Below are 144,179 nucleotides of genomic sequence, written 5' to 3'. Positions count from 1 at the left end.
TTTTATTTTTTTATTTTTTATTTTTTATTATAATGGGGATTGAACCCAGGGACACTTACCACTGAGTCACCCTCCCCCAGTCCTCTTTATATTTTTTTTAGAGATAGGGTCTCGCTGAGTCACTTAGAGACTCACTAGGATGCTAAAGCTGGCTCTGAATTTGCAATCCTCCTGCCTCAGCCTCCTGAACTGCTGAGATCTCAGGTGAGCACCACAGAGCCTGGCACCTTTTTCCATTTTATTATTGTTATGGTTTGGATGTGAGATGTCCTCTGAGAGCTCACATGGCAAAGCAGGAATGTTCAGAGATGAAGTGATATTATTATGAGAGCTGCAACTTTATCAGTGAATTAGTCCACTTAATGAATTAATAATTTGAATGAATTCCTGGGTGGTAACCGTAGGCAGGTGGGGCATGGCTAAAAGAAGTGGGTCACTGGAGGCATGCCCTTGGGGATTATATTTTATCTCTGACTCTTCACTTCCTGTTTCCTGGATGCCATGAGCTCAGCAATTCCTCCACCATGCCCTTCTGCCGTGATGTTCTGTCTCAGTCAGGCTGAGAAAAATGGAGCTGGCTGACTAAGGACTAAACTGTAAGCCCAGAATAAATTTTTTTCTATTTTAAATTATTCTCTTGTGTATTTTGGTCACAGCATTGGAGAACTAACACAGAGATATTTATTTATTTATTTATCAATCAAATATGTACTGTGCCAATACCAGCATGGAGGTGGTTTCCATTTGTATGTCCTGACTCAGTCTCCACCTTCTGCGTCTGCTCTGTGTCCAGAGGCTGACCTGAAGAATTGACTTTCAGCTGGGTTTGTCTAGTTGGTGGTGCCAGCAGGAAACTCAAGGATGGTAAACAAGAGTGGCTATATATTTATTACCTGAATTTCTCTCAGTTTGGGATTGCTGAGGGTTGTTGCCCCTGTAAAGGCAACCCTTTCTGCACCTCATTTGCAGCTAATGACGTAGAAAATGCTTTTACTACCCCTCTTCTCTATCATGAAGAATAACTAAAGGAAGTTTTGCCTTCATGGTCAAGGACAATATGTCTTAACCCATCATGCCTTGTGGCTAAATCAACTCCCCTGTCATAATACAATTTGTTTATCTGATAGTTTATGATCACACTCATCCATGATGCTGATGGCATTATGGTGATTGGATCTAGTGAGCAGAAAGGAGCGGGTACTTTAGGTCCATTGGTAAAGCACACACATGCCCAAAAGGTGGGCAGTCACCCCCTCAGAAGTCCTACCTTGAGGAAATTCCTTGAGACCCATGGTCTGTGGGTATCTCTCTAAAAGCGGAGCACCTTACCCCACCTATCCTGTAGGAGGCACAACATTGAGTAGGTTTCTTTGGATTTTAGAGGCAACTTAAACCATATTTTGGTTACTGCTCTAAACTTAATTCTGGAGTAATTTACAGGAGCATTTTTGAGTGACATAGAGTACAAAAAGGCACTGAAACAAGTCCGGGCTGCATTACATGCAAGTTGACCAAAAGAGCCTATAGAATAGAAGAGTCTGGGAAACAGAGGTGCTTTATAGGAACCCTGGCAAGACCCAATGTGATCAAGCAAAGGTATGAATCCCTTCTCTAGTCAACTGTTGTCTACTTGGAAAGCAGCTCCGGGTTGTAGAGGGCCTTGACAGAGTCTGAATATCTGACCCTCGGCCACAAATGACTGCGTGATACAAACTACCCATCACGACCTGGACATGCTTGGCATCATTCATGTGAATGATATTATAGGGAGAAAAAGGAGTATCTCTCCCTTACCCATCACAAGATTCATAGCTGAGGCCCTTAAAATGAAAGACAGATTAACAACAGAAAGATATACAGATTTATTTAATATAATTTTTATTTGTCCTAATTAGTTATACATGATAGTAGAATGCATTTTGACACATCATACATAAATGCAGTATAACTTCTCATTCTTCTCCTTGTACATGATGTAGGATGTACGATCACACCAATCCTGTAATCATGTATGTACATAGGGTAATAATGGTTGATTCATTCTCTTATCCTTCCTACCCATACCCCTCCCCTTCCTTCACTCCCCTCTGCCTAATCCAAAGTACCGCTGAGTAATATTCCATTGTGTATATATATCACATTTTCTTTATCCATTCATCTGTTGAAGGCCATCTAGGTTGGTTCCATAGTTTAACTATTGTGAATTGAGCTGCTAAAAACATTGATGTGACTGTGTCACTGTAGTATGCTGATTTTAAATCCTTTGGGTATAAACCTAGGATCGAAGTGCCACACAGGCACACAACTCTGACTACCCAGTGCTTCTGACTTTAATCATGCATACACATCTTCTGGGGACTTTGCTAACTACAGGTTCTGATTCAGTAGGTCCAGGTGGTGGCAAGATTCTGAATTCTAACAACCTCCAGGTAATGCTCTCCTCTAGTCCCTCTTTGAGTATATAGAACTTTATACTATATACAAACTTCTTATACTTTAGAATCTATTATCTGAGGGCTTAAAAAAATTCTAATGGCTAAGCCCCTCTTTCAGAGATTCTGAATTCAGTTTAATTGGGGCTTAGGTATCATTTTTCATAAATCTTCCAAATAGTGCTAATGATTCCTTGGAGGAATATTTTTAGGACCAAGTGATATAGTCAATTACTTCCAATTCATTAATGTTGCATTGAATCATTCATTCAATCATTCATTCATTTGTTCAATTTTTAACCCTAACGATTGAATGTTCTATTTTAGAGCAGCCATGTCTATGAATTCTCCATTTTTCAAAGTGTTTAGCGTCTTCTAGAAATTTCTACTTTCTTTCTGCTGGATTTTCACTGGGATACTATACAATAAAATGGAAACTCTGAATAGCATCTTTTCCACAAGATTCACATTATGTTACTCCTTTTAGAACTAGACAATAGCAAAGGAGAACAAAATTAAATAGTCTAGACAAGGAAGAAAAAAAATCTATTTTCAGTTTATATTTTATTAGAGGTGACTTGCCCAGTCAGATGAATATGTTAAAATTATCCAGAATAAAAAAGAATGAGTAGCTTTATAAAACTCTATTCTTTCTCAAGTACTTCACAAGGGAATTGTGCATGTAACTAAACTTCTAGGTGACTTCAGCAAAGGGCCAGAGATGCGGACCTTTGTATCTAATACTCTTAGAAAAGGTAGAAGAAACCAAAATTTCACTCTTGTTATGAATGTCCTCATGGCTGTCTCCTTACCCATATATGCAAAAGTTGTAGGGTACATGCTAGTGGACTTGTTGGGCTATCAGCTATAAGAGTGCTCTACTACACAAGACTCCCCATCAAATCTGATGGGATCATACCAGATGCTGTTGTCCCTTTAGTGGGTGATATTACAACTATTCTACTCTCTCCTTTATATAGATGTCTGCAAAAACAGCAGAATACAGACATCCAAAACCTTATGTCTCCACAAAAGCAATGAATAAGCCTGTAAAAATGGTCACAATGAACTTTTTCAGAACTCTAGAATCGAGTCAAAACTTACAACCAAAGAAAAGCTTAATGAAGAGAAAAGGCTAAATTTCTATGAGAGCTGTATGGCATTTTAATTTACCTACTTACAATTCTCAGTTGACCAACTCAGCTGCAGACTTTGAAGACAGAAGCCCACTTTTCTGGTTCAGGGACCAACACAGATCTTATTCTCAAGGTATTATGGTTCTGTGTTTTGAACTGGACAACTCCCTGAAGGATGTGCTCAAGGGCTTTCATTTTTCTTGGTTCTTTTCCCAGGGTTGAGGTCACTTCCAGGGTGACATTTGTCAAAAACATTTAAAGGCAAATATATTAGCTACTGCTTCCTGTGGCAAAGAAAAACAGTTGGACAAGGAATAAACACACTAAAAGTCCACAGAAGAAAAAGTCTGGAGAAGAAACATACTTCAGGGAAGAAGTGTTTTGAAAAGCTCCCTTGTATTCCAGGGAATCTAGAAGCCACGTGCATGTCTTGAGCTGGACACATGCTCAGGAAAGACCCAAGAAGACCCTGAGCTGCCCACCGCTGGCTGACCTTCAGGCCCTACTAGCAGCAAGCAGATGACCTGGCTACGTACTGGTGTGCCCCAACACAGGACCAGTTTTGAAAAGAGGATGCAATTTGTCTTTTGGACTTTTTGTTTTGTTCCGCTCCAAATGTTTAAGGAAATCCTTACCAAATCACCAGCTGATCTCTAAGCTAATGGAATAGAGACTTCAGTGGCCACATGTAGCAAAGAATATACTTTAAAAATTAGTTTACTGCTGGGTATCATGGCATGTGTCTGTAATCTCAAACACTCAGGAGGCTAAGTAGGAGGATCTCTTGAACCCAGGAGTTTGAGGCCAGCTGGGCAACAAGCAAGGCCCATATCAGATTTAAAAAAAAAAAAAAAAAAAAAAAAAAAAAGTTCAGAAAAAGAAAAGTCACTTAAAAACAATAATATTCAATGTTGTCAGTTCTTGCTTTCTATATAGATTACTTTTTGTTCCTGTGTGTGTGTGTGTGTGTTGAGGTGCTGGGGACTGAACTCAAGGCTTCATACATGCTAGGCAAGCATTCAACTACTAAGCTACATCCCCAACCCTTTTTATTTTTGAGACAGTCTCACTGAGTTGCCCAGCCTGTCCTTGAACTTGCAGACCTCCTGTCTCAGCCTCCTAAGTAGCTGGGTTTACAGGCATGTGGCACCATACCTGTCTGTAGTTTTACTTTCTTGTCATGTCTTTAATTAATGTTGATCACTATATGCTTTGTTTGTTGTTGCTTTTTCTTTTATATTTTTAGTTGTAGATGGACACAATATCTTTATTTATTTATTTTTATGTGGTGCTGAGGATCAAGCCCAGGGCCTCACACGAGCCAGGCCAGTGCTCTGCCACAGAGCCACAACCCCAGCCCTCAGTCGTTGTTTTTGTTCCTCTATTCCTTCTTTTTGCATTAAGTGAATATTTTCTGGTATAATATTTTAAAGTTCTCTAATCACTTTTTCACTATATATTTTGAGGTTTGTTTTTAGTAGTTGCTTTTTATCATAGAGACTTTAAAAAAAAGTTGTGGAGATGTAACGTTTTCCATTTGAGACATTGTAAGTGTACAACTAAGTGGCATTATTATGTTCACAATGCTGTGCGACCATCATGCTGCTTTTCTTTTTCATCACTAAAAATAGAAACTTTGCATCCATTAAGCAATAACTCCCCCTTCTTTCCCTCCCCGACTACCTGGTAACCTCCAAACTACTTTTTATCTCTATGAATTTGCCTGGTCTAGATATTTCATATGGGTAGACTCATATAATGTTCATCCCTGTGGCTTATTTCATTCTCTTAGCATAATATTTTCAAGGTTCACTTGTGTTGCAGTGTGTATAAGAATTCTATTTCCCAGGGTTGGGGATATGGTTTGGTGGTAGAGTGCTTGCCTGGCATGTGTGAGGCCTTGGTTTAAATTCCTAGCCAAAAAAAAAAAAAAGGGCTAGAGTTGTGGCTCAGTGGTAGAGCATTTCCTAACACATGTCAGGCACTGGGTTTGATCCTCAGCACCACATAATAAATAAATAAATAAATAAATAAATAAAACAAAAATAAATAATAAATAAAATAAATAAAACAAACAAACAAAAAATATATATATAAACAATTCCATTCCCTGTTATGGTTGGATGATGATGACAATCCAATGAATGTATACTACCATATGTATCTTAATTAATCAATTCTCCTTGCAATTTTGTGATGGCATTGTTTCACGTATTATACTTACGTATGTTACAAATCCAGTAATACATCATTGTAATTATTACTTTATATAACATTATCTTTTAAAAAGGCTTAGAGAGGAAAAGAGATACAAATACACATCATATATTTTACAGTATTTGTTATAGTCACCCTCTTTTTTTTACCACTTCCAGTTTTCCTCATTTGTTCACATGGACTTCAGTTTCCATCTGATGTCATTTCTTTAGTCCAATACATCTTTGCCCCTGCATATCTTCTTTATGCTGTTATTAACCAATATGCATTTCTGTATGTAGCCCTTTCAATACAATTGTATAATATTCTTTTAAATTAATCAAGGAGAAGAAATATGCATTTGCACTGTTTTATAATTACATAGTTACATTTATGTATGTGTGTATGAATTTTAATTAGGTTAGGGTCACTTGCTTTCAGTCTAAAGAACTTTCTTCAGTATTCTTATAAGGTGGATCTGCTGACAACAGATTCTCTCAGTTTTTGTTTACCTTGGTAATGTCTTTATTTGGCCTTCCTTTTTGAAAGGTAGTTTTGCTGGACATAAGACTCTTGATGGGCAGTATTTTCTTTTGTGAACACCTTGAATGTGCTATCTCACTGTTTTCTTGCCACCATTATTTTTGAATAATGAATGAAAAAAGTAAGCTTCAGTAATAGTTGGAGATTTCAATACACCACTCTCAATAACATAATGACTAGAGCTGAAGAAATAGCTTGTTTTGGAGAGCGCTCGCACCTCAGATGAAGAGAAAAAAACAAAAACAAAAACTCCTCTTTTGAACTGAAGAAATAACAAAATGATTATACCAAAGATCTCCCAGTAAACAGAAAACTTAAACACCACACTATTGGAACTAGACCTCCCTGACATCTATAGAATACTCCATCCCAAACAGAAAATACATGGGTCTCAAGTGTATATGAAACATTCTTCAAGACCATAGGTTAGGCCACAAAACAATTGCAAAATAGAAAAATTTTGAAATCAAACAAGTAACTTCACTGACTACAATGGACTAAAACTAGAAATCAATGACAGAATAAAGTCTAGAAGTCAACATGAAAAAATTAGACAATATACTCTTAAGCAATGAATGGGTCAATGAAAAAAATCACAAGGGAAATTAGAAAATACTTTGAAGTGAATGGAAAGAAAAACACAATAACCTAAATTTATGGGATGCAGCTAAATAATCCTCAGAGGAAAATTTATAGCTGCAAATGCCTATATTAAAAAAGAAGATCTCAATAATTATAATTTAAAAAAATCTAAAAAAAAGGAAAGATCTCAAATCAATAACCTAACTGTAAACCTTAAGAAACTAGGTAAATGAAAGCAAACTAAACATAAGCAGAAGGACAGAAGAGTAAAGATTAGAGATAAACAAAATGGAAAATAGAAAAACAAGAGAGAATCAAGGAAACTAAGTGGTTCTTGGAAAAGATTTTTTTTTAAATGAATAAACTTGTAGCTCAGTGGCTGAGTACTGCCTAGCATGAGTGAAGGCACTGGGTTTGATCCTCAGCACCACATAAAAAGTAACTAAATAAAACAGAGGTATTGTGTCCATCTACAACAAAGAAAAATACTTTAAAAATGAATGAATTTGAACTGGGAGCATCGTAAAGGAGGCCGCTCGGCAGAGCGCTGGAACTCGGAGCAACCACTGGGGCTCCGGCGGCTGCCCAGGGGAAGAGTGGCGAGGAGAGCTGTGTGGACTCAGGACACCGGGGCCTGCCCTGAGGAGGAGGAGGAGGTGCGTGGCCACTTGGATTTGGAGTGACTGCACCAGAGCTACAGGCGGTTGCAGGAGAAGAAGCCGCGTGGCGAGCTGTTTGGACTCAGAACGATGCTTCTGAACACCGGGGCCTGCCCTGAGGACGAGGAGGAGGAAGAGGAGCGCGGCCGCTTGGATTCGGGGTGACTACACCAGAGCTACAGGCGGTTGCCAGAGAAGGGGCTGCGTGGCAAGCTGTTTGGACTCAGATCCCTTCTGAACCCCGGGGCCTGCCCGGAGGACTAGGAGGAGGAGGAGGAGCGCGGCGGGTCATGTGGACTCGCAGTGACTGCATTAGCGCTCCAGGTGGCTGCTCAGAGGAGAAGGCAAGTGGTGAGTTGTTTGGACTTAAAGTGACAGCTCCTGAACACAGGGGGCTGCCTGGAGGAGAAGCTGGTGGGACGCTTGGTCTTGAGTGGCCGCACCAGAGCTCCGGGCGGTTGCCCAGAGGACCAGTGCTGCGGGTCACGTGGACTCAGAGCCACTCAGAGTGACCGCTGCTGAACACCCGGGGGGTTATCTGGAGAAGGAGGAGGAACGGGGAGGGTCACTTCGACTCAGAGTGATTGATTGCCCAGGGCTACGGGTGGTTGGTGGGAGGTGGAGGCATGCAGTGAGTTTCTTGGACTCCTAGTGACCCCACCGGAATACTGGGCGGCTGTCTAGAGGAAGAGGCGTGTGGCGGGTCTCAGGGATTCAGAGCGATTGTACAGGGCCCCAGGTGGCTGCTCAGAGGAGGGGCCGCATAGCCAGGCGATTAGGTGCAGAGCAGGGTCCCAGGATCTAGGAGGCTTCTTGGTGGAAGAGCCGCACAGAGACAGGCTTAGGGCGGAGCGAAGGTTCCAGGCCTGCGGGCAGATTCTCTGAGGAAGGGCAGCCTAAGGAGAGTCATCTGCAAAGGGTGAGGCTCCCAGGCCCAGGAGGTAGGGCCGGGCCCCTGGGAACTTTGCAGAGGAAGGCAGCCCAGCCCAGGCGGTAGCTGTAAATTGAGGGGAACCTCTAGGAGGGAACTGACCAGCGAGACCTCCCCACCGGGTGAGTCTTTCCTGCTGGGTGAGGTTTCCCCACAAGGACGGTAAAACCAGAGACTCAGGCCCAAACAGGCCTTGCCTCAGCCCGCAGCCTAGGTCCCCTTTGGATGACCATTGGTCAACAAGTGGAGGCACCTCTGCCCACTAGCAGGGATTATACCCCACCTGAAGGCCACCACTCCTAGAGAGGCAGCTTCCTTGTGGAGCACCGCATTATCAACTTCCTCCAAGACTTCAGCCTACTGAAGGCTAAGGGGGGATATATATAGAAATCCTCAGGGACATTGTAAGTCAATAGAGGAAATCTGCAATATCTCAGCGGTCCTCTGATACCTGAACAATATGAGAAAACAAGGAAAGAAAATGCTGCAAACAAATCTAGATGTTACATCAATAAAACCCAATGACAGCATGGCAGAAGAAATGACAGGAAAAGGAGTTCAGAATGTACATAATTAAAATGATCAGAGAAGCAAACGATGAGATGAAAGAGCAAATGCACGCACTGAATGATGAGATGAAAGAGCAAATGCAAGCATTGATTGATCGCACCAATCGACAGTTAAAAGAGCAAATACAGGAAGCAAAAGATCATTTCAATAAAGAGTTAGAGATATTGAAAAAAAACCAAACAGAAATCCTTGACATGAAGGAAACAATAAACCAAATTAAGAACTCCACAGAAAGCATATCCAATAGGATAGAACAATTGGAAGACAGAACCTCAGACATTGAAGACAGAATATTTAACCTTGAAAACAAAGTTGAACAAACAGAGAAGATGGTAAGAAATCATGAATAGAATCTACAAGAACTATGGGATATCATGAAAAGGCCAAATTTAAGAATTATTGGGATTGAGGAAGGCCTAGAGAAACAAGCCAAAGGAATGAACAATATATTCAATGAAATACTATCAGAAAATTTCCCAAATCTGAAGAATGAAATGGAAAATCAAGTTCAAGAGGCTTATAGGACTCCAAATACACAAAATTACAACAGACCCACACCAAGGCACATTATAATGAAAATACCTAACATACAAAATAAAGACAGAATTTTAAAGGCTGTGAGAGAAAAGAACCAAATTACATTCAGGGGGAAACCAATACGGATATCAGCAGATTTTTCAATCCAGACCCTAAAAGCTAGAAGGGCCTGGAACAACATTTTTCAAGCCCTGAAAGAAAATGGATGCCAACCAAGAATCTTATATCCAGCAAAACTTACCTTCAAATTTGACGATGAAATAAAATCCTTCCATGATAAACAAAAGCTAAAAGAATTTACAAAAAGAAAGCCAGCATTACAGAACATTCTCAGCAAAATATTCCATGAGGAAGAGATGAAAAACAAAGCAGCAAATCAGCAAAGGGAGGAATTATCCTAAAGGAATTGTCAAATAAGGAGGAGGAAACAGTTGTGTCAAAAAATAAATAAATAAAATTTAAAAAATGAACCAAATGACCGGGAAACCAAATCATATCTCTATAATAACCCTGAATGTTAATGGCCTGAATTCATCAATCAAAAGACATAGACTGGCAGACTGGATTAAAAAGAAAGATCCAACAATATGTTGCCTGCAAGAGACTCACCTCATAGAAAAAGATACCCATAAACTAAAGGTGAAAGGATGGGGAAAAACATACCATGCACATAGACTCAGCAAAAAAGCTGGAGTATCCATCCTCATTTCAGATAATGTGGACTTCAAGCCAAAGTTAGTCAGAAGGGATAAAGAAGGTCATTTCATACTGCTTAAGGGAAGCATAAATCAGCAAGATACAACAATCATAAACATCTATGCCCCAAACAGTGGCTCATCCATGTATGTCAAACAAATCCTTCTCAATTTCAGAAACCAAATAGACCATAACACAATAATACTAGGTGATTTTAACACGCCTCTCTCACCACTGGACAGATCTTCCAGACAAAAATTGAACAAAGAAATCATAGATCTCAATAACACAATCAATAATTTAGACTTAACTGACATTTATAGAATATACCATCCAACCAAGAGCGAATACACTTTCTTCTCAGCAGCACATGGATCCTTCTCTAAAATAGACCATATATTATGCCACAAAGCTAATGTTAGCAAATACAAGAAGATAGAGACACTAGCATGTATTCTATCAGATCATAATGGATTGAAGTTAGAAATAAATGAAAGAGTAAAACACAGAAACTATTCCAACATCTGGAGATTAAACAATATGCTATTATATGATGAATGGATAACAGAAGATATTAGGAAGGAAATTAAAAAATTCTTAGAGGTAAATGAGAACAAAGAAACATCATATCAAAATCTCTGGGACACTATGAAAGCAGTACTTAGAGGGAAATTTATTTCATGGAGCGCATTTAATAAAGAAGTAAACTCAACAAATAAACGACCTAACACTACAGCTCAAAGCCCTAGAAAAAGAAGAACAGAACAGCACCAAAAGTAGTAGAAGACAGGAAATAGTTAAACTCAGAGCTGAAATCAATGAAATTGAAACAAAAGAAACAATACAAAAAATTGACAAAATAAATAGTTGGTTCTTCGAAAAAATAAACAAAATTGATAAACCTTTAGCCACACTAACAAAGAGAAGACGAGAGAAAACCCAAATCACTAAAATTCGGAATGAACAAGGAAATATCACAACAGACAGGATGGAAATACAAAACATAATTAGAAGCTATTTTGAAAATCTATACTCCAACAAAATAGAAAATTTCGAAGACATCAACAGGTTTCTAGAGACATATGAATTGCCTAAACTGAACGAGGAGGACATAAACAATTTAAATAGACCAATTTCAAGTACTGAAATAGAAGAAGTCATCAAAAACCTACCAACAAAGAAAAGTCCGGGACCAGATGGGTTCTCAGCCGAGTTCTACAAAACCTTTAAGAAGAGCTCATTCCAATACTTCTCAAAGTATTCCATAAAATAGAAGAGGAGGGAACCCTCCCAAACTCATTCTATGAAGCCAATATCACCCTGATACCTAAACCAGACAGAGACTCATCAAGGAAAGAAAATTTCAGACCAATATCCTTAATGAACATCGACGCAAAAATTCTCAACAAAATTTAGCAAATCGCATACAAAAACATATTAAAAAGATAGTGCACCATGATCAAGTTGGTTTCATCCCAGGGATGCAAGGTTGGTTCAACATCAGGAAATCAATAAACGTAATTCACCACATTAATAGACTTAAAGTCAAGAATCACATGATTATTTCAATAGATGCAGAAAAAGCATTTGATAAAATACAGCACCCCTTCATGCTCAAAACACTAGAAAAAATAGGGATAGTGGGAACATTCCTTAACATTGTAAAGGCCATTTATGCTAAGCCCATGGCTAATATCATTCTAAATGGTGAAAAACTGAAAGCATTCCCCCTAAAAACTGGAACAAGGCAGGGATGCCCTCTTTCACCACTTCTATTCAACATCGTTCTTGAGACTCTGGCCAGAGCAATTAGACAAACCAAAGAAATTAAAGGGATACGAATTGGGAAAGAAGAACTCAAACTATCCCTGTTCGCTGATGACATGATTATATATTTAGAGGAACCTGGAAATTCCACCAGAAAACTCTCAGAACTCATAAGTGAATTCAGTAAAGTAGCAGGTTACAAGATCAATGCCCATAAATCCAACGCATTTTTATACATAAGTGATGAATCTTCAGAAAAAGAAATTAGGAAAACTACCCCATTCACAATAGCCTCAAAAAAAATAAAATACTTGGGAATCAATCTCATAAAAGAGGTGAAAGACCTCTACAATGAGAACTATACAACACTAAAGAAAGAAATTAAAGAACACCTTAGAAGATGGAAAGATCTTCCATGCTCTTGGATAGGAAGAACTAATATTGTCAAAATGGCCATACTACCTAAAGTGCTATACAAATTCAATGCAATTCCAATTAAAATCCCAATGACGTACCTTACAGAAATAGAGCAAGCAATCATGAAATTCATCTGGAAGAATAAGAAACCCAGAATAGCTAAAGCAATCCTTAGCAGGAAGAGTGAAACAGGGGGTATTGCAATACCAGATCTTCAACTCTACTACAAGCAATAGTAACAAAAACGGCATGGTATTGGTACCAAAATAGAAAGGTAGATCAATGGTACAGAATAGAGGACACGGACACAAACCCAAATAAATACAATTTTCTCATACTAGACAAAGGTGCCAAAAGTATGTAATGGAGAAAAGATAGCCTCTTCAACAAATGGTGCTGGGAGAATTGGAAATCCATATGCAACAGAATGAAACTAAACCCATATCTCTCACCATGCACGAAAGTAAACTCAAAATGGATTAAGGACCTCGGAATCAGACCAGAGACCCTGCAGATTATAGAAGAAAAAGTAGGTCCAAATCTTCACCTTGTTGGTCTAGGATCAGACTTCCTTAACAGGACTCCCATAGCACAAGAAATAAAAGCTAGAATCAACCACTGGGATAGATTCAAACTAAAAAGCTTTCTCTCCGCAAAGGAAACTATCAGCAATGCGAAGAAAGAGCCTACAGAATGGGAGAATATCTTTGCCAATCATACTTCAGATAGAGCACTAATCTCCAGAATCTATAAAGAACTCAAAAAACTTTACTCCAAGAATTCAAATAATCCAGTCGACAAATGGGCTAAGGAAATGAATAGACACTTCACAGAAGAAGATCTACAAGCAATCAACAAATATATGGAAAAATGTTCAACATCTCTAGTAATAAGAGAAATGCAAATCAAAACCACCCTAAGATTCCATCTCACCCCAATTAGAATGGCGATTATCAAGAATACGAGCAACAACAGGTGTTGACGAGGATGTGGGGAGAAAGGTACACTCATACATTGCTGGTGGGGCTGCAAATTAGTGCAGCCACTCTGGAAAGCAGTGTGGAGATTCCTTAGAAAACTTGGAATGGACCCGCCATTTGACCCAGCTATCCCACTCCTTGGCCTATACCCAAAGGACTTAAAATCTGCATACTACAGAGATACAGCCACATCAATGTTCATAGCTGCTCAATTCACAATAGCCAGACTGTGGAACCAACCTAGATGCCCTTCAATTGATGAGTGGATAAAGAAACTGTGGTATGTATATACAATGGAATATTACTCAGCCATAAAGAATGATAAAATTATGGCATTTGCAGGCAAATGGATGAAATTGGAGAATATCATGCTAAGTGAGATAAGCCAATCTCAAAAAGCCAAAGGACGAATGATATCGCTAATAAGTGGAGGATGACACATAATGGGGGGGAGGGAAGGGTTAGTGTTAGGGTTAGAGTTAGGGTTAGGGAGGGGGGCAAGTATGGAGGAAGGAAGTACTGTATAGAGGGTAAAGAGGGGTGGGAGGGGTGGGGGGAAGGGAAAAAATAACAGAATGAATCAAACAACATTACTCTATGTAAATTTATGATTACACAAATGGTATGCCTTTACGCCATGTACAAACAGAGAAACAACATGTATCCCATTTGTTTACAATAAAAAAAAATAGAGAAACAAAAAAAAATTAAAAATAAAAAAAATTAAAAAAAGAAAAAAAAAAGAATGAATTTTTTCAGGTAAATAATCAAGGTAGAAAGAAAGAAGGCTCAAATGAATAAAATCAGACATTAAAGTGGGGACATTACTACACTATAGAAATAAAGAAGATGATAAGAGAACCTAGACAAAACATGCAAATTCTTTGAAATATGCAAAGCACCAAAACTGGTTCAAGAAGAAATAGAAAATTTTAATAAATCTAACAATAAATTCAATTACTGTTTGAAGCTCCCCAAAAAGATGAGGAACAGATAGGTGCACTGGTGAATTATATCAAAAGTTTAAAAAAGAATTAACACCAATCATTTTCAAACACTTCCAAAAAATAGAACAGAATGGAACACATGCTAATTTATCATATAAGGCCAATATTACCCTAATACCAAAGCGAGAGAAGATACCATTAAAAAAAAAACTGCAGACTAATACTTCCTATTAATATAGATAAGAAAACAAACTGAATTACTTGCAAACAGAATCCGAATTTCATCCAAAGATTGCAAGTGATGCAGCAACAATCAAAATAAATCCATTTGATACAGCACATTAATAGCACAAAGGGGGAAAATGATCATCTCAAGTGATGAAGAATAAATATTTGAAAAAATGAAAAACTTCAACACTCTTTCATGACAAAAGCACTTAACAAACTAGAAATAGATATCATACTCAATATGACAAAGGGCATTTTGAAAAACTCACAGCCAATATCATACTCAATGGTGTATGTCTGAAAATGTCCCTTGTATGATTCAGGACAAGACAAGGATGCCCACTCTTGCTATTTCTGCTCAACATTGTACTGGAGGTCTTAGTCAGTGCAAGAGGTATGAAAAGCAAACAAAAGGTATCCTTTCCTCTTGACAAAACTTTAGCTTGACAACCAAGAAAGAAAAAGGTTCAAATTAGTAAAGTAAGGAAAACTGAAGTAAAGCCACTCGTAGATGGCATGATTTATACATTGAATCTCTGAAAGAATCTACACACAATGTTTAGGGGTAATAAACAACTTCATTAAAATTGCAGGATATAATATCAATGACAAAAATGAGTTGTATTTTTATATACTTCTATACACCAGCCAAAAATGTAAGAACTGTATACTACAAAATCAGAAAACATTGTTAAAGGAAATCAAAGAAGTCCTAAATAAGTGTAAAGATATCTCATGTTCATGGATTAGAAGACTTAACAAGAATTGGAACCTAATTAGAATAAGTTAACCTCTATGTATATATAATATGTCAAAATACACTCTACTGTCATGTATATCTAAAAAGAATAAAAAATACACAGCAATAATTCCCAAAGTGACCTGCAGATTTAGTGCAATCCCTATCACAATTCCAACTGCATTTTTTTTTGCAGAAATGGATAAGCCAAAATTCATAAAGAATTTCAGTAGACACTGAATAGTCAAAAAAAATCTTGAAAAAGAACAAAGTTGGAAGACTCACATTTCCCTATTTCAAAACTTACTACAAAACTACACTAATCAGAACAGCATGGTATTAGTATAGGATAAACACATAGATCAACGGGATATAATTGAGTGTCAAAAAAAAAAAAAAAAAACCAAAAAGCCCATGCATCAATATCATATAAAGAAGGGCCTTTTCAACAGATGATGCTGGGAGACTGGATATCATCATGCAAAAGAATGAAATGGGACGCTTTCCTCATGCTATATACACAAATTAACCCAAATGCATCAAAATTCTAAGTGTAAGAGCTAAAACTATATAACTCTTAGAAGAAAACAGATAAATTATCTTGACTCTGACCTTGGATTTAGAAATGGCTTCTTAGATATGACAAAAAGCACAAGCAAAAACGCCACATCATATACGACCACCAGAATTGAAACCTAATTAGGATAAGTTATCCTCTATGTATGTATAATGTCAAAATACACTCTACTGTCCTGCATATCTAAAAAGAATTAAAAAGTATAAACAACAAAAGAAAAAAGTAGATGAACTGAACTTCATCAAAATTAAAGTTTTGTGCATCCAAGTACACTTTCAAGAAAGTGAAAAGACACCTCATGGAATGGGAGAAAATATTTGCAGACCATATAGAAGAATTTAGTATCTAAGCCTGGCACTGTGGGGCATGCCCATAATCCCAGCAACTCTGGAGGCTGAAGCGGGAGAATTACAAGTTCAAAGTCAATCTCAGCAACTTAGTGAGATTCTGTCTCAAAATAAAATAATAAAAAGGGTTGGGAATGCCACCCCCCCAGTTCAATTCCTGTAATCCACCCCACCCCCCAAAGTAAAGAATACATTCCTTGTAGTTCTAGAGATTGGGAAATCCAAGGTCAAGGATTCTCACCTGATGAGGACCTTCTTGCTGGTTGGAACTCTGCAGAGTCCAGAACAGATTATGCAGGGCATCACATGGTGAGAGAGAGCAAGCTTGCCAAGAGAACATGCTTTTATAACAAAGCCACTCCTTGATGATCCATTAATCCATTAGCCCCTGAGTGGATTAATTCATTCATGAGGACAGAGCCCTCCCTCCCAACCCCACTTTCAAACACCATTAACATATGGCTTTGGGGATTAAGTTTCCAACTCAGGAATCCTGTGTTGGAAATATTCAAACCACAGCAGTGCTTTTGTAGGCTACACATTTATCCAACCAATAAACAAAACTCTAGTTTGTACTATTCTGAATGATGTATTTATCATCATCATCATCATTTTGTGGTTCTGGGCCTCAAACCCAGGGCCTCAAACATGCTAGACAAGTGTGCTATCACTGAGCTACCCCAGTCCAACTTAGTACTTACTTCCTGTTAAAAGTGTGTAAAGACGTATAGTGTGCTTCATGTTGAACAGGAAGATGTATTTTCCTTAATCTGTCGCTCTATATTTTAGTCTAAACATTGTCAAGTACATGAACATACACACAGAATAGGATATGTATACATTAAAAATGTGTTATACCTACAAGCAAGAACAAAAGATAATTGACCACACCAGAAAAATCACAGGATCCCAGTGTGGCAAGGTCCCAGTTGTGGTTTTAGTCTTTTCTGGCATCATTTTGGGACCACACCCCCATGGAGGGGACCACTAGTTTGGCTTGTGGTCTTTGGTGATGCCTACCCTTCTTTCTTCAGCACTGTCCCTAACTTCTAAGCGCACTTGGGGACAGTGAACCACAGATACGATAGCAATTCACCCTTTATCTTCAGCTGAGTACAATGATTCTGCATTCAGAGAGTAAGTACACAGCTTTTGCTTGATACCTGATTTTCGTTTCTGATAGCTAGAATTTTGCATTTAAGAGGTTCCATTTTGTCAGCTTATGAACAGGCCACTTTCTTCCTTACCTGAATTTCCCCACCACTGGTCTCAGGAGAGCCTCTTGGTCCATCTGGTAGCTGCTTGCTTTATAAATATTTAGGTTCCAGGTTTTGAGACAATTGCTGTGTAAAATAGGAAGAAACAATCCTGATGGGTGTTATTTGTGAAAAGAACTTGCCAAATGCCTTCACCAGAAGCTGCGGAATCTGCAGTTGAATTGGTCTCACTAGTGAATAACAAGCAATTTGGCACTGCAAAGACATTATGGTAGTTATCTACAATTATAGTTAAGTGAGTCCTTGAATATATCACTGAACTCCAAGATGAACTGTGTCTCTATTGGGTTAATGAAATTTCTGATGTTGCTGAAAAAAAAAAAAAAAAAAAGAAAATTGACAAACTAGAAATTTATTACTACTAAAACTTTTATTATTTATATAAAAAATTCTTTTTAAGTATCTGCCTATGTAGAAATTTGTCTTTTTCCTAGACCACAGATCATTGATCAATAAGAATAACTTGACAATTTTGTATCCTCTGATAAATGAATACTGCTCATGGGTATGGATGTAGTCATTTATAGGTAACAATTCAAAATGCGTTGGCTCCATGTGCGCTCAGCTCTTTGCTTTCTCTCCTTTAGTTTGATGCTTCCTACTCTGGGAAGTCTTTCCTGACCTCCTTAATTAAAGATCATGTTGCTGATGTTCTCAGAGCCACATCTGGACCTTCATGGCACACATGAAGAGTATTGTTAAATAATCTTCTAATTACTAGGTTAGGATCAGTCTCCCTGGAGATGATGTTATTTCCTTACAGGTGTGGACTTTGTTCCCATCTCAGGAATGGATCCTGGTATCAAGGAGACAGGCAATGAATTGCTTAATAAGAGGTTAATGAATAAATGTTACACCTAGAGCTTTTTGTGAAGAAAAAATCTTGTGAGGTTTTTTTGTTTGTTTTTTAATGGTCATGTTTCTGGTTCCTGGGGAGAATGGGGTCAATCCTTATTTCTGTCTCACCCTAGCTTTAGACAACTACTAATCTACTTTCTTGTCTGTAGGTTTATCTATTCCACTTTTTCATAGAAAAATGATACAGTATGGTTTTATGTCTAGCTTCTTTCACTGGGCATGTTTCTGAGGTTCATTCATGTTATAGTTCACCTCAGCCCTTCATTCATTTGCCTTTCAAATAATATTCCACCATATGGATATACTACATTTTGTTTGTTCATTCACCAATTGATTGACGTTTAAGTAGCTTCCAGTTTGGGTTTTTGTGAATGTTCTGTTCTGCACGTTCACATAAAAATCTTGTGTAAACTGGGTGCAGTGGCACATGCCTGTAATCCTAGTGACTGTGGAGACTTAGGCATGAGGGTTTCAAGTTCGAGGCCAGCCTCAGCAACTGAGACCCTGTCAAAAAATAAAAAGGCATTGGGATGTAGTTCAGAGACAGAGTGACTTGGGTTCAATCCCTAGTCAAAAAACAAAAAACCTTACCTAGGAGTGAGATTGCTATGTTACATATTAGCTAATTTAACCTTTTCACAAATTGCCAAAGCATTTTCTGAAGTGGCTGTACCATTTTAAATTCTCACCAGCAGCATATGAGGGCTCCATTTTCTCTACACCCTTGTCAACATTTATTGTTGTTTTTTTGACATAATGTCACTGTTGCAAGTGGAAAGTGGTATCTTATTGTGATTTTGACTGGTTTCCTTAGTTATTCATAAAGTTAGGTATTTTTTCATGTATTCACTGGCCATTTGTATATCTTTTTATACATATCAATTTAAGTCTTTTGCCCATTTAATTTTTTTGATGTGGTACCAGGGATTGAATACAGGGGCACTCTACCACTGAGTTACAGCCCCAGGCCTTTTTTATTTTTTATTTTGAGACAGGGTTTCATCAAGTTGCCAAGACTGGCCTTGAACTTGCAATCCTCTTGTCTCAGTCACCACACCTGGCATATTACTGTATTTATTTTCTGTCTTTCCTCACTAGAATGTAAACTTCAAGAATACAGTGATTTTTCCCCCCATGTATCTCCAGCACTAGATCACTGACTGCATATACTAGATCATCAATAAGTGCTAAGCCTATGACAGAATTCCTTCCCTTATGAAACTTGCTATATAATTTTTTGAAATTCACTCTGCCAAAGTAATCTGACAACAGCCCCAGAAGTTCCCCATCATTTCCTTCCCAGTTACAAGCATCTTCAAGATCAACTAACATAAAATTCTAGCAATTTTAATTGAACCATGACAATCTCATGCACATTATTCAGTTTCAGATAGTAAAGAAACCAAATTTGAAGCATCAAAAATATTTTAAAACTAGTTTGAATAGTTGGCAGTAGAGTTGCATCTGTAGAATTTGGAAGCATAGTACAGATTAGCAGCATTAATGTCTGACACATATTCTTCACATTACATTTAAGTGTCAGCTACAAACCCCAGTGCTAAAACTTTTAAAAGCACTTCATATCAAATATTTTGCAGAAATATTTTGATGTCATTGTGGTTCATTGTAATGGTTAAAGATATTGTCAGTTTACCCAAAAAAGTCTATTTAAAAAAAATTCTGGCTATATGAAACTTCTGTCAGAGTAATTTTCCTAATGGCTAAAAAGATTTTAGTCTTTTGTCAGCAAGTATTAGTCAAAATATTTCAACTGCAGATTCTTCTTATTCTATTAATGTATAGCCAAATACTTACATGGTAGTTTAGAGGTAGAGACAAGATACAGGACTAGTGAGGAGAAGTTTTGTAATTTACTCAGAAGCCTGATTGCTCACCTATTTCATTTGACTATTGTGAGGAAACTTTTTGTGGATCTTTATTAAAAAAATATGTTCCTGAGATAAATTTTAACAAGCTTAGATAAATGTTAGTTCCTTATCTGATTCCCCATAAAATTTGAACTGGTTTATAAGCAGTTTTACTAGAAATCTCAAAACATGACAAAATAACAGTGAAGGAAAGTCAGCAATAACAACAGGACAAATCAAAGTAGAAAATTCAAAACCTTCAACTTGAGGTAATCCAGCAAAGTTACAGTGTGACTTATCCAGAATTCACAAAGGAAAATGGAAATAATCCTGAGTTCATGTTCATAGAAAAAGTTGCAGAAACCAAGATCACTATGAGAACATGCATATTTTGGTCAGAGACTCATCCAAATAGTAAATTAGTCAAAGTTTCCTAAAAAAAAAAAAAAAAAAAAAAAAAAAAAAAAAAGATTACTTCAGGAAAAACTAATGGCATCCCTGGCTTTGCTGTAGGAGAATCAAGTAAAATACTAGTGGTACAAAGTGTGGACAGTGCAATGGTTTTCAGCTTTTTAGTCTTGGGATGCTTAAAAATTATTGATCTTAAAAATTATTGATAATCAGTAAGAACTTTTGTTTATGTGGGTCTATCTATTAGTATTTATTGTATTTGAAATTAAAGTGAAGGGCTCATGTGCCGGCACGGTGGCACACTCCTGTAATCCCAGAAGTTTGGGAAGCTGAGGCAGGAGGATCCAAGTTCAAAGCCAGCCTCAGCAACTTAGTGAGGCACTTAGCAACTCAGCAAGACCCTGTCTGTACATAAAATATAAAAAAGGGCTGGGGATGTGGCTCAGTGGTTAAGCAACCCTGGGTTCAATCCCTGGTGCCAAAAAAGAAATACTCATGCATTTTTATAAAATTAATAAAGTCCTCACATTAACATATTTTATGACAAGTGACTTATCTTCCAAAAAATTGTAGGAAGTGTGATATTGTTCTTCATTTTCACGAAGTCCTTTATGTCTAGCTCACTAAAGACAGGTGGATACTCATGTCTGCTTCTCTACCAGATCTACTGCTATATGCTGTTGGGTTGAAGGAGATCTATGAAGAAAATTCAACCTCACAGACATGCTATAAAAGGGAGACATACTTTAAAACATTTTCAGATAATGTGGTTATTTAACACCGCCCCAAGACTCCAGTGACAGATTTTTAAAAGGTGAGTTGCAATGGGAAATCTGAAGTCTAGCAATGAAGTTTTCACACTCTGTAATATTAAACTCTACTGATCTTACACTTCAAATGAGTGTTTTCCCATTATTTTATAATATTATATGTTGGTCACTTGGAAAATGTGGTTTAGTTATATAAATCTTCCAAATGCTGACACATTTCATTATTCAATGTAAGGATCTAGTCTCTAGATCTTCATTTGTTATGAAGAATCTCCCTGCATACCAACCTGTCAATGCTGGCCTGAGGAAAGCCTGTGTGGGCTACTTCTACCTCCCGGTCTTATTTTTTTCATTGTTCAGTCCTGAAATTCCATAAGCCCCCTAGACTGACATTTCTCAGCAGAGGAACTAAGATGACCAAAATGTATGTAAAAGAGAAGCTTAACTCCAGAGATAGGAAAATAAAGCCACGATGAGATGTCACTAAACTCTTAAAATAAATAAATAAATAAATAAATAAATAATAAATAAATCAATAAATAAAATAAACCACATTTGTTAATATCATCACTGATCTCATTAGAAGTTTTGGGGAGCTATCAAGTGATGAATACAAGTTTTCCAAAATTTTAATTTTCAAATAAAAGCTCCAATTTTCATTGGCAGAAAACACTATAAGTTGTTTTCATGGAAAGAGCAGTCTGGTTAGGGCTTTTTTTTTTTTTTTTTTCCTATTCAGAAATACCTGCTGAATCCTGTACCGAAGTCTGAATAACCAAAAGTTTGCTCTTTCAAAGGAAAAAATGTTCAGAATAATGCGGGGATTAGTTAAGCTTTTAACTCAAAAGTAAAGTACACTTGCCAGGAATTGTCATTCTGGTTAGGTAACACTAATGTTTTATGTGTATTTCCCATTTTGTCACACACTACACAAAAGCAATATGTACTCAAGGATGAAGATTAAAGGCAAATGAGGGCCAGGCGCCATGGTGCTATGCCTATAATCCCAGGGGTTTGGGAGGTTGAGACAGGAAGATTGAAAGTTCAAAGCCAGCCTCAGAAACTTGATGAGGCCCTAAGCAACTCAGTGAGTGTCTCTAAATAAAATATTAAAAAGGCTAGGGATGTGGCTTAGTGTTTAAGCACCACTGGGTTCAATCCCTGGTAACAAAAATAAAGGCAAATGAGGTTTTAACATTATGAAAATTGTGTCAAGTGGTGCTGGGGACAGAACTGGGGCTTCCTACATGGTAAGCATTTGCTCTATCACTGACTTGCACCCCTGGTCCCATGAAAAAGATTTGGAATTCAAAGATCCCTTACAAGGGTCTTAAAGACATCCAGGGTTCTACAGCTGGCCTAGGAAAAGAAAAGCTGTAAAGGAGAGCAAGGAACATTTTCCTGATATGCTTTGTGCCTACCAGGTTCCAGATACTGTACAAAATGGAAGATGTCTTACATTCATTATTTCACATGGTGTTATAAACACAAGATCTTCTTAAATATGTGTGAGTGCCTTTGTTTTAAAAAACTAAGGAACATAAGCTTATAGGAAGTGATAGAAGAGATTTGGGACCTTCTCTGACTCCAAAACTCACTACTTTTTATTTCCCACAGTGGAAGTTACTGTCTCTCTTACTAGTTTGGATAGAGAAACCCCTCTCTTCTGTAGTACCCCATAAATGTTTTTCTGCTATCTCCTATCTTGTTTTAATTTCTGTGCAGGCTCTGAACTCTTTGAATAAAATTATTTCTACTACCAATTGTTTAAGTCAGAGGCGCCTGGGAAGGTGCTTTTCTTGCTGTCAGCTCACATCAGGTATTTAGTCTTTAATTATTTAAGCCTGTAATTAGCCTCAGAAACTTCTCAAGTTAGGTTCAGGTAGTCATAATCAATCCATCGATCAGGGATAACAGAAGTGAAATTTGTCAGTCCTCATTTCAGTTATCATGAAGTAAATGTGCGTGGAATCAGAGGGTAAGCCTCTTCCTTCCTTCCCCCAAAATACAAAAAGTACCTTTTCCAGGAAGATGGGTACATAGCTCCAGGAGCTGGTATAACCTAGGAAACCCAACACCATCATGAGAAGTGAGCCTTGGCGGCCGCTACTGATCAGCTAGTCTTGAAGTTATTACAAGTCTACTAAGTGCTTCCCTCCAGGACAAATCTCTAACATATTCTTCTCCACATTTCAAAATAGTGTTTTACTACCTAAGCAGAACCAGGAACTGTAAACCAACGCAAATTTGCTTCCCCAATTCTTCGTATCACTTCTATGCATTTCCTATCTTAACATGTTTGATAATTTTTGCTTAGGTACTACCTCATTTAGTCCCTGCTTTACAGTTTATGGCAGCTGAGATGTTTTAGAAATTGCATCAAAAAGGTAGGATTCAGGAAAAGAAAAATCCAGATGCAGATAATGAGGTACTGGGTTAGGAGATTGAGCTTCAGCTCGAATACCCAATTATAAGCTACAGGCCTGGTTGTGCCTACGTGTTTTTATAGACAATTAGATTTTAGAAGAGTACAGTCTTTGCCAAACTACATCTCACCTGGTTCATTTTGCTGCTTCTTGGGATCGCAAATGAAAAGTTGGGGGGAAAAAGATTAATTATTTTATGTAATTATTCTTTGTGATATGTTTTTCAATTATTCATAGTATTTCTGCCCCTCATTACTTTAGCTGTCATTACAGTGACATTTTTCTGGGGACAAGAATTCTCATTATATGCTTTCTTTACTAGAAACTCCTCATTAGTTCCTGTTTGAAACTGTTCTTCTGCCAATCTACCAGACAAGAGGTAAACTACATATGAGAGGTGAGATGCTTAAACAGGCACCTAACTAGAGCCTCACAGAGGACAGAAACATGTTTCCTTCCAGCTTGGAAATTTGTCCTCTTGAAGTTAAACTGCCAAAGTGTTCTGAAAACCAGAAAGAGACAACATATGTACTTTGTTAAAACTCTTTCACAGGAGAAAAACACAACAAAAATACTGTAACAGAGATGTGAATTTAGACTCAAGATCAAAAGTTGTTTTATTTAGTATTTTATTCAAGTCTAATGCAAAATGATAAATTTCCTCCATTTTAATAGGTCACATTCTTATTTGTTGACCGTATTTTCTAAAAATTATTGGAGGACTTAAATTTCTCTGAGTTCTTTGTTATCCATCTCTCTGTCTTTATGTAAACTGTTCCCTCTGCCTAAAATACCCTCCCAATTCCTTTTTCTGGTCACAGTGCTGCTCTTTCAAAAGTTCAGTCTCTTCTCTGATGCTTCCTCTTTTGTCCAGGCTTGTCCTTTCTTCTCACAGTTCCAGAGGCAAGGGTTTCCACCACAGAATCCCACACCATTCATACTTGAGCATCTTCTATTATGCCATTTAGGGTACGGTAATGGACACTCCTTTCTCCCTCACCTGATTCCCTGTGGCTTCCTTGAGGGCAAGGAGTATGTTTTATTCATGTTTATCATCTCATCATTTAGTACAGTACCTGATTTAATCTAGATGCTCATAAATAGTGAATGAATTTTGAGTTCTACTACTTTCTACATTTAATTTATTTCACATTTCTTTTAAAGTTTCAGTATTTTCTCATTCTCTGTACATCAACGAGCTCAAACTAGAGACAAATTGACCATTAGAAATGCAGGAAACCACTTTGGTTTTAAAATGTGTATAATGGAGCTAGTGACACAGCCATTCTAAAAGACTGTACAGCACGAAGATGTATTTCAGTGATAGAGCACTTGCATGCATGAGGTCCTGGGTTTGATTGTCAGCACTGTGAATAAAAGAAAAGAAAAATAAAAGCAGGTGGTAAAAATAAATACCTATCTGGACACAGTGGTGTGTGCTACAGTCCCAGCGACTGGGGAGACTGAGCCAGGATGATCACTTGAGTCCAGGAGTTCAAGGTCAACCTGAGCAAAACAGAGACCTTGTCTCAATACACAAAAATAAATAAATAAATTCCTTACCTCCCTCAGAGAAAAATGCTAAACAAAACGGGAGCTGGATGCAATACCATACACCTGTAATTTCAGTAACTCAGGAGGCTGAGGTCAGAGGATCACAAGGTCAGTATGGTTAACTCAGTGATTCTGTCTCAAAATAAAATAACAATAATAAAACAAAGGGCTGGGGCTGGAAATGGTGGTATGCACCCATAATCTCATTGACTCAGGAGGCTGTGGCAGAAGAATTCCAAGTTTGAGGCCAGTTTTGGCAACTTAGCAAGACCATCTCAAAAATTTTTAAAGAATGTTTTTAAATGTCTGGACATGTAGAGTGCCCCTGGGTTCAATTCCCAGTAACACATACATACACACACAAAGAAAGAAAAAAAAGAAAGAAAATTGGGGATGTAGCTTAGCATAGTATGTGTGGTGCCCTGGGTTCAAGTCCCTGTACTATAAATAAATAAAAATAAAATAAAAATTTAAAAACCATTAAGTTAAACAAAAACAGTCAGAGAAAAGAGAGCATATTATATGTTACCATTTACATGAAATTCAAGAATAGATAAAACTAACTTATGGCTATAGAAATCAAAATACTAGGGGCTGGTATAATTCAGGGACAGAGCACTTGCCTAACACACGCAAGGTCCTGGGTTAGATCCCCAGCACCAGAAAAAATAAAATAAATAAATAGAAAAGAAACTAGAATATTCTATGTTTCTGGTGGGAGAAGAGATTGACTGGAAAGGAATACCAATGAACTTTCCAGGGAGATGATAACATACCTTGACTAGGGGTACTGGTTACAAGGCTACATACATCAGTCAAAAATCATCCAATCGTACACTTAAGGATATGTGCATTTTATTTCAAAACTTTTTCTCTCTACATACATATGTATACACACATATGAATATACATATGCATATGTACACACAGATGCACATGTATATACACACAATTATTTACACTAAGACTATAAGAGCAATGTGCAAAGTCTAAAACAGTGGACCTCTGCAAGAACACATTTAATTTTGTAATTCATTTCGGTATACTATCATGTACCAGGGAATGAACCAGGAGTGCTTTACCACTGAGCCACACCCCCAGCCATTTTTTTAATATTTTATTTATAGATAGGATATCACTGAGTTGCTTGCTAAGTTGCTGAGGCTGGCTTTGAACTCGCGATCCTCCTCAGCCTTCTGAGCCACTAGGATTACAGGCATGCACCACCACGCCCAGTCCTTAATTGTACTTTTCTTAGGATAATAGTAATGTCATTTTGGTCACACATAGCTCGCATCAACAGTGAGATAAATGGTAAAATGAAAAAAACAAAGCCTGGGAATGAAAATTTTGCTATTGACAAAGACAAAAAAAGTGTTAATTAAGCATCACTTCTTTTAGGAAGCAAGACAATGAAATATATCTCTTTGAAGGGCAAAGGGAAGAGCATGCATAAAGATCCCAAGGCTAGAAAGAACTTGAAATGTTTATAGAACTGAAGAAGACAGCAGTATTTCAATGACATGAGGGAGAAAAAGTGGGAGACACCATATGAACCTGAAGAGAGGCAAGAATCAATTTATGTAGGATTGTGTAAACCTAGGAAAGGAGTTTATATTTCATCGTGAGGGTAACAGAAAAGTCTTTGGAGGGTTTTAAACAAAGGCTTGACATAATCGGATTTACATTTTTAAAATATGATCATGGCTACTATATAGAAAATGGCTAAAACTAAGACAAGAGAGAAAAGCGTGACCATGAAGGCATGAAAGAGAGTGAGATACCAGCGGTGGTAGGGACAGAAACGCAAAGGGGTAGGCCAACTGCAGGTATTTTACATGTGGGACTGGAACAAAATTTGCTCATAGATTTGATTTGGAGGTGATAAGGGATAACTTAAAGATGAAAACAAGGTTTCTGGTTTATACCACTTACTGACATGGGAAATACTGGAGCAAAAACAGGCCCGAGGGTCGGAATGGGAAGTTTTATTTTGGATATGTTAACTTTTAGATGACAAGAAGTATTTAAGAATAGATGTTACAGAACTTATGTGTTGAGGCGATGCCCAGATTGAAGAAATAAATCTGGCAGTAAGCAGCACAGAGAAGAAATTTAAAATTATGGGAGAAAACTGAATTATCTAGGAAGATCATGGAGAAAGAGAAGAGCAGGGGATTTAGTTCCAACACAGAAAGAACCCAACTTTTCAGAAGAAAGAGAGAAGGAGAAACAACAAAATAGACAAGAGAGGCCAGAAAGAGTAAAGTTTCAAGAAGCAAGAAGTGCTCAGTAGAGTCCAATACTTCTGAGTAATCAAGATAAACAAGAACAGGAATGTCTTTTGGTCTTGGCAATATGGAAGCAGTTGTTGCTTTGATAAGAGTGGTTTTTGGCAGTGACTGGGGAAAAAGTCAAATTAAACAGAAAACAGAATAGGAGATGAGGAAGAGATGATAATGTTCATTTTTAGGCTTAGTCATGACACTGTTGAAATTAGCCTTTTTTTTTTTTTTTCCTTTTGGCAGTACTAGGGATTGGACCCAGGGCCTCACATGAGCTCTATCACTGAGCTACATCCCCAATCCCTGGACAGTTTTTGGTGTACGAAACCAATATCTCATGATTCCTTTTCTCAAAAAAAAAAAAAAAAAAGTTTGATGGAAAAAAGTTTGGAGCTGATGCAGAATTCTTTAGAAAAAACTAATTCAGAAGCATCAGGAGAATAAGTCAAAGAAATGCAAATTTCAAGACCAGTGGGATGTTATTTATATTCAGATAACGTTTTTATGTTACTTGGCCCATTTTTTAACAAATGCATCCTAAATGTCATGCATAAAATCATAGGAAAAACAGCAGACAAATTCCAATATTGGGCATTCCATAAAAATATTAGACCAGTTCTCAAAACGGACAGTCATTAAAAATAAGGGAAGTCTGAGAAACTTCCACAGTCAAAGGTGCATAAGGAGACACAACTATACAGAAACAGAAAAAGAATATTAGGTAAAAACCTAAGAAAATGTAAACTTTGAACTTTAGTTAATAACAGTCTTCAGTACTGATTTATTAATTGCAACAAATGTACTATAATAATGCAAGATGTTACTAATAGGGGAAAACTGATACTGGGCACATGGGAATTCTCTGGATTATATTTTCAATTTTTTGTTACATATCTAAAATAACCATATGAATATAGTAATACATATTGTAATGAAGTTTAATTAAGAAAACAGTAAAGACCCATTTACTCAAAACCCAGCTTAATGATCAAAACTATTAAAGCTTCCCTTTGTAGTTTCCTCATTATAGACATAACTGCTTTTCTTAACTTGATTTTCACTTACTTGTATTTTTTATTATCTTCATTAAATACGCATATAACCCTAAGCAATATACAGTACTGTTCTACGTATTTTTAAAACTAAGTTGTCATACTACTTATTTCTACAGCTTCCTCCTTTGCCTCATCACGTTTCAGAGTGCAATCTTGTTTTACCAGCATATAATATTCCATCTTGTTAGAAATCCACAGTGTATTTATTTTTAAAGATGTTCCTCATTTCTTGCTTCTACCCACACTAGTGAGTATGCTTTTGTCCACAAATCAAAACTTCTATAAGACATACACGTAGGAATAAAATGCTAGGGTTTAGCATTTTAAAATCTTCAGTTTTATCAAATTTTGCCTAATTGCTTTCAAAATGGTTTTAACCTACCAGCAGGTGGGTTCAGACCTACCATAGAAAGGGATAACAACTTCAGAAGCACAAACCATTTTTTTTTTTTTTTTAGGATTGAATCCAGAACCGCTTTACCACTAAGTCACGTCCCCAGTCCTTCTTATTTTATTTTGATAAAGGGTCTCGCTAAGCTGCTGAGGTTGGCCTCGAACTCGAAATCCTCCTGCCTCCCCAGACGCTGGGGTTTTAGCCGCGCGCCGGCGCATCCAGCCAGGTAATATTTTTGATTCATTATAATTTGAGTTTTGTGCCCACGTAATCATTTCGGCAACAAACCAACATCAGCTACTAACACTTTAAAAGGTTCTGACGCCGTTAATGCGGGCAGAGGCTACCCCTGGGAGATACTAACACGCCTCGCTTCCGACGTGAGCGTGACGCGACGACGGACGTCGGCACGCTTGGGACGTCGCGACTTGTTTGACGCCTTCGAAGGCCCCTTTACGGGCTGTCTAGCGCGATACAAATGTCAGCTTGTTAGCTGAATGCTTCTTGTTTGCGTGAGAAGAAAATATCCCCACACAGTCTTCTTGCTCTCAGGGCCAATCCGCTTCTCTAGAAGAGCCTCTTTCGGTTGGCTCCTTTTTCAGGCAGCATCGCGGGCAGCCCGTAGGGCCCTTGTGTTGCGCGCGCAACAACCCCGCCTCCTTCCTTTCGGCCGGAACCGCCATCTTCCAGGTAGGGACTACGCGTGGCTCCCGGGACCTTGCGTTCGTTCGGCTCGATTTGCGACCCTGCGGCTTCAGTTGCCGTGCATTGTGATACTAGGGAGGCTGTTTACTCAGTCTGAGGTCCACTGTTCTGGACGGTTGGGTCCATGTCTTGCCAGACCGGGAGCAGCGTGCGCTGTGTGGGGCCTGGGCGGTGGGCTGAGGACCTGACTGCGGTGCCGTGGCCCTGCCCTGGTGTGGTTAGGAAGATGGAGCCTACTTACTGGGGACGAAGCGATTGGGGTTAGTCTGGCAAGGGTTCAGTCTCGATATTTCTGTGGCTTTAGTTACCGCATCCTGGGCCCTCTCTTAGGCTGTATGGGGCCGCGTGGTTTGATGCTTTTCGAACTCCTTTCCATCTAACTGTCGGGTAGGCACTTCCGGGTCTTAAAGACGGGTTTAAAACAAATCTTGACTTTGATCTCCTGTGAGCCCAGATGTGTGAACTTCTGGCTTCGTGGGTGCCTGCAGAGTCAATCAGGTTAACGAATCCCAGAACCCAGACCCCTCTTGCATAGCGTCTGAATTGGTTTCCTCTTGTTTTTAGCTTTGTCTCGGGATGGCTAGTGGATGAAGGGAAAACATTCTAAGACTGCCACACCAATATTTATATTAAGAGGGGAAGATAGCATGTGTTGAGGGAAGGGACTCCAGAACAGCAATATGTCCGATTTAGAAGTTTAGTGGGGGGGAAGTTATTTAATCTCAGTAGCTTCTCATCTTTTTGTCTAGTTTGTGGATATTAACATCGAAGTGTCAGTGTGGAGCAAACTGCTGGTTTCCCCCCACAAAGTGATCTTATTTGGCAAATTTTGATAATGTTGCATCATTGGTTTGCATGGTTAGGTATCATTTTGGAAAACTGGTTCAGTTTTGTGTGTTAGGTCTAGACATAAAAATAGAGGACAGGAAAATGAGTTTAGAGGAGCAAAAATGACTTCCTGATTCTGACTCTGGTGGCTCTAAAGTCACTTGTATCTGGAGAGGTCTTTCCTAGTTTATGAACCTAACAAGTTTATGAGATTGCAGGTGTAGAGATTTTTGAGGACTATAACAATTGCGTAGTTGCTTTTTTCTGAAAATTGAAGGATGCATCCATTGAATAGTACTTTGGTGAGTTAGTTGAGACATTTTTGTGTCTATGCAACAATTTTTATGAAAAAGGTGCTTTTTCAGAGTTATTGTTGAGGATTAAGGAGTATTTGTATATTGAGAGACTGATACATTGTTAGACTGCTGTCAGCAAGTTAAACTTTACTTTATAATTTGCCTTGTGATAGGGTTAATTGCCCTTGGATGGCCCAGTGATCAAAACTATTGTTTTGACCTTTGGGGAAACCAAGGAAGGGTTTAAATCTAAATAGTAGGTGATTTTTTAGATAATGATAAATTAGCTGTTAGCTGTCAGTTCTTTTATACTGTAGTTGTGCTAAGGATTGCTGAGTCCTCTGTAGATGTTATAAAAGTGAGTTTTAGTGAGTTATAAAAGTGTTTTTAAAAAGGGGAAAAAAAAGGATTTTTTCTACTGTATAAAAAGGCAAGGTTGAGTTGTAGGGGATTCTCCAACAGTAGATGATCCTTTAGGTTCTAATTTCTAGTTCCCTTGGCATTCTAGCATGGGTTGTACAGATACAGTGAAGTACAAGTCCTGTTGATGTTTTTCTGTTCTCATAAGGAAATACTGGTTTGGGGTCTGATATCTAGTTCTGCTGCTTAGGAGTTTACTTGGTAATTTTTTTAAAAAAATTCTTTGAGAGAAGTAATGATTATCTGATTTTTTAAAAGACTGTTCCTAATTTGAAATTGCATACATGTGAAATTACAGGATTTTTGTTGTTGGTAAAGGGGAAATGCCAATTTTTCGGTTTTATCTGACTGATTTTGTACTTTCTGGTTTTAGTAATTTGCCAAAATGACGAACACAAAGGGAAAGAGGAGAGGAACCCGATATATGTTCTCTAGGCCTTTTAGAAAACATGGTAAGTAATTTACTTGAAGCTAAGCATAGCACACATTTGGATTTTTACTAGTATGTGTTGTGGTTCATAAATAACATTTAAATAACTTGACATTTTCTAATAGATAAGTAAGTATGAATTTTATGTAGTTTCATAACTATATATATGCAGGATTAAAACTTTGAAGAGGTGTGTAGAAGACAGATTTTACTGTCAGGAGAAATTTTCAAAAATAGTATGCTATTTTTATTGTAGACTTGTCTTGTGTCTGACAATTAAAACTTCTTTTGGCAGGAGTTGTTCCTTTGGCCACATATATGCGAATTTATAAGAAAGGTGATATTGTAGACATTAAGGTAAGTTATAAAATTGAAGAATAACACTGGATGTTAGAAAAGTTGGAATTAATATAATGTTGGGTTCTGAATTTTATGGGAGATACCTATTTTAGTAAGAGTTCATAAGAGTAAAGAATGGGTGTTTTTAAGTACTATTCTTATTGAGCCTAAGTTTTATTGATTACTTTTTTTTTAATTATTATTTTCTATTATGAAACAGGGTCTCACTAAGTTGTTTAGGGCCTGGCTAAGTTGTTGAATCTGACTTTGAACTTAGAATCCTATTGACTCAGCCTCCCATGTTGCCTGGGATTACAGGTGTGTACCACCACACCTGACTCATTACTTTCTTGAAGTTAATAGCCAATAGAAAATTGGCAGGGTGGATGATGAGAGTTGAAGTGAAAAGGAGTACCTTAGTGTAAAATTTATTAAGATGGAGATTACTGTTTTTATGAAACTCCAGTGAGAACTGTGTTCTTTTGTGTTCAGTATTTAAATATGTCCTGGCTCTGGAGCTTAATGATGATTACCTCTTTTGATTGCTTGAAGCAATGTGAAAAACACATTTCACCGGCTCTGAAAGCTCGAGTTGCCGTTTAAAGGAAATTTTATGACATCTTAGTTACTTCAATAAAAATGAGGGTTTAAGAGGAAGGAGGAATTGACTGGAATAAAACTTTTGTCTCCTTTCTTATCCAGGGAATGGGTACTGTTCAAAAAGGAATGCCTCATAAATGTTATCATGGCAAAACTGGGAGAGTCTACAATGTTACCCAGCATGCTGTTGGCATTGTTGTGAATAAGCAAGTTAAGTAAGTGATGATACAGTTTTTCATGACTAGTATTTTTCTTATACCCCCCTTTCACTTTGCCAATTGGACTTATGTCTTCATTGGTCATTCAAGTGGGGCAAAGGAAATATCCTCTTAAAACTCAGGCAAATTGAGTGTTTGTCATGTCACCTGTCAGAGGAAACAAATTAAAATAGATTTACTGGAAGGTCTTACACAATTTGTAAAGTTTTAAATTATACTAGTGATTTGATTTTGGTTCAACTACTAGTGTTTCAGAGGCTGTCACTTCATCGGAAGAATAGCAAGTAGGGATGTTTAGAGTGAAAAGACAACCAGTAGAGAAAGGAGAATAAGGTGAGGGAGGTGGGGTGGAAAACGGGCAGGGCACTCGGGACTGACTGGAGTAAATCAAATTCTGTATATATGCACTAAAAATAGAAAATAACAACAGAAGATGTTTACTTCAAGGCCTTTTCCAATTAGATTAATCTTGCAAAACTGATCAAGCCTTATTTATTCTGAGTAAAATATTAATAATTTTCCTAATAAATGGAACTGTCAAAACCATTTTCTACATCGCTGTTGTGTTTTTGATCAAATGCTTATGAGAATTTCTGTTCTCAACAGGGGCAAGATTCTTGCCAAGAGGATTAATGTGCGTATTGAGCATATTAAGCACTCTAAGAGCCGAGACAGCTTCCTGAAACGTGTGAAGGAAAATGATCAGAAAAAGAAGGAAGCCAAAGAGAAGGGTACCTGGGTTCAGCTGAAACGCCAGGTGAGAGCTTGACTTGGCAGGATGTATTGATGTTAATCTTGGGAAACTGTTAAAACTGTTGCTTAGATATTTTTTATAGAAGTTTAAGAATTGAGTGTATATTATTTTTAAAGTTCATTTCCTTTTTTCCCCTTCAATAGCCTGCTCCACCCAGAGAAGCACATTTTGTGAGAACAAATGGAAAGGAGCCTGAGCTGCTGGAACCTATTCCCTATGAATTCATGGCATAATAAATGTAAAGAAATAAAAGCCTGTGAACTTTAAAAGTGGTTTCCTTAATTGAGCCGAAGTGTGTATTTAATTGTGTCCCAGTTGGTTTGTGTTGTTTCTTCACTGTTCAAATTTAGTATTTTTATTGCAGAATGATGTGAAGTGACTTAATGTGCCTCAGATACACTCAGTTGGTTAAGAAATGGCCAGATATTTTTTATGAAATACAGTTGTTTGAAGGTGGTCTTTAAATCACCTTGGGAAAATACATACAAAAATAAGTGAAAGGAAATGTATTGAATTACAGCTCAGGAAAAGTTGATTGCTCATAATTATGAATCTCTTGATTTTAAGGATTATGAATTTACCTTTGAAGCCTACTTTAAAAAACAGTACCCTTTTGGGAGTTACTAGTTCAGAATTGCTTCGGTCATTCATGGAATAGTGCTCAGAAAACAATAGTGCACAAAGCATTTGTCTTTGGCCTATATTTAAAAAATACAACAGACAACAAATTTTGTAAACAATAGAATTTTTTTTCACTGTTTTGTCCAGTGTTGGTATCTGAGGACATGGTCTGCGCTTGTTTTTTTATTTTTTTCTGATCAATACTTTGAAGATGGTTTCTTATTGATATTCTTCAGAGGGGACAAGACTTTTTTAATTGTTTCTTTTCTGAATATCCTTCATATCTATTCCTGTCCCTGTTCCTCGGGTCATTCTTAAAGCAACTTTCAGGTTCAGTAGTTAACTTTACTGCAAATTACTTAACCTGTGTGACTTCGGTTTTCTTTTTTGAAAAGGGAATAATAAAAATATTAGATGGGAATAATTTTATAATGCACTTAACATGCTGTCACATTCAGTAACTGCCAGCTTTTGTCTGCTAATTGAGAACTCCATATTTTTTTCTACAACTTTGTGGAGAAATATTTGGGAAATCTAACATGACTTCACTAATGTATAACTTCTAATTTAGTTTTTAAGGATGTACATGATCATATATGTGTGTGTATATACACACACCAAAGGACAGCAATTTTACTAAAATTTTTTGTGATCCTGAGAATCAAACCCAGTGTCTCATTTGTGCTAGGCAAGTGCCCTTAACACACAGTCACAATCCCAGCCCATGGTATATTATTCACTAGCTATAGGATTAAATACTATATAAAGTTGGAATCTTCCCACCCCCCTTTTTTTTTTTTTTTGCTGTTTTTGTTTTTTTAGCAATACTGGGGTGCTCTACAACTCAACCACATCCCCAGCCCTTCCTAGTTTTTATTTATATGCACTGGGACACCTAAAAGGCTCATGACAGCTTTGAGAGGGGACTACCATGTTTAATGTGTAAGAAAAATGACTCAGGAGGATATAACTTAGCAATAGTTACTCTGCCAGAAACGACTTTAACTAGTGATCCCAACACTGTCCCTAACTACCAAGAATTTTAAAATTCTAAATATTTTAATGGACATATTCAACAAGTTCAGACTTGAAGAAGTCCTGACACTACCTGCCATACACCTGACCCTTTGTAATCTGGTTCCTACCTAAATTTTCTCTTTTTCCTGTTCGTTTTCTCACTTTATGCCTTAGCTCTTCAGGAAACTTCAAGTTCCTGTGCTGGTCTTTTCCTTGCTTCAGTTGATGAATTCCTGCTGTTCAACACAGCTTGTGTTACAGGAGTTACCTTCCCTGACAAAAGAGGGGTGAAAAAAGTACTTTGGGTTCAGAGAAGAAAGACTAGCTCTTAAAATTTCCCACAGTATTATTCCCATGATGAGGTGTTTTCTTCGCAGTGTTATTTTTTTAAACTATCTTCCCTTCATCTGTGGTTAGATACTGTGTCTTATTCACCTTTCATTCTTGGTTCCTGGCGCATTGTGTATTCGGTAAAAACTGAATGAATAGATAATTTGCATTCTAATTTCTGTATGATAAGGACTTTAAAAAATTAGTGTTTTCCTGGATTTTGAGGTTCAGGTCAATATACTGCTCATGGGTAATCGAGATTGTTAAGTCACCTGTGTGATCTGGAAAGATCAGGAGACATTCCTTTGTTCAGTGCCTAGTAAGTCCTATTACTCACCTAGGCGTTTTTTGTGCATTTAAGGTTTATGGTTCTTTTTACCACAACCTTGTGAAAAGAAGTGTAATTGTGACTTGTCAGGAAGGAAATGGCTGGGGATGCAGCTCTGTGACAGTGCCTGGACCTTGGGTTTAATCCCTAGTACTACTACCACAGCAACAAAAAGGAAATGGTATGTGATACCTCAGTTCAAGAGGGCTGGTGAAGTTGGAAATGGAGGAAAAGAAGGGTGACTTGGCTTTTGGAGCTATTATCCTTTGGGCCCATGTTCAGAAAATGAGAACTCTGCTTTTATGTATAGCACAGCGATTTTCTGAAGCCTCAGTGGAAATACTATGAATTTGTTAATTTTTGGTATTTTGAATTAATCTTAAAAGGTTTCTTACACAATACAAGGTTAAAGAATGTGTGCCTTCTAGATTCTTGATTCATTTTGTTAAATTGATTTCATAGAGTTGCACAGTTTGTGTTCAGTCTTTAATGCATGAAAATGCTTGCCTCAAGCACTCTCACCAGCATTGATTATTACAAACTGCTAATTTGATAGGAGAAAATGTGACATTTCTTTATTACTGAGTTTGGCTTCAGTTGTTTTTTTCAACACTTTCCTGGTTTCATTTTATCTCCTCTTTGCCAGCTTTGTTAGATCTCACTATCTTTCTGACCTCTCAATATTGAATGCCTTTATATTCCAGGTTATATTCAGCCTCATGGCTTGAATATAATATTTTGATAATGACCCTGTCCTACAAAACCCTCCACTATCTGGCTATGGCAACCTCTTTTGATTTGTACAGCATCCTGCCCCAAAGGTGGATTCAATCATACTTAGCTTGCTTGCTGTGCCTTTGCTATGCCAAGCACATTCTTCAGAGGTTTTGTACTTGGATGTTTCCTCTGTAGGGAATATTTCTCCTTTAGTCTTGGCTCAGATTTTTTCAAGCTGCCCCTTCATGTCCTATATATTAAAAAAAAAAAAAAAAAATAGCAAACTTGTTCATCATTTTCTATCCCTTTGTTATCCTTATCATACTTACCATGACCTAATCTGTTTTGTTGGGAAGGGATCTTGAGTGTTTATTATTATTATTTTTTTTTTTAGTACAATAGGGAATATTGACTGGTACCTACTCTACTGGGGAAGCAGGGCAAAAGAGGCGACATAAAGCATAAAACACTATTCTTGAGGTGACAACAGGAGCAGAAAGACCTGAATACCTACATAAAACAAGGCAGAAAACATTGGGGGGAGTGTGAAAGGGGAATGGAGCCAGGGAGTCAGTGACCACAGTGCTCTTGTTTCTGCCCTCTTCATAACTCATTCATAGTCTTGACTTTAGCCAACAGGTGGAAAACTAGCAAATTTACGAGCCAAGCAGTCTCCTATGCTTTCCTGGTCGCTTTCCTAGCTAAATTTCCTGGTCACCTACGGCAAATCTGTTTTCCATCTCCACCACTCTGATACAACTGTATTCTCAAAACTTGATAGTTAAAAACTTAGAGACCTATTTCCAGTTTAATCTTCATGTCCCTAATATTAAGACCAAACAATTTTCCTTTTCTATCAGAGGATTCTATCTTTATTCAGGTTCTTCCACCCATCTTGGCACACCCTTGGTGTTCCACATTTGCTGCTGTCTTTCTTCTCTTTAATTTCTGGGTGACCTACCAGTGGTTCTCTAGCTAGCTACACTAGAGTTGTCAGAGTACTTGTTAAAAATTACAGATGTAGGGCTGGCAAAGTTACTTAGTGACACAGTGTTTGCCTGTGTGCTAGAAGCCCTGGATTTAGTCCTCAGCACAAAAGTGGGGGTGAGGAAAGGCAGACCTACTCCTACTGAATTTGAAATTCTGGGGGATATCACATCAACATAACAAGCACTGTGGCTAATTAAGTAGCATGCTTAAGTTTGAGAACCACCTATCTTCATCTTTAACCTTTTCTGATACACTTGAGACTTGAATTACAGAGCTCACATTTGCTGAAGCTCCCACTTCCCTCTTGACTAACCCCCGTGGATGTCCTACAAATATATAATTAATTTAGAAGGTTGTGTAAGTGGAGATGAATTAAATAGAAATCTGAGATTTGAGTAACATGTGTTAATGTGTGCTGATAAAATTGTGTCTGCCTTGAAATGCACATTTTAAAATTTTGAGCAGCCACCACAAATTGCGGATTTATAAATTCACCCCTTACCAGACAATTCCCTTTTGTTAAGAGTAATATTCTAACTATAAAACTTCTCACTTATTTTTAAGCTAGTTAGAGCCCTGACTGCAAATGAGATTGCATGGCCCTTGAATATTGAATTCTCCATCTGACCAGGTATCTTCTGAGGCCACCTATTTTTGTTCAGTTGAACCCAACCCCAATCTTATACTCGGAAGTTTTCCTCTATTGTGACAAAAACAGACAGGTCATATCTCTTTCATATTCCCACTAGTATAGCATTAACAATTTCTCTGTATTGGGATGGAAAAATGCTAAAATATAAAACAATTCCTAAAATTTAGTGATAGAATTGCTAAAATACAAACAAGGAGATGTATTTTCTGAGCACAAGAGAAATCATTTGAAACTGGATTTACTTGGAATGAGTGTGTATGCCATCCTCAGCCCCCTTAAAGGGAGAAAATGTTATGCATGCAAAAAACTTTCTGCACAAAATCTGTTAGGTTGCTAGTTATTCACAATGACAGGCAGCATCTGCAGTTGTTATGCTGAAGTGAAAAATGTGTACAGAGAAATGAATAAGCAACAGAGGTTCTGTATTGTGTTTCTTTTCAAATAGTCAAAAATGTGTGGTGAGGTTGCACCTGACAGTCCATCTCACAAGCCACTAATGGAAAAGGTGCAGAGAAATTGCTCTCATACATACTTTTCTAGCAAGATTGGAGCTTTATGGAAATTATTTGGCATGGAAAAGAAATCCAGTGGGGTACTCTTTAGTGTCTCTGGAAAATGAGGTGATAGCTCAATTGAAGATGCAATTGGATTTTGTTTTTGCTCCACCTAAGCAGGAAAATAAAATTAATTGCTCATGGAAGATGAGTAAATTGTTTTAAAATCCTCGAGAAGAGAAACCATATTCTGCTCTTTGTAGCTCCTAGCACTAAGTATTGCCTATGTAGAAGTTGCCCTTTGCAAGAACAATTCAATGCCTTTCCAGAGCCTCCTGGTAAATTTTTTAGCATGGTGCATGTTGTAGTTCACAGGCTGGTTCCCAATCTTGTGGGTCCCCATCTCTCTCCCCTACAAGACTACTCATATTTCCCCAAACTTGCCATTTGCCTCCTATCTTCAACTTTCATGATTTTGCACATAGCGTTCACTCAACTTCATATGCCTTTTCTTTCTCTCTGAGACTCCACGTATCAGATACTACTCAGGCTTGAAGATCAGTTCACCTTTCCCTTTAACTCCCTAATATCTCCCTCATCTCAGATTTAATCTCCCTGTAGTAGTCCCATTGGAGCTTACACCTGATTTGCTTTGTCCTTCTATTCACCTGGCCAGAATGTTCTTCATCACACTCTCCACACCAGTGGAATGGGTCAGATTTATAGTCAGGGCTTAGGGTCTCGCTACTAAATGGAGCTTCTCTGAACCCCAATTAGAAGACTTTTTTTTTTTTTTAAACCTGTTTGCACAGGATTGACACAGACTTAAACATTAAGAATTGAGATAATATTTGAGAATATTTTTGATAAATTCAAGAGTAACAGATGATAATATTCTACTACAGGGATGTCTGTGAAGGCAGGCAGGAGTGTCTGGTACTTCGTATGTTTGATAATAGAAATTTAGCTGTTCCGTGTGTTCAATACCAGCACTTATCACAGAGCCTTACAGAGAGTAGATTTACAACAATTTGGACTACTGTTAAAATAACGTAGGGAGTTGGTAGAGGGCAGAAGCAGCATTCCTGTTCTGGGGAGAGATCCTCAAAGGCAGAGTCTGAGGCACCGTAACCTGTCTCAAAGGACTTAGGATACACAGTAAAGGTAGTTGACATAGGGTTATGGATGGTGGGGTGGGTGGATGATCGTGAATTAGAGGAGGACCCTTTTGCCCAAGGGCTAGAATTCAAGCTCTTATTTGACTGGTTAAGAGTTAATTCCCCAAGTCTGATATTTGGGTATTACCAAATTCTGATCTTCAAACTCATTCTAAACACCCACAGATTTGTGTATTTGAATCTATGCCTACGCATTTCTATTATCTTTTTAAAACTACTTCAGCATGCCTGTATTATATTGGTTGCACCACAATTTTACATAACTCTGGACACAAAGAAACCTAAAATGAAATAGCAGAACACAAGCAGCAACACTTGAGGAAAGGCTATTTATAATTCTCCATTTCGGTGGCTTATTGTATCCTCTAAAAGGTCACAGATTATATTGTGTATTTGTAAATGAAAGGAAGATGGAATAACATTTTGAGTTCTAAGAAAAGGTGCAGGGTAAGTGCAAAATGGAACATAATTACCACTGAGCAAAGGACAGTCTTAGGAATCTTCACTATTGGGTGATCTTAAACTAAAATAATCTTATTTCAGACAGGGAATGTAAAGCAGGGAGTGAGGTGAAGAGATATGCTCAAGATTTAATCAAGAAAGTACTCCTGGCTGGGGATACAGCTCAGCTGGTAGAGTGCTTGCTTGCTTGCAAGCACAAAGCCCTGGGTTCTAATCCCCAGCACCACTTTGGAAAAAAAAAAAAAAAAGAAAGTAATCCTTTTTTTTTTCCCTTGTAAGTTCTACGTTTTACCCCAGGAAAGTGAAGTGGGTTTGTGGCATATCCACATTGGCCGTTCTTTCTTCTGTTTCTTGATTTTGAATGGGAGCAGGGAGATAATATTCTAACTATAAAACTTCTCACTTATTTTTAAGCTAGTTAGAGCCCTGACTGCAAATGAGATTGCATGGCCCTTGAATATTGAATTCTCTATCTGACCAGGTATCTTCTGAGGCCGGCAGGCTCTATCCCCCAGGGAGGAGCCATGATCCCCTAAGCTGGTCATGGCAATCCCAACCTTCTTTGTTAGGTTCTTGGATCATCTCTCTTTTTCTTAGCTTCTTTGCTCTGGCCCGTGAAATGTAAGGGAAAAATCTATCGAGTTCTTATGAGAATTGTTTTATTTCACAATAAAAAGACAAAGCAAAAATAACCCTTCCCCTTCTGTTTGGGTGAAAACTCAATGCTACAGAGTCATCTTGTATCCAACAAGGGCCTAGAATCTGAGAAAAAACAGTGCCAGACCCTAACACAGAATTACCCAGTAACTCCTAACAGCTTCCTAAACAGTTCTTTCATTTTTAGTGCCTCTTCCTCTGTCAAGAGGAAGGTGCCCTGTTTGAGGTCTTTCCTATTAAATTGAAGTATAATGGAAGAAGATTGCCTTGTGAATAGCCAAAAGTCAGTACAACTTAAATAGGGCAGCTTATCTCAGATGTTTCTTGGGACACTTCCTCCTGAGAGCAGATAGCTCAAAAATGGAAGGGATAATGGTCATAAGTATGACCTCTGTCTTTTCTAGATCATACAGTGAAGCCACCATTCATCCATTTATTTATTCAGAAAGTCAGCCAGTGAACAAGCATTTATTGAGATCCTTGCAAGTCCCAGGTACCACTACATGCTGGGTACTAGAGATAGAAGTAAGCTCAGGTTCTTGCCCTCAAGAGACAGACACGAAACAAACATTCCACCAGAAAGTAATGACAGTTGTGATCAGTGCTGCCAAGGGTGCTTTGAGAGTGAGTAACTAATTGCAAGATAGGGATGAGGATGGTGGCAGTGATCAGAGAAAGCCTCTCCTTAAGTAAACTGAGTTGCCATTTATTCTTGTCTACTTCATGATTACTCAGGATTCTTCAGCTGAGCAATAAGAAGAGCAATAAAGATGGAAAAGAGATAGCAAGAAACATAGGCAGTAGAAATGATGGAACATAGTGATTAACCAATGATATGGGGGTTGGGGTCAAGGACAGCTCATAGGTCCTGCTTGGGCTGCTGGGTGCATGAAGGCACATTCATCAACATGTTTAGTGCCAAAAATGGACTCCGTTCTCTATTGCTTTCTGCCCTAGCTATTTCAAATGCAACTTTGCTGCTCCTTCCATAAAGGTGTGGGGTATATTCCCTCACTCCTTGAATTTGTACTGACCTCATGACTTATTTTGGCCAGCAGAAGGTAACAGAAGTAATTCCTTCTGTCTTGGAGCCTAGTCTTCAAGAGGTCTTGTCTGCTTCGACTCGCTCTGTTGGGACTCTGCTCAGCCATCATGAGAATAAAACCGCCAAACTGCTGGATGATGATGATTTTGTCATTGCCCCTCCCAGATTAGAGCCTATAGCCAACTGCCAGACCTGAGTGACATCAGAGCACAGCGGTCAGCTCTCTCCCTCTCCCAAGATCAGGAACCCTGCCAGTGCAGCCAAAATCCGAGCCTGGCTTAAATTAAATGACCTACCCAAGGACCTATAACCTTGTGAGTAATTAGCAGTGATCGTTGTCCTATGCTATTCAATTTTGTGTGGTTTGTCACACAGCAAAAACTAACTGATAAAGCCAGGCTAAAGCAAGGGAATGAATAGGGTGGGGCTAATAGGCAGTTGGACAGATGAGTTTGGAGCAGGAGACCAAAGCATGAGGTCTTTGTTAGGCTTTTGCCTTGCTATGGTGGGCTCCTGAATTCCAAGAAACAGGGCATTTTTTTTTCTCCTGTGACCTCTTCCTCCCTTTCTCCCACCCCCTCTCTAAACTCCACCATGTACCTAGAAGTAAATGCTTGAACAATGAAGTAAATGCATGACTCAAGAGCATAAACAGAATTAATGATGGAGAATTAGTCCAGAACTGGAGCTCTCAGCAGGTGGAATGCTCATTGTTTACCAATGAGTCAATTCACCTTGTGCCAGCAGGGAAGGGGCTGCCAAGGTTTGGATGCTGAGCTGCAAACGACTGCCCCCAAGGGGACTGAACATGTAAGTGACTGCCATTATCTTCATGGATACTTATTTAGGGCTTTGCCTCCTCCCTCCCTTTTTCCAGATTTATGTCATCCCTCAGCACCTTTTGAAAATAAAAAGAGCAACATTCCACAGGAGTCTATCCCTTCCATTGTTGCAGAAACATCCGACCGATTTGCACTTTTCCCTTTTTCTTTCCTCCATCAGTTCTAATCTCAGATTCACCTACAGAACTAGTGACCCAAACTGGCCACCGTGGGCCAGAGGGAGCCAGCGGGGTTGCATAGGCACAGCCTGAACCCAGGATGGTGGAGCTCTATGGATGGCTGGCCGTATTTCCAGGGTTAGTGAGCCTGAAGCCGCGCAGCGCCCCTGGCACAACGCGTCAAACAGCGAAATGGTGCGCACGCCCGCGGTGACGGTCCCCTCGGATCCCCCTGCTCCCGCCCCTGCTCGCTACGGGAAAGGGCGGGGAATAGGAGGAGCTGGAGGCGGCCACCGAGCTCCCCCGCAAGCCAAGCGCTTTTAAAGCTGCGGAACTTGACAGCTCGGCTGGCATCGGCCACAGCACTGGCGCCCGCTGTTCCCGCGCTCTCGGCTTGCGAGCGGGTTCCAGGTGCGGTCGAGGCCGGTCCGCTCGGCTTGCGCGCTCCACGGCGGGACGCGCTCTATGCGATCGCTCAGCATGTCGGGGCACTTTCTGCTCGCGCCCATTCCGGAGTCGTCCTCCGACTACCTCCTACCCAAAGACATCAAGCTAGCGGTGTTGGGAGCCGGGCGTGTAGGCAAGAGCGGTGAGTGTGGCGGAGACCCGTGCAGTGACAACTGGAGGCCCTGCGGATAGAGGGAGCTTTGGTGGAGGCAGGAGGGCAGGGGACCGGATGAATCTGGCCGTTTAGGTGCTGGGGGTGTCTCCCTCCAGCCCGGCCCCTTCACGCCCGCCTACTTCTTCCGGGCGCATACTCCTAGACTTTCGCTAGGGTGGGCGCCTGTTCGAAAATGGGGTTGCCGAGGAAGTGTCCCTCCAGTATATCCCTTTATAAAAGCTGAGGGAGGCCAACCCATGGCACCTTCGGTTTTGCAGAACCTTGGGATGTAGGGAGTGCATGTGGCTCAGAGGCCCATCGCTTCCTCCAGTTCCCGGGAGTGCCCAGATTTGACCATCTTATCCTACTCTTTGAACTGATTTGTCCATTTCCTTTTCAGCAATGATTGTACGTTTCCTGACCAAGAGATTCATTGGCGACTATGAGCCGAATACAGGTTAGAGTAATTTCATAATCAATATTTTTGTGCCCTCCTGTTTCTTTTTCCTGATCCTTGTGTGGGAATTTAAAAGCAAATTCTCCCTCCTTCTCCAGGCAAGTTGTATTCACGACTCGTCTATGTGGAGGGAGACCAGCTATCCCTGCAGATCCAGGACACTCCTGGGGGCATCCAGGTAAAGACAGCCAGGAGCAAAAAGCGCCCCTCCTAGAACATTCTGGGGTGGGGGCTGGGAAAAGGGCTCGGGCGGGAAGACCGGCCTGTAGGCCAGACACTGGGCTCTGGGTCCTGAGTGATATGTCTAAAGGTATACATTTAAACTTAGGAGTCAGCAGTCTACAGGTGGGACTGGGAATTGTGGTGTTAGAAGCCCTACAAGGTGAGGTTGGTTAAAAGCAGCTTTCTCTTAGCTACCTGACACTTCTCTTTGCTGCCCTGGCAGACCATCACTAGTTAGGTGGGTCTACCTGTGTCAGAGTTCAACCATGAAACAATTAAAAAAAGTAAACCCAGTCTCAGGCGGTAGCTCAGTGGTAAAGCATGTGCTTAGCATGTGCCAGGTCCTGCATTCAATCCCTAGCACCACATAAAACAAAATAAAACAAAAAATGGTGGGATTCTGGTGGGAAAGGATCTTCTCCCCTAGCAAGTTTTTCTGGAGTGCTTCTGTTACTGGCTGTTCTCCCAAGTCAGTAATTGCAATCAGATAACCCCTTGGCCAGTTCTGGAATGTAACTTAACTAACAAGTTACTAATTGCTAATCCCTTCTAGGGAGGAGAGGTCTTGTGGAAGAACCCAAAGAGGATTTGTTTCTGTAACATTCTCAAGAAGTTGCTTGCTAAAAATATTTTTAAAGGTTTAGGACTAGATATTTATCTTGGCTTGTTTTCAAAGTTTTGTTTATTATGAATTAGTTCTCTAAAAATTGAGCCATTCTGGTTTGAAGTAATTCTTCAGTCAGCCAGGGTTCACCAGAGCCTGCCTGTCAAGCAGAGGGTTTAAAAATATCTCATGGATATCAGCAAATAAAATAATCCAGGCAGGGAGTTTAAGAATTTGCACTCTCCCTGTCAAAAGTCTCCTTCAGCAGAAGCTGGGTAGAACCTGAAAACTATATTTAGTGTTTTTCTTTTCCCAGTGTTTCTTTAAGGGTTACTTTGATGTTATGTTTGAGCTTGCCTCTCGTCGAGGGCTTCCTTGACTGATCTCATTTTGATCTTTTTCAGGCCCAAGACAACCTCAGCCAGGCCATGGATTCTCTATCCAAGTGCATGCAGTGGGCCGAGGGCTTTCTGCTTGTCTACTCCATCACAGACTATGACAGCTACCAGTCCATCCGGCCCCTTTATCAGCACATCCGGAAGGTCCATCCTGACTCTAAAGCCCCTGTCATCATTGTGGGCAATAAGGGGGACCTTCTGCATGCCCGGCAGGTACAAACGCATGATGGTATTCAGCTAGCCAACGAGCTGGGCAGCCTATTCCTTGAAATTTCCACTAGTGAAAACTATGAAGACGTCTGTGATGTGTTTCAGCATCTTTGCAAAGAAGTGAGCAAGCTGCACAGCCTCAGTGGGGAGCGGAGAAGGGCCTCCATCATCCCCCGGCCACGTTCTCCCAACATGCAGGACCTGAAGAGACGCTTCAAGCAGGCTCTGTCTTCCAAAGTAAAAGCCCCCTCCACCTTGGGGTGAACCATCTCAGACAGACTGATGTCCTTTTTATGCTGCATTCATGCAGCTGCAAAGACTGGGCCTCTCCCTTTTTAATCACACTTTCAGAGTTTATTTTTATAAAAACTTTATTGGTTTCCAAGTGTATGTGTGTTACTAAAAATTCAAACTGAATGCCTAGAATTTGGGTAGATTTTTTTTTAATAAAAGATTTTTTTATTGTAACTACAGCCACTTTTCCATTAAAGGCAAAATGGCAACATTGCTCCTTGTTTTCAAAATGTCTTTTTATAGAAACCATACTTGCACCAGAGCCCAGAACTGCTCAGTGCTTGCCTTGAGTTTGAACTCTGATTGGTGTCTTTCAGTAGGGAGTGGGTTACGTAGAGGGAGTCTGCTGTGGGAGAAAGAAAGTATGTGGAGGAGGAAAGGGATTTGAATATCTGCAGGATATCTTTAATTAAGGCACTTTCCCACAGTCATGAAATTGACACTGTGACTTTCACAGGAAGGGGTACATTGTGAACTGATGCTAAAAAGTTACAAATCATGAATATTATTATTTATCGGTGCAAAGACAAGTACAGTCTTTCTACCCATATTTTAAAAAGGAAAAACAACCATAAAAAACCCTTTTCCAGAATTCCTTATGTCAGTAAGTGGGCCTTACCACCCAGGAGTTGACTTGAAATTTTCCTTCCCTTCCTGTCTCCTTGACCCTCTGTTGAATATGATGGGAATGATCAAAGGATGATTTCATGAATTACAGTTTATTCCATCCAAAGAAAATTCTTCTTAGGTTCATAGTGCTTAAGAGAATAATGTGAACTAACCTCCCAAGGAACACACTCCATAGATGAGGTATATTAATTCACAGTGAGTGAGTGACAAAATTGTTGAAGTCCCACTGCTTGATTAGAATGGAAACAGGCCTGTATGGAAAGGAAAGTCTAATTAAAGTTTGAGGAGTACCTTTTTTCAGAGGAGGGTAATGGGATTGAATCCAGGGCCTTGCATTCTACCACTGAACTACACCCCAGAGTGTGTCTATATTCAATTTTTCCAGAAGAACTAGTTTGACCCCTGGAGTGGAGACATGTGAGGTCCCTCGATGCCAGAGGGAGGAGCAGGTATTTGTGAGTGTGTTAGGTTTTCCTCACTGTGACCAAAATACTGCACAAGAACAACGTAGAGGAGGCGAAGTTTATTTGGTTCATGGTTTCAAGGGTTTAGTCCCTGGTGGGCTGACTCCATTTCTCTGGGCCCTAGGCGAGCAGAATGTCATGGCAGCAGAGTGTGGTGGAGGAGCTCATCTCCGTTTATGCAGGGTCAGGAAGCAGAGCCGGTAAGGGGAAGGGGCCAGGAGAAAATGCACCCTTTCAGGACATGTCCTCAGTGACCCACCTCCTCCAGCCACACCTCGCCTGCCTGCAGTTAGCTGCTAGTCCATTAGAACTCAGGCTGATCAGGTTACCGGTGTCAAACTCTAACCTTTTCTCCTCTGAATATTTCTGAATTGATACAGGAGCTTCCAATGGGACCCTCATATCCAAACCACAGCAGTGGGCAAAGCTTTGGGGATTCGCTCCAAGGTTAAAGCGTGTTGCCCTATTACAGCCTGAGCCCTAGGTTTTCAGAGAAGCGGCCTGCAGACTGTAGCCTTGCCACTGAGAGTCAAACTCTCGAGTATGTGTATTTTGAAGTCCAGTAATTGAGGTCAGTAACTAGGACAGTAACTGACAAGGTGGAATGTAACATTCCCCAGGAAAGAGGGAGTTCCCTCCAAGTTCTCCCATATGGGTTCTGGTAGGATGATGCACTAAGACAAGGGACTATACTCCAAAATGGAGACATTGCACAGCAAGCTGTGTATGTTTGGAATCATTCCAAAGCTATATATCACCCTCACATCCTATAGGGCTCCAGTTCCATCAGTTCTCTCTCCTGTTTTCCTCCAAGGACTGCTCTGCCTTAATACAGGTCTTTACAGCTCTTGCCTAGACTGGGAGGCAAGTGGCTAAGCAAGGCTCTGTTGTCTTGGCCTCCCGCATGACATTCCTCCATTCTTGAATCCAGGGTCACTTAATCACCAAGTCACATCCCCAGCCCTTTTTTTGTATTTTATTTAGAGACAGGATCTCACTGAGTTACTTAGGGTCTCTTTAAGTTGCTGAGGCTGACTTTGAACTTGGAATCCTCCTGCCTCAGCCTCCTGAGCCACTAAGATTACAGGCCCTCCAATTCTTTCTTCACACCAGAACAACCTTACTTACACCAACCCTAATCATTTTATTTCCATGATTGAAAAAAACTCAGCTGGCTTCCCTTCTTTACTAGATAAAATACAAATGAGACATGGCGCCAGAACTGTCATCACCTCCAGCACATCATCTCCTCTCTAAAGCACACACACCCAACTGACCCTCCTTCCCAACAGAACTGCCTTCCTTTCTCAGTATATACCAATCTCTTTTACATCTCCTGCCTTGGCATAAACTATCCCTCTGCCACACACAAACACATTTTTTCCCCCTGTTCTACACCTTAGGTCTGGCTACCGCATCTTCCAAGACTCAAGTCACATGCTAGATTCAGCTCTAGCATGCCTTCTCTGAGTGTCCCTCTGTTCCTGCATTTGCCTTATAACCTGATATGTCACATACTTATTTGTTACCCCACATAGGGAGCACCCCTAGAGAGCAGTAACTTCATTTTATGACTTTGTATTCCCAATTTCTAGTCCAGGTCTTATGAACAGAGTGGTCATTTTTCAATAAACACAATTAATAAATAAATGAACTATTTCTTGGTGCTAAAGGACATAGGAGATTACAGTGAAATAAATTATTACTTTGCAGGATAAAGACACTAGGGTTTTTGAGTAAAAACTCTTCCCTAGCAGTAACAGAAAGGATGTCTTTCCCATCCAATGACACCTCTGTCCATATCTATGATATTGAGGGGCATTCACCTATACAAAATGGCACAAAAAGAATTTTTAAAAAATTAAATAATATGTTTAAAAGAGTGTCAAAGTACTTAAAAAGTATTTTTTGGGGGGATTCTATCATCTTTTATTTATTTTTTAGTTCATTTTTATTGTAAACAAACGGGATACATCTTGCTTCTCTGTTTGTACATGAAGTAGAGGCATACCATTTGTGTAATCATACATTTACCTAGGGTAATAGTTTTTGATTCATTCTGTTATTTTTTTCTCCCCCGCCACCCCTCCCACCCCTCTTTTCCTTCTATACAGTCCCTCCTTCCTCCATTCTTGCCCCTTTCCCACCCCCTATAAGTGTCATCATCCACTTATCAGTGAGATCATTCGTCCTTTGGTTTTTTTGAGATTGGCTTAACTCACTTAGCATGATATTCTCCAACTGCATCCATTTGCCTGCAAATGCCATAATTTTATTATTCTTTATGGCTGAGTAATATTCCATGGTTTGCGTGTGTGTGTGTGTGTGTGTGTGTGTGTGTGTGTGTGTGTGTGTGTGTATATATATATATATCACAGTTTCTTTATCCATTCATCAATTGAGGGCCATCTAGGTTGGTTCCACAATCTGGCTGTTGTGAATTGAGCAGCTATGAACATTGTTGTGGCTGTATCTCTGTAGTATGCTGATTTTAAGTCCTTTGGGTATAGGCCGAGGAGTGGGATAGCTGGGTCAAATGGTGGTTCTATTCCAAGTTTTCTAAGGAATCTCCACACTGCTTTCCAGAGTGGCTGCACTAATTTGCAGCCCCACCAGCAATGGATGAATGTACCTTTTCCCCACATCTTCTCCAACACCTATTGTTGCTTGTGTTCTTGATAATCGCATTTCTAATTGGGGTGAGATGGAATCTTAGGGTAGTTTTGATTTGCATTTCTCTTATTACTAAAGATGTTGAACATTTTTTCATATGTCTGTTGATTGCTTGTAGATCTTCTTCTGTGAAGTGTCTGTTAATATCCTTAGCCCATTTGTTGATTAGGTTATTTGTATTCTTGGTGTAGAGTTTTTTGAGTTCTTTATATATTCTGGAAATTAGTGCTCTATCTGAAGTATGAGTGGCAAAGATTTTCTCCCACTCCGTAGGCTCTTTCTTCGCATTGCTGATAGTTTCCTTTGCTGAGAGAAAGCTATTTCTATCATCTTTTAAATAGTGCCTTAATTCTCCTTGTTGGTTTGCAGGCTTTCAGAACAAAAGGAGTTCTATCAATATCCGTTCCAGCTTTCTACCACGCATTCTAACACTTTTATCATAACAAAAGAACACCTGATTCCCCCAATCATGGCTGCAGTCTAAAGATGTCCAGATTACTAGCTGGTGCCAGAGGCTCCTCTGCTCTCAAGGATCTGATATCAAATATCCCAGGGGGGAAATTTAAATAATAACATAAAAGCTAAACAATGCACAAGGTGTCTCAGGCAGCCTCTGATCGAGCATCGAGGAGTGAATGGTACGAATAGACCCTTTGGTTCTTTAAGGGAGAACAGAATGTGGACCCAAGCAATCTGAGGCAGCCTCTAAGGGCTCAGATAGGCAGATAAGCAGTACTAGTAGAAAGTACTGTCCTCAGGCCAGAATCCACCCAGCACAGAATTTGGCTCTCTGGTGCTGGTCCCAGAGGAAGCTTGCTGCCTGCTGTCTCTTTTTTCTCAGCCTCCTGCTGATTGGCAGTGGAGTCTCTTGGGGCTTATAGTACTTAGGGAACATCTGGAAGCTCTTGGGATGGTAGCTTGGAAGTGGAAGATGTAAACATGCAGTTATCTGGAAACAGGACAGGAAGTGGATAGATTTGTGTGTAAAGAAGAGGATCCTTTGAGGGGAAGCTGAGCTCTAGGCCAACCATCCTTCTCTTCCCATGGGCAGAGAAGCACACGTGTGTAATCCCAGACACCTAGGAGGCTGAGGCAGGAGGATTGCAAATTTGAGGCCGGCCTGGGCAACTTAATGAGACCCTATTTCAAAATAAAACAAAAAGGGCTGGGGATATAGCTCAGTGGTAGAGTGCTTGCCTAGCATGTGTGAGGCCCTGGGTTCAACTCCAGTAACACCAATACTGCCCCCTAAAATGGGAGGGAAGAACCATTAAAGATTTGGGTGCCATTATTTTCCTTTGAAACACTGGGAAGAACAGTGATGACTGAGGTGAGGATGTGAAGGTCAGTGCCATACATTTTCACCCACAGAGTTGCCTGGCCTGTGAGGCGTTACATCGGGGGTAAGGATTACCTCCTTCTTCATGAGGGAGGTGAAACCACAGCTTCCCTTGGTTTCTGTTATAATTTGGATCTGGAATGTTCACCAAAAGCCAAAAGGTGTTAAAGGCTGCTTTGTCCTCAGCTTGGCACAACTGGGAGGTGGTGGAACATTTAAGAGGTAAAAAAAAGTCTTCAGGTCATTGGGTGTATTCCCTCAAAGGGTGTTGTGGGACCCTAATTTCTTTACATTCCTTTTTTGGGTCCCTGCCAAGAGGGGAGCAGTTTTGCTCTGCCACATGCTTCTTTTGTGATGAGCTGCTTCACAGCCAAAAAATAATGGGTCCAACTGATCATAGACTGAAACCTCTGTGAGTCAAAATAAACCTTTTCTCTTTATAAATTGATTATAGTAACAGAAAAAACTGACTGGCATAGAACTTCTTTATTACCCACTTTCTTTACTACCCACCATCTCTGCCTCGGTAATAAGAATTGTGTGTGTGTGTGTGTGTGTGTGTGTGTGTGTGTTGCTGGGAACAGAATCCAGGGCTTCTCACATGCTGGGCAAGTGCTCCTGAGTTACATTCCCAGCCCCCTCCATCACTGATAGACCCATTTACCACTCATCTTTCTCTGGTCAAGGCTCAGTTACTAATTCTGCTCTAAACCCCTTTACCATGATTTAATTAATGTACCAATCAGTGCAGTCCCAGAGAAATGGACGAAATCCAAATGGCTGGATTGTACATCCTGCAAACATTCTGTACTTCACATGCAACTCATGAAAAGCAAACTGGAATAACAGAAAAATAAATCAATTATAACAGAAGAAAACAAATTTGTTTTGCTTCTGCGAAGGTGAAAGGCACAACGGAAGTTCCAAAGTTTATTAATATCTGTTTAGAGAAAGGAATTAAATAAACATCTGTGGAAGGCGGAGGGAAACAATAGAGCCAGTAGGAAAGACAGGATGACTGTTTTGTCATTAATTTGGGGCTCAAATGGCTTTTTTGCTCCTTGAATATGTTTCAATTTGAACATCTCATTGTGCAAAGTTACTAATTCAAATTTACAATGCAAAGATATTTTGTGCAATGAATAAGTATTCTTACATTTGATCTCTCTCTAAAAGGTGGGATGTTTTTGAAAGGCTTCGTTAAAATTAGTCTCAAGCTGCTTTGAAAGATGTGATAATGGAAAAAAAAAGAGATTATTTTCTAAACACTGTGAAGTTAGCAAAGGGCTCTAGGAAAAATTAATCTATGTAAGTGATGACTTGTTTGCAATAGCAGGATAGTTTTCAGCCTAAGAGTAGAACTTTGCCTATCCTAGATAGAATATATAGCCAATTCTTATGTCTGGATGACCTTACATACTTTGGCCAGATAGAAACCTTGCTCCATTGAGATTGGGACAGATAGTCATTCAACTTTGGCTTCATAGCAGCTGCTAGAGTCAAATACACAACAGGATTCTTGAAAATGTTTACTAAACTGAACCATTAGAAAAATTAAGAGTCCCTAAAGTCATTTTTGGATCGCTTATAAGTACAGACATATAAATCTACATTCTGAGTTCCTTCCATTGAACTGTCCAAGAGAGCTCCTTTTCCTTCTTCAGTTGGAGAGTAAACATTCTCCAGGGATGGGATGCTTGAACACAAAGGATGCCTTCAATTTTCTAGAAAGACCACTATACTAGTGATTTGCATGATTTCAAACCACAGTCATGGAACGCCTGCTTCGTGCATTGGTGTGTGCTTAGTGTTGCTCTGGTCAGGACGGCCCTACTTTTCCAGGAACTCAGTTCCTGAGGGTGTGATCCTGTGGGGTAAGATGTGACTTTAAGACTCTGACCCCATGTGAGGGTGTAGACAAAATCCATGGAGAGTACAGATCGTAGAACTGTGTGGGGAGTGAGAATACCCCAGAGTTTGAAAGTACTCTTAGTAAAGCGTTATTTTCTTGGAGGCACGTGTTCAGTGAAAATTAATAAATTAAAATGATCCAATTTCGTGACTGCATTCTCTATGTAAACTAGAAGAGCATCTATCTATGTATATATCGATATAGACCTCCCTCCCACACATATATATTTTTTGATATTGGGATGGAACTCAGGGATGCTTTACCACTGAGCAACATCTTCAGCCCTTTGTATTTTTATATTTTGAAACAGGGTCTCACTAAGTTGCTTAGGGCTTCACTAAATTGCCCAAGCTATCCTTGAACTTGTGGCCCTCCTGCCTCAGTCTCCCAAGTTGTGGGAATTAGGCGTACACCACCAAACCCAGCTATTATTATTTTTTTAGTAAAAACTATTATTATTCTTTTTAAAGTTAAACTTAAAATGAATAAGATTTTAACTTAAACTTTTAATCTTTTTTAATTTAAAAACTTTTTTATTCTTTTTTAACTTAAGGTATAGCCTATTTTTATTAGAGTATATTTATTATATCATGGTTTAATACATGCCTATAACACATTTTGATCCTTTTTACCCCTCCTGTTACCCTTCCCTCTTGGTCCCTTTTTTTCTAATAGTCTTCCTTCTACTTCCATTTCATTTTTTTGTCTTCTAGTCTCCATGTATGAGAGAAAACATGCACTACCTATCTTTCTGAATGAGGTTTATTTCACGTAACATGATGATCTTCAGTTCCAACTATTTTCTTGTACATGAGATTTCCTTATCTTAAAGTGGGCATAATACTGTCCATCAGGTAGAGTTCTTGGTAAAACCTGATATAGATCATGCTCAGTAAGTTGTAGCTGTATATATATATTTTAAAGATATAAGAGTACATTATGAAGCTCTTTTTGAAAACAGAATGCTTCTTGGTCTTGCTTTTATATATGAAACATGCAGTACTTGCCTAGAGAGATGATTTTTCCCAATTTTTATCATGGACAAAGAAGGTTTTTGGGGGAGCAGGAGCCATTCTTCAAAAATAATAAATACAATTATTGATTCTTTACTATATGCTAGTGACTGAGTTCATTTTCCATTGCTATGACTGAATGCCATGGGCTGAGTTGTTTGTAGGAAAAGGGATTTATTTAGCTCATGGATCATGGCTGGGAAGTTCAAGACAGATAGTCATCTCTGAAGGACTTCTTTTTATTTGTTTAGAAGGGCTGGAGATGAAACACAAGGCCTTCAGCATGCTAGGCAAGCACTCTACCATTGAGTCATACTCCTAGCTGTGTGAGGTCCTTCTTGCTGGTGGGAACTTTTTTTTGGTACCTGGGATTGAACCTAGGGGCACTTAACCCTAAGCCATATTCTCAGCCCTTTTTCTATATTTTATTTAGAGACAGGGCCTTGCTGAGTTGCTCAGGGCCTTGCTAAGTTGCTGAGGCTGACTTTGAACCAGAAATCCTCCCGCTCAGCTTCCCAAGCTGCTGGGTGCCACCGCGCCTAGCTAGTGGGGAACTCTCTTTAGAATTCCATGGTGGCACAGACCATCACATGGTAAAAGGGACCATGTCCCAGCTCAGGTCTCTCCTTATCTTATAAAACCATAAGGCCCTAAATCAGGGTCCCATCCAGGTTTCATTTAATTTAACCACCTACCAAAATTTTCACCTCCAGATGCCATAGTGAATTAAATTTCCACCCTCTTAATACCTCACAATGGGGATTAAATTTCAGCATGCGTTTTGGTGAAGATGTTCAAACCTCAGCAACCAGACCGTTAAGTATTTTGTGTTCATTGAGATAGAATTGTTATCATTCCTATTTCAGTTGAGGAAACTGAGGCTCAGAAAGGTCAAGCAATGATTTAAAGTCACAGAAGCTAAGAAACCAGGAGCTGTGACCCCAACAGGGAACAAGAATTCCCTTCAGCCTAGCGCTGTCTCTTCTAGCCAGTCTCTGTACATGCTGGATCTTTTGAGAAACTTGTCAAAAGGCAGTTCTGGGGTCCGATCCCAGGGATCCTGAGGATTCCAGGGATTCTGTTGCTGTGTCTCAGCCTCGGGGGTGGAATCTGTTCTAACAAGCTCTAGGTTGGTACTGATGTGTGATGTTTCGGTTTGACACGTGCCAGCAAAATCCCAGCACACAGACGCACCCCAGGCTCCCTGTTTGTCCAGGGGAGCAGCTGGGCTAAGAAGGACACGCAAACCTTGATGAGAAGGCTGTGCACACGGTTCAGTGTGCTTCTGAGGCTGGGCGCTACCTGTGTTGACCTCCGGGAGTGGTGTCCAGGCGTTCTCAGCACCACCCGCCAAGCCGCATCCTTCTCTGACTCTGAGCTGCCACTTCTAGAGTCATCCCGGGGCGAGGACGGTGGGCGGGAGATGGAGGTGGTGGACATTAAGTCAGCATGTCTCAGGGACACCCTTCCGCCTACTACATTCTGTTCTCAGACTCTCCTCTGACCAGTGCCCAGAGAAGCAGACCCCAGTGACTCATACGTGGGGAGGCAGCACCCTGTGGGGGAGGAGGAGGGTGACTGAATGTGACTCCAGTGTCCCAGGGGCTGTGGGAGTGAACGGTTACCACAGAGGAGGAACAAGTCCAGGTGCAGAAACTCGCAGTGCATTTACAGAAACTAAAAGCATCTCCTGCCACCAATCTAGTCCAGAACTGTCTTTAGGAAATGCAGGCCGTGTGTGTGTGTGTGTGTGTGTGTGTGTGTGTGTGTGTGTACCTGTATACACTGGGAGAGGAAGGAGAGAGTAAAGAAAGGCCAGTGAATTTCCCCACACTTGGGGACAGTAGGAGGAGGCGGCACAGCGTTTGAGAGGCCCTTCCTGGGGCCTGTGTGCTGGTCCAGTCCTTGGAGCATAATAATAAAGCTAACAACAATAATCTGTTACCATAGTTACTAAGCATGCACTCTTGGTTCATGTGATAATTATATCAATCAGGATGCTCCAGAGAAACAGAACAAGACAGGTTACATGTATACATCTTCACCTAGACCTAGACCAATGTCAATAGCTAGGAATACACGGACTTAGAGATTTACCGAAAGGAATTAACTCATGTGATTATGGAGGCTGACAAGTCTCAAGATCTGCCATCAGCAAGTTGGAGACATAGGAGAGCTGATGGTGAGTCCAAAGGCTGTTGGCTGGCAGAAATCTGTGTTGCTTGGGGGAGGTCAACCTTTTGCTCTATCCAGGTCTCTGAATGTTTGAAAGTCCACCCACTTTCCAGAGGGCAATCTGCTTTACTGGTCTGATTCAAAATGTTAATGTCATCCCAAGACAACCCCCCAACAGACAAACTCAGAATGATGTTGGAACAAATATCTGGGTACCATGTGGCCCAATTATGTTGATATATAACCTGAACCATCACATATAGTAAGAGTTTTAGGTATAATATCTCATTTAAGCTTCTCAATACTTCTATAAAGTAGCTTATCTTTTTTGTTTTTGTTTTTATTTGTTTATTTGTTTGTGGTACTGGGGATTGAACCCAAGGATACTCTACCACTGAGTTACATCCTCAGCCCCTCCTTTTTTTGATTTTGAGAAGAGGTCTTGCTAACTTGCCCAGTCTGGCCTCGAACTAGTGATCCTCCTGCCTTAGTCTCCTCATTTATTAGTTTATCATTATCATCACCATTTGACAGATGAGGAAACGAGAGGTTGATTACCTTTCTCATGGTCTCTCTGCTAGTAAAGTGGCATAGCTAAGAATTACCCCTGACTCTCTCTGATTTGAAAGTCACTCTGCTGCTTTGCTTCTGTACCAATTGTCCCACCATCCATGCCCTCCTGGGCATCTGGAAGTTGCTCCTCTCTCCTAATCAACCATTTGCCTTGGATACCACATTTTATTCATCAAGGCCGTCACTTGCAAGTGGTAGAACACCCTGTCTTATGTAATGAAAAAGAGCTTTATTAACTCACTGGTTCACCAAAAAGAGTTGGAGAAACGTAGTTGGGACTAACTAAGAGGGAAGCTGAGAAAATGAGTGTCTGGCATGTTCGACCTCTGTAGGGCTCAGTGGCCCTGGGTCTCGTGCAGACTCTCCAGGCAAAGGCTCACTCCAGATGCTAGAAGGGGTTTGGAGACTGAGAGTAGCCAGAAAAAAATGGCCATAACTACTGCACACATTCAGTGAGGAATGACTGATGGGAGAGGCCTCCTACCTTCAAAAATAAACATGATGGTGCAAAGTCCAGGGCCAAGGTGTGTCCGGGGGACTTTCACTGGGGAAACTGAGGTTCTAAGGTAATAAGTTATTGCCCCAAATCTGTCTGCAAGGAGAATCAGTATAATGATTGAATTGCATTCTTTCTCCCAAATAGCTATGTTGGACCCCACCTCCAGTACCTCAGAATGTGAGCTTATCTGGAGATAGGTCTTTCCAGAGGTAATCAAATTAAAAAGAGGTCATGGCTCAATTCACAATAGCAAAGCTATGGAACCAACCTAGGTGCCCTTTGACAGATGAATGGATAAGGAAAATGTGGTATATATACACAATGGAATATTACGTAGCTAATATTACATCATGCTAAGTGAAATGAGTCAATCCCAAAAAACCAAAAGCCAAATGTTCTCTCTGATGTGCTAATGCTAACACACAATTAGCAGGATGGGGCAGGAAGAATAGCAGTTCATTGGATCAGACACAGGGGAATAAAGGAAAGAGTGGGGGATGGGAATAGGAAAGACAGTAGACTGAATCGGACATAACTTTTCTAAGTTCATACATGAATATATGACAAGTGAAACTCCACATCATGTATAACCACCAGAATGGGATCCTAATTAGAATAAGTTCTACTCGATGTATGTACAATATGTTAAAATACACTCTACTGTCATGTATGTATAAAAAGAACAACACAAAAGAGATCAGAGGGTTGGTCATAACCAATATGAGTGACATCCTCATAAAAGGGGAGAGCGAAGCACAGAGGCAAAGGGAAGGCTAAGTGAAGAGCCCCAGGAAGAATGCCAGCCTAGGATGAAGGCAGAGATTGGATGTTGCACCTACCGGCCAAGCAGCTACCAGAAGCCCAGGGAAGGCCTGGACCATCCCCTTCCTTTGCGCCAATAGAGGGAGCGCAGCCCTGCAATCCCTCCATCCAGAAGAGCAAACAATGAATTTCTGACCTGTAAGCCATTCCGTCTGTGGTGCTTTGTCACATAGCCATAGACTGAGATTAGTCAATGGCAGAGTACACAGTCAAGCCCAAATCTGTCTGAATCCAAAGCCAGCGCTCTATCTGCTGCCCACTCTCCCGCCTCTTGTGGGGAGCCCAGGGTGGAAGGAAATAAGAACAGAATCAGCTTTTTTTTTTTGGCAGTGTTGGAGATCTAACCCAGGACCTTGTACATGCTAAGCAGAGGCTCTATCTCTGGGTACACTCCTGTATTGAATTCTCGAATTCTGAGTTGGGAGGGGGGCTTTAGCTGACATGAAATCCAAATGAGTTAAACATGGGACAAATGACTTTTTCCCACGTGCATGGTTCAGGATGGGCCTCATAGCTGTGCTCTTCCTCGAGAAAAATCCTTTTTGCCAGGGTGCAAGAGCCCCCTCTCTGTCTTTTGCCATTCCTAGACCATTCCCGTGGTCTGAGTGATTCTTGGCCATGTCCATGTTCCAGAAAGCAGAAAGAGGGCTGCGGAGTACAGTCTTCTTTCTTTTCAGGCTGAGGCCCTGGGATTGACCACATCCTTTCTGTTCACATTCTGTGGTGTGCCTGAAAATGAAGTCTTTGTCTGGACAGCTTGTGCCCCACTAAAACTTCTACTACTATTATTTATGTAAGGAGGAGACCATATCCTGATAGGGTTCCTGGGTTTTACAGATTGAGAGGAGATAAGGAAGAGAAAGGAAACTTTTTCTTCAAGTCTGGCTGTGGAAGGAAGTGGAAGTTAGTTCTGCTAACTAACTTCCAAATGGTTCTGCTGTGTGTCCTCCCATGACTTCTCCATTTCTGGTGTCTGAGAAACCCAGAGATGCCAGGAAGTCTGTCTCAGCTCCTCTTGAGTTACCCTTACAAATCACAGTGATGTCTCCTGCCTCTGGTCAGACTGGAGGACAAATCTGGTGATCTGGGTCAGCCTTATTTATGAACTTGGGGAGTCTTGGGATGGAGGAAATGAAAGAAGCGGTAATTCATGGGCTTTGGTCCTCTAACTGCAGGCATAAAAAGTAATTGGATCTGGTGGCTAAAGCTGGGCTTCTTACCTGTGCCAGTTCTGTGGCTCTGGTGTCCTCCGGGGTGCCCAAGAGGTAAAAGCATCCCTGGGTGGGGAAGACATCTGAAAATCAAACTTAGTTGGCACTACTTGGCCTTGTTCAAGCCAATAAATGACTAGTGGTAGACTAGATAGTGAAATGTGCAAGTCCTTGAGAGGTTTGAATTGTATTAGTAGTCTCCAGAATCTAGCATATGATGGAATTGCCTGGGACTACTCCTTGAAAATGTGGCCCCGCTCTTAGAGATTCTGATGGAACAATTCCAGGTAGTGCCCACAAATAATATTACCTACAATCTATGATGGAGCATACACCATTCTCAAGAGTGTTTTGTGACCACACACCATTCTCAAGAGTGTTTTGTGGATTCATTCGTTTTATCCTGTAATAATCTTATGAGGGCTGTCCTCTTATTATCCCCAAGTTACAGATAATGTAAATTGAGTCACACGGTAACACATGAATTTTCCCGGGTCATACGGTTCAGAAGCAGCAGAATCGAGACATGAGACCAGCAACCTTGGCGGCCAATTGCATGTTCTTGCTACTGTTTGAACAAGAGGCTGCCATACATGATTAGCCAGCCTTTCTGCTGGATGCACCAATCAACAGCTGCCCTTCTGGAACTTGTAATTTAGTAAAGAAGATAATTTGGACACCCAAATCATGGAATATAAGACAAATGCTTAGAAGCTGCAGGAAGGGCTCTGCTTTTTCTCAACCCAAGGAATAGGCTCATCCAATGAAAAGTGGTGTTTTTGGTTTTGCTTCTAAATCTAGAAACAATTTCTGCGTTTTCTGGGTCCTACTACCCAGAGGTGGCCCAGGGTGTTTGTTCTCCATAATGCGTATTTATTGGGCCTGTTCCAGTTGCTCAGCTCATCCTCTACTTTGTTACTGCTCTGCCTCTAAATTTTTGGATTTCCTCCAAGGGGCTCATGGGTCATTGCTGCAAAAGGGCTTCTTCCTCTTTAATATTAGCACATTCTTGTTTGTTTTAGGTTTTCTCTGGACAGTCCCTTCAGGAAATTGTTGGTTTTCTTTCTCTCTGATTTCTTTGCCTCAGATTCTTACGTGAGGAGGAGGAATAGAGAAGGGAAGGAGAAAATCTCCAGGGGCCAGGCATGAGTGGCCTTGCTTACTCATTTTTGGTTAACTCTTAGTCTCTTTAAAATTTTTGCTTTAACTTAAGAATAATTTTAGATTTAAAAAACAATCACAAAGATAGTACTAAGGCTTCCTGTGTGGTCTTCACCCAGCTCCTCTGTGTATAACCATGGTGCATTTAGGGAGATAACATACGTGTTTTCTATGGCTGCTACGACACATTACTACAAACTCAGTGGTTTCAAATGGTACAAACATATTATTTCACCACTCTGGAAGTAAAAAATCCACAGTGGGTCTTATGACTCAAATCAAGATGTAAACAGAGGGGCCATGAGCTGCAGGTCTGTGGTAGAGCACTTGCCTAGCTTATGTGAGACTCTATAAGCAAGGTTCGTTCTTCCTGGCGGCTCTTGGGGAGAATCTGTTTCCTCATCTTCTCCACCATCTAGAAGCCACCTTCTTTTCTTGTCTTGGGTTTTCTTCATCGTTCCTTGCCCCAGCAAACTTGAGGATGTCAATTTGTTCACTTGTGACTCTCTTTTAGAGAGTCTGGCAGTAGGCACTAACTCCCATCCAGGGCGCCATCTTGGGATGCAGTAGAAGCTTCCGCTGACTCCCACCATCCATGCCTGAAAGGAAGTATTTGCAGAAGCAATAATACCCATCCGTGAATGGTATACAAACAAAACTACTCAATCACGGCAGATTTAGATGCTCAGTCAAGTTACTTTTTCCATACTGACATGCAAATCCACACACCCACCCCCATGGCTTGAATTGAGAGCAACTAGAAGATGGCATGTGCTATTGATAGTCAAAGCAGCGGCAGTCATCACTGTATCCTTCCTTTCTGCATCCTTTCACCGGAAGAAAGAATGATCTGCCATCCTCTCCATTCTTCCGTCCCTACTCTTTGGCCTCTGCAGGCCAAAGAGAAATTTGAAAGGTTAATTTCAAATTGAAATTAAATTGAAAGGTTAATTTCAAGCCTCTCAGAGGCAAAAGACAGGTGAGGCTGGGTGCTCCCTTGTAGGCACAGCTCTTACCTACGCAACCCAGATGGGCCCAATCATTCCTGACAACAATCCTTTCTCAGTTTCTGTGAGACGTTAGCTGTTTGTTAACCACAAATAGTGTTCGTCTTTTGTGTTTCCTGGCTTTTATTCATTCCATTCCTTCCACCCAGGATTCCTTCACCCACCAGAATCTTAGCCTGTCTGCAAGGGCAAACTAAATGTCACTTCCTCCATGCAGCCTCCTCTGATTTCTCTGCCCCTTCCTTGAGCACCCAGTACATAGTAGGTGCTCAAACAACAAGTCTTCAATGAGTGAATGAATGAAGGCAGGAAAGTGAAACATTTTTGCCTGTTGCTCTCACTGACACTAATTTATTAGCGTCACGAAATACTAGGGCATTAGTGGCCTTAGGGGGCATGCAGTCCACAGGAGGCGGCTGGTTTCTGAGTCAGGGCATGAGAGCTAATGGCTCTAGTCAGAGGTCAGACTGGATTAATTTGAACTGTTTACATTTTCTTTTGCCGTCTGGGCTCGGAAGCTGAAGGCAGAGCTATGCTTCACAGGGATGCTAGGCTCTTCTGTCTCATGCGGATAAGAGCCATGGGTTTGTTCAGGATCCAGAAGTCTGCTTCTAAATATTTCTCTAAATGAAAGTAGTTAAGTGCTGGTGTTGTTAAAGTTCTTCTTGAAGAGCGTTGAGAGCCCCAGTACAACACGACTATGGCCACAGCAAGCTTCTCAGACAGAGGAGTACCCTGCCTGCGTGACCAGTGTGCAGGCCAGCTCTCCTGCTTCCCCTCCTCCAGTCCCCTACCGGCCCACACCACCCTCCCCTGGGGGCTCAGAGAAGCTGCTCTGGGTTACGCCCTGATTGCTCTCAGTTTCCACAACGTGGATGATTCTATTGGGCACATACAGCATCCACGTGGGTTTCCTCTCCAAAAATGATGCCCTCTGTCATGTGCTGAATTGTGTCCCCACAAACTCACAAGCTGAAGACCTCACCCTCGCACCTCAGAATGTGACTGCATTTGAAGACCGGGTCTTTCAAGAGATGATTAAGTTAAAATGAGCTCATTAAGGTGGGTCCTAATCCAATATGACTGGTATTCTTATAAGAAAAGGAGATCAAGAAAGAGACACATCGAGTGAAGACACTGGCAAAAGATGACCATCTACTACCAAGGAGGGGACCACAGAAGAAACCAGCCCTGCCAATGCTTTGGTCTCAGTCTTCTAGTCTCCATAACTGAGACAATCCACTTCTGTTGTTTAAATCCCCCATGGGTGGCACTTTGTCATGGCAGCCCAAGCAGACCAATGTCCCTTTCATTAGGACTGTTGTGGAGAGTTCTGTACAGAACTCACTGCTCAGTAATTCTGAGACGGCCATTTCGTCCTCCCCTGCCTCCAGGATGCAGAGTAGGACACGTGCTACATTCTTCCCTGATGGAATGGATGCGAGTGTTCTGTTTCCACTCTGAAATGAAGAAGGACTGTAAGATGTTGTCATTAAACCTTTAATAATGGCCCTGTGTTTTCCTTGTGCATTTTTTTGCTTATGCCTTTGTTCCACTGAAAATTGCAGATGCACAGTTCTCCAGCTCCACCCACTCAGCTCCCACGTTCTCAGTGAAGTGTCCCTGGCCACCCCGTCTCTGCTGCCTTTTCTCATCACTCCAACATGTGCCTTCATGCACACACTCTGCCACTTTTGAGGGCACAGGATGAGGCAAAGGATGGAACTGATGGTGCCAGGCTCCGGGGTCCTTAACTTGCCTTGGTATGGGTCCTCCTTAGAAGTAAAAAGAAATGCATGCTGGTGATCACCCCTTGCATTCTAGAATGTTCAAACATTTCTCGTAGATACTCCATCACTCATCCAAGAAATCTTGAGAATTAGGCAGAGCATAGCCCTTAGAGAATTTTCATTTATTGGAGAGAACTCAAGCTTGGAGCTGAGCTGTGCTGTGCTATGTGCTGTGCTCAGGGTCACCTAACCAGGATGTGGTGGCACAGAGGTTAGCTTTCTTTTAATTACCATTCCAATTCTCTCTCCACACCACCACACTGACTTGTGCAAACATTAGGAACTTTGGCCTTTGACTGTTCTTAATCTAATTGAATCAACTTATCTGGTGGTATAGTATGAAAATAGCAGACACTAATGTTGTGCCAGGCCCTGTTCTAAGTAACTGCTGTGCATGGATTAACGTCTCACACCCTTGCAAGGCAAGTCCTGTGACATTCACTCACACTTTACAGATGTGAGGACTGAGGTACAGGAATTTAATAATTTGCATGAAGTCACATAGCTGGCAAGAGGCAGGTTCCAAATTCAAATTCAGGCACTTTGGTTCCAGGCTCACCTCTCTTAGCTATTATGCCATAACTGGCTCTCACCAAAAGGCCTGTCTGTGGTCAGCACTATGTGGAGGCCAGGAAGGTCATCCACCTGCCATATGAACTGAATGATGTGTTTCCTCACTCCAAATTCATATGTCAAACCCCCACCCACCAATGTGATGGTAGTGGGGGGCGAGGGCTTTGGGAAGTGATTAACATTAGATGGATCCTGAGGGTCATGACAATGAGGCCCTCATGATGGGATTAGGGTCCCTACAGAACAGACACCAAGGAGTTTGATTCCTCTCTCTGCCAAATGAGGACACGGCCAGAAGGCACATCCATGAACCAGGAAGCAGACCCTCACCAAAACTGCTGGCATCTTGATCTTGACTTCCCAGCCCTAGAAATATGATAGAAAATTTCTATTGTTTAAGCCACCCCATCTATGGCATTTTGTTATAGCAACCGAGCTAAGATACCTGCCACCTCTACCCAATGTGTGCTGTGTCCAGAACCAAGCCACAGAACGCCCTGGCCTCTTTGCTGGCATCCCCCTTCCGCAAGCATCAGCTGTTCTTGGTTTCCCTCCACCTGGTGTGGCTGAGTGTTTCCTACACAGTGGGTACGGGTCAGCACCAGCAAGAACAGGCAGCCCAATTTTCCTGCTTCCTCTCACTCCCCGAGCAATCTGGTCCTGAGGCTGAGAACAGAATCTTCCGATGCTGAGGAAAGGCCCTGCTGACAAGGACAGTGATTCAGGCTGAGTTCCTTGAGCTTCAGAACAGCTGAGTGTGTCTTAATGGTTCTGCCTACTCCTTCTTTGTGTATGTCAGAAACTGCTGTTCCGTTAAAGAGGTTTTCTCAAGCTCCCGGAAACTGTAATTGTGTGTCTGGCAGTACTGAGGGGAGGGGACAGGCTCTTGGAAGGCGAGTGAGCAGGAGAGTCATGTATGCAAGTAACTGCAGAGAGAAGCAGCTGGACTGTTTCTGGATTTTGCATCTCACCAGCTCCACGACCCTGAACAGCAGTAATTACAATGACGTGTTCAGGACAATCATTATGGGCTGGACCCTGTGCATAAGCTTTAATAAAAAAATTTTTTGAAAGCACTGGGGATTAAACCCAGGGGTGCTTTATTACTGAACTGCACCCTAGTCCTTTTTATTTCTTATTTCGTGACAGAGTCTCACTAAGATGTCCAGGCTAGCCTTGAACTTACGATCCTACAGCCTTCAACTCTGTTTTAGTCAATGCTTTTTTTTTCTGCTGCTGTGACTAAAAGACCCAACAGAACAACTATAGAGGAAATGTTTATTTGAGGGCTCACGGTTTCAGAGGCTCCATTCCACAGGGCTTGAGTGAGGCAGGACATTATGAGGAAATATAATGTGTGGCAGAGGGAAGCAACTCACATCATGATCAGAAAGCAGAGAGAGAGAGAAAGAGAGATCTCCCCTTACCAAATACAAATATATACCCCAAAGCCTTGCCCCAATGCCCCACCTCCTCCAGCCACACCCCACCTGCCTTCAGTTACCACTCAACTAATCCCATCAGGTGACTAATTCACTGATTGGGTTAAAGCTTTCCTAACCCAATCATTCTTCTCTGACTTTCTTGCATTGTCTCACATGTGAGCTTTTGGAGGACACCTCACATCCAAACTATAATCACCTCCCAAATCACTGTGATTACAGGTGTATACCACCATGCCCAGCTATGCTAAACTTTTTTTTTTTAAATTTTCGAAAATATATTTTTTAAAATTTATTTTTATGTGGTGCTAAGGATGAAACCCAGTGCCTCACATGTGCCAGGCAAGCCCTCGACCACTGAGCTACAGCCCCATATGCTAAACTTTTACATATCATCTCATTCTACCCTTACAAGAACCCTGAGAGGGGACCTTGCTTTGCAGATTGGCCTAAGGTTATACGTTTAGTAAATAGCTAGGGTTTGAGCCATGGTTGTTTCTTTGTTTCTCTCCCTTCCTCCCACCCGTCTTTCTATCTTGCCCTCCTTTTGTCTTTTTTGGGCAGATATTTAGAGCCCATGACACATGTCAGATGCTGTATAAGATAGTGGTACAATGGTGAATATGACATGTTCTGTAGTCTCTAGCAAGCCCCACATGGTGACAAGAGCCCCTGGAAACCCCCAGGGGTCTGCCTTTGGCTTTTTGGAAGTGGGCTTGTTTAGCTTGAGTATTGGGGCTCTTAGGCACACCTATGTGAAGCCTGGGACAAATTCAGGAGCCAGCCTTTGGGAGTGAAGGATTTTGTCCAAATTGAGGGGTGCGATGAGAGGATGAACTCAGGATGGGATCAGGGTGGGTGGCAGGACTGTAGGAATAATGGGAGCAAAGAAGAGAGAGCCAAGACAAGGCCATGAAGGAGCATCAGTGAGGGTGGGGCAGAACCAGAGCAGAGGAAGTCAAGGAAGGTTGGACTGCCAGGCCACGGGCATGGTTAGCAGTATCAAGCTCAGCCAATCTTTAGCAGTGTTTTTTACCCCTGACACACAGAATTCCTCTTTTATTTCTTTCTCATAGAGTGAAAGGCAAGACAGTCTCTTAGTTTTGACTCTAACTACCAGGATCCTCTTCTCCAAGCCAATCCTCTTTTACCAGGTCCTTATGACATGGTCAGCCACCCCCATCCCCGCCCCATCCCATGAGCTCCTCAGGACTAAGACAGCCATGCTAGCTCTTGGTTTTACCAGAAAATTAGGAGCTAAAGGTGCACCAATCTTCAAGGTTGTGGGAGTGAGACCACACGCCAGGAGATGGCAGGCTGGGAAAGTCCACTCAGCCTCCTCAGAATATATGCTTGTCAAAGCCAGACAAAGCAGGGTCTGCCTTATTCAGAAAATAATAATGTTAGGGACTTTCCCAGATGATAAGGGTAAATTCCAGGTGGTGAGGAGCAAATGTATGTGTACATTAGTCACAAAAGGGACCAATGGTTGCCTTTATCTAATTAACATGGTAAAATGTGCACCACTAGGTGGAGACTTCAGATGGTAATGAGACGTGGAACACATGGAGAAGCATAAAGAAGCGTGCAGGCACACTTAAAACCCCACCTCCACGAGTGACAACATCAAGAGACCAGCACCCTGCCTACCATGCAGATTCTATAAAAGCTGTGCACCTTCGTCCTTTCCTAGAAGCAGGCTGACACTCTGGGTCAGTGCTGGGTCCTTCTCCTGGCTCCAACAGCAGCACTCTGCCCCAGTGAAGAGCTTTGTTTCAGTGACTCTGTGCTTCTGACTGATTCTTCTGGTACAGAGGACAAGAAGCCACACAGCTGGCGATGTGCTTGCTGACCATGAAGGGACCCCCCACTTGAGGAGTTCTCACAGATGGACACTGACCTTGGGGATGGTCCACCTGGAATTTCCTTGTGATTCACTAAAGCAGCTGCCAGAACACTTGTTTCAGACTCTTCACAAAAGGGGTTCTGCACCCCTAGCTGTTCCCTGGGAACAACTCCCTCCCTCCACCCTCTCTTTGTTCTTTGGCCTCTGATTTCCACTCCCTTGCCTTCTGTTTCTTTCCCTTCTTGCTAGCAGGGCACAACCTCAATCCATCTGCTCAAGCTAGGGGTCCCCTCTTTGGATGGTGGCTTGGAGACTTTCTGAACCATGCATATCCAAGTGGCTGGTGGGCAGTGACAGATGTCACTCTCAGAGTTTAACAGAGACCCGGATCACCAATGCCACCCAGATCCCAACTGGTCTTTCCCCTCCCTTCAATTTTCCCCCTTCTTTTCCTTCTCTCTTCTCCCTTTTCAATCTGGGAAGTGAGCACAGTGCTTATAATAAATCATCTGCCCCCTCCTGTCTCTTGGATGTCCTAGATGACTGGGGAAAAAACTAGCCAAACTTTGAGCTTCTTGCTTGTACTATTCTTATCTTTCCAGAATGATTCACAGGGTTAGCATATCCCAGATCTTCACAGGGTAAGTTAGTCAACTTTTTTATCACTGTGACCAAAATTCCTGACAACGACTTAATAAGGTAAAGCTTATTTTGGGTTCACGGTCAGCTGACTGACTTCACTGCTCTGGGCCTGAGGACAGGCAAAGCATCATGGCAGAAGGATGTGGCAGGGGGAAGTTGCCAAGCTTCATGGCAGCCAGCAAGCAAAGAATAAGGAGTCAAAGACAAAATACAATCCCCAAGAGCATGCCCCCAGAGACTTATTTCCTCTCTCTGCACCCCACCTGCCTCTAGTTGTCACCCAGTAGTTCATTTAAATTAATAATCCGCCAAATAGATTAACCCACTGATTAGGTTATAGCTCTCATGATCTAATCATCTCACATTTGAATGGTCCTTCACTGGTGAACATGAGCTTTCTGGGGCCACCTCCCATCCAAACCATATCATAGGGTTGGAATCCCCAGGTCTTCATGGAATCAGAGTCCCCAGAGGAAAAGTCAAACCTTCTGAGGTTGAAGTTCCCAGAGAAGTTATATAAAGCCACCCTTTGATGACCCCCATGATTGCAGTCTGAGGTTAGAATTCTGGACTGCAGAATTTGTAGTTTGAGGTTTTCTTGGAGTTAGAAGTCCCAGAGTTGACACCTTGGACTCTTTTTCTTTCTTTCTGGCTGGCCAGCTGTCCTTTCCACTCAAACTTTCTCACTCTAAGCCCAGACGCATGCCTGGAGTTCCAATTCAAGCCAACAACATGGGTGAGATCCAAGGAACCTGTAATTTCCCTTGCAGACATTGAACAGTAACTCTGGAGGAAACTTGGCAGGTAAAAAAAAATCACATTCTTTGTTGAACACGGGAGTGTCTGCTCTGTCTTAACTCATCCTATAGGGCCCCTGTCCAAACTTGCACTGTGATTGGAATGGAGCCAAGCCAAGCATAAGGCCACTCACCCTCCCTCTAAAATGTGACTGTCTCCCTTAAGTTGACCTATTTTTTTTTCTATTTGTTTTGGTTGTTTCTTGTGAACACCTTTGAGACAATTCTTACACTGCAGTTACAGGGTTAACTCTAGAGGCTTTTAGCTCCCTTTGTGGCTTTTCTCTCCTCTCTCTTCTGCTATTTTTATTACTAAGATAATTTTATCGTTCAGGCTTGCTGTGCCCCCTTCCCAAGGTTCACAAGACTGCTCACTTGAATTCCTTCCCCAGGGGAGTATTCTTTGTATGATGGCAGCTTTCAACATTTGAACGAGGTTGAAACACACAAGCACTTTAACAGGCGTTACTGCTGTCCGAGAGAGTGGGCCGTGGCCTCGCCATCCCGCCATCCCAGCAGGAAACCGCTCTGCCATTTCCACCTTCCATCTTCCCCGAGGTCCTCAGAGCACCTTCAGGCTTTCCCTCCCCGCGCCCACCTGCACCTTCGTGGGACTTTCCGCGAGGGGGATAAGAGCCAAAGGGCTTGAGCACAGTTCTCAAATTTTATTTTTTGAAATATGTATATTTTGATGTGATTCAGAAATTTTAAGAATACATATATTGAAATTATGCACTGTTCCACCTAAGTGGTACAAGAAAACATTAATATTAATAGACAATGGCGTTACTAGACCAATAAACATTAATATTTATAGACAATAAAGGTTGAATTCCAAGTAATTTCAATGTAACAAAATATTCCTTTTTTATTAAAAATATTTTAAAATATAAAAGTCTCAGTCCATACAAAAACAGGGAGTGACCAGATCTGACCTGTAAACTCAGTTTGCCAATGCCGTTCTACAGTGTGTGACAATCTCCTCAACAGGAGGGCCTCTGGCTTCTTCATGGGAGCACCGTGTGACACTGGTATGGTTTAAAGGTCCTTCAAAGGTTCATAGGCTGAAGACTTGGCCTGTGGCATCACTGAGAAGAAAGTTGGGTCATTTGGATTGTGCCCTTGATGGGATTATTGGGACATTACTGGGACCCTTGCCCTTTCCTCTTTCTCTGCTTTCTACCTGCCATGAAGTGAGCAGATTCACTCCACCACACACTCCCACCACAGTGTGCTTCCTCATCACAGGTCTAAAAGTTAAAGAGCCAGTCAATCAAGGATTGAAACTTCTGAGACAGTGAGCCAAAATAAACCTTTCCTTCTTTTAAGTTGTTTATCTCAGGCATTTTGTCACAGTGACAGAAAGCTGACTAACGTAGGTAACTTGCAGAGTCTTAGTGTTTGTTGAATGAATTACTCCATCCATCAACTACAAGGATTTTGTCCAGCAAGTAATAATGGCTCAAGTTAGTGAACCTAATTTTGCCAGACACTGAACTGAGAAATTACATTCGTTTGGTTAATGTTCACTCCCACCTGGTGAGGCAGCACTATTATTATCCTTATAGTATAGATAAGGAAACTGAGGAACAAGAAGTGTATTTGTTCCTTGCCATGAAGAAATTAAGCAGCAAGGATTTGTCTGATGCCCAAGTCTGCTGACCCCTGTGATCCAGCTCCAACCAGCCTCCAGATGACTTTAGATAGCTGTAGAGTTCCAGAACGGAGAACACTTTCTTGGAGCAGAGACTCATGGCAGGGAGAAGGTCGGTCTTAGGAAGGGAGGAATCTTCTGAGCACATGCAGGAAGGGGGACTTCCCAGTGGCAGCACCGTCTAGTAAGCTCTTGACTATATAGTGACCCAAGGACAAGGGTAGTTTCTACCACCCTCATAGTTCAACAAGGACAAGAGCAATCCAGGGGTTTTGACTGATTTATCATTGAATCAGGTCACTGCTCTCTTTCATGTAACAGAATTTTATTTCCCATGTTGCTAGGTGCATGCCAAAAATGTGGCTCAGAACTATCAAAGGATGGCACAGGAGATTATTTAGTAATGTGGGGAAGTGTTGCTCAAGAGGAACGGTAGGTTCCATGCAATGTGATACCATGATCTTGTTTATCCCTTTTTTCATTCTTTATACTTTTGGTCTGTTTTTGTGGTGCTGGGAATGGAGCCCAGGGCCTCGTGTATGCTGGGCAAATGCTCAGCTCCTAAGCTTCACCCCGTTTCTTCCACTCTTCAAAGCATGTTCATAAAATTAATTTGTGTAAACATTCAGACACTTCATGTGGGAAAGATGACATGCAGATTCCACACAAGATGCAACAGGAAATCATATTGGACAGGACAGTACATCTGGCACAGACCCACAGGGACATGATTCCAAAGAAATGTTAGTCAAGAGCAGTCCATCTGGGAAAAACTAAAAATAACAATTTACAGCTTCATGGGAGCAAGAAATATTCAAATTTAAAACGCTAACAAGTAGTACTATCTATGAAAATGGAAATCAACTTCTAATTGTTTGCCAAAGGGCAAACAAGAAGATAATTTTCATTTGTTGAGGTACAAATACGTGTGGTCCACAAGATTTAAATGCTAATTATTATTAACAGGAAACCCTGCGAATACAAAATATAATTCAAATCACTGATCATGTAATTCCAAACAGGTAATAAAGGCAAGAAAATTGACTCCAGTTATGTCCTATCAGATATTTACCTGGCAGACATTATCTATAGGAGCACTTGGCCGGTTTGTAACCATGCTCCTGTTCGATGCCTTTCCTTTAAAAAAAAAAAAAAAAAAAAAAAAAGGACTAGTTTTGTAAAATGATAATTTAAAAAGAAACTACCATAGTTCTTCACTTATCCACCAGTGATATGTTTCAGTGAATGTCTAAAACTGCAGATAGCAAGGAAACTTTGTACATGTTTTTGTCTAAACATACATGCCCATGACAGTTTAGTTTCTAAATTAGTCACAGGAAGAGATTAATAATGATAACTAACAATAAAATAGAACAATGATAATAACACAGGTTATGTGAATATGTCTCTGTTTTTCTCTCTCAGAACACTGTACTGTACTGTGCTCACCAGAGGTTACTGCAGGAGGATGAAACCCTGGCAAAGTGGGACTGGGTGCCACCCGGGACTGAGCGTGCTGAACGGCCCCGCTCCGGCCTACTCCTCCATGAGCCAGATGTCTTGCTCCTGTGTGCCCTTGCTGATTATTTCAAATGTATTACATTCAGACCATGCTTGAGTCAAGGCCTTCTTTATTTTCTTGTTTTTTTCTAGAAAGTAGATGTTACGGTTTGGATGTGAGGTGTCCCCCAAAAGCTCTCATGTGAGACGGTGCAAGAGGGTTCAGAGGAGAAATGACTGGGTTCTAAGAGTCTTAACTCAATCAGTGCTTTAATTCCCTGATAGGGATTGACTGAGTGGTAACTAAAGTGGCTATGTGGCTGGAGGAGGTGGGATTGGGACGTAGCTTTGGGGTAAATATGTGTATCTGGCGAGTGGTGTCTCTCTCTCTCTCTCTCTGCTTTCTGATTACCATGTGAGTCGCTTCCCTCTGCCATAATGTTCTACTTCACCCTGAGCCCTGAGGAATGGAGCCTGCTGTCTGTGGATTGAGACCTCTGAAACCGTTAGGCTTCAAATAAATCTTTACTGCTGTACAGTTGTTCTGGTCAGGTTCTTCAGTCACAGCAGTGAAAAATCTTACTAAAACAGTGGATTTATTTGGCCACGTCAAATACTTAGTGAGAAGAACACCCATATTGAGGCTGTTTCAACTTTGAATTGCTTTGCACACACATCCAAGATGCTATTGTGAACTCTGAAAGTAGCATTTTTGTTTTGGTATAATTATAGAATTGGGATCCTCTTTCTACTCTACGGAGAAAGCAGCTCCAAAATATTCGTGGTATTCAAAGGACCCTGTGAACAAACTAAATTCACCCGAGGAAGGAAGGATGACTCAGATTTCTTGAGTCAGCATCTTGAGCACTTTCCCAATAGCTAATCTTCCCATTGGGTTGCAATTGTTTTTTTTTTGCAATAGGGCATTCTGCTATGTGTGTTAAGATTCAATAAAAGGCAGAATGAAATATGGAGATGAAGTTCCCAGCAGGTCTGAGTCAAGGCACCACTGCTGTAATGCAAAACCAAAATTATAAGATACAGAGTGATATTAAGGGTTGGTGGGCAAATAGTGACCTCAGTCCCAGATCAATGCCTGGGACAGAAGCCCCTCAAATTAATTTAATTAAATTTAATCTTAATGTAGTTTAAGATCTGAGGCATCACTTGTAAGTCACTGGTCTTCTTTTTTAAGCAAACATTTCAGGACTTGTATATGCAAGTGAGTTTTGTCCTCTAAAATAGTTCCTATAATGTAATACACTTTTCCCCAAGATGTTCCTATTTTCCAGTGTGTTTTTGAAACTTTTCTTTTGTATTGATCCCTGGGCCAGTTTATGATACAAACTGTATCATAAAACTAGACTCTTTACTTAATATTTATGCCAAATATACAAATCACAATGGCTTTTCCCTACCTAGGAATACAATTAAGTTATATTCCTACTCATGTTATATACAGAAAATAACAAAAGAATAAATAAACATTTTAAAAATTGAAAACATAAGAGCATGACAAGAAGTTGTGAGATGAAATTGTTTCAGAAATCTCAGAATGAGGAAGGTCTTCCTAAGTATGACACCAGATGTGTTAGTTGGGGTTTGCCAAGGAAACAGAACCAATAGGAGAGCTATCTATCTATTGATCCATCTACCCATGTATCCATCCTCTATCTATCTATCTATCTATCTATCTATCTATCTATCTATCTATCTATTTATCTATCTGAGATTCAGATGTAAAAGTTGACATCATAGTATTGAGTCAGAAGGCTGGAAAAAATTCAGACAGGATTTCCATGTTAGTCTTGAGATTGATGACTTCTTCTTTTGGAAATCTCAGTTTGGCTCCAAAGTAAGGCTTTTGCTATAGTTTGGATCTTAAATATTCCCCAAAGGACTGTGACTTTAAGGCTCAATTCCCAAGGTGGCTCTATCAGGAGGTGGTGGAACCTTAAGGAGATAGAACCTGAAGGAAGTCATGTAGTCATTGGGGGCCACCATTGAAGGGGTCAGTGAGATCCCAGCCCCTTCCTCTCCCTTTCTTTTGCTTCCTGGCCTCTAGGTGAGTAGTTTGGCTCTACCATAATGGCCTTGCCACAGACCCAAAACTATGGGACTAGACTGGAACATAGACTGGAACCTTTGAGACTGTGCACCAAAATAAGCCTTTTCTCTTATAAGTTAATTATCTCAGGCTTTTTGTTATAGTGACAAACTAATATAGTGTTAAAGCTGACTAATAGCCTTCCACTAATTGGTTTTACTCAAAGTCTATTGATTTAAATGCTAATTACACCTTGTTATGGTTTGGATGTGAGGTGTCCCCCAAAAGTTCATGTGTGAGACAATGCAAGAAGGTTCAGAGGAGAAATGATTGGGTTGTAAAATTCTTAACCCAATCAGTGATTTAATCCCCTAATGGGGATTAACTGAGTTGTGACTGAAGTGGTAGGGTGTGGCTGGAGGAGATTGGAATGGGGCGTGGCTTTGGGGTATATATTTTGTATCTGGAGAATGGAGACTCTCTCTCTCTGCTTCCTGATCACTATGTAAGCTGCTTCTCTCTGCCACAGTCCTCCGCCATGATGTTCAGCCTCACCTCAATCCCCGTGGAATGGAGCCAGCCTTCTATGGACTAAGACCTCTGAAACCATGAGCCCTAAGTAAACTTTTCCTCCTCTATAATTGTGCTGGTCAGATCATTTAGTCACAGCAGTGAAAAAGTTGACTAAAACACACCTAAAAAATACCTTCAGAGCAATTATCTAGATTTAACCTATTTGTCCGAAGAACTGGTATCACAGCCTAGTCAGCTTGATACATAAATGAACTATCATAACACAGGAGGCATAAAAGAAGAAGCTGAAAAATCTGACTGCAAATACAAAAGCGTGGTAACTCTGCTCCCACAGGGATAGCACTCTTGTGACATTGCTGTTGGTACATCTGCTGGCCTCTATCCTTTTAAGTGTCAGTCTGCCTCTCTGTGGTAGTCTGAAATGAACCTGAACTTGGAAAAACTGGCACTTTTTTTTTTTTTTTCCTAAATGTGTGTTTAAAGAGGAATTTAAAATAGCAATTATTAGACTGAGAATAGAACCTGAACCATTCTTCATAGGTGACAAGATTACTGTCTTTGACACATTGGAAAAACATATTGCTATGTTTTACTTCTTGGTTATGTTTTTGTTTGGGGAAATTTTTTTTTTCAAATAAGTTTTTAAAATTTGTTCTAATTAGTTATACATGACAGTAGAATGCATTTTGAACCATCTTACATAAATGGAGTATAACTTCTCATTCTTCTGGTTGTACATGGTGTAGTTATAAGACTCCTGTGATCATATATGCACCTAGGGTAATAATGTCCAATTCATTTTACTCTCCTTCCTACTGCCATGCCCCTCCCCCCCTTCACTCCACCCCTGTCTCTGTATCCACAGTACCTATATTCATCCCTAGCCTCCCCCTCATTGTGAATTAACATCCGCATATCATAGAAAATATTTGGGGAAATTTTTTGAAAAAAGAAATTTCTGTTAGTCTTGATGCTACTTTGATTTGATATTAACTTCTCACACTGACTTAAAATTGATGTTTTTCTTAGTTAAAATTGTTTTTAAAGAAAAGTGGTGACCTCATTTAACCAAATTTTCAAAAAAAGTTTTAAATGAGGAAAAACCCTGCATTGTGACTTGCATTTACAGTACAGATTGGGGATTTCCCTTGGGTACTTATTGTTATTTATGATTTTAAAACTTAGAGCAACAAAACAATAGCAAATATAGAAATGATCATCATTGGGTTCTAATTCATGATGTGTCTGAGGAGATGGTCAGTGAGGTTTAATTTTACAAGCCTTAACTTCTCTGAAAAGTTTGAACACTTATGGACTGGAGAACCCCCTTATCTTAAAAAATTCCCAACTTCCCATGAAGGTTCTAGGTGGGGGCAGGGAATGCCTCACACATAGCAGGTGAGGAGGAGGTGGAAGAAGTCAGTCTGCTTCACCAAGGTCATGCAAAATTGACAGCCCAGACCCCAAACACAGGGACTGGGACTCTGTGCTAATAATATTTCCCCCCTAGTTCAGAGTTGGCACCTTACTGGATAATAGATTCTTCAAAAGAACCACCATTATAAGGTTTTATGAGTATTATTCTGTGGGATAAAAATAACAGCAATTTTATTTTTATAAAAATGAGGTGGGAATTTGTTATATGGTTGTCTTTCTTCCAGAGAGGAACCCTAAATGACTTAGTACTCTTTGTGAAGTATAATTTCCTCTTTGGATTATTCAGTTTTACAAAGGAAAAATTTCAGTGGAGCTAATAATGCCTGGAAAAAATAGCAAAAACAGGTGAGAAAAAAAATAATACCCAAAATGTACCACAAACAGCAGAGAAGAAAAATGAATTGTAATGAGTGCTAAGGACTCTTCCTTGCTTAAGGTAATGTTTAGTTGCAGTAAAGGTCATGAATTCAGGAGAAAAAAGACTTTAGCCTGCAGAGTTGAAAATCGTGTTCAGTGGCAACACAGACAGCTGGCCAATACTAAGACCGTCATCATGTCACAGAAGTGGGAGACCAAAAGGTGCTTACAGAGTGTGTATGAATAAGTGTGTGCGCTTCTACCTCCCCCATCTCCCAACACCGCTCCCCATACCGATCAAATGCATCTTAGGATGCTTTAATATCAACTGACTCCCACCTGCCTCTTCCTCAGTACATGGGCTTCAGACCCCTGCAGAGGCTGCCAGAGAGAAGATCAGGGAGAGACGGTCTTGTCTGAATCATTTGGTTTATGTGAAATCTTCTTTTTCTTCTTCTCATTCCAGGAATAAATATGATTGCAACTGAGCCCTTCATCAACTCTCATTTTATAGTTGTGTACAAATAAGTACCTGTTGGGCGGGTGGTGGTACATGTCTGTAATCCCAGTGGCTTGGGAAGCTAAGGCAGGAGGATTTTGAGTTCAAAGCTAGCCTCAGCAAAAGTGAGGCGCTAAGCAACTCAGTGAGACCCTGTCTCTAAATAAAATACAAAATAGGGCTGGGGATGTGGCTTAGTGGTTGAGTGCCCGAGTTCAATCCAAAGTACCCCACCCCAGGAAAAAAAAGAAACGCCAGCTCTGTGGCTTACTTCAAGGACCAGCATTAGCAGGTGTTGGGTGTCCTTCATTAAAGGGAGAACAAATTTCTTATTTCAATTTGAGAGTTTCATCTTTGATGGTGCCAGAGCCTCTCAATGGGGTGGGTATAATTTCCATTCACAAAAGTCGTCGAGAATGAAGTTGCCTGGGGTGAAAGAGGAGGAATGGAAATCATCAGGGACAGGAAATAGGTCTTCTTTTTCAGAGAGTCTGACTTATTCTGAGTCAGATGTGGTGGAATTTATGGCTCGGCACCATGGATGCTTGAGGCATTATTTGGATGGTTTGACCACTCTGAATCAGCATCAGTTTTTGCATTTGTGTTAAAGTCTGGAAGAAGCTATTTGAACTTTTCCCCATCGGCAGTTTCTAGACATTGCGATTCTCTAGTTGAGCTTTCTAACAGCCCTCACCCATGGTTTCCATGCTGGCGGCCTACAGAACATTGAAGAACATCACGGGAGCAGATGGTCAAGCCCAGTGAGACTGAAGCAGGGAGATTTCTTCTCTCCGCAGCCCCCTTGCTGGTTCTAGTCACCTGGGGACCTGCTCATCCTGACCTCATGGAGTTGTCCTCTGGGGAACAAGTCTGGGTCAAAGTTCCAGCTCTGTCATTTACTCAGTGAACTTGACCAAATAACTCAGCCTCTCTGTGCTTTAGTTCATAAATATTTTTGGGTGAGGATTATGTGAGATGGCACCAAAGGGCAGAGCAAGTTGTATGGCATAAACTAAGTGTCCAAGAAAGTCATGTTATTATTATCATTGTTGTCATTGCTAAAATCATCTTTTAAATGACTTCTGTTTCTTCATATTCATAATAGCTCTAATATGTGTTTGGACAAAAGTTTCATAAATTGGCCATCCAAGGTAGGTTCAGTAGTACACGTCTATGATCCCAGCGACTGAGGTGGGTGAGGCAAGAGGGATCAAAAGTTTGGACCACTTAGTGAGAACTTGTCTCAAAAGAAAAAAGGGTTGGAGATGTAACTCAGTGGCACAGTGCTTGCCTAGCATGTCCGAGGTCCTGGGTTCTATCCCTAGCACTGGGGAAGAAATTGACCATCCCAAAGGACCTCATCTTATAGTACAGTACATGGATCAATGTTAGTGACTCCATTCCAAGAGAATCTGCTCCTATGTGGAACTGTTTTACTCCATGCTGGGAAAAGTCTTGCCAAGGTTTTACCAATGTCCATTTTCCAAAATATCTCACCTCTTGTTCTCCTTGCCTCAGATTGTTGGGAGCTCTTCATATTGACATGCTGTTGGCACAAAGATGATAGGGGTTATATAGCACTGGCCAGGTATGAATGCAGGTCAGAGAGGAAAGTAGACCAAGTACATGCTGGACTCAACCAGTTGGCATTTGAGGCAGAGAAGAGATAGGTGTGTGGTCTGAATTGGGATGAAATGAAGTTCAAAAAGCAAGAGCCAGATGAGGGACCAGAGAGGCAAGAGATGGGACCAAAGAGGCCAGTTCAAGTCAGAATACACAAGCACAGGAAGTGCCAGGGCTAGTGGAGAGAGGGCACCCCAAAAACAAGGAGAGGACCCTGGAGGTAGTTGGTACCAGGCAGAGCTGAGGAGGTCCTCAGCGTCTGCAGGGCTGGGAGATGTGAGTTGACAAAGGAAACAGGGACTCCAGCACCTAGGAGGGTCTCAATTCGAAGAGTAGCCCCTTGGTTAGGCAAGGACACCAAGGATACTTCCCCTGGTGACAGGAACCATTTGAAACAATTAGACTGGGGCCAAGGAGGAGAAGAAATGGGCGTACATGCTAAGTGAGCAAGCCACCAGAAGGAGAGCAGGGGCTGGTGTCCCCAACATGCAGCCAGAGAGTGATCCTGACACAGTTGCCAAGACAAGGACCAGGGGGTCATTTGCCAGGACCTTGCACCCAGCGTACTTTTAAGACACTGGAAGAAAGATCCTTACCCCATTTCACATCAGGCAAAGCAGGCAGGGGATGAGTTACAGACACTGTTCGGGTTCCCCCATCCTCCAGGCCTCATCCCGCAGGGAGACTCACCTCAGGCCTCTCCACAGGGCCCTTCTTTTCACCTGACTCACTTTTCCCCTCAGGTGAGTAATTTGGGTTAGGAGAAAACCAGTGATTTTCTGGAAGGAAGTGATCTGTGCTGGTTGTACTTTAACATAGGGAAGCCCTCCAGACCTCAGGCAGAGGTAAGCAGAACCTTGTGGTTTCACCATGGAATTTCTGGAAAGCCTTCTTTCCCCCATTGCCATTCTTATTAACCTCGGTTTCCGTATTCATCAGCGAGCTCCCCCTCATGCAAGATCCTGCAGATGTGGGGAAGGAGTAGCAGCAGGGAGCCCAGAGGCTCATGGGCCTAAATGGATAAAGAAACTGTGATACATCCAGTCAACTTAATAGTATTCAGTACCAGTCTTTTTGCACAGAAGTATGCTAGTGAGCATCATTTTGGCTTAAGCAAGATGGGCATTTTCTCTCACATAAGACGTCCAGAGTTGATAGATGCTCTTCAATAGATGAATGGATAAAAAAAACTGTGGTATATATACACAATGCAATATTACTCAGACTTAAAGAAGAAAAAAATTAAGGCATTTGCAGTAAACATGCTAAGCAAGATGAGCCAATCCTAAAAAAACAAAGCCAAATGTTTTCTTTGATAAGTGGATGCTGAGGTGGGTAAGGGAAGAATGGAGGAACTTTGGATTGTGCAGAGGGGAAGGAGGGGAGGCGAGGGGGCAGGGGTGGGAAAGATGGTAGGATGAGACAGACATCGTTATACATGTATGACTGCAAAAATGGTGTGACTACATCATGTACAACCAGAGAAATGAAAAGTTGTACGCCATTTGTGTACAATGAATTGAAATGCATTCCACTGTCATGTTAACTAAATAGAACACCTTAAAAAACAAACAAAAAAAACAAAACAAAAGTCCAGATTTGAAAACTTGTGTCCATGTAAAAACATAAACACAATTAGTTATGGTTTAGATAACTAATTGTGTTAAATAATGCAAGAATGTTTAGAGGTGAAATGATCTGATTATTAGAGTTATAACATGATCAGAGGATTCATCCACTGCTATGGGTTAACTGGGCAGTAACTGTAGGCAGGTAGGGAGTGGCTGGAGGAGATAAGTCACTGGGGTTGATATTTTGTCCGTGGTGAGTGGAGCTCTCTCTCTACTTCCTGATGGCCATGTCCTGATCTGCTTTCCTCCACCACTACCTTCCACCATGATGTTCTGCTTTACCTTGGGCCCAGAACTATGGAGGCAGCTGTCTATAGACTGATTCCTCTGAAATCATGACTTTTCCTTCTCTAATTGTTCTTGTCAGGTCTTTTGGTCACAGCGAGGAAAAACTGACTGAAACACAAAAGTTTCTTGCAATTTTATTCATAATGACCCATACTTGGAAGCAACCAAGGAGTCCTTCAGTAGGTGAATGAATAAAGAAACTGTGATACATCCAGTCAACTTAATAGTATTCAGAGCTAAAAAGAAACGAGCTATCAAGCTACAATAAGACGTGAAAGAAAGTTAAATGTATACTACTAACGGAAGAAGCCAGTCTGAGAAACCTTCATGCCGTGCAGTTCCGAGCATGATATTCTGGGAAAGGAAAACTATGCAGACAGTAAAAGATCAATGGTTGTGAAGAATTCCTGGAGAGGGAGAAAGGGATGACTATGTGGAATACAGAGGATTTTTAGTTCTGGAAGACACTATAATGGTGAATACATGTCATTAAACATTTGTCAAACTGGTGCAGTATCCTAATGTATAACACAAAGAGTGAACCTTAATGTCAACTATAGACTTCAGTTAATAATAAGGTATTCATATTCATTCATTCATTGTAGGAAAAGTAACACAATAATACAATTGTTAATCACTGGGGAAGCTTTTGGAGGTATATTGATAAGGTATATGGTAGCTCTTTGTTCTCTCCATTTCACTTTTCTGTAAATCTAAAAAGCATTCAAATCTTAGGGTAGTTTTGATTTGCATTTCTCTTATTACTAGAAATGTTGAACATTTTTTCATATATCTGTTGATTGCTTGTAGATCTTCTTCTGTGAAGTGTCTGCTCATTTCCTTAGCCCATTTATTGATTGGGTTATTTGTATTCTTGGTGTAGAGTTTTTTTAGTTCTTTATAGATTCTGGAGATTAGTGCTCTATCTGAAGTGTGTGGGGCAAAGATTTTCTCCCACTCTGTAAGCTCTCTCTTCACATTGTTGATTGTTTCCTTTGCTGAGAAAAAGTTTTTTAGTTTGAATCTATTTCAATTATTGATTCCTGCTTTTATTTCTTGTGCTTTGGGAGTCATGTTAAGGAAGTCTGTTCCTAAACCGACATGATGAAGATTTGGACCTATTTTTTCTTCTATTAGGTGCAGAGTCTCTGGTCTAATTCCCAGGTCCTTGATCCATTTTGAGTTGAGTTTTGTGCAGGGTGAGAGATAGGGGTTTAGTTTCATTTTGCTGCATATGGATTTCCAGTTTTCCCAGTACGTATTTATTGAAGAGATTATCTTTTCTCCATTGTATGTTTTTGGCACCTTTGTCTGGTATGAGATAGCTGTATTTGCGTGAGTTAGTCTCTATATCCTCTATTCTGTACCATTGGTCTGCCTGTCTATTTTGGTGCCAATACCACACTGTTTTTGTTACTATTGCTCTGTACTGTAGTTGAAGGCCTGGTATTGTGATCACCTGCTGAACTCTTCCTGCTACGGATTGCTTTAGCTAATCTGGGTCTCTTATTCTTCCAAATGAATTTCATGATTGCTTTCTCTATTTCTATGAGGTACATCATTGGGATTTTAATTGGAATTGTATGGAATTTGGATAGTGCTTTTGGTAGTATGACCATTTTGACAATATTAATTCTGCCTACCCAAGAACATGGGAGATATTTCCATCTCCTGAGGTTTTCTTTAATTTCTTTCTTTAGTGTTCTGTATTTCTCCTTGTAGATTTCCAAGTATTTTATTTTATTTTATTTTATTTTTTTTGAGGCTATTGTGAATGGAGTAGTTTTCCTAATTTCTCTTTCAGAGGATTCATCACTTATGAATAAAAATGCATTAGATTTATGAGTGTTGATTTTATATCCTGCTACTTTACAGAATTTATTTATGAGTTCTAGAAGTTTTCTGGTGGAATTTTTCAGCTCCTCTAAATATAGAATCATGTCATCAGCAAATAGTGATAGTTTGAGTTCTTCTTTTCCTGTTTGTATCCCTTTAATTTCTTTGGTCTGTCTAATTGCTCTGGCTAGAGTTTCAAAACTAGAATGTGTATTATCGAGAATACAAGAAACAATAGGTGTTGGCAAGGATGTGGGGAAAAAGGTACACTCATACATTGTTGGTGGGGTTGCAAATTGGTGCAGCCACTCTGGAAAGCAGTGTGGAGATTCCTTAGAAAACTTGGAATGGAACCACTATTTGTCCCAGCTATCCCACTCCTTGGCCTATACCCAAAGGACTTAAAATCAGCATACTACAGTGATGCAGCCACATCAATGTTTATAGCAGCTGAAATCACAATAGCTAGATTGTGGAACCAACCTAGATGCCCTTCAATAGATGAATGGATAAATAAATAGTGCTATATATACACAATGGAATATTACTCAGCCATAAAGAATAATAAAATTATTCATTTGCAGGTAAAGGAATGGAGTTGGAGAATATCATGCTAAGTGAAATAAGCCAATCCCCAAAAAAACCAAAGGCTGAATGATTTCTCTGATAAGTGGATGATGATACATAATGGGGGGGGGGGGGATGGGAGGGAGGCAAGAATGGAGAATGGATTGTTTAGAGGAAAATGAGGGGTGGGAGGGGTAGGGAGAAGGAAAAATAATAGAATGAGACAAACTTCATTACCCTACATACATGTATGATTATGCAAATGGTATGACTCTACATGTATAACCAGAGATAAAAAAAAGTTGTACCCCATTTGTGTACAATGAATCAAAATTTACAAAATGGGAATTTGATAAAGAAAAAAAAAGCATTCAAAAACTCAATAAAGTCTATTAATTTTAAAAAAGTATCTAGGATAGGTGATTGCAGCCTGGAGCAGCACCTTCACAGTGATCTGAGACCCAGGAACCTGTTGTCTTTCTGCCCTGCTAGCTAGTGTGGCTTCCCATTCTCTGGGTTCAGAATGCCTGGTGGAATATCAGCTATCAGTGGTGCAGGAAGCAGGAAGGAACACTGCAGGTGACTTCATTTTTATTAAGTAACCTTTGTGGAAGGGTTATGCAACATGTTCACTTATGTTTCATTAGTCATATGGCTTCTTGTGGCTGCAAGGGAAGTTTGGGAGCTATGGTTTGCAAGTGATGTTTCCCTCAAAGGTTCCTGGGTTCAAGCACTGGACCTCATGGAAAGAAGTTTAGTCATGGGAGCGTGCCTGGGAAGGGCATCTTGGGGCACTGGCCCCTTCCTTTCTCTCTTTGCTTCCCGGCTGCCATGTGGTGAGCAGCTTTCTATCACCGTGTGCTCCCTGCTAGGACTTGGTGACTTGCCACAGGTTCCAAAACTATGGAAACTACCAACTGTGGACTCAAACCTCTGAAACCCTGAGCCAAAATACATGTTTCCTCTTCTTTAGTTGCTTTGTCTCAGGTGTTTGTCACTGTGATGAAAAGCTGACTAACAGGCTGGGGAAGGTGGTCTTTCCTCTGGGTGAATCGCCACCCTGATGCTACTGGAGTTCCCTCACTAAGGATAAACAGGAGAATGGAGGTTTGGCAGCAGGTGCTGTCCATTGCTGGAAGGCACCTCTGTTCTTGAAAGCACAGGGGTTGGCCTTTTAAAGAAGCCTTACAATTTCTCAGTGACACTGCTTAGTTTTCCCCAACCCAGAGACCTTCCAGAAAGAATTCCTGACTGGGGGGTGGGGGAGATGCGTATCCATTACTTGATGGTGTGGGGGGCTGAGGAGGGATCCTGCCACGACCCCTTCAATTGTAGGTCCACTGGACTGCTTGCTGATGTCACTTTTCTACCCTGATATTGGGTTGGAAGAGGGACTGTCCCAACAATGACCAGTGTAGTGACGTTAATGGCATTGGTGAAGCACAGCACATCTTCTTCCATTTGGGGACGAGCTTGCTTGTGTACAGGCTGGGTGGCATTTGAGAGCAAGGACAGCAAGACATATTCCACTTGCCTTCTGCCCAGCAGGAAGCAGAGGTCTCTAAAGAACACATACGCCAATGATACCTCCAGAATGAACAGCTGTCACTGGGTCCCAGTTCCTCAAGCCAGGCTGGGGACCTTCCCCAGAAAAGATTCATCCCAAGCCCTCTGGGCACAGAGGGCTTCTGCCTGATGACACACATGTGGGACTTCTGGGTGCAGCAGATGCTTCGTTGGTGCCTTTAAATGACTACATAGCACCAGAGGGCAGAGAAGCAGGCAAGGTTAGCCAAGGACAGAAAAGCGGATGAAAGCCACCGGGACATGGGGTCACAGCCAATTTGTGACGTGGCTGTTGCGTCTTTCCTCCTTCGGTTTGTTAACGGGGTTATAAGCTTCCGTAATGCCCATTAGTACTCATTGCTTGTCAGCGCTGGAGCTGGCAGGGCCTCTGAATCATCAGCCTCGGGTTGGGGAACACTTGCGTGCGGTAGGCTTTCCAGTAAGTGGGGGCCTGCTCCTTGTCTGCCACTCCCCCTCGCTGATCAGGTAACTAGAGGCTCCTTTGACTGTATGAACCAGATGCCAGAGAATGAAGACTGAAGATCTGTTTTCATTCCTTCCCGAGGAAACATGTTGTTTTAAAACCATTGTACACCTGCTTAAATATGTCTGCCCATGGTGAAAGGGCCAGAGTCTCTCAGAAGTACATTTCTACCAAAGTCCAAGATGCAAAAACTGCAGGGGACCAGAGGAAGTTAGTAAGCAGACCCAGTCAGTATTTCTTAGTAGCCATTTTGTGTTTATGTATCAAACAAGAGTAAGAAACTTGGTAGAAAGATGTCCACTCCAAAAAAAAGGTCACTGTTTTCTCCCCAAAACTCACTGTTTCACAATGTGTTTTCCTCTTAATTCATTTTAAATGTACTGGATGAACATCTGCTTTGTGCTGGGAATTGTGTTGTTTAGCCAAATCAAAGGAGCTGGGATTGGGGCCATTGGATCACTAGTGACCCATCCACTGGGTACTGTGGAGGTGGCCATAATTATGGAAAGCCTGGCCTCTGAATTTTCTGGTCAGGATGGAAATACCATCTTCCAGAAAAACTGCCTAAGACTTCTGCCATTTCCCCTCCAGGGTCCAGCTGCTACTCCACTCCCACCCCTACCCCTAGGCCCAACAGCTTATGGCTCCACTGTCCCCTCTCCTTTCTTCCTAGCCTGAGGGACACCTGCCTAGTCTAGAGATGAAAGATAAGCAAAGGCACCACAACCCAATTTCTCCAGAAGAGCTTTTGTATTCCCCAAGTCCTCTCCCCATTATCAATATGTGACATATATGCTTCTGACTAGGACATTTTACCTATATACAGAATCTTCTAGAAGCCCTTAAGAGCCTTGGCTTCGGCAGCACTAAACCAAAGGCCTCATGGGTTGGCTCTGCTTTCTGCTGTTTCTTTTTCCAAAGGCAGTGAAGACAGACACAGACGATAATGTGATGAAGTCTGGAAGTGGCGTAAGTGGCATTCCCTTTGAATCATTGAAAGAGTGCTTTGTTGCAATTGGAACACTTCGAAACATCCTGCAGAGAAAGAATGGAAGGAAATTTGGAGAAATGAATGAGAACTGAATTGCAAGATCCCTAGCAAAGCTACCAGCTGTCAAGGCAACCATGGCACCTGAGATTTTTCCTCACAAACGATCCCCGTCTCTAACCCTAAGTCATCATTTTAATCATTCGTTGTTCATTGTAAACACAGGCTGGACAGTAGGTTCTGTGTTTTTGCATTTATCAGACACAGAAAGCTGCATTTTGTATTGTCTTTTTGAAGTTTTACATGAGGATGATACCTTTTAGGGTGTACTCTGTCAGTCTTGGGATACGGGTACTGTTCATCCTTAATGATTAAAACAAACATTTACAGTTTCATTTACTTAAAAATTTTAAAATAGGACAGTTTTAGGTTCACAGTAAAAAAATGAGCAGAAAATACAGCATTCCCATATACTCTCTGTCCTTACCCACAAACAGCCTCCCCAACTGTCAACTTCCTGCACAGAACAGCACTTTTGCTATAAAGGCTGAACCTACATTAATAGGTGATTATAATTCTGTGAAGTCCATAATTAGCATTAGGGTCCACTCCTGATGTTGCATGTTCTGTAGGTTTTGACAATCCGTTATGCGTATCCATTATAGAATCATACAGAATCATGTCAATCACCTAAAAATCCTCTATGCTTCACATGTCCACCCCTCCCTCACCTGAACCCCTGGCAATGACTCATCTTTTTAATTTTTTCCAGAATTTCATGTAGTTGTGTAAGAAACACACCCATCTTCCCAAACCCAAGGATTGAACTAAGAGACACAAGGTACAACAAAAAGCAAGGCTTTACTGTAATGGTGTGTCTTGCACAACCGGTTGTCTTGGGGGAGCAGACACGCAGAGATTGAGTACAATCAGCATTTTATCCTCTAGAGTGAAAGGTCCCTCCCCCAGCTCCTCACTGGCTGAGTGCTATGGGGTGTTCCGACTTCCTGATTGTCACCTAGGTTTTACCATCTGCTATTGCATTATTTAAATAAATATACCTTTAGCTGTTCCCAACCCCCTCTGTTCTCTTGTGGCGGGATAACCTTCTTGGGGTGGATGCATTCTGACACATATGCAGCTCTTACTTCTTCACCTAAGTTACTATTTCTTAACGGAGAGCTATTTCTATCTCTGTTGGTTAGGTCCTCGTGTTTGTGAAGGGGCTGTTTAGGTGCATGGACTGTGGCTCTACCACATCCATGGTCGATGGAGCTATTGTGTATCTTTCCCTTCTGCTCCATTTCCCCTCTGACTGTCTTTCTCCCTTTCAGGTACTAACCAGACCCAACCCTGCTTAGCTTCCAAGATCTGATGAGATTGGGTGTGTTCTGGGTAGTTCAGGGTGGTATGGCCATAGACCATACCAACTTTACATTTAAGGTTAACTTTTATGTTCTGAAAATGGACCACCAGACTTTCTAGTTCTTTCAGTTGGAACCACACAGTAGATATCCTTTTCAGATTGTCTGCTTTCATGTAGTAACCTGCATTTAAGTTTCCTCCATGTCCTTTTGTGGTTTGGTAGCTCATTTCTTTTTATTGTTGGGAAAGACCCTCATTGTCTGATGTACCATAGTTTCTTCATCCATTCGCCTATTGAAGGTCATCTTGGTTGCTTCCCAGTTCTGGCAATGATGAAAAGCAGTAAATATCAGTGTGCAGGTGTGTGGACACATGTTCAACCCGTTGGGAAATACAGTGGAGTACAACTGCTGGATTTATAAGAAGAGTGTGAATAATTTTATAAGAAACTGCCAAACTGTCTTCCAAAGTGCCTGTTCCATTTTGTTTGTTTGTTTTTGCAGTGCTGGGGATTGAACCCAGGGCCTTGTGCTTGACAGGCAAGCACTCTACCAACTGAGCTATACCCCCAGCCAAGACTATTCCATTTTGCGTTCCCACCAGTTATGAAGGAGCGTTTCTGTTGATCCACATCCTTGCCAGTGTTTTGGATTTTGGCTGGTTTATTAGGTGTGCCGTGGTATTTCACCATTGTTTGAATTTGCATCTCCTTAATGACATATATTGTTGATCATCTTTTCTTATGTTTATTTTCCACTTGTATGTATTCTTTGGTGTTTGTGTAGATCTTTAGGCCGTTTTGTGATTGTGTTCTATGTTTTCTCATTGTTGAGCTTTAAGTATTCTTTGTAAATTTTGGATACCAGTCTTTTATCAGCTGTGTGTTTTGTGATTATTTCCCACTAATCTGTGGCTTGTTTTCTCATTCTTTTGACATTATCTTCTACAGAAGTTCTTAATTTTAATGAAGTTGGGCTTGTCAGTTCTTTCATGAATTGTGCCTTTGGAGTTCTAGCTAAAGAGTCATTGCCAAACCTAAGGTCATCTGGATTTCTTCCTTCTAGGAGTTTCATTTATTTTTTTAGTTCATTTATGGTACTGGGGATGAAACCTAGGGACTTGCCCTACTAAGCAAGCGCTCTACCATTGAGCTATATCCCCAGACCTCATATAGGAGTTTTATAGTCTTGCAAGTTTGGATTGGATTTCAGTGTGTTTTATTTTAGTTTTTATAAATGGTGTAAGACCTGTGTTTAGATTAGTTTTTTTTTTTTTTTTTTTTTTTTGCATGCAAACATCCTGTTGTCCCAGCACCATTGTTAGTTCCAGAGATTATCTTTGTTGAGAAGACTCTTGCTTTGGCTCCCTTGTCAAAGTTGTAGTGACTATACTTACGTGGGTCTATTTCTAGGTTCTTTGTTGTATCCCATTGACCCATTTGCCTATTATTCCCCAACACCACACTGTCTTGATTCCTGTCACTTTACAGAAAGTCTCCAAGTTGGGAACAGTCAATGCTCCAATTTTTTTTTTTGGGGGGGGGGGGGTGCTAGGGATCGAACCCAGGGCCTTGTGCTTACAAGGCAAGCACTCTACCGACTGAGCTATCTCCCCAGCCCCAATGCTCCAATTTTGTTCTTCTCCTTCCATGTTATATTGGCTGTTCTGAGTCTTACCTTTCCATATAAACTTTGGAATTAGCTTTCTGATATCTATGAAATAACTTTCTGGAATTTTGACTGGGATGACATCGAATGTAATACAATTTTGGTTTTGTGGAGTCTATGCCTACTAGAGAATTGGTGGATTGGAGAGTACTCATTTGTTCAGCATTAGTTCAATTTATATTTAGTTTTCTAAAATGGTTTTGCCAATTTATACCTCCATCAGAAGTATGTGAGAGTTCTTGTAACTGTATCCTCACAATATTTCATGCTTTTTCCTTTGGCTGTCCTGGTACATCTATAATAGCATGACATTATCTTTTTATTTGTATTTCCCTGATGACTAATGAAGTTGAGTAGATTTTATGTTTATTGGTCACTTGGATATCCTCTTTTGTAAAGTTTCTGTTCAGTCTTTTAAAATTTTTTCTTGAATATTCTTTGTCTTATTGATTTGTAGTTCTTTTTACATTCAGAACACAAGGACTTTGTTGATCATGTGTTCCAAACTCTTCTCTCAATTTTTTTTTTTCTTTTTACTCTTAATAGTGTTTTCGATGTACAGAATTCTTCAGGTTAATGTAGTCCAACTCATTATTTTGTCTTCCTTATTTAAGAAATATTTGCCTTCTTTAAAATCATGAAAAAGCTCCCTTCAAAATTATTTTTATTGTTATATCTGCTCTCCATGTGCAGTTTTTTTTTTTTGGGGGGGGGCATATAGTATGAAATAAGGATAAGATGCCTTTTATTTCCTATGACCTAGCACCAATTGGTAAGATTAGAGCTGACAGATAAATATTGAGAATTTGATAACTATTGTCTCAGCCTATTGTGAACCTGAAATTTGGATGGAGAAATGAGATGGAACATTGATAAATATAAATAAATTAGTAATTATTTCATGCAAAATCACTTAGAGCAAGAAGTACATCATAGCTTCCCAGTATGGAACCCTTGCAATTTTTTCAGTTCTGGGGATTGAACCATTGAGCTATGTCCCCAGCCCTTTCTAACTTTTATTTTGAGACAGTGTCTCACTAAGCTGCTATTGATGACCTAGAACTTGTGATCCTCCTAACCCAGCCTCTGGAGCTGCTGGGATTATGGGCATGCACCATGTTATGCAGCCCCTTGAAATTTTCATATGTTTGTTCCTTTCTCATAGACATGTACCCAGCCTAGGATATCAAATGTTTGATTATAGTTACTCAGCATTCTAATATTTCTCACTTATGTTCACATCTGAAACATTCCACCACACCAAGTCATAATAAGACATTAATACGGGATATAAATGCTGAACGTAGTGAGAATCCTCTGAGGGTATGGAATTATTGTCTAAGATCATTTTGTGTGGTACACTGATAAATGGAAGGGAGACCAGAAAATAGTGATCAATCTACTAAAAGAACCAGACATCTTATTAAATAAGAAATGACAAAAGGAACAGAGAATGGTGAACTTGGATGAGAGGGACTTGGATGAGGATGTTGGGAGACAGGAAATGGGAGACAGGGGACCCGCTCATGTTTTGCAAGCATTTGAGGAGGTGTGTGAAAAGGAAACTAGATTTCTTGTGTCTTTCTCCAGAATCCAGGACATTGAGCCATATGTAGAAGTTACAGGGAATGGGGTTCAGCTTAATGGAAGACAGAATTTTCAAAATAAAAGCAAACCATGGAGGGGTGGTTCTCATAAAGCTGTGGTCTCCTTCACATTTGCTGTCCTCAAATGGGACACAGATGGGCATCTAGTCACATGCCCTTTCATTTCAGGTCTTTCCTGCTTCTAAAAGTAATTGAGGGGAAGGAGTGGGGGAAGGAAAGATAATAGAATGAGACAAACATCATTACCCTATGTACACATATGATGACACAAACGGTGTGACTCTACTTTGTGTACAACCAGAGAAATGAAAGTTGCACCCCCTTTGTGTATAATGAATCAAAACAATAGTTTTTAAAAATGAAAAAAAAGAAAAAAGAAAAAAAATAAAAGTAATGGATTAACTGATGGATTAGTCACAGGAGATTTCTCAAAGAAGGGTAACTTGGCTCCAGAATGAAAGACTCTCCTGGAATTCAGTATAGTGGGAGAGAAGCTGGGACAGGTTCCAGCTGAAGAACAAGACTGGGACATGAGGGAGCAGGAGGAGCGTTAGCACTGATAGTTAGAAAAGGGTCACAGTGAGAGGACAAAAATTGATATCCAAAAAAAATTCAGTTGTCAGAAATAGGGCTGTGTGTAAAGATGGATGTACTTATTAACTTACCCGTCCATTCCATAATGACTTATTTGTTGGTATATTCATAGAATCAAATGATATACAGTAGTTAAAAATAAATGAACTACAGCTGTATACATCAATTTGGATGCATTTCGAAAGCATATTGCTGAGTAAAAAAATCAAGCCATAGAAAGTGTAGAGAATTATGGTGTCAATAACATAAAGTTTAAAAAAAAAAGCAAAATTAAACAATTGGTCCATAGGAATGCATGGTTATGGTAGTCCATTCAAGAAAAAACAAGGAGGGGCTGGGGAAGTAGCTCAGTGGTAGATTCCCACTCAGTGTGAGAGAGACTTGGGGTTGGATCCTGAGGACCACAGAAGCATCACAAGACAGAGGGACAAGCAAATGATTGATGTAAAGTTCAGGCGTGTGGCAGGAAGAGAGGTCTGGGTTCAGGCAAGAAAACACAAGGCTCCCCAGATACTGGTGAAAGTTTATTTCTTAGCTGGTTGGTGGATACATAGGTTTTTCTCTTTTTAAAAAATATTTTTTGAGATATTGATAGACCTTTTTTTCTATTCATTTATTTATATGCGGTGCTGATAATCGAACCCAGTGCCTCACACATGCAAGACAAACACTCTACCACTGAGCCACAACCCCAGTCCCAGGTGATTTTTTTAAGATTTTTTACTCTTAAATCTGCCCATATGTAGTTCATGCACTCTTGAATATAGGATGTAGTCACAGAAGTCAAAAGAAAACCCAAGAAGACGTGGACATTTAGATTGAAGGAGTGCACCAAGTCTTAAGCAGAAGAGGGACAAATAAATCCACCCACAGGCATAGCAGTGAATAGGAGCAAAACATAGAAATAGAGAAAAAATTGTCACAACCACTAAAACACAAGTACTTAAAGGAAATACTTCGATGGATTTATCAGCAATAATAGATACCTACAAGTACCTGCATGGTATCTTCAAACTGCTGAGGGAAAAGAACTATATAAACCAGAATTCCTTACCCATGAATTATACCCAAGATGTAAGGTGAAATAAAACCATTTTTAGACATAGAGACCAAGAGTTTAGCCCTTACAAACCTCACTAGACAAGCTAGCAAGGAAGTGTTCCAGAAAAATTAAATTTGACCCCAAGGAATGAATGGGAATCAAAAATTCAGGGTGAATATAGAAACTGGTCAACAAATTGGAAAATCTACAATAGTCTTAGCTAGAAATACACACAAGAAAGCTAATTTGGGGGTCACTATGGTTCAGATGAAAGTTGCTTAAAGGTATTAAAAGATTGGTTCCCAGCTTGACACTGTGGGGAGTGAAAACTTTAAGGAGTAGGACCTACATGGAGGTGTGCCCTTGGAGTTATGCTATGTCCTATTGCAGAACTGGGTGCATAGAGTTAATAATAATGCATTATTTCAAAAGAGCTGGAAGAGAGGATTTTGAATGTTCTTATGATGAAGAAATGATAAATGTTGAAGGAGACAGATGTGATAATTACCATGATTTGATCACTACCCAATGTATGCATGAACAGAAACTTCACGTGGTACCCCAGAAATATGTGCAATTATTATGCATCCCATTAAAAAAATACCCTGGTCCAGCAGGGTTCATATGGAGGTGGAAACCTTCAGGCTGATGGTCGTTAGTGGAGGGAAAACAAGGTCTAAATGAGGAAATGATGTGAGATTTGAGTAGGAAATGACAGGGCAAGCCAGCCATGTGCAGTTTTTCAGGCAGAACATTCCACAGTCCCCAAGAGCAGAAATTTGGCATGTGTGAGGAACAGAAAGTTCAGCACACTTGAAAGAGAAGTGTAAGAAACAGCTCGTGAAGGGTCTTGAAGGTCACAGAAGGATATTTGCATTTTATTTTTTACTGCCATAAAGAACAATTGGGGAGTTTCTTGCAGGCGAGTTACATGATCTGTCTTCATAAAGATCATTTTGGCTGCTGTGTGAGCTGGGGGGTATAGCTCAGTGGGGGAGGGTACAGTGAGCATGAATGAGGCCCCAGATTCCATCCCCAGCACCCCAACACCTCCACCCTCCAAAGGTCATTCTGGCTGTTGTGTGCAGAATGCATTATCTGGGAGTTATAGGGAGGCAAGAGGGAAACAAGCCTCTCAGGGCCAGTGCAGTTACTCAAGTGAGAGAAAGGTGTGACTTGATCCAGGGGTTTGTAGTAGACAGAGAGGCACAAACAGGTTGGACATATACTTGGGCAGTTGAGTTAACAGGATGTGCTCCTAGATTGGATGAGTCCAAGAAAGGGAGAGATGGAGGATGACTCTCAGATAAGAGGCTTGAGCAACGGCAGAGGTGTTGGTGTCCTTCAGTGAGATGCGGAAGTTTGAAAAGCTTCAGATCAGTTGGGTGTTACAAATCAACAATTCTGTTTCAGTTTGAGATGACTATTAGCTACAAAAGCCAAATTGTCGAGCAGGTAGATATTTCAGTGGAGAGGTTAGTGCAGAGTTCTGAATGACAGATATAGGTTGAGAGCTGTCAGAATATAGACTCAAGTGGGTACACGAAAGGAGTGAGTATAGAGGGAGACGACGTTTAGGTGGAGGCTTGAGATTAGGGTTTTTAGAATTAGCAAAAAAAATAGAAGATACCGAGTTGAACTTAAATCTCGGATAAGCAATTAAAACTTAAAAAAATATGTTCCATGCATATGCTTAAAAACATTTGTTGTTTGGGATGTGTATATGCTTAAAAATAATTTGCTGTTTATCTGAAACTCAAATTTTATTGATCATCATTGTAATTTATTTGACAACTCTACCTAAGGTATTCCTGTGTTTAGAGGACAAGCCGAGAAGGAGAAGAAAGGCAATGTGTGGCTGTAGAACCAATTTCTCCAGAATGCAGCACCATAAAGTAACTACTTCTTATGCTCACACATTCTGTGGGTCAGGAATGTGGACAGGGGTAGGTATGGTTTGCCTCTGCTCCATGATGTCTGAGCCTCAACTGGAAGATCTGGAAACTGGGCACTAGAATCATCTGAATATTTGTTGATACACATGTCTGATGATGGATTCTGGCTGTTGGTTGTCCTTTTAGTTAGGGCCATCAGCTGGAGCCTCTCCATGTGGCCTCTGTATGTGGCCTGGGCCTTCTTCCAATATGGTGAATGGATTCCAAGGGTGAGAAAGAAAGAGGGAGAAAGGGGGGAAAGAAAGAGAGAGAGAGAGAGAGAGAGAGAGAGAGGGAAAGGGAGTATGGAGAGAATGAACCAATCAGGTAGAAACTGAATGCTTTTCATGACCTAGCCTCCAAAGTCCTGTAACATTACTTCTCTCATACTCCATGGGTCAGTGCAGGCCCAAGTCCAATCAAGTTCAGGAGGAGGGAAAATATTTACCTTCTTGATAGGAAGCAGTACATTTTCAGAGGAGATATGATGCCATCTATACATTCCTGTGATCCGTCTCCTGATCCCAAATCACTCTGCCTCAGGCCAGTGCCGTAGAAAGAAAATCAGGAGGGTGAAAGCCAGGAGAATGCACTGTTTCACAGAGGAGGCGATGGGGAGCCAAGGAAGGATGCCAAGTGCATGCATGCTCTGTGTGCACACGTGTGGCCTGTGGGGGTGACAGGCGAGGTCTGGAGAGGCTGGGTGTGAGTGAGGTGGACACACGTGTGTTGTCTTGGTAAGTGTAAGAGAAAGCTCGCTAATGAGAAGAGAGATTGCACCTGTCAATAGACGGTGCTGCTGAGGGCGGAGAGAGCAAAGCCTGGCACGGTAATGGGCTTGGTGGTAACTGGCAAGGAGAGGAAATGAAAAAGCAATGGGCGGAGTGGCAAAGAAAACGAAGCACAGAAGCCATTGAGGAGTGTCTTTGAAATGTATTTCATGGGGCCTTAAGATAATTATTCTAAGGAAATATTCCTAAGAATGAATAATGCTGGTTCTGTGGCACTAAGAGAGAAAAAGTGCTCTGAATGTTCCCTGAGCTTTCCATTATCTTTAAAAAAATGTTCCCAAGCCTAGAGAGTAATGCTATACAGCATGTTTTTCTTCCTCTTGGCCGTGAGAAGTAATTTTCAAGGTTGGCTGCTGTGTTTTGCTGTGTAATTGATCCTCACAGGCAGTGTGTGGCCTCAAATTCAAGGTCCCAAGGAATACAGCTTCAAGAAAGGAGCTGAGGTGAGTGAGCCCTGCCTTGACGTGTGGAGAGGGGACCACTTGCCCCATGGCCCTGGCTCAGGGTGAGGATGTTGGCCCTTAGGTCACCATAGCAACCAAACTACACCTTCCAACACATTCATGGTGATCAAAACTCCAGGGAAGCCATGAAGCACCAGTTTATGGTCTGCTGGATTCTTTTCCCTATGAGGTGCCTCTTTGCCTGACAAAATGGGCAGCGCCTACCACTTTTGTCCCAAATGTGGGTTTGCAGGATAAGTAAGAAACACTGAGAAAATGGCTTAATGGACTCCCTCTCCTCCCTGAGTACTAACATGTAGGAAAATACTTCTAGCCTATCAAATGTTATTTGGAAATTGAAAAAGAAAACAGCCCTGCTAGTTAATTTTTTTTTCCAGTGACTTGATCAAATAAGCAAGTGGAAAATTCATTGTATCTGCGCATATAGACCAAGTTACAGGAAATAAAGGGTCTTATCTGAGGTAACAGGAGATACTGTCACTCAAGTCTCCTGATCTCAGATAACTAAATCCATTTCATCAAGGAAGCGTTAATGAAGAAACTCCACTGGGTCTTGATGTGTGCTCTGGACCACAAGGAGGGATAGGAAGAAAGCAAGGATTCTCTTGTCACATCTTTATGGACCAGGACATGGGATAACTAAGGGGCTTAGTCACGGCCTCAGACCTCGAACACATCCTGTGTGGATGGGTGTGTGCAGGCAGAAGCAGGCAGGGAGCTCCAGGGAATCAAGGCTGGGGCATCCCAGGCAAAGCCAATCCTGGCATTTGGGGGAAAGGAGGCAAAAGTGCAAGCTATTTAAATAATCAAGTAATGAATAATTTAGTTCATTTTCCATTACTGTAACATAATGTCACAGACTGGGTAATTTATAAAGAAAAGAAGTTTGCTTCTTATAGTTCTGGGAGGCTAGAAGGCTAAAGTTGAGGGTCTGCACTTGGTGAGGACCTCCATGCTGTATCACAACATAGTACAGGGTGTCATGTGACCGAGACAGAGCAAGTGCCAGCTCAGGACTCCCTCTTATAAAGCCACTAATCTCACCATAGGGATCCACTCTCATGATCTCATCTAACCCTAGTTACTTCCTAAGGCCCCATCTCTAAATTCTATCAAGTTACGAATGTCAGCAGGATTTTCCACTCTCTTAATACCATTGCAATGTCAACCAAATTTCAACACATACATTTTGTGGGTGGGGTGGAAGCACATTCAAATTGTAACAGTGATTAAGGACCAGACCAGCCAGGGTGAAAGAGATGATAAGAGCAAATGGGTTCTGCGAAGTGGAGCAGTTGTCATGGGTTGGATCAGTTTGCAAAGACTTTGTGCAGGAGAAGCAATTTGAGCTGGACCTTCTGAGAGGAGGATCTGAATGGGGATTATCTGCATCAGCAGAAGCAACACCACAGACATCCCTATATGAAATAGAACTCTGTCAACATTTAGTACCCTAGTAACAGCTTCAGTTTCCTTGGAGTATAAAGAACTTAACTTTCAATTACTTTCTACATGTTTTCTTTTAACTTTGTTAGGCACATGCTAAAAGTTTTTCTCTTCCCTTTTCTAAGGAAAGAAATTCTGGGAGTCAATTTGTCTTAACTTTTAGTTTTGAGATATTTGTTCCAGTAATAATTCAACTATTCACCCATATTTTCCCTACAACGTCATGATCCACTCGGAGTGATAGATTGTCAGAGGAGTCCAACATCCTCCCAGGTCATGGGTGCTAGGGGAGTACCATGGAAAAGGCTCTTGGGATCTGCTAGCATCCTTTCTCCTTTAGAAGAAATAATGAAAAACCATGTCTCCTTGATATAAAAGGCACCTCACCAAGAAGCCAGAGTTTCTGAATACTGACTGTCAACCACAGGGGCGTACCCACACAAATGGCATTCCCAAACTTCCACATTTCACCACTAAAAGTTTCAAAACCTCAAGAGAATAAAAAGAAAAGCCACAAATAGAGGAACGTTGGCTTGTGTTGAGGGAAATGAGGGGTGGGAGGGGGCAGGGGGAAGGAAAGATAATGGAATGAGACAAACATCCTTACCCTACGTACATGTATGATCACACACATTGTGACTCTACATCATGTACAACCAGAGAAATGAAAAGTTGTACCCCATTTGTGTGCAATGAAAAAAAACCCAAAATTAAATAAAAAAAAGAAAAGCCACAAACTTGGGATAAGATATGTGCACAACACATATCTGATAAAAGCCTGCAAAGTATGCAAAGACTCTAAATGTTAAGAAACAACCCAACCAAGGCCCCTTAACATATACTTCAAAAAAACAGACACACGAGGGGCTGGGGTTGTGGCTCAGTGGTAGAGCGCTTGCCTAGCATGTGTGAAGTACTGGGTTTGATCCTTAGCACTGCATATAAATAAATGAATGAAACAAAAGACTCACAAGATGGCAAGTAATCATATGAAAAGGTGCTCCACATACTAAGTTATCAGGGAAGTACAAGTTAAAACAATGAGGTACCACTGCACATGTATGAAACGGCCAAAATCCAAAACACTGAAAACGCCAAATGCTGACTAGGACTCGGGACAGCGGGAACTCTCACTCATTGCTGGTGGGAATTTAATGGTCCAGACGCTTCAGAAGACAGTTTGGCAGTTTCTTACAAAACAAAACATGCTCTTACCATATACTCCAGCAACTGTGCTCCTTGATATTTTCCCAAAGGAGTGAAAAACTTGGGTCACCACAAATACCCCCCAGGAGGGCTTACAGCGGCTTTATTCATCAGTGTCAAAGGTTGGAATCAACTGAGGTGTTCTTCAGTAGGTGAATGGATATAAACTGTGGCACATCCAGACAATGGAATATTTTTCAGCACAAAACAGAGGCATGGGGCTACTAAGTCACAAAAAGACGTGGAGGGACCTTTAAATGCCTATTACTGAAGGAAAGAAGCCAATCTGAAAAGGCTGCATACTGTATGAATTCAACTCTATGATGTTCTAGAAAAGGCAAAGCTATGGGAAAAGATCAGCACAAATGTCAGTGGCTGTCAGGGGTTAGGGGAAGGAATAGGAAGGAATGCAAAGACAAAGCATAGAGAAATTTTAGGGCAATGAAAATACTCTGTGTGATATGGTTAGGGTGGATACATACCATTATACATTTGTCTAAACCCAGCGTAAACCACCAAGAATGTACCCTGAAGTTAACCATGGACTCTGGATGATGGTAATGTATTAATGTAGGTTCATCAACTGTATATATGCCTATGATAAGGAATGTTGATAATGGAGAAAGCTATTCATGTGTGGGGCAGAAGGCATATGGGAAGATCTCCCTACCCTTCTTTCAATTTTCATGTGAACTTGAAACTGCTCTAAAAAACATGTCTTAGAAAAATTGAAAATAGGGCTGGGAAGATAGCTCAGTCGGCAGAGTGCTGTTCGATCCCCAGGACCAAAAAAAAAAAAAAATTGAAAATATAGAATCAAGGTTGGGTGTGTAGCTTACTGGTTGAGCACTTGCCTGGAATGTGCAAAGGCCTGGTTCAATCTCCAGGGCTGAAGTGAGAAAAAAGTACAGAATTATTGAAAGACCAGTTCAACAAATACCTGTACTCCCTCTACCAAGATTAAACAATTGCTATCTTTTTTCTGTATTTGCTTTGACTTTCTACACGTTTATATGTCTTTGGATATAGAAGAAATTGAGTTACAGACACCATGACACCCCTGTGTATATTTCAACAAGCATCTCTTAACCATAAATACATTGTCCTACATAAGTGCAAGAGAATTTCAAAAATTCCTCAGTGTGACCTAGTATCCAGTCCATGTCCAGCTGTTCCCAAAATGTCTTTCTTATATGCTCATTTTCTTTGAATCCAGATCTAATCAAGTTTCTCCCATTATGTCTAGTTTATTACGGTTCTTCAGTTTTTTCAAACAGCTAACTTTTACCTTTTTTTTTTTTTTTTTTTGCATGACACATTTTGTTTCAAAAATCGACAGTGTTGAGGTATAATCAAAATACAACAGAATGCAGGCATTTTAAGTGTACTGTTCATAAATTTTGACAAATGTATATACCAATGTAACCATCACCCCCATCAGGATGATTTCTATCACCCTGAAAGCTCATGGGTGCCTCTCTACAGTTCTCTCTCTGTCCTGGTCCCCGGCAACCATTGATCTGCTTTCACATTATCATATTGATTTTCTACACAGATTGGTTGGCTTGTCTTGTAGAACATCTCACATGTCTAATTGTTTCCTTGTAGTGCCATTAACTTGAGACTCCAGCCACTGTATTTCCTGTGCACTGGAATTTAAGTCTAAAGGTTGGCTAATTGCAAGTAAAATGTATATGGAAAAGAAGACTTCATAGGTGATAGCAAATACTTCCTGTAGTGTCACATTGGGAGGCAGGTGATATTGGGTGTGCCATTGGTAGGACTCAGCTTGCTCCTCTGGGTGAGCTTTTGATAATCAGGGCTTTTCTTCATAAAAGGATCTTGTTCTCTTGAAATGAGTAAATGATCTACGTGGTGATAAGTACTTTTCCCTCATCTGGGGTTTTGCTTTCCCATGGTTTCATTTTCCTGTCGGCAACCATGGTCTAAAAATATTAAATGGAAAATTCCAGAAATAAACAATTTATAAGCTTTAAGTGATATTTATTACAGTATTGTTATAATTATTATATTTTATTATTGTTGTTATCAAACTTTTACTGTACCTAGTTTATAAATTAAACTTTATCCTAGTTATAGATGTATTTTTTAAAAAACACCCATCATATATATAGGATACGGTACTATCTACAGTTGCAGACATCTTTTCTTTTAGGAATCCAAGGAACATCATGGAACAAACACTTCCAGATTAGGGGGGACTACTATATTTTGGGGGGAAGTGGGGAAGCTACTGTATGTCAGTGTGTTTAATTGGCTTTCTGTCACTGTGACAAAATACTGGAGAAAATCAACTTACAGGAAGAAAGGTTTATTTTGCCTCATCATTTCAGGGGTTTCAGTCCACACTCAACCAGCTCCATTGCTTTGGGCCTGAAGTGAAGCAGAACATCATGGTGGAAGAGTGTGATGGAGCAAAACTCAGCTCATGGCAGCCCGGAAACAGAGACAGATGGGATGGTTAAGAAAAGATATAGACCCCAAGTTTTCACCCACAAGGACCTATCCCTCCAGCAATTTCCACCTACAATTTCCACCACCTCCCAGTAGTCTATGTAACCATGAATCTGTCAGTGGATTAATGGATTAACTGGCATCCTAAGAAAAGAGTTTCTTGATTTTTTTCAATTATGTAGGATCATTCATTTTAGAGGTTCAGTTAAGTGATATGAGTTCACAAAACCTATTGTGCTACTATGGCCTCATAGGATTAAAAAACAAAAATGAAAATAATAGCATCCTAAGAAGATTCAAAAATGGAACAATACTCCAAGAATCCTAAAACAATTCCAGGGCACAAGGTAAATTCAGAATGCTTCATGGATTATTTTAAAAGTTACCTTATTCATGTATTTCAGGATATTTATAATGGAATTATAACCCATTTCTGCACTAAATATTCTGCCCCTGAATCCTGTCATCAAGGGATCCACAGTTGAAGAATTAATGTGACCACTTGTGCTGCCCAGAGGAGCACAGTTTGCATGCCTTATTCTAGGTGACTCCCAATGAAAATGGACCCTGTGCCCTCGGCATTAGCTCTTTATTAACGTGCATGGTAAGACCAAAGATGGATGATCATTTAATGGTGCTAAGGTTTAGATGAGGTCACTGGAGCCAGAAATAGTTGCAAAGTAGGGGAAAGGAAGTAGCCTGGGGCACCATCTTCTGGAAAACACCAAAATACACTGGAAGGACTTTAGATGTTCAAAAGTCTCTTTGTGTTGTATCGTGAGTGAGTCCCAAGGAAAGGCCAGCCATAATCTGAAAGTGTCGCAGGAACAATGTCATCAACTTTGGGACACAGTCATGAGGAGGGACATGATTTCCTCTAAAGTGGCCAAGTGGCCTTCTGCTCCTCACTGGTTGAGGATTTCCATTTTTCTTTGCTGGATTACATCCTGACCCAAGAAACCTCCCACCAAATTCTTACAGACAGAGGTAGAACACAGCACAAGTGTGTGTGTGTGTGTGTGTGTGTGTGTATGTGTGTACACAATAGAGAGAGAGAGCACGCACAGTATGTGCAAAGATGCATATCCGGGAGGTCAGCTGTTCTACTGGAGATGTCAACAGGGACATAATGCTCTTTGTTGGATACTGAAAATCCTTGGGCACTTCTCTCCATTTGAGAATACAGCCAGGTTCAGATCTCTTCATTATAGTAATATGAATCGCTAACTTTGGTGCTCAGAGAGCAAAAGGATGAACCAGATGTAGATCCAGCCCTAGAGGAATTTGGAGAACAAAGTAATGATTCTAGACCTTGGTTATGCATTGAAACTGCCCGAGGACCTTTAAGAAATGGTGCTGGTCTCACTGAGCAGAGGTTCTGATTAATTTTGGTCTGGGATACACCCTGATTATGGAGATCTGAAAGCTCCTGAGTGATTCTAATGTGCATTACAATAAAGAAAGACAAAGTCCTCAGAAAGCCATAAGCTAAGGAGCAGTAACCTTTTCAGACTCTAGGAATGCCAATATTACTATATAGATTGTGGCAGTGTACATACAAATAGTAGAGAAGCTACTGTTCTCTTTTGTATTCATGTGTGTGTGCACATAAATATGTACATATTGCATAAGCAATAGATCCAAGGATATAGAAATATGCAAAGTAAAACACCTGCTCCCATAGTGAATTGCTTGATGTTTAATTTACCAGTCCTGTTTGTATTCATCTGGAGCATATTAACATATATACTACACCACATACTTCATATATGTTCCATATGCCTATGGAGTTGAGATCAGGTTATCTACTTTGATTTTTAAAGATATGTAGTGATGTTCACTCCATGGTTTTATGGTCATTTAGTGGTATTGGCTATTTGATGTGTATATACTCTTTTATGTAGCCATTCCCCAGTGGATGAACTCAGCTCCATTTCTTGTCACTCCTGTTTTAATTGATATAAACATCTCTTTAGAGTAGTAACAAAACAACCCAAGTAGTGAAGCAAGCAAAATTAAAACTACAACTCAGAATCCCATTATGATTTAGCAAAGAACTTAGCCTTTGATTTCCACGAAAACCAGAGACTTTTTGTTCTGCATTGTAGAACTACTTCTGACTTAATCAAACACTCAGACTGTAGGGAAAACAATTGGAGAAATGTTGTTCTGGAAAATAAGTATGGGTTTTACTAGACGTTCCAAGAGGAACAAGAATATGGACATTTTTGAGTGGGAGGAAAAGGATTAAGGACGTTTCGTCAGATGGAAGAGGGAGCTGAAAGGGGTAAGGTAGGGGGCTGATACTGTAGCAATGAACTTCAGATTTCCTATCTCATTCCAATTCCATTTTGAGATGAGTGTGGTTACATACATACAAATCACTTGGGGTGACTAAACTGAAGGTGGAGTTGAAGGTTACTGTCTTCCTCCTCCGTCACTGGCGTGATGAGCAAGTGATGTCTACGTGGGAATCAACTCAGGGGGTGCAGCTTCATGAAATCACCGATGCTAATGTGCAAAGTGGCAGCTGCTTCTGCAGATACCTTGCCTGGCAGTGAAGCAGCAAGTAGATTATCCAGGCTGGAGTGCAATTGTTTAAGCCTTAGATTGCAAGTTTATCTCATCGAACATTAAAACCAAACGGTGCCCTGTCACGCTCTGCACCCCCTGCCTCTTGTGTGGCATGGAAATGATTGCTGTAGAACCTGATGCATTCCTGAATTACCCCAGGGCTGACAGCAGAGGCTGTGATTCAAGAGGTCACTAGAGAAATTCTGAAATTCTGCCTGGCCCCAGCTAGGCAGAGTTAAATATGATTGTTCTTCAGGCTTACTACACTGAACAAAACATAAAATGCTTGGGGTTTAGTAATGCACTGTTCCTGCTTTTTAAAGGATTTTCTTGCAGTGCTGTGGATTGAACCCAAGGCCTTGTACATGCAAGGCAAACACTCTACCAACTAAGCTATATCCCTAACCCTAGGAATTTTGTTTCTTAAAAACAGGTAAGAGTAAAGAAAAACAACCAGCATTTCTCTTTAGGTCTTTGGACTCCCCAGTATTGCACCTCTCCTGATAAAGGTGGTGGCCTCCCTGTGACCATAGCTCAAGACAGGCTAGAGAGGGTTTAGTGGTGCCAGGAAATCCAGTCATAATTTGAAGGCCCCATATTTTACCACACACTGTTCTTGGTAGCAAGATTTGTCAAGATTTGTTATTTCATTTAAGTCTGGGAATTAACCATGACTCAGTGCAGATGGCCAAATTCTGAGTGGGTATGAGAGTGGGCATCTGGTTAGTTTAATATGGCCACGTGGACTTTCCTTATCAAATCTGAGTGTTATGAGTCAGGCCAGTCTTAAACAGATAATCCCTGGTCCATAAGTGGCTCCACTTTGACACAGAGTAACAGCCCCTCTTATCTTGTCCCCACCTTGCCCTTCCCCTCCCCACAAACTGTGTACCTTCCTAAATCACCTGGCAGGTGAAGCACAGGATCATCTTGCTGGGGATTCTCTGGCATTCGGATCCGCAGTGAGTAGCACATAAATATGTAGAAAGTTCTGGTGGAAAGCCAGGTAGGGGATGCTTCCCTGGTCCCAGCAGAATCATGTCCTAGCAGTAGGGCAGAGCGCAACATGGGGAAAGAGCAGGAGCCTATCCTCAGGAACTGGGATCTCTGTAAAGGCCATGAGGATAGGTGCCAGGTATCAGGCTGGCAGGTAGATCCTTGGCACTTCACACACTGTAGGTGCTCAACAAGGAAAGAGATTACAGAGGGACAAAGAGACATTTGGGCCAATAAGATGAATAAAGAGAACAGAAAAATGTCTTTGGTGGGCTTGTATCCCTCACTGAAGAAATTCTATTTAGTGTTATTCAAAAATGTCATCAAAATACCCCTCCTAAGACAAGGACGGAGGGAATGCTTAGCCTAGAGGGACCTGGAATGGAGGCTTGGGGACTATAAAGCACATCTAATTTATGCAGCTGATGGGCCAGTTTCTGACATAGCTGTCTGGAGCTCACTGTCTGTCTGAGGTCACTCTGGGGACGCCTCTTGGATCAGCTCCTGGGTAGCCCTTTCACAACCCCCAGGAATTCTTTAAGCATGGTAGATCCTTCAAGAACTAGATGAGGGATTATATCCCTGAGAGCCAGAGTTGCCTCTGCCCCACGAATACAACATCCCTCCACATTCTTTCCAATCTCTCCAGAGATGTTGTCTTCTTGCCTTGGAGGTGTGGCCTTTGCCTAAGGAAGGAATAGGATACACATCATAACAAAGTGCGGGGAGTTCAACCAGGGTATCAGGGATGCTCCAGGACAATAGAGGGGCCACCCAGTGAATGTGATATGTGGACTCTGAAACAATGTGGAGAAGACTGTCTTAACAAGCTGTTTAAAATCGAACTAGGCTAACAAGAGTGAAACCTCCAAAACACTATAAACTGGGAATATCCCCTTATCTGCGCAGACTATGTAAACATGTGTTTATCCGGAGGCAGGGAGACAAACCAAAGGATTTCCTTAGGTTTCAGAAGTCCCATGAGTTCACAAGTCTCTTTTAAATATTGTATGGAGCCCCGCGTGGCAGCACCTGCCTGTAATCCTAGTAGCTCGGGAGACAGAGGCAGGAGTTTTGCAAGTTCAGAGTCAGCCTCAGCAACTTATGGAGGCTCTGAGCAACTTAGCAAGACCCTGTCTCAAAATTAAAAAATAAAAAAAAGGACTGGGGATGTGGCTGAGTGGCTAAGTGTCCCTAGGTTCAATTCCTGGTATCAAAAAATTTTATACACACACACACACACACACACACACACACACACACACAAGCAGTATGGGTCCAGGGATATAGCTCAGTGATAGAGCACATGCCCAGCCTGTGTGAGACCCTGAGTTCAAGTCCCAGTGCTGCCAAAAAGCAAAACAAAGCAAACAAAGCACCAAAGCCAGAATATTATTGTAGCACGTGTTAAATATTTGACATCGTTAATTGTAGCTGAGGAATCTGGGCCATGGCCTGGTGGACCATTTGCCCAGAGTTAAACTGAAAGCTAGCCTTTGTCAGCTCTCTTCTCTCCTCTGAGAACATTCCAAATTTGGTGATGTGCTGGTTTCCGACTTATAATTAGCCTCAAGAAAGTGCTGGCGGGTACCCTGTCGTTGAGGTCAGTCTCTTTTTCCCAGGAATCTGACATAAAGTCCCCATTCCAGCAGGGCATGACCCAGTTTCTTTTCTCGTGTTCCCGGAGCGCTGGGGCCTCTGGATGAGCAAGCCGTAGCTAACAAGACAGGAGCATGTGCCGCCGCTCTTTTCCTAATGTGCCATCTCCACTGGGCTGGGGCCCATATGCTCAGCTTCCTAGGGTCACTGAACTTTTGTTTGCACCCCTGAATTCAGATGCAACCCAGAAACGACACTGCGCATAGTTACAGGCTGCAAGAGACTTAGAGGACCTGGGTAGACAGGTCAGTTTAGAGGTTCTGGTTATTTCTTCCTGTGTTGTGGGCACTCTCCATCACTGCAAGGTCTTTAAGACCATTTGATTGGTCCTGGATGTTGGGGATGACCCTTGGATTGGGAGAGATTTCCAGTCCAGAAACAATCAAGGCTGTTTACCATTCACTCTTATCCTATTTTCTTTCCCTTTGGTATGGGGGATGGAACCCAAGGCCTTGTGCATGCTAGGCATGCGCTCTGTCTCTGAGCTATGCTCCAAGCCCCTTCTCAATTTTATTTTGAGACAGGGTCTTGCTAAGTTGCTGAGGCTGGCCTTGACCTTGTGATGATCCTTCTGCCTCAGACTGTCTGAGTTGCTGGGATTACAGGCATGTGCCATTGGGCCCAGTATCTGGTCCCAATTTTGAGAACTCTTTTTCATGTAACACACAACACTCTGCACACACACATACTCATCACACAATCACACCACCTGCATAACACACATTCATACCACACACAACATACAACACACTCTCACATTACACATAACCCTCGCACCACATATCCACACACACACTAACAGTACACATACACACACGTCACATGCACACCACAGTAAAACACCACACTAGTGTGTGCCATTCTCAGATGTAAGCAAGGGGGTGCCATCATTGTTGGTGTCCTGGCTACAGGAAGAGTCCACTTTGAAGACAATTTGACTAAGACACTGACCATCAAGAAAGTTATGTCTTAAAAAGCACTGTGAATTTTATTCTCTTCAGGAAACTTTTCTCCCATTTACTTAACATTACACGAGGACACCATTTAACACAGGAAAGAGCACAACCTGGGTTTGAAGCCCGATCCTGCTAGATACAAGTCAGTTCACCTTGGATAAGAGCTTAATTTCCCTGGAGCCTCATTTTCCTCATTTGCAAAATGAAAATAATTATACAAAGCCCAACGTGTAATTGTGAAGGTAAGAACCAGTCTTCTGTGTTGTCTGGCATACGGTGTTTAATATGTAGGTATGTGGAGACAGGTTGATGGATGAGTGTCCTTGTACCGGCTCTGCCTTTCTGGTGGGATGGGCTGCAACCATTCTTAACTTTCACTTGGAATGAAACCTCCAATTATCCAGGTACTGGGCAGCTGGTGAGTCCCAGGACTAAGGGATGGATGCACAGCTTTGGGTCGATGACCTTTCCATGAGCATTCTTCCAAGAGGGAGACATCATTCAAAGACAAAACCAAGTCACTCTCCTAGGTCACTCTGGGTTCTCTGGGAGCTCCAGGGTTAATTTCCCTGAAGCCTCATTTTCCTCATTTGCAAAATGAAAATAATTATACAAAGCCCAACGTGTAATTGTGAAGGTAAGAACCAGTCTTCATTGGCTTCCTGCCTGCAGTGCCTCCCCGATGCTCCCTGCAGGACTGCTCGAAGGATAGGGTACTTGCTTCCAAAGTCACTTCCAAAGTCATTTCCAAAGCTCATGTTGAAATTTAATTATCAAGTAATGGTGTTGAGAGATGAAACCTTCAAGAGTTGGTGAGGTCTTGAGGGCTTTGGCTTCATGAATGGATTAAGCTGTTATGTTGGAAGTGGGCTCCTGATGAAACGGTGAGTGTGGCCTGAGACTACGCGTCTTGCGCTTGCCCACTTGCCCTTGCGCCATGTTGTATTGCAGTACTGTCAGGCCCATCAGATGCTGGTGCTGTGCTCTTGGACTTCCCAAGCCTCCAGAACTATGAGCCAAATAAAATTCCTTTATGAATAAATTACTGTGTCTGTGGGATTCTGTTGTATCAGCAGAAAACAGACTAAAACAAAGAGTAGTGTTCCATTTATTAACCTGGGTGGTGGTGGACTCTGTAGTTGACTTTCTAACATATAGATATTTTTCATGATTAAAAAAGCATAAAAACAAAAGTGCCAGGATAGATGGTTGCCTGGAGTAACTTGAAGAGGGAGAGGAGTTAGTAGGTGAGGAGTGCTGTCTGTCTGTCCTTGGGCTCTGGCAGAGAGGATGGAGATGGAGGATGCCTCACAAAACAACCAGCAGGTAGAACCTGGGGATCTGGGCCACAGAGGTTGCACTGAATGAAACAGGGAATCGTCTAGAACATCTAATGATGCCTAGGTTTCCTCTAGGGTCTTGGAACTGTCTGAGGTGGATGGAGTGGCCAGGGGATGGGTTGGAAGGGATGATATGATTTGTTAAGGGCAAGTTGAGTTTGTGGGAACAATGATTGGCATATCCAGTGGTCATGTTAGATACAAGGATCAGAGCTTTGCAGAGCCAGTGGGCAGCTGTCTTTGAAAAATATTTTATTGCTAAAGATTATTCCAAGTGGTTTCTAATCCTGCTTGGCAGGATGGGCCAGAAACTCCCCGACACACTGGCAATTTTGCAGACTGAGTCACTGGCTGGCCCTTCTCTCATGGTTCATCTTTCTTTACCTAAGCACAGAGTTTAATGACTTTTTAGGTTCCTTTTCCCTGGATTATAGTACGGAACTACTCAGCCTGGTACTTAAGAAGCTCATTTCCTATTTAAACTTTATTAGAAATCTAATTCCCTCTCTATAAAATGGCAATGCAATAACTTCAGCTTCCCATGTTAAGTGGGAGAGAGAGGCATTGAAATCTACAAGTAAACAGGAAAGGCGGAGGAGATGAGAGAAAACAGAAGAGTTATTTCTGCTCCGGGGCCTGTTTCAGGCTTCAGGGAGGCTGCAGGGAAGTTCCTCTGCTCTTTAGGCACACATCTGGGGCTGTCCAATCATGTCTGCTCTTGGCAAAGAGGCACAGGGGAGGGCCATCCAGGGTCTCTGAGAGACAGTTGTCCTTACATGGCCAAGCCAGTCCAGTGCCCTGTGTGTGAAGAATCTGAGCTCAGGGAGGTGATGCATCACCGAGGTCACATCGCTGGACAGAGAGCCAGGGCACAGGGACAAGAGAAGCACCTGATTCATGAGTTCAGGAGCCTCCCAGTCTCTCTTGCATGACCCTGAGAGTGAGTTGCCTCCGATTCTGTCCCCAAGAGGCTGGTCTTGCCTTACCATACCCCCTGCCCCAGTCATAGATTCAGGACAAAAACCCAGTTGTGTCCATGGGGTGTTCAGTGTTCCACTTTGCTGTAGCACACTTTGTGGATTGTTTCAAACTCATCTTTTATGACCCAGCTCAAAGCTCCTCCTCTGCGAAGCCATCCTCAGTTCACTCAGGCACCAGGGGCCTCAGCCTTCTCTCTGCGTCCCTGGCACTTTTGTTCCAACAGAACTTCAGGTGTCCATCACTTGAAGTCTTATGGGTTCATCTCTCCTCCTGACTCTTGCAGAAGTCTTGATAGCACAGAATTAGTGCTTGTCAAGCACTTAATAAATATTAAAAAGTGAATGAATGAATGAATGAATGAATGAAAGAACAAGTGACTGTCTATTAGGCCCTGTGGTTTGCCCTTCAAGAATGCGAAAGCCAGAGGCTCTGGTTAAACTTGGGTCATGCAGTTCTCTCCCGCGCTGACCTGCTGTCAACTCTTTGGCCTGCCTGTGGTGTGAGGTATGGATCAGGGCTCCAACTAGGTGCCAGGCACTCAGTGCCCTGGTCAGTAGAAACCCTGATGCTTCCTTGCTCTCTTAAGGAGAGCCTACCTCTATCAAAAATTATAAATCTAGTTTTTGAGACAGTATTAGTATTCAAGTGCACTTGTGTAAAAAAAATCTGTCTAATCCAAGATCTAGGGAGCACGTGTCAGAAGAATAGCATTTCTTCAATTAATATACAGATGGATCTGTCCTATGCCTCACAGAATTTCCTACGTTCTGCACAGAGGGTTGGCCCTGACTCCTCTGTGTCTTCTTGTTCTCAGACTGATCTGTCATTTGATTCTCAAGTGTCCCTTGACAACAGCGTTCACACCCAGACACTTTTGCCCAGCTCTAAGCTAACTTCATCTATAGCTGCTCAGACTGATGTGTTTGTGGACACTTGTTATCAGTCAGATGGGATCTACAGAGGAATCCAAACCAGGTGGATGCAAAGTTCCACAGATGGCTGACTACATATGGACCAAGCTGGAATGTGCGGAGACATTTTTGAGTGTCCATTCGTCAGACAGTGTTCCTGCAGACAATATTGTAAATAGCAGCTTAGTAGAAGAGACAGTAACTTGTAGTTTATTACCTCAGAATTACCCTAAGACTTTAAATCAAGATATTGAGAAATCTGCGCCCATTTTGAGCTTCAGTGCAGAGAATAGTATGCCTCCTTCACAGAGCATGACAGATAATAAGACCCAAGCCATAGACTTATTAAGTGATCTAGAAAACATTTTGTCAAGTAATCTGCCTGATCAGACATTGGATAACTGTAGCCTTTTTTCTGACACAAACCCTGGGCCTGACACCCAGCTGCTATCTGGCCCAAACCAGAATCCTGGAATAGATTTTGATATTGAAGAGTTCTTCTCAGCTTCCAATATCCAGACTCATACTGAAGGGAGTAAACTTAGCACCATGAACACTGAGCCATTCTTGGAATCACTGGGCTTAGAGACCCAAACCGACTTCTTATTTGCACACACATCTGTCCAGCCCTCTGGGTACAGGGGAAATTCTCACTTCCTAGGCCTTGAGATGTTTGACACTCAAACGCAGACAGACTTAAACTTCTTTTCAGACAGTAGTCCTCCTCTGCCCCTTGGCAACATCCTGAAACACTCCAGCTTTTCCATGAGCATTGATTCATCAGAGACCCAAACTGAAGGACTCTCCACTGCTACAAACCTATTTGCCCCTGAGAGCAAAGTTCAGTTGAACAGTGCAGAGACACAGACCATGAGTTCAGGTTCTGAAACCCTGGGGAGCTTGTTCTTCATCAGCAATGAAACTCGGGTGTGTGCCGAGCTGCACGGGGTCTCCAACCTCTAACAGCAAAGTCCACCTTGGATTATTATTTCCTTCCAGATTTAGAAAATAGGGAGCAGGGACAACAGTATTAACTTTGCTGAATGTAGCTGATGGTGCAGTTGCTTAGATTCTTTGCGGTTCTGTGCCTTTTGTACCTGTAAACACAAATGTGTGTATAAATGTGAGTGTATTAAAAAGTATAAGATGTTGATTAAAAGAGAGAGAGAGAGAGAGAGAGAGAGAGAGAGAATGCAAAAGCGACCTGGGGACAGTGTGTGCTGGACAAACCTCACCCGGGGGCAGGGCACCTGACTTCCTCTCTCCCTGCTCTTTTCTCTCTGTGCCAACATGCAGATCTGTCACTACTCTCCAGAGCTGGAAACTCCTCAGGACCTGGCTCTACTGGGTGAAGTGCCTGTCCTGAGTCTACCCTGGGCCATTTGGCACAGCTCTACGCCCTAACTCCTGTTCTGCCCAGCAGACTCACCACTACTTGCCTCTCCCATCACAGGGAGGAGACGCTCCCTGTCTCCAGGGAGCCCCAGGCAACTGTGAGCTGCAGACACTGAGCAAGGAAGCCATGGAGAAACTTCATTCTTCAAAGTGTTCACTTAGCTTCGAGAGCAGGGATGTTGAGAAATGAAATTCCAGAGAGAAGATAGCACCTTATCTTGTCCTGTGCTTCACAGACTGTCTTGGTTGGGTTTAGAGGCTTTGAACTTTAATCAGATCTTTATTAATCACATACCCAGTGACAACCAGTCTCAGGTTTTATTCAAGTAGCTCAAACAGGCCTGGGGATATAACTTGGTGGTACAGTGCTTGCCTACCATGCTTAAGGCCCTGGGTTCCAACCCCACAATGAAAAACAAAGTTCAGAGAAGCAAACCTTAAACAGGATCACATGACTAAGTCTGCTGATTCTGCAGCTTTTCCACAAGCAAGCCAGTCTTGGCAGACCCCAGCCCGACTGCATTCTGCTGGGTGGTATACTAGTCAGTTTTTTGTTACTCTAACAAAATACCAGAGTCATGCCTACTTTATTTTTAAAAAGAGATTTATTTTGGCTCATGGCTCTGGAAGTGCAAGATATAGCACCTCATCTGGTGGCAGCCTTCTTACTGAGTCCCAAGGCAGCACAGGACAAGAGTCAGGGAGCACATATATGCATGTCTCTCTCCCTCTTCTCATAAAGTCATCAGGATTCAATCACGGGGGCTCCGCCCTAATGACCTTATCTAATCTTAATCATCTCCCAAATGCTCCATATGGTGTTTAGACACGACAGGCAGATTAAGTTTCCACTGACAAATAACTTTGTGAATTAAACTCCAGCATGAGTTCAAGGGGACAAACCATAGCAAGTGGTCTTCCTAGTGACCCTTTTTAGGGATTACTCCATCCATCCATCCATGGAGGCTGCCATGTTTTTAACAATGCAATGCACTGCCCCACCAAAACCAATTAGCCCAAGGGTGAGTGGGTGGTAGCATGCTACAAAATGAGCCAGTCCCCACACAGAAGAGTTTCCTCTGGGGCATGATAGAAAAGGCAGTGTCTCCATTTGGGTGGCTAAATTGTAATGAGTTTCAGCAGAAAGGGATTTAGTAAATGGTATTAACTTGTTTATGGAATCACTGCAACAACTGAAGAAATGGTTCGTAAGTCACACGCTTAGGCTTGTCCTCTAAGAACTGACATCCCCCAGCTTCAGAATCTGATGTCTAACCCTGACTAAGCAGTTGGAACCAGATGGAACCAGAGGACCTTATACTAGGTGAAGTAACTCAGGCACAGAAAGACAAATATCACATGTTTTCACCTGTATGTGAATGTCAAAAAGTTGATCTCGGGGAAATAGAGTAGAAGGGTTACCAGAGGTGAGAAGGGTGGCAAGGTGGAGAGAAGGTGGCTGATGGGTCTGGGGATGCATTTGGAAAGGAGGAATAACTTCTCATATTCTGCAGACAGTGGGATAACTACGGTTGACAACATTTAATTGTATATTTCAAAATAGTTGATAGAGAGGATTTTGAATGTCCCTAGTCCAAAAGACCAAAAATTGTTGAAGGTTTTGGAGATGCTAATTTCCCATATCTAATTATTACACATTGTATACATGTATTGAAATATCACACACTGTACCCCCTAAAATGTACAAATTATTTTGTCAATTCAAATTTTAAAATCAATTTTTAAAAAGAGGCCATAACTGTTTCCCAAATCACATTGCATCTGCCACAATTCACACCATCAACACAGACACCTCAGGAATCAACAGATCGACAGGGAGGGAGCACTAAGGTCATTGCTAACAGATTGTTCAGGGATTAGCCGTCCTGATCTGGAATTCTCCAGACCAGCTTCTCTTCTTCCTCCTCCATTTCCCCTCCATCTTTCCCCAGTCCTGCAAGTCCCTGTTCATGTTGTGCCTACACACCAGTGAGAATGACCACAATGCTGTCTGTCACCAGTGATTGGCAGCTGATTGTGCACAGCCAACAGGACTGACCATTTCCATGGACACTCTTCGATAAGGAACACCACATTTCCTTTGAATCTCTTTGCTTTCATGCTGGTGCCAGAGCAGACATTTTAAGCATGCACAACACACCTAGCCCTTGCTGACTGCCCCTTATCAGCTGCCTTATAATTATGCTTTACTTTTTCTCTGAATTACTTCATGTCTTTTTTTTTTTTTTTTTTAAGAGCATGAGCAGGCACTCTATCTTCTAACTTCATTATACTTCATAGTTGTGTACCACATATAAAATAATCTATTTACCCCCGTCTCCTTTTGGGGAATGACTACTCCTAGGGATGTAAATGAGACAGGAGTCCTGTAGATCAGTATGTTGAAATGTTTTTAACTTTAGATCACAGTGGTTTGGGGTGGGGTCTTCGGGCACAATTTATGGTCCAGATCCTTCATTCCTACAGTAATGAGGAAGAGATGGCAGCTAAAGATAATTCCTAGGTCTGTAGTCCAGAGAGTGGTAGAGGAGTGAGTTTTAGTGGGGAAGGTTCTGGTTTCTTTGGGCAGATTGCATTTGAGGTGGCTAAGAAGCATCATGGAGAAACACCCTGGTGTAACAGCACAGACAAGTTGGCAGCTTGGGACAGGCCTGAATCAGGGACAGTGCCTGGGAATCCCCAGAATTGAGGTGCTAGTTTTTCAAAAGGATGAAGTGGACCATAACGTTACCATGACAACACACTGGGCTCCAGTGTGAAGGACTGCGGGAGGGGTAAGGCAAGTCTGTACCTCCATCTGACGGCAAGTTGGGAGCTGCCTTCTGAAGGAATCGCGTTCTAATCTTGGCTTGGTCACTGATCAAGTCACTTCACTCTGTAATTTGCAAAATGTGTGGGAAAACAAATTGTAAACTGTGAACTGCACATTCAAGGGGTTATCATTATTATTGTTATTAGTATTATTGACATTGGACACTCAGAGTTCCACTTTCAGAGTTCCACTTGACATTCTATATGTAAGTGGATAATAAATATGAAACATAAGACCTCCTAATGCATGACTCAAAGCATTTTTTGACTTTGTCCTGTAGTCCTTCTCCAGGAAGCAGGGCCATGGAGAAGCACCTCCTAGGGTTGTGTGGCTGAAACTCATTGACACTGCAAATTCTGAAGAATAAAGCTGAGTCATAGCCGACAGCCTCGCCACTTTGAGTTCTTGTCTAGGGGAAGACTACTCATGCAGTAATTATTTTCAAGAGGAGGAAGGGGAAAAGGAAATGAATAATTAGGAGGAATTGAAGAGATGCAAATTTCTCTTTGTTCCAAGCTGGTGTCACAAGACGCCTCTTCATCGAGAGAATTTCTATTCCGTTTTATTTTCTTTACTTCTGAGTGAGTAAAGGAAGGAGAAGATGTTGGGGGACAGGAAGACAAAGCGGCAAACGAGAGATAAGAGGAAAAGAGAGAAAAGCTTCTTTCTGTGGAAAAGGAGAACTCCTGTTTCTATCCTAAAAACAGAATAGTAAGAAATCACCGTGATCAACATCTTGTCACTTCTGAGGAATGGGCAAAGGAGGACTCGTAATTCTTTTTGGGAACCCAAGTGCCACGGGGAAGTGCGCCTTCTTTGTGCTTTGGGGCGAGGCAGTCTCCTGGGACCACCGACATGTGGCTTCTCTCCCTCTGGGCTTATTTTTGTGTCCCTCTCCCAAACAGAGTGCAGGATGTTTTGGCAGCTGTCTAACTATACAAGCTCTTACTTTCAAACTATACCTCTTACCTTCGGCTAAAAGCTCATAAACAAAAGAGTTCCATTTTTTTTTTTTTATTATAAACAAATGGGATACATGTTGTTTCTCTTTGTACATGGCGTAAAGCACTTTAGGTAGTATGGCCATTTTGACAATATTAATTCTTCCTATCCAAGAACATGGGAGATCTTTCCATCTTCTAAGGTTTTCTTTAATTTCTTTCTTTAGTGTTCTGTATTCTCATTGTAGAGGTCTTTCACCTCTTTTGTGAGATTGATTCCCAAGTATTTTATTTTTTTTTTTTTGAGGCTATTGTGAATGGGATAGTTTTCCTAATTATTCTTTCCAAAGATTCATCACTTATGTATAAAAATGCATTAGATTTATGTGCATTGATCTTATATCCCGCTACTTTACTGAATTCACTTATGAGTTCTAAAAGTTTTCTGGTGGAATTTCCTGGTTCCTCTAAGTATATAATCATATCATCCGCAAATAGGGATAGTTTGAGTTCTTCTTTTCCTATTCATATCCCTTTAATTTCTTTGGTCTGTCTAATTGCTCTGGCTAGAGTTTCAAGGATGATATTGAATAGAAGTGGTGAAAGAGGGCATCCCTGCCCTGTTCCAGTTTTTAGGGGGAATGTTTTCAGTTTTTCACCATTTAGAATGATATTAGCCATGGGCTTAGCATAGATGGCCTTTACAATATTAGGAATGCTCCCACTATCCCTATTTTTTATAGTGTTTTGAGCATGAAGGGGTGCTGTATATTATCAAATGCTTTTTCTGCATCTATTGAAATAATCATGTGATTCTTGACTTTAAGTCTATTGATATGGTGAATTACATTTATTGATTTCCTGATGTTGAACCAACCTTGCATCCCTGGGATGAAACCCACTTGAACATGGTGCACTATCTTTTTAATATATTTTTGTATGCGATTTGCTAAAATTTTGTTGAAAATTTTTGCATCAATGTTCATTAAGGATATTGGTCTGAAATTTTCTTTCCTTAATATGTCTCTGTCTGGTTTAGGTATCAGTGTGATATTGGCTTCATAGAATGAGTTTGGGAGGGTTCCCTCCTCTTCTATTTTATGGAATACTTTGAGAAGTATTGGAATGAATTCTTCTTTAAAGGTTTTGTAGAACTTGGCTGAGAACCCATCTGGTCCCAGACTTTTCTTTGTTGGTAGGCTTTTGATGACTTCTTCTATTTCATTACTTGAAATTGGTCTATTTAAATTGTTTATGTCCTCCTCGTTCAGTTTAGGCAATTCATATGTCTCTAGAAACCTGTTGATGTCTTCGAAATTTTCTATTTTGTTGGAGTATAGATTTTCAAAATAGCTTCTAATTATGTTTTGTATTTCAATCGTGTCTGTTGTGATATTTCCTTATTCATTCCAAATTTTAGTGAATTGGGTTTTCTCTCGTCTTCTCTTTGTTAGTGTGGCTAAAGGTTTATCAATTTTGTTTATTTTTTCGAAGAACCAACTATTTATTTTGTCAATTTTTTGTATTGTTTCTTTTGTTTCAGTTTCGTTGATTTCAGCTCTGAGTTTAACTATTTCCTGTCTTCTACTACTTTTGGTGCTGGTCTGTTCTTCTTTTTCTAGGGCTTTGAGCTGTAGTGTTAGGTGGTTTATTTGTTGAATTTTACTTCTTTTATTAAATGCGCTCCATGAAATAAATTTTCCTCTAAGTACTGCTTTCATAGTGTCCCAGAGATTTTGATATGATGTTTCTTTGTTCTCATTTACCTCTAAGAATTTTTTAATTTCCTTACTAATATCTTCTGTTATCCATTCATCATATAATAGCATATTGTTTAATCTCCAGGTGGTGGAGTAGTTTCTGTTTTTTACTCTTTCGTTTATTTCTAACTTCAATCCATTATGATCTGATAGAATACAAGGTAGTGTCTCTATCTTCTTGTATTTGCTAACATTAGCTTTGTGGCATAATATATGGTCTATTTTAGAGAAGGATCCATGTGCTGCTGAGAAGAAAGTGTATTCGCTCTTGGTTGGATGGTATACTCTATAAATGTCTGTTAAGTCTAAATTATTGATTGTGTTATTGAGATCTATGGTTTCTTTGTTCAATTTTTGTCTGGAAGATCTGTCCAGTGGTGAGAGAGGCGTGTTAAAATCACCTAGTATTATTGTGTTATGATCTATTTGGTTTCTGAAATTGAGAAGGATTTGTTTGACATACATGGATGAGCCACTGTTTGGGGCATAGATGTTTATGATTGTTATATCTTGTTGATTTATGCTTCCCTTAAGCAGTATGAAATGTCCTTCTTTATCCCTTCTGGCTAACTTTGGCTTGAAGTCCACATTATCTGAAATGAGGATGGATACTCCAGCTTTTTTGCTGGGTCTGTGTGCATGGTATGTTTTTCCCCATCCTTTCACCTTTAGTCTATGGGTATCTTTTTCTATGAGGTGAGTCTCTTGCAGGCAACATATTGTTGGATCTTTCTTTTTAATCCAATCTGCCAGTCTATGTCTTTTGATTGATGAATTCAGGCCATTAACATTCAGGGTTATTATTGAGATATGATTTGTATTCCCAGTCATTTGGTTCATTTATTTTATTTTATTTATTTATTTGATACGACTTGGTTCCTCCTTTATTTGACAATTCCTTTAGGATAATTCCTCCCTTTGCTGATTTGCTTCTTTGTTTTTCATCTCTTCCTCATGGAATATTTTGCTGAGAATGTTCTGTAATGCTGGCTTTCTTTTTGTAAATTCTTTTAGCTTTTGTTTATCATAGAAGGATTTTATTTCATTGTCAAATTTGAAGGTAAGTTTTGCTGGGTATAAGATTCTTGGTTGGCATCCATTTTCTTTCAGGGCTTGAAAAATGTTATTCCAGGCCCTTCTAGCTTTTAGGGTCTGCATTGAAAAGTCTGCTGATATCCGTATTGGTTTCCCCCTGAATGTAATTTGGTTCTTTTCTCTCACAGCCTTTAAAATTCTGTCTTTATTTTGTATGTTAGGTATTTTCATTATAATGTGCCTTGGTGTGGGTCTGTTGTAATTTTGTGTATTTGGAGTCCTATAAGCCTCTTGAACTTGATTTTCCATTTCATTCTTCAGATTTGGGAAATTTTCTGATAGTATTTCATTGAATAGATTGTTCATTCCTTTGGTTTGTTTCTCTAAGCCTTCCTCAATCCCAATAATTCTTAAATTTGGCCTTTTCATGATATCCCATAGTTCTTGTAGATTCTGTTCATGATTTCTTACCATCTTCTCTGTTTGTTCAACTTTGTTTTCAAGGTTAAATATTTTGTCTTCAATGTCTGAGGTTCTGTCTTCCAGGTGTTCTATCCTATTGAATATGCTTTCTATGGAGTTCTTAATTTGGTTTATTGTTTCCTTCATTTCAAGGATTTCTGTTTGTTTTTTTTTTTTCAATATCTCTAACTCTTTATTGAAATGATCTTTTGCTTCCTGTATTTGCTCTTTTAACTGTCAATTGGTGCGATCATTCAATACCTGCATTTGCTCTTTCGTCTCGTCATTCAGTGCCTGAATTTGCTCTTTCATCTCATCGTTTGCTTCCCTGATCATTTAAATTATGTACATTCTGAACTCCTTTTCTGTCATTTCTTCTGCCATGCTGTCATTGGGTTTTATTGATGTAACTTCTAGATTTGTTTGGGGCATTTTCTTCCCTTGTTTTCTCATATTGTTCAGGTATCAGTGGACTGCTGAGATATTGCAGATTTCCTTTATTGACTTATAATGTCCCTGAGGATTTCTAGTATATCCCCTCTTAGCCTTCAGTAGGCTGAAGTCTTGGAGGAAGTTGATAGTGCGGTGCTCCACAAGGAAGCTGCCTCTCTAGGGGTGGTGGCCTTCAGGTGGGGTATATTCCCTGCTAGTTGGCAGAGGTGCCTCCACTTGTTGACCAATGGTCATCCAAAGGGGAACTAGGCTGTGAGCTGAGGCAAGGCCTGTTTGGGCCTGTGTCTCTGGCTTTACCGTCCTTGTGGGAAAACCTCACCCAGCAGGGAAGACTCACCCAGTGGGGAGGTCTCGTTGGTCAGTTCCCTCCTAGAGGTTCCCCTCAATCTACAACTACCACCTGGGCTGGGCTTCCTTCCTCTGCAACGTTCCCAGGGGCCCAGACCTACCTCCAGGGCCTGGGAGCCTCACCCTTTGCAGACGAGTCTCCTTAGGCTGCCTCTCCTCAGAGAATCTGCCCGCAGTCCTGGAACCTTCGCTCCGCCCCTAAGCGTGTCTCTGTGCGGCTCTTCCACCAAGAAGCCTCCTAGATCCTGGGACCCTGCTCTGCACCTAATCGCCTGGCTATGCGGCCCCTCCTCTGAGCAGCCACCTGGAGCCCCGTACAATCGCTCCAAGTCCCAGTGACCCGCCGCAAGCCTCTTTCTCCAGACAGCTGCCCGGTGTTCCAGTGCAGTCACTAGGAGTCCAAGCAACTCACTGTGCGCCTCCTCCTCCCACCAACCGCCCGTAGCCCTGGGCAGTCACCCCTACTCCAAGTGACCTGCCCCGATCCTCCTCCTCCTCCAGGTAGCCCCCCGGGTATTCAGGAGTGGTCGCTCTGAGTTGCTCTGAGTCCAAGCAACCCACTGCACACCTCCTTCGAGCAGCCACCCGGAGCTCTGGTGAGGCCACTCTGAGACCAAGTGATCCACCGCGCTCCTCCTCCAGGCAGCCCCCCAGTGTTCAGGAGCGATCGCTTTGAGTCCAAACAACTCATCACTCGCCTCCTCCTCTGAGCAGCGCCTGGAACTCTGATGCAGTCACTCCGAGTCCAAGCGACCCGCTGCGCTCCTCCTCCTCCTCCTCCTCCTCTGGGTAGGCCCCGGTGTTCAGGAGTGGTCGCTCTGAGTCCAAACCGCTCTCCTCGCAGCCCCTCCTCTGAGCCACCACCCGGAGCCCCAGTGGTTGCTCCGAGTCCCAGCGTTGTGCTGAGCGGCCTCCTCTACAATGCTCCCAGTTGTCCGAGTTCACTGCTCCAGCAGGGGTGTCTCACCGGTAGCTCTACTTCACAAAGTTCCCTGTGTTCCGGGACGACTGCCCCGTCCTGGTCGCCTCCCCAATGGGAGAGACTCACCTGGCTGCTTTTAGTTGGTCCCAAGTCTCTCTATATCTCCTCTTTTGAATCCTGAGTCCTGGAGCAACATGAAATGCAGCCACCCTCTAGTCCGCCCTCTTGAAACCACTCAAGAGTTCCATTTTACTGCCTGCTGGGCCAGCCACTGTGCCAGTCACCTTTCCTGTGTTTCAGGGACACTGGACTCAAGTCTGGGAGTCTACCCAGGCTGGTCTACTGTTCAGGGGGTGTGCGTGTAGGGGTCTTGGAGAAAGAGCTTCCTAGAGCTAAGAGAGCTGCTGCTCATGTTTGCTGCTGGGGCAGGGAGCCTCTGGGACACCATTCCCAACTGAAGGAGCACCTAGCACCCTCAGAGAGAGCACCCTCAGAGAGAGCACCCTTTGCTTCACTAGCTGGATCTACCCTTTCCAGCTCACCCTTGGGGCCCCAGTATGCAGCACAGTGCCTACTCCATACACCTGGTCCTCCTCTTCCACTGGTTCCACATCTACAATTTCAACAACAGCAGATAGGAAGGGTTAGAAAGAGTCCCAGGGATGCTGGCACCACTGCGCGGTCAGGCCTACAGTGACTGCTCTGTACTCATTTGTCTTGTCATGACTCCCCAGTGAAAGAGCGTAGCAACTATCACACAGCATTTATGTTGTATTAAATATTACAAGTAATCTAGAGATGATTTAAAGTGTACAGGAGGATGCACACAGGTTCTATGTAAATACCATGCCGTTTTACACAAGGGACCGGAGCAGCTGCAGACTTGGATATCTGCAGAGGGGTCCTGGAACCAATCTCCTACTGCCTACAGTAGATGATGGATATTCATGGTTTGGATAAGTGAGTAAATGGACTGGGCTACGGCAGGAGGAGGGTATTCTGAGAATTCAGGGATCTACCACTGCTGTCATCTGCCTGCCCAACCAGGACTCTGCCTAAGTAGGGGACGGCCCAGTGGATAAACCAATGGAAGGGAGAGAAGTAGTCCCCTACAATCTCAGGGGATGGCTTTAGGGGCTCCAGGGAGTCTGTAGCTGCAGCAGCCCTGGGAGAGTCCTCGGCGGTAGTGGGTCTTTGGGTCCCTCCCATGGTGACAGTGTGGTGGGTCCAGGAGGTTTTGAGCTGGCATCGTGGCCTTGTCTTCCCACCCCACCTAAGAAGGCCAAGGCAAAAGAGGAGGGAATAGCAACTCCCAGGTCACCACTGGGATACCATTCATGAGGAGGTGGGGGTTCCTGCCAAGATATGGCCAGCTACTGGAGGAGGATTCAGTGGTAAGGGAAGGCCCACACAAGGCAATAGGGAAGAGGGGAGGAAATGCCCGGGGTGCCATTTTGTTTTCGTGGTGCTGGGAATCAAACCCAGGGCCTTGTGCATGCAAGGCAAGCACTCTACCAACTGAGCCATATCCCCAGCCCCACCAGGGTACCATTTTGGAGGAGCTTATAGTTCCCATAAGCATGGCCCAGGGAAACAAGTCAAATACAATTATGGCTAATTTGGGGAAACATCTAGTGAAGTAGGTGCTCTTCATTACCCTCAATTTGCTGGTGAGGAGGTGAGGGTGGCTACCCTGGTCCCCAAGCTGGGGACAATGCACAAAACCTCACACTCTGGCTGCCTGGCTCCTGCAGTCCATGCCTTCTGCTGCCTGGATGCCTCTTGGTGACGGGCGCAGCTACACCAGCCAGAGGATGCACCCTGGAAAAGAAGCACAGCATCACTGAGCCTTGGAGTTGGTTTTGCCACAGCAGAGGCTGCTGTGCACCCCAGCATCATATCTTTTGGGCCAAGTCTTGGTTATAGGAAAGAACTTTGTAGTCAGGGAAGCAAGATCCAGCATCTATGGACATGCCAAAGAAAATTTATGCCCCCTATGCATGCTAATAGGGAGACAAAGGAGTGATTTGAGTAATAAGTGCAAAGTTTCAGGTGTGACAAACAGAAGCAATAAAATAAATGCTTGGGTGAGTCGTCAGGAGGCGAAGAGGCAAAAATCCAATTGAAGAGATTATGCCAAGTGGAAAAAATCCAAAGTGGATTGCTGAGCATTAAGCACCATAATGGTAAAGTATCACATAACTTCATTTTAAAAATTACACAGAGGATAAACATCAGATGACTTGCTGTTTGGGGCAATAATGATTATTTTCCCAAAGAGGGCTAGAATCAAGGAGTATGCTTTTCACTGCAGTGCAAACAGCAACTATGACTGAAAGGTTTTTGTTTTCGTTTTTGTCTTGTACTGGGGATTGAATCCAGGAGCTACATCTCCTGTACCCCAGTACCTCCCATTTAAGTTTTTTTTTCTTTTGAGACAGGGTCTTGCTAAATTGCTGAGGCTGGACTCAAACTTGCAATCCTCCTTCTTCAGTCTCCCTTGTTGCTGGGATTACAGTTGCTGACTGAGAGTTCTTTGGATATGTGTTTCCTCGATGCTCTGAGCCAGGGGTGTGCTGTGCATGCACCTTAGACCCTGGCCTCAAAACATATCAGTAGAGTTTCAGAAGGACAGTGAGCAAGGTGTTTCTCATGGAAGATATAGATTTGGAAGGCAAGAGCTAGGTCTTTAGGGACAGTGTCCCAGAGAGGTCTTTTATGCCCTCACAGGAAACCTGGACTGGATGGAGGAAAGTTGGAAATGCAGCAAGAGAATACCAAAATTCGTTGCTCACAGCTGACAGTAATGAAGGAGAAGCCACTCACAGACCAGCTTTAAAACCTCCTCGCATTTCCCTTAAGAGGTTATGCTCTGGATTAACTGAGGTTTTATAATTCACAGTTCTTTTCTGTCACCAGTCTGCACCACCAGGACAACCTCATCTCAGCTAGGGGACAGAGACCACATGTTCAGAGGGAGGGAATAGACAGGGTGATTCGGAACTGAGACAGAGAAGGGAACAGCTCGGGTGCTGAGGGCACTTTTTGTGAAGCCCCCTACTGAGCACGTGATGTGCGCTTCTCTGTGTAGGTACTAAGAGTCTGACCAATGAGATCGTTGTGGCTCTGAGAGGTTAAGTAACTTGCCCAAGTCACAGAGCTAATGGTTAGCAGAGCTATGATATAAGCGCCTGTCCCCTTCACGCTATGGCTTCTCCCAGCAGTAAGGCTTCAAAACTAGGTAATGGAGAACAAAGAATTCAGGGAAATAGTTATGGGTCTGTGCTAGTGAAGGTCACTTAGAATTCTGGCAGTTTCTTCTCTTTTGTTTTCTGCTTTTTCCTAGAGAAGGAAATGATACAGATGTTGGCCACAATTGCCAGGGCTCGAGTCGTGTCCACTGGACTCAACAAATGTAAATGCAGATCAGCTTACAGACAGATGTCCAGGCCAGTAACACAAATGTAGGAGCAACTGGGTGAGCCAGGTGCAGTGGTGCACACCTGTAATCACAGTGACTCAGGAGGCCGAGGTAGGAGGATGGCAAGCTCAAGGCCAGCCTCAGCAACTTAGTGAAGCCCTGTCTTGAAGTAAAAAAATAAAAGGGCTACATGATTTAATATAAATACAGATGACATGACATAGAAATAGTGATTTATATTTGTCTCCTAAAAATAAACAAATAAATACGTCACTAGTCCAGAGGCAGAAAACTCGCATGCCCCATAGCCCTGGTAGGTAACATACACTTCATTAAAGTGAGCTGGTTTAATCAGGGTGCCCTGGCAGCTCTTCCTTGCTGAGAGGAGCCGCCTCCAGCATCAGCTTCAAACAATGGGCGGGGTCAGCATTCAGCTCGCTCTCGTGCAGCAGTCTCCCTGGCATCCAGAAAGATCCAGCACCAAGGTGGGTTCCGATGCATCCCTGGCTATGGTCAGAGGGAAGAGGAGCAGTTCTGAAGGCTCCTCCTCCTCTCCCTGTGCCTCTGCGTCACTCAGTTGTCGCCATGGAATGCATTTGCTCATTTGTTCCCTCACCCAGCCCTCCTTTGTTCCCTGCTCATCTTTCACGCAGTGTTTACTGCGTCAGATGCCACTGAGTCCTAGAGGTATAAAAGGGACAGGCCTTTTAAAAATAAATAAATAAGAGCAGGTCCCTGAGCTGTGGAGCTGCTGAGCCTGGCAGCTGGGCTGGGCTGGAAGGGCTCCCATGAGCCTTTGCAGGGAGCCAAAGGGTGAAGTGGTGGAGGTAGAAGGTGGAGGTGGAGGGGCAGGAAGGAGGTGCTTCAGTCGGAGGGAGCAACCAGCGCAAATTGCAGATAGGAAACCACAGGCCGTTGGCTAGTTCAGAGATCCTCAGCAAGCCCCTGGCTCCAGTCTCACCCCTCTGTGGATCAAACCTAAGTGTAAAATGGGGTTATTCTTCCTAAAACCTGGTTTCCTTAATGTCCCTCTCCTGTTCCAGCCCTTTTTGTGGCTTAGGATAAAAACCCCAATGTCTTAACTGGTGACGGAAGTGCCCCACTAATTGTCAGGCAGCCCCCTGCCACTCCCCTTCAGGAAATCGCGGCTTTCGCCTGTGCAGGCTCTCAGAACTCCAGAGGGGATCAGAAATTCAAAACCTCCTGAACCACAGGATCATGAAGGCGGGCAGTGGCCGAGTGGGACAGACAGGTAGACGCCTATGACAGCTCCGTGCTCACCTGATCCCCCTGTGAAGGCCTTGCAGAGCTGGCCCCAGGCCTGCCCTAGGCGTAGTCCTCCTTTTAGGTCCTTCTCCAGTGCGGACCACGGACATTTCCTCTCTTCTAGCTATCTTTGATCCCATAAAGACTTCCCACACTTCAGAAAACAAAAGTCCTCTCCAGCTGTATCCAAACACACTGTCCAAAATCAGATTCATCCAGAGCAGTTACCCTTATGGTGTTCCTGTCTCTGCGCATGGCCCTGCTGTCCTTCCAGTCACTGAGGTGGAAAAATACCCATTCCCCCTGCCTTGCCACGACCCACAAGCCCTAGAAGCACAAAGCGTAGACTTGGAAGGAACTCTGGACATTTCTAGTCCACTGGCCCACAGTCCCAGGAATCTCCTTAATAACAGCTCAGATCAATGATATTCCCGATTGATTCTCAATCTTCTCTAATTACTTAAAAAAAAAATCTTTATATTGAATGAAAATCAGCCTTTCAGTTCCTCCTGGGCCTCCTCTCATTGGCCACATGGGAGGGATCTCAGCCCTCTCCTAAGTGCGTTTGCACTGCTTCCTTCTGCTTCCGCTGCTTAACCATCCCTTATGAATGTTTAGGTGAGGATCCTATGATTACCTCCTTTAACTTGTCATTAGTCCTTCCTGAAGTGTCAATCAGACTTCAGTAAAATTCTGCTCAAAAAATATTCCCTGGGTCCACTATGAGAAAAACAGTATGTCCGGGTAATTGCAAGCAGGAATTCAGGAGGGAAACTGCATGAGTTCACATCCGGCCTCCACTGCTTTCTGGCTGAACAAAACTGGCCTTAGGTTTTCTTATTCAAGGTCATGGATGAAGAAGCACTTACCCTGTTGGGTTTTGAGTTCCCAATGCATTAGTGAATGTGAAGGTACTGAGAACAATATAACACCCCCCCAAAAATTCAATAGATACTTGCTCTCTCTCTCTCTTTGCTTAAAAAATAGGTGATATAAAAGGAGGATAATTATTGAAGCTGAATGATGTGTGTATGTGGGTTTATTAAACTTTCTTTTTGCTCGATAAATGTTTGAAATAGTCTATAATAAATTAAAAATTCTAATGTAATATTAATTAGGTGGACTATACCTGTATAATACTGGATATGATAACAGTGGGGTATAAAAAAACAGGAGTTTCCCAGTATTACCGAATGCTGGGTAAAGTAAGGAAGATAGATATACAAGCAAACTAATAGTTTCAATGTTGCATTAAAAAATGAACCCAGAGGCAGCCAGGCTATCACAGCAGCTCAGCAGAGGGTGGGATTAACACTGCAGTGTGAGAAATGCACCTTTTCCAGAACCTTCCCTGCCCAAGAAGTGTATTAGCTGATTTAATAACCCAATGTGGCCATTTAGAAAGTCCATTTTGTGGTTGTTTTCCCACATGACAGCTAATTTCCTGGTCTCTTCAAACACGACATTGGGTGGTTGACTTATCCTCTTTGAGCCTCAGATTCCCTTTCAATGGGGCCAGTAGCACACCTTCCTCGTGGGGTTGGGGAGTTAAAATTAACATAGGCAATGTAGGCAAAGCATTTGGCACCGGACCGGGCAAGTTGTGAAGCACTCAAATGTTGGCCGCTTTTTCTCTTCCTCCAACTCCTACGTGATAAAGAGCACTCTTCCTCCATCCCAGAGTTTGCACCCAATCATCTCTTCTCTTTAATTCCTATTTCCAGCAAGCACATTGCTGAAAGCCTTTTAGTGGGAACTAAAAGGGCTGAGCTCATCAAACTTTCCATTCCTTCCTCTTCTCAAGCTCTTGGGAGAGACTAATTGATGGGGGCTTTGGGGCTGGAGAAGATCACGGACACAAAGTGGTGTGAAAGGGGGATAGTAGAAAACTCGTGTTCCTTGTGATTAAAGGGAAAAAGCAATTCTTTTTAAATATTTAAGATGGAGATACTTAAGAACCTATCCTTCAACCTAGGGAAAGAGGTCAAGGATTCCAGGCATCATTTCTGCAAGGTTCTGGACGAAGCCCCATTTTTTTGGGACTACATCGCCACCTGGTGGCTTCAACTGCAGGTCGCCAATCTTCTTGTGACCCTGGCTATCACTGTCCTCTTATTTTAAGAAACGAGTCCATAATTTCAAAACGAAATACGATATCTAATTTACTTCCTCTATAGTAAACAGTGACATCTGAAAAGTTATGTCCATTTTGGAACTAATGAGATTTTCATGTTGGGCAAAGCATTCTTTTCTGATGGGAAGACATGTTTTGAAATTCCATTTCGGCAACATAAATGTGACATATCTGGTACTCCTCCAAATTATAAGGAAACTCCCAAAAGTTACATTTCAGGATGTCATTTGCACAGGTAGCCTGCTCAATTCACCTGCTAGCTCCTCTTCTTATTTTTTATGGTACTGGGGATTAAACCCAGGGGTGCTCTATCACTGAGTTACTTTTCCAGCCCTTTTTATTTATTCTTATTAGAAAAAAAATTTTTGGACACAGTCTCACTAAGTTGCTGAGCTTGGCCTGGAACTTGAGATCCCCCTGCCTCAGCCTTCCTAGTCTCTGGGATTACAGGAGTGCATCTCCCAACTACAGTGTGAGCATCACTTACATTCCACATTTACATCTTCTGTCTTGTTCTCTGCTTTATTGACAGAATTTACTGCATGGACTCTGGAGGCACTCAGTGTCTATTTGTTGAATGAATCAAGTAATTTCTTCTTTAAACACTGGGCTCCTCTACCCACTGAGAGTACCTGGCCCTGATTGTGCTGCACGATGGACCAGGGAAAGAGAGTAATTGTACAGATGTATGTGTCCTTCTTTAAACAGTTATTTTTCAGGAGGAAGTTTGACCATTGAGGACAAGGATTGGCATGTCTCCAAAGAGCTCATTGACTCTAGCATTTAAGCTCACTGAGCAGATCTGCAGTGAGGCTGGTCTCTGCTGGACAGAGATCCACATTCTTGTCCAATAAACTTTTCCAAGATCATCAGTCATTGCTGGTCCTTTCTGGCCTCTAGTGTAAAGGGGCAGGGGGATGGATACAAGCCCTGTCCTACCTGTGTCCCTGTGCAGGGTGACAGGAGGAAGGGTATTTTGATATGGACACCTCTTAGGTTATTTTTTTAGCTATTTTTGGAGACTTAAAGGCAGACTCCAAGGCAGGGGGAGCGGCAAATAAAAACCTCACTATTATGTTTCTGCTGTTCTCAGAACTTTTAAGAGGTTGTTTCCTTAGTAATGGCGACTGCCAGCAGATGTCGCCAGCTCCCAAGGCATGAAGTGCCAGCAGAGCAGGTGAGCTTGGAGGGGAGAGAGTGAAGGGACAAAAGGTACAAAAAGGTGAGTAAACTAGCCATCTCTTTGGGCTCATTCATTTCCTGGCCCTTACTGAAGGAAATGGTGCTTGTCTAGTCAGCTCGCTTCTTTGGCTTAAAGGACTCACCTTTCAGCTAGCTTCATTAGCCTGTTTCATTTTAGGAAATGTGTGTGTCTTTGTCACCCTTTCTCTCTTGGGGATCAGGATCTAGGGGGTGCTAGGTGTTGACTTGGGGGTGCTGGGATTGGAGTATCTCCAGAGATTCTCAGCCAAGCTGGGCAGGCTTTGTGTCAGAACAGTGCCCAGAGCTGGGTCGGGGGTGTCACAAGCTCTTAGGTTAGACTGCTCCTGCCCTCCCTCTCACCACCGCTGTTCAGGGGCTTGGAAAACCCTTTGAAGAGGCAAGTGGCCATGCTGCATGTCTCTGTGACATCTTCCTTGAAGAATGGCTTCTGGTTTACTTAGAAGCCACCCTTTATCCTGCATAGTTCATTGGAATCATGCAAAAACTGATTGTCAAGAGTGAGGCTTGATTCCTGACCTGGCAGGCATCGAGGACTCATGGTGGCCAGCTCTGCCCTGCCTTTAATAATTTATAGCACATACAGGTCACTCACTGAACATATACCCCAGGAAGGTGTGGGTGCTGGTGGGCATTCTGAGCTTCTTTCCAGACCAGCAGAGAGAAGGCAGGCCGCCCACCAAACCACAACCCTGTCCTAGACCATCTCAACTCCCTGCCACTTTTTTCCCCACATTTTTATTAGTGCATTATTAGTGCGTATTGATGGAATTTGTTGTTACATATTCATACATGCACACGATGCAACAATATAATTTGGCCAGTTTCACTCCCCAGCATTTCCCCCACTCCTCCCAGCCTCCTCCTCTTGGTCCCTTTCCTCTACTGATCTCCCTTTGCTTTTTCATGAGGTCCTCCCCCACCTTTCTTTTCCTCTTTCTTCTCTAGCTTCCACATATGAGAGAAAACATTCAACCCTTGACTTTCTGAGTGTGACTTGTTTCACTTAACATGATGGTCTTTAGTTCCATCCATTTTCCTGCATAATTTTATTTTTCTTTATGGCTGAATAAAACTCCACTGTGTATATATACCACATTTTCTTTATCAGTTCCTCCATCGATGAACACCTAGACTGGTTTCATATTTTGGCTATTGTGAATTGTGCTGCTATAAACACTGGTAAACATGTATAGTAGGATGACTTGAATTCTTCAGGATAAAGACCAGGTAGTGTTACAGCTGGGTCATATGGTGCTTCTATGCCTAGTCTTTTGAGGAACCTCTACACTGATTTCCACAGTGGTTGTACTAATCTACAGTCCCGCCAACAGTGTAGAAGTGTTCCTTTTCCTCCACATCCTCTCCAGCATTTATTATTGTTTGTATTACTAATGACTACCATTCTGACAGGTGTGAGATGAAATCTCAGTGCAGTTTTGATTTGTGTTTCCTTAATTGCTAATGATGTTGAACATTTTTCTCATGTATTTTTTGGCCATTTGTATTTCTTCTTTTGAGAAGTGTCTGTTTAGTTCATTGGCCCATTTAATTGGGTTATTTGACTTTTGGGTATCAAGTATTTTTTAACTCTATATATTCTAGATATGAATCCTCTGACATAAGAGTAGCTAGCAAAGACTTTCTCCCGTTCTGTGGGTTCTCTCTTCATATTCCAAATTGTTTCTTTTGCTGTGCAGAAGCTTCTTAATTTGATGCTGTCCTATTTATTAACTCATGAGATTCCTGCCACCTTTTTGTATGTCCTGGCTTCCCTCCTCAGCCCCAAGCCATGCTGCTGACACCTGGTTCCATTTCCACCTGCAGGTGAGTCCATATTCACCTGTGCCTGGGGTGGAGCTCTGGGCAAGGCAGACAGGAGGAGTTGGGCAGGCAGCACTCTGGGTTTCCCATCCCCTAGATTTTGCCTGGTCTTGGGAGGTCAGAGAGCCATTTCTGCACAAACTGCAGATGGGTAGGTTGTGGTGCCATTTGATGACATTGTCCCTTGGAGCCAGTGACCACAGTGTGGCCTTCCCCAGTTTAGGCCAAGTCAGGCTGCCAGGTTGCTAGGCTAGTTTTCTAAGGATCAGCCCAGACAGGTCCCTGCGGTCTGTGACACTGGTGCTAGTAAAATGGACCCCTCACCCCAGTAATAAATGCACGGGGAGAAGCATTGTCTGGGAGTCTGAAGAACTTTCCTAGATCCTGGCTCCCCTTATGAGCCTGTTTCTGGCTTAGAATGCTTCTGGGGTTAACTACAAAACAAACAACTGTGACTGTCCACAACTCTTGAAGGCAAGATAATGAATGTTTCGTACACCATCAGGTCTGCTCAAGATCACAGCATTATCCTTATTTAAGAAGGGAGCAGATTTCTTATGCCTCTTGGTAGAGCAAGATAACTCTGAGCCTGCAGGTAAATTATCTTCCCAGACTTAGTCTGCTTTACAGTGGCCTCTGAGGAGTAGAAATGGTGAGGGGGTCCAGTTGGCTTGCAGAAAGGGGCAGTACATTGCTGATTTATTTTCTGGACAATTGCTCTTGCTAGACAGCCCAGAAGATAAATCTGAAATCCCGAACTCTACTGAAAATGCTGAGGCTTAAAAAGGAAGAGGGCATAAGAAAGATATGGCATTTGTAATTTGCCTTCCCACTTCCTTTGGGGACACTGGGGGAGTTTTCTATCCTTTTTGAGTCTGGGGTCTCTTATCTGGAATGTGGAGGTAATGGTTCTGCAGCGAGGATTTGTTGAGAAAATGCACACTGAAACCCCTCATCAAAGGACCTCTCCTCCTTAGCCCTGGGCAAAGGGAGTAGGATCCATGGTTCAAGTTCAAGTTCTGCGGGTAACCATCTGTGCCAGGAGCAATTGCCCTTGTTCCTGTGAGCCTTGGTTTCCCCTCCATGCACGAGTCTAAGGTGCGTTTTTCACGGATTTATTTTATCTGTATGTCCTGCTGATTTCCTTTCAGAAAAGGACCCCAGATAAGTGTGCATGGCTTGGTCTCCTGATTACCACTGTGACTGAGCTTGTCATCCATCCCGGGGTTTGTCAAAGATCGACAGTAACCATACCAGGCAATAGTATATACAGTGCAGAGAATTGCCAGCAGTGACCTCTTCCAGGCCCCAACAGATGCCCCATTTCCATTATTTTCAGGGTGGGCTGGGTACTTGTGGGCCAGATTGAGAGAAGCACATTTTCTCCTGCCCCTGCCCCAATTTCAAGTCCTTCTGCATCATGTTTGCTCTATCGGTGCGTACTGATTTTATCTTCTCCTTGAAGAGAAAAAAGAAGTGAAATAGTTGAACAGCAAGATAACTTTCTGCCTTCTCTCTAGAATTCATTAATATTTTCCAGTTTCTCACAAATCTTTGTTTTTATTATGAATGAAGCTTTAAAATATTCTCTAGGAATTCCCTTGTAATTTTTTGACAAGATGCATTAACTCCAAGCTGGTTTTGGTTAATTGATAGGACTTTAATCAACTCCTTAGGGCAACCATCAGTGAATCTGGGCTCAGCTGAAACAAACTTGTGGGGAGGGTTTAGCTAAAGGGACAGACAAACACTGCCCGGGGATCAGGCCTGACGGAGGCAAAGATCACACACTTTGGTGCCAACATCTCCTCCCCAGGATATTTGACAGTTTCTTTTCTTTCCTTCCTTCCTTCCCTTCCTCACAAACACAGGTCTCAGCTTCCCTTTTCCCCTGTGGGGCCTGATTTTTTTTTTTTTTTCTAATAGAAATTTCAAATTAATGGGTATAGAAACAAAGTTATTAGAGAGGGGAAAAGTCCAAATGGCTCTCTCTGTGCAACATTAGCAGCACCATTTTTAAAAGAGAGTCTGCTTTTGTGAAACCCTGGAGAGAACTTGCTGTTCCCCAGGGAAGCCACTCAAAGTACACAGCAGAGTCAAAATGACTGCTGTGCATAGATTTCTCCAGACTGTTCTGAGTTTCCTGGTTTCCCCCACCCCCAATATCTTGGGTTCAGAAACTCATGAAAAGCAAAATTTGTTTTTAAAATTAAATACTAAGTCAAATAACAAAGATGACTTTAAAAACAAGATACGTTTTGTTTGGCTTTTAATATATTAAAGCATGTACTTTTTTAGAAAGTTCAGAGTTGCTATATCACAGCATATTTTTCGTTATTAATTAAATTTATTTTAACTGTTTATATAAGAATTATATATGCAGAATTTCATGTGACATTTTGATACATGTAGATATTGTGTCATGTTTAAATTAGACTAAATATATCCATATATCCCACTCCTCTTTTTTTTTTTTTTTTTTTTTTTTTTTTTGGTACTGAGATTTGACTCCAGGACACTTTTCCACTGATCTATATCCCTAGATCTTTTTATTTTTTATTTACAGACAGGGTATCACTAAGTTGCTTAGGGCCTCACTAAAGTGCTAAGGTTGGCCTCCAACTTACAATCCTCCTGTGTCAGCCCCCCAAGTTGCTGGGATTATAGGTATGTGCCACCACACGCAGCCATTTGTCCTTTCTTTTCTTTCTTCTTCTTTTTCTTCCTCTCCCCTTCCCCCTCCTCCTCCTCCTCCTCCTCCTCCTCCTCCTTCTCCTTTTCTTTTCTTTTTTTCTTCAATGCAGGGAATTGAACCCAGGGCCTTGCACATACTAGGAAAGCGCTCTACCACTAAACCACATCCCCAGTCCTGCTTTATCATGTCTTTATGGTGACAACATTCAAACTCCTTTTCTCTAGCTTTTTGAAATGTGCAGTACATTATTGTTATCTTCAGTCACACTCCTGTGCAATAGCACCCCAGAATTTTCTGCTTTTTAGGATTCATTGATCAACCTCTCCCCATCCACCCCACCCTCCTCTCTCCCCAGCCTCTGGTAAACACCATTCCACTCTCAAGTCCTACAGGATCAACATTTTTAGATTCTACAGATGAGAGCACAGGGTATTTGTAAGTTAATACAAGCAAATATATTTTAAACTTTAATGCATTAAAATGTGCATTTTCAAAGTCCAAGGTTGTCACATCTCACTATCTTTGTGTGTGTGTGTGTGTGTGTGTGTGTGTGTGTGTGTGTGTTTGGTGCTGGGGTTTGAATCTAGGGCCTGGTGCATGCTGGGCAAGTGTTCTAGCTCTGAGCTACATCCCAGCCCCACAGTATACTATTAAATTACCTAGCTTTAAATTCACATTTTATTTCTGTATAAGTTTCTTCCATTAACAAAGAATATTTCTTCATTCGGACCCTAAATGGAGTCTTCCTTTGACAAGGTCAGGTCCCCCACATCAGTCTATACAGGAATAGTTCATTTGCAAGTGACTTTCTTTCTAAATAAAGATGTTGACAAGCACACTACAAAAACTTTATATATAAATAATATATTTATTGCCCTGAGGAGTTGATTAAAGTCCTATCAGTTAATCATACACACACACACCCACACACACACTCTCTCTCTCTCATACTAGCTGATTCTGGAGGCAACTGAGAACTTTTCAATTCCAAGTGAAAAATGCCCCATGGATCCATTAGAAGAGGTGATACAGTTCTTAGCAATCTCAGCTATCTCTTATCCTAGCCCATCTCTTCCTGATCTTTCTCATTCTGCAGGATCCTTATAAATTCTGAATTCCATCTTAGCACACCTGAAAGTAGGGGCCACATTATATTTCTGTGTGAAAATGAGAACATAATAGGGAATTGCTGGTGGAGAGGGGGAGTTTACCCAGAAAACCTCAAAAGAGGAGCTGAGCAGCAGAGACCTTCGATTCCAGTGGCCCTGAGTGGTGGGTGTCCCGAGTGAAGGAGGACCCGGGGGCAGGGCCACCTGCAAACAAGGGTCCTCGGTGTTCATCCTCCATGGAGCTGTGGACAGTGACCCTCGTGTCTGAATGGACCAGTAGGCTGAGAGCCCTGGAACTTGACCTGATGGTGAGGAAGCTGGGCTTGTCCTGGATGAGGTGGGTGTTCTTTTGAGGGCGTCGTGAGAATTTCAATGGCAGGTCTGCCTGTGGAGTTGTGGGGACTGGACTGACATAGGGACCGTGGCTCTGGTGGTCCCCATGTTTAGAATTTGAGTCCTTAAATGAACAAGGTCCCAAGAAAATACTTTTTCTGAAATAAGAATTGTGTTTTGATGAATCCTCAATGCATAGTTACTCTAATAGGACATCAAAGAGATAAATTTGCTCAAAGTTGTATCCCAGGAGGCTGGAACATAAATCCATCTTTTCTGGTCCCAACTTTTGAGCTATTAGCACAAGCCACCTCTTCCATGTGCCCCTACGGCTTACCTTGTGTGACATGTCTCAGGCTATTTGAACTAGTCATTTTTTTAAAAGTGTGGTAAGGAAGACTTTATTCATATAATTGCAATAGGCATGGGACCACTGCAAGGGGATTTTGCTGTAAAGGTGAGATTAGGCTCAATTTCAAATATGGCCTGGACAAATGGAACCTATAGCCAAGGTATAGGATGAGGCTGGTGTATAGAAAATTACCAGGAGGTAGCATCAAAAGCAAGGCAGGGGGCTGGGGATGAGCTCTGTTGTGGGGTGCTGCTTAGCATGCCCAAAGGCCCTAGGTTCATTCCCTAGCACTCTATTTATTTATTTACTTATTATTATTATTTTAGTTTTTACAGGCTACATTTTGATTCATTGTACACAAACGGGGTACAACATTTCATTTCTATGGTTATGCATGGTGTAGATTCATACCATTCCTGTAATCATACATGTACTTAGGATAATGATGTCTGTCTCATTCCGCCATTTTTCATAGCCCCCTCCCTCTCATTTCCCTTTATGTAAAGTTTCTCCATTCTTCTCTCACCCCCAGCTCCCCCCACCATTATATATCATCATCCAATTATCAGGGAAAGCATTCAGTCTTTGGTTTTTTGGGATTGGCTTATTTCACTTAGCATGATATTCTCCAATTCCATCCATTTATCTGCAAATGCCATTATTCTTCTTTATGGCTGAATAGTATTCCATTGTGTATATATACCACACTTTCTTTATCCATTCATCTGTTGAAGGGCACCTAGGTTGGTTCCACAATCTAGCTGTTGTGAACTGAGCTACTATAAACATTGATGTGGCTGTGTTACTGTAGTATACTAATTTTAAGTCCTTTGGGTATAAACCGAGGAGTGAGATAGCTGGGTCAAAAGGTGGGTCCAGTCCAAGTTTTCTGAGGATTCTCCACACTGTTTCCAGAGTGGCTGCACCAATTTGCAACCCCACCAGCAATGGGTCAGTGTGCCTTTTTCCCCACATCCATGCCAATATCTATTATTGTTTGTGTTCTTGATAATAACTATTCTAATTGGAGTAAGATGAAATCTTAGAAGAGTTGTTTTAATTTGCATTTCTCTAATTACTGGAGATGTTGAACACTTTTTCATATATTTATTAATCGCCTGTATGTCTTCTTCTGTAAAGCATCTGTCCAGTTCCTTGGCCCACTTATTGATTGTGTTCTTTGTATTTTTGGTGTAAAGTTTTGTAAGTTCTTTAAATTTTGGAGATAAGTGTTCTATCTGAAGTGCATGTGGGAAAGATTTTCTCTCACTCTGTAGGTTGAGCTGGTCATTTTGTGAAGGAAAGGATAGTGGGGAGATTTTAGGTTTGCCTCTGAAGCACACCTTGGCTATCCCCAGGGCCTCATTTCATCTGGGTCCCCTTCAGGCTGCAGACAGAGTGTCTCCTTGACCTGCTGCAAAATCTTTGCAAAAGCCACATGAGCGTTTGATTGTGATGCATCCTTCCTCTTCAGAGTTACTGCAGGAGCCCTGGTTCACTTGTATGGGCAAGCAAGCGACCATGGATTGACGCTCCGTCCCCTGAATGGTGCAGTCAGCTCCGTAGAAGCAGAGATCTAACACTTGGGTGCAACTCTGTGGGACTTTCATCTGTACTTCCTGGTATTTAACATTTTCTTTTCCTCTCTGCCTCCCTCTTTCCCTTCTTTCCTCTCATCTTTCCTTTTCTGCAGTGCTGGGGATTTAACCCAGGTCTCATGCATGCTAGGCAAACGCTCTACCTCTGCAGCCCCACTGACATTTTCAAAACTTCAAAAAATCAATTGCCACGGAGCCGACTCTATCTAGCACATTATTAATGGTCCTGGAGCTGACTAATCATATTTGCCCAACCTTTTGATTAACAGTTTCCCCAACATCTAGGGTGGAAAAGAAAGCACACACACCCCGTCTGACCAGGACAAACTTGAAGTATTGACCTCCCCGCCACCACGTGCCTCCCTCTCGAAACACAGAGTCTGACACCAGGGTAGCTGATCACTGCCCAGCTCCCACATCACCAGGACCTGGCGGTGTTTTGCTGGAATAGTGCATTGCCTCCTTCTGTGGAAATACGTTTTCAAGATTTCTCAAGGTCGGGGATATCAGCAGCTGAATCTTGGGGAAGGGCAGCCGTGAAATGGACATCTACTTGTGCCCAGGTGCTCCTGATGGATTTCTTGGTGGCTCTCTGAGAGGGGCTGCTGTAAGCTTGGGAGGAGTGGCCAGCCTCCCAGGGCGCTAACTAGACAACACTCCCCCAGGACAGACCCCTGAGTGCAGAGGCTTCCGAGGCCTTGATAGGCTCCTTTTTGGTTTAGACTCTGTCCTGTTTGTGGGAAAAGGCAGGGAGAGCCAGGGAGCTGTGTCAGAGGGACCATCTTATCAGTCTACATCCTGAAAACAACACAGTTTTGGTTCTTACCTGTTGTGACAGAAACAGTGACTGCCTGGTGGCATGCAGACACGGATTTCCCTCTCTCTCCTCCTTGCTTCAAAATTTGAAACAAATTAATTGGTTAATTGTGCTGCCCCCCCATCTCCTCACCTGCATATGCTTGAATGATTAATAAAACTCAAGGAACAATGATGATATGGGCTAGGGGTCTAGCGCACTGGAAGAGTGCTTGCATTGCATGTGGAAGACCCTGGTTTTGATTCCAACATTGCAAAAGAAGAAGCAAAAGCAGGCTGCAAACAATGACAGTAGACAGGATAAAGGGATAAGGGTGTAGATCTTATAGACAGAGGGATATGAGTTCATTTATTCATCCAACCAACCTTCATTGAGAGCCTTCTAAATGTCATTGAACTGTGTCACTCACCCAAATGAAGCCATGGACTAGTATCTTAAGCCCTGGAGCCATGGCTACTTCATCTGTGACAAGGTGGACAATGTCATCTGTGGGTTTCCATGAAGACTAAGTGGAGAATGTAACAGGATCAGCACTTGGCAGTGATCAATAATTCTTTTGTGTCTTCTTTTAGTCCCAAGACAAGGGAGGCAGTTTTGGAGAATAACATAGACTCATGAAACCTCAATTTGTTAGTCGAATGAGCCAGCTGGGGACATAGGCACCCTTCTGTACTTATCAGCATGTAAAAGCAAGGCCTCCAGCCATGCTTCATATCTGTGAAAAGTTTACTTTACCTGGGCAAACATGAGGTATCAAAGAAACCAAATAAGAGAAACACAAAAGTTCAGCTCTTTCAGGTGGGAATTAATTAGACTTAACTAAAGTCATCAACTGGGCTTCTCAATTGTCAAGTTTAGGGTAAGTGGGTGGGTGCAGTCCAGGACTGGGAATCAGGAGCTCTGGTGCTGACCCCAGCCAGGGTTCCCACTTGCTCAGGAAAGCACATGACTTTGGGCTTAAGGTCCCGAACTTGGGCAAACTTCCCTTTGTCTGAACAAGGAGGAGTTAGCTCTGAGGGTTGAGGAGCCACCCTCCTTTTCCTCCTTCTAGAATATTCCCTGAGTAGCTCCTCTGTGTTGGACCCTATGCGGGACGTTGGGGAAACTGGGCCAATGAGGAACAACTGAGCTGACAGAACTGACCGGGGGGCGCTAGGGAAGACAGATGTGGAAACAGGAGCCATGGTTTCTCTTCCAGCTTTAGCTCCTGAGTGTTAAGCAGGAACCACAAGCAGAGTTTGTCCTACTGATTTCACCAAGGACCCGAAGAGAGATGCCACAAGGTTCCTCATAGGGAGAGGAGTGTTTTCCATGTATTAGGAATTCAGAAACAAATGCCTTAGTAAGTATTCCTACCCCGACAAGCGAAGAGCTGTTGGCACAGGCCATGTTGCCGGGAGAGACAGTCCCTCCGACTGACTCATGGTCACACAATGATGATCCTGCTGTCCAAATTTCTGGTGCTAAATGATGTTGTCAACATTTTGTCTCAGATGACTTCTTAGTTTTCTACTGAGGGACACAGCGCACAGATGGCTGCTTGAGACTGCATTTAGACTTTAGTCTTGTTCTTTTGTTGTGGTAAAATACACAACCCAAAACTCCCCAGCGTGACCCTTCTTAGGTGGTACTGAGGACATTCACCTTGTTGTCAGCCATCTCCACCTTCCAGCTCAGAACTTTTTCTTCTTTCTGATGAAACTGCGCCCATTGGACAGTAACTCCCCGCCCACGTCACCCCCGCCCCAGCCAGTGCTCAGGCGCCTCACACGAGAGGAAGCGCACAGAATTTGCCATGCAAGGTCAGGCGCCTTATCCTCTTTGTTGTGGGTGGGAAGAGGGCTGGGCAAACCCAGGGCAGCTTCCCACAGGTTGAGACTGGGATGGCTCTTAGCCCCAACCAGTAGGGCGACTTCACAGTCAGGAGACAAGCTATCCATGCAGAAGGACTAATTCCTTGTGGAGGCCCCCACACCTGCATTATCCTGCCCAAAAGGGAAGTGTGGGCTGTGTCCTGTGGTGGTCCTGCCCAGAGGTCACCTTTGTGCTCCACACAGGGAAAGATTTGTGGGTAACTTTAGAGCCAGCAAATGCTTCTTAGTCTTGGGACATCCAGAGGACCCCTGTCAGTGCACAGATCTGTCCTGTGTTCGAAGCCTCGCAGGAGACCTTGCACATCTTCATCCCCATGTGCCTAGCTGATGCCTCCTTTCCCAGTAAGTCCTGGTTCAGTGTTGCCTCCGCAGTAGGGACTCATCCCGTGAGGTTTAGTGCGGTCCTGGTTACCAGTACAGAATTCCTCATGATGATTAATTGTCCCTTTACTGGTCAACCTCCCCTTGCAGGACTTCAGCTCCACTGATGGACAAGAACCACTGTTCTTCCACTGTCCGTCCCAGTGCCTGGCATTGGGAGACACCTGTCTCAGTTGAGTCCACCTCGAGGCAGAGTCTGAGCCTGGATCCTTGGGACAAGGGACTGAAGAAGGCAGCCTGCTCAGGAGGCACCTGCAAGGTGAGGGCAGCGAGGTAGCTGGAAACAAAGCAGACTGTGGCTTCAGCTGAACACCCCTCAGACAGCAATGGAACACAAAGGCACCACAACCTTGTCCCACTCTTGGGCAGGGTCCAGTTACACACCTGGACGAGTCAGTCATTGCGCATAACCTTCCAGGCATTTCCAGGTGATGCGGAGCTGCTCAGCAGAGAAGGCGGCTGCTGGGCTAGCGGCTGGTGCTCAGGCACGGGGGCATGTGCAGGAGCAGGAGCAATACCGCACTGTGTGTGTTTGCTGAATGAATACTTGTCCCCAGTAATGACAAAAACAAAATCAGTTGCCACTTAGTGAACGTGTCTCTGGGCCAGGCACCGTGCTCTCTCTCTAAATTTCAGAGTTTCATTCAGTCTCTACAGCAACCTATAAGGTAAGTGCTGATCGTGGGAATGAAGAAATTGAGACCTAGCAAAGTTAAGTGCTCGCCCAGGATGCACAGCTGGGGTGGCGATAGGCACAATCAGAAAAATGAGAAATCATACTTCATTTTTGTATCATTCATCAAAATGTTTAAATGCATTCTACTGTCATGTACAACTAATTAGAATAAATAAAAATTTATTAAAAAATAAATATTTAAAACAAACAAACAAACAAAAAACCTAGATCTGGTGGCTTTTATCCCAGGTGATGTGGGATGTGGTAAAGCCAGAGAAGCTCTGGTTTAGACAGGGTGTGTGGAGACCTCCCTTCCTCCCTCCCTCTCTTGATACAATTTTGGTGGGTGCTTTCCTCGGCTTACTGTTGTGCAGTTTGAGCCTTTGCTAACCTGCAAGGTTGTTAAACTGGTAAAAACATTTAATCACCACCTTGATCAAATGCCACCTCCACTCAGGTAGCCTTCTCCTTCCCTTTAGCAAGTCTCTCCTTTGTACCAAAGGTGTCAAATGGCTGCCGGCAGATTTCATCTTCAGAACCAGCAGACGAGAGTCCTTGACAGTGGTGGACCTGGGGTCGAGGAGAGAGCAGCCCCCACATTCCTGGGCCACTCCCTGTTTTCTTACCTCAGCCCCTGGAGATGCCCATGTCAATACTTCCTTGCAGCTTTATCTGTCACAGGTCCCAGACCACAGCAGTATTTGTCCAAATTAGAGTCCCGTTTACTTTGCAAACCACACTCAAGCTTTCCTAGACACTGAGCAGCTGCTCCCCTGACGTCCCCAGCAGGGCTCTTGTTTGCACTGTATGTGGTCAGCAAACAGACCGCCTTGAACAAGCCATTGACAGTGTTTCGCTGCCGGGATGGAAGCAGCAGGCATTCGGAAGACAGCCTGGCTCTTTCCTAACAGACTGCCACCTTGATTCATCCTTTAGAAACATGAAAAACACATCCAGGCATAAAGCATTCCAAAGTGTACAAAATTGCCTGCACAAAGCAGAAAGAACTATAGTACACCCAGCAAGCAGGAGTCACTTGGCTCTTCCTTGGCCAGACCTCCTCTCGTTCTCGTTAGCAGAGAGGCTATGAAGACAGTTTAGGCAGCAAAATCACGTGGAACGATAGCCTGGTTTTTCCTGCAAGTAGCTTAACCTTTCTGCAGCTCAGTGTCCTCACCTGTAAAATAGGGAAAAGTCCTCTTGGGAGAATTAAACGAGCTAATAAATTTAAGACACCTAGAACAAAGTCCAGAATGCAACCAACTCTCACTAAATAATAGCATTTATGAATGCTTCTTGATTTATGATGGGTCCATAAACTGAAATCATCACAAATTGAAATGTATTGAATCTGCCTAACCGACTGAACCTCGTGTCTGGGCAGCACAGCCCACTGCAGTGTCACCGTTTCGCCTGGTGATCACGGGAACTGGCCCGGAGCTGCAGTGTCTGTTGCTTCCCGGCCTCGTGGGAGAAGATCAGAAGGCATATCACTAACCCAGGGAAAGATCCAAGTTCAAACTTCCAAGTACAGAGTCTACTGAATGTGTATCACCTTCACACCGTCATGAAGTCAAACCATCCAAAAACTGAACCATTGTAAGTCGGGAACCTTCTGACTTTGTCCTGGCTGGCTAAAGGCACCAAGTCAGGGGGTTGAGTCGGTGCTGGTGCCTTGTTAGGGATCCTTCCAGATGGGGAATTGGCAGTGTAAAATGCTTGTCAGTATCTCTCCTTAGACATGGTAGAGAGTTTGGCGGGTACAATTACACACCGTTCCTGATCCAGAGAGGCTGAGTGATGCCCGCTGGCTCCCCGGGGCTCTGGTTCTGCTCTTAGTGCTGTTGCATTACCCCTGTTGATGATCCCCCTCACTCCTCCTCCTTCCCCTTCACCACAGCCCAGAAACTCTCCTGATCCTGTAAGGGAGTATTTGTCTGTATATTCCATTGTTTTGTGCAGCTCGGAAGATTCCCTCCTATGTTGTTTGGCTTGTTCTTACAAGTACCAGATAGACACTTAGCTGAAGCTGGCGTCCTTGGGCCCTCTGTGGCCCTGCCCTTCGAACATCAGGCCAAGCCACGTGGGTATAATTAGCAGCAAAATGCAGCAGAATTCATTAAATAATGCTGGCAGGGTGGACGTGCTCCTTCTTAGGTTTGCATTACCTGCGGGGTGGCAAGCTGCATCCTGCAGACTCCACCTTTGTCAGACCAAGCAGCCATCTTGGTCACCAAGCTGCCACGCCTTCTCTGAGCAGTGCCCTGCAGAATTCTGACTTGCAAACAGGGGCTGGGCAAGCGAGGGGACTTTGAAACTTTCCCAGTGATTCTTCTCTGGAAAGGAGGGTTAGAGGAAGGAACTGCCAGTGAGTAATTGACTTGTCACACCCCAGCCCCCAAGCCCAGCCCCAGACATTCTGGTGCCTACAAGTGTCAGTAAATGTCCCGTCAAAGGTGAAGAAAGGGTCAGTTTCTACCTGTCATTCCTTATTCAGTCAGCTCTTGACCCATAGAGCAAACACATGCCCAGCTTTGCACCTACAGTCAGAGTATTATCCTTGATTTAGACTGGCCCAGACCAGTTCTGATGGAGTCAGCATCTGCCATGGACCTCCCATTTTATTTGATGGCTTCCATTTGGTAGGTATTTATACATGCAGCTAATCCCCTGGGGTATCATTATGCTCATAAAATGCAGGAAAAAATAGTACAGCCCCACCTACTTCTCTAGTGCTCTTGGGTTCAGGAGTCACTTTCTTCTGATTCACTCCAGCTTTCTTTACTCCAGGAATGAGCAGTAGGTGGCGCTGTGTAACCACAAAGCACCTTCACCATGGTCCTGGTCTTGTAGCACCTAGGCATCTGTGGGGGTTTGATTTCAGGACACAGCCTCACACTCGAACCCCTTCTATAAACCTATAGAACCTTTGCATATCCTCCCACGTACATTAAAACATCTCTAGATTATATGTAATTCCTGATAAAATGTAAATACTATGTAAATAATTGTTATGCCTATTGTTTAGGGGGAAATGGAACATCTGTACATGTTCGGTACACATGCATTTTTCTCTCCCAAATTTGGTTGAATCCTCAGATTCAGAGCCCACAGAGATGGAGAGCCATCTGCACTGATATCCAGGATCCTCTGCCACCTAGCAGCTTACTCCACTGATAGAGAGTTGGTGCTAGGCTGTTTTAACTCCAGAAATCTACCTGGACCTACCTGGACCAGAGCTCGTGGATGAAACCTCAGTGTAAGAATACCATCCTCACAAAGTCAGGGCAATACTCTAACAATATCCTTTGTGTTCGAAATGATCAACGGCTCTAACTTTGGTGTTGAAATGATGGTGAATACACTGATTTGGGTTGAATCACTAAACAATATTGCTACCAAATCTTTATACTCCTGCATTTCCTCAATTAGTTTGAAAATTGTTTTTTTGTGTGTGTGGTGCTGGGGATTGAACCCAGGGTCTTGTGCACGTGAGGCAAGCACTTTACCAATTGAGCTATATCCCCAACCCCTTTTATTTAGTTTAGTTTTTTTTTTTTTTAAGAGCATAAATGTTTTTATTTTTACTTTCTAAAAAAGTTTTTTTAATTCTAAATTTTATTTGTTCTAATTACTTGTACATGACAGTAGAATGCATTTTACATTTTGATAAATCATACATAAATGGAGTGTAATTTCTCACATTTCTGATTATATACATATTGGAGGAACACATCAGTCATGCAGTCATATAAGTACATGAGGTAATAATGTCTGTTTCACTCTACTATCATTTCTACCCCTATACCCCTTCTCCTCCCTTCACTCCCCTCTACCTAATATAAAGTAACTCTATTCTTCCTTAGCCCCCTACCCCTTATTGTGAATTAGCATCCACATATTGGAGAAAACATTTGGCCTTTGGTTTTTTGGATTTGGCTTATTTTGCTTAGCATGAGGTTCTCTAACTCCATCCATTTACCAGTAATGCCACAATTTCATTCTTCTTTAAAGGTGAATAATATTTCATCATATATATATATATGTATATATATATATCTCACATTTTCTTTATCCATTCATCTGTTGAAGGGTATGTAGGTCGTTTCAAAGTTTAGAGCATAAAGTTTTAATTGCACATGTGTATGTTTAGGTATGGAGAAAAGAATGGTGTCAATAACAATGTCTCTCCTGAGTCTACTTTTCAAAATCTAGATTAATTGAAGAAAAACATTTGAAAACAATACTTATAAATGTTGTTTTGGGTTTTGGGTTTGGAAGAATTTTTTGCATATGCTTTGTTTATGGTTTTTACATTTACCTACCATCGAATAGGAGAAATTTTGGTGTCAATAACAATAAAAATTTGGTGCCAAGGACAAAACAAAAAAGTAAAAAACAACAACAAAAAACTGTACAAGCAAAAGGTAACTGATGAGGTCAGTGTGTAAAAAAATAAATAAATAAAAAATAAGGAGAAAAAGAAAAGTTGATAATATTTGGGAAAGGGTTTTGCAGATTATAAATTGCCATCATGGGTTCAGGAGAGAGAGCTCGTGGTTAAAGCACTTTCTGAGATGAAGGACAATCCTGAAAAGGCAGGTCTCTGTAGGCTCCCAGGTAGGGGTTAAATATCCCTAATCCAAAAATCCAAAATCCAAAATGCTAAAAAATTTCATGAAACAATACATA

General features: G+C 41.8%; 2 protein-coding genes and 1 pseudogene across 3 annotated transcripts; all 3 read left to right on the top strand.

The window, feature by feature from the left end:
- Positions 1-31,804: 31,804 nt before the first annotated feature.
- RPL21 (ribosomal protein L21) lies at positions 31,805-34,058 on the top strand. Its single transcript, XM_079136866.1, has 5 exons — positions 31,805-31,883; positions 32,157-32,218; positions 32,903-33,015; positions 33,625-33,775; positions 33,916-34,058. Exons 1-5 carry the CDS (start codon positions 31,817-31,819, stop codon positions 34,003-34,005), a joined length of 483 nt encoding a protein of 160 aa, XP_078992992.1. The 5' UTR covers positions 31,805-31,816; the 3' UTR covers positions 34,006-34,058.
- Positions 34,059-43,535: 9,477 nt separating this feature from the next.
- Positions 43,536-46,263, top strand: RASL11A (RAS like family 11 member A). The gene is made up of 4 exons (XM_079138599.1): positions 43,536-43,852; positions 44,265-44,321; positions 44,420-44,499; positions 45,552-46,263. The coding sequence occupies exons 1-4, from the start codon at positions 43,729-43,731 to the stop codon at positions 46,017-46,019; spliced, it is 729 nt and encodes a 242-aa protein (XP_078994725.1). The 5' UTR covers positions 43,536-43,728; the 3' UTR covers positions 46,020-46,263.
- Positions 46,264-47,276: 1,013 nt separating this feature from the next.
- LOC306660306 (ATM interactor-like) lies at positions 47,277-110,600 on the top strand (annotated as a pseudogene). Its single transcript has 2 exons — positions 47,277-47,343; positions 109,407-110,600. The product of its transcript is annotated as an ATM interactor-like (transcript).
- Positions 110,601-144,179: the final 33,579 nt, after the last annotated feature.

The sequence above is a fragment of the Sciurus vulgaris genome (genome assembly GCF_902686455.1).
Source record: "Sciurus vulgaris genome assembly, chromosome: 4".
NCBI classification, from domain to species: domain Eukaryota; kingdom Metazoa; phylum Chordata; class Mammalia; order Rodentia; family Sciuridae; genus Sciurus; species Sciurus vulgaris.
Note: the sequence above shows the minus strand (reverse complement) of the source record. Positions and strands in the feature narration are given on the sequence as shown.

What these genes read in the sequence shown, in the direction of transcription:
- RASL11A (XM_079138599.1), top strand. Translation starts at nt 43,729, where the DNA reads ATGCGATCGCTCAGCATGTCGGGGCACTTTCTGCTCGCGCCCATTCCG. An exon ending in CGACTATGAGCCGAATACAG is followed by an intron (nt 44,322 to 44,419) that starts GTTAGAGTAATT and finishes CTCCTTCTCCAG; the next exon opens with GCAAGTTGTATTCACGACTC. An exon ending in ACACTCCTGGGGGCATCCAG is followed by an intron (nt 44,500 to 45,551) that starts GTAAAGACAGCC and finishes GATCTTTTTCAG; the next exon opens with GCCCAAGACAACCTCAGCCA.
- RPL21 (XM_079136866.1), top strand. Translation starts at nt 31,817, where the DNA reads ATGACGAACACAAAGGGAAAGAGGAGAGGAACCCGATATATGTTCTCT. An exon ending in TAGGCCTTTTAGAAAACATG is followed by an intron (nt 31,884 to 32,156) that starts GTAAGTAATTTA and finishes TTCTTTTGGCAG; the next exon opens with GAGTTGTTCCTTTGGCCACA. An exon ending in GTGATATTGTAGACATTAAG is followed by an intron (nt 32,219 to 32,902) that starts GTAAGTTATAAA and finishes TTTCTTATCCAG; the next exon opens with GGAATGGGTACTGTTCAAAA.